General features: G+C 33.5%; 11 protein-coding genes and 2 long non-coding RNA genes across 15 annotated transcripts; 2 read left to right on the top strand and 11 right to left on the bottom strand.

Moving 5' to 3' along the window:
* Window positions 1–1,120: 1,120 nt before the first annotated feature.
* On the bottom strand, window positions 1,121–12,875 carry LOC106716111 (protein lifeguard 1-like). 3 transcript variants are annotated; one of them, XM_045680150.1, is made up of 10 exons: window positions 12,743–12,875; window positions 12,180–12,198; window positions 12,009–12,051; window positions 5,140–5,327; window positions 4,306–4,410; window positions 4,109–4,215; window positions 3,511–3,670; window positions 2,296–2,425; window positions 1,633–1,871; window positions 1,121–1,259 (listed from the first exon to the last, which is right to left on the bottom strand). In XM_045680150.1, exons 3-9 carry the CDS (start codon window positions 12,037–12,039, stop codon window positions 1,639–1,641), a joined length of 954 nt encoding a protein of 317 aa, XP_045536106.1. In that variant the 5' UTR covers window positions 12,040–12,051; window positions 12,180–12,198; window positions 12,743–12,875; the 3' UTR covers window positions 1,121–1,259; window positions 1,633–1,638. The 3 variants fall into 3 exon arrangements, with proteins under 3 accessions (XP_045536106.1, XP_045536108.1, XP_045536107.1); XM_045680152.1 differs by lacking the exon at window positions 12,009–12,051 and having other exon boundaries at window positions 12,103–12,198; XM_045680151.1 differs by lacking the exons at window positions 12,009–12,051; window positions 12,180–12,198; window positions 12,743–12,875 and adding an exon at window positions 6,071–6,173.
* Window positions 12,876–13,242: 367 nt separating this feature from the next.
* On the top strand, window positions 13,243–13,964 carry LOC106716106 (39S ribosomal protein L52, mitochondrial). Its single transcript, XM_014509543.2, has 3 exons — window positions 13,243–13,305; window positions 13,404–13,552; window positions 13,743–13,964. The coding sequence occupies exons 1-3, from the start codon at window positions 13,257–13,259 to the stop codon at window positions 13,926–13,928; spliced, it is 384 nt and encodes a 127-aa protein (XP_014365029.2). The 5' UTR covers window positions 13,243–13,256; the 3' UTR covers window positions 13,929–13,964.
* Window positions 13,965–56,098: 42,134 nt separating this feature from the next.
* LOC106710431 (GTP-binding protein REM 1) lies at window positions 56,099–84,988 on the bottom strand. Its single transcript, XM_014502484.2, has 5 exons — window positions 84,541–84,988; window positions 58,514–58,729; window positions 57,649–57,734; window positions 57,177–57,366; window positions 56,099–56,751 (listed from the first exon to the last, which is right to left on the bottom strand). The coding sequence occupies exons 1-5, from the start codon at window positions 84,974–84,976 to the stop codon at window positions 56,474–56,476; spliced, it is 1,206 nt and encodes a 401-aa protein (XP_014357970.2). The 5' UTR covers window positions 84,977–84,988; the 3' UTR covers window positions 56,099–56,473.
* Window positions 84,989–89,218: 4,230 nt separating this feature from the next.
* Window positions 89,219–92,900, bottom strand: LOC106710432 (beta-1,3-glucan-binding protein). The gene is made up of 11 exons (XM_045680359.1): window positions 92,738–92,900; window positions 91,983–92,228; window positions 91,643–91,671; window positions 91,390–91,599; window positions 91,161–91,312; window positions 90,861–91,018; window positions 90,447–90,571; window positions 90,147–90,270; window positions 89,873–90,018; window positions 89,529–89,759; window positions 89,219–89,393 (listed from the first exon to the last, which is right to left on the bottom strand). The coding sequence occupies exons 1-10, from the start codon at window positions 92,859–92,861 to the stop codon at window positions 89,559–89,561; spliced, it is 1,515 nt and encodes a 504-aa protein (XP_045536315.1). The 5' UTR covers window positions 92,862–92,900; the 3' UTR covers window positions 89,219–89,393; window positions 89,529–89,558.
* A 1,421-nt stretch (window positions 92,901–94,321) lies between these two features.
* Window positions 94,322–97,729, bottom strand: LOC106710449 (beta-1,3-glucan-binding protein). Its single transcript, XM_014502506.2, has 9 exons — window positions 97,487–97,729; window positions 96,624–96,851; window positions 96,178–96,350; window positions 95,776–95,927; window positions 95,528–95,685; window positions 95,178–95,302; window positions 94,955–95,078; window positions 94,705–94,850; window positions 94,322–94,569 (listed from the first exon to the last, which is right to left on the bottom strand). Exons 1-9 carry the CDS (start codon window positions 97,626–97,628, stop codon window positions 94,369–94,371), a joined length of 1,449 nt encoding a protein of 482 aa, XP_014357992.2. The 5' UTR covers window positions 97,629–97,729; the 3' UTR covers window positions 94,322–94,368.
* Window positions 97,730–100,243: 2,514 nt separating this feature from the next.
* LOC106710450 (beta-1,3-glucan-binding protein-like) lies at window positions 100,244–105,433 on the bottom strand. Its single transcript, XM_045680261.1, has 10 exons — window positions 105,246–105,433; window positions 104,120–104,344; window positions 103,658–103,926; window positions 103,107–103,240; window positions 102,717–102,883; window positions 102,038–102,182; window positions 101,656–101,735; window positions 100,875–101,014; window positions 100,465–100,654; window positions 100,244–100,301 (listed from the first exon to the last, which is right to left on the bottom strand). The coding sequence occupies exons 1-9, from the start codon at window positions 105,364–105,366 to the stop codon at window positions 100,466–100,468; spliced, it is 1,470 nt and encodes a 489-aa protein (XP_045536217.1). The 5' UTR covers window positions 105,367–105,433; the 3' UTR covers window positions 100,244–100,301; window position 100,465.
* Window positions 105,434–107,117: 1,684 nt separating this feature from the next.
* Window positions 107,118–110,932, bottom strand: LOC106710433 (beta-1,3-glucan-binding protein-like). The gene is made up of 8 exons (XM_045680358.1): window positions 110,881–110,932; window positions 110,647–110,831; window positions 110,331–110,458; window positions 109,849–110,012; window positions 109,453–109,597; window positions 108,437–108,516; window positions 107,859–108,001; window positions 107,118–107,395 (listed from the first exon to the last, which is right to left on the bottom strand). The coding sequence occupies exons 1-8, from the start codon at window positions 110,930–110,932 to the stop codon at window positions 107,210–107,212; spliced, it is 1,083 nt and encodes a 360-aa protein (XP_045536314.1). The 3' UTR covers window positions 107,118–107,209.
* A 1,038-nt stretch (window positions 110,933–111,970) lies between these two features.
* On the bottom strand, window positions 111,971–126,362 carry LOC106710451 (beta-1,3-glucan-binding protein-like). Its single transcript, XM_045680260.1, has 8 exons — window positions 126,189–126,362; window positions 119,326–119,550; window positions 118,186–118,433; window positions 116,391–116,524; window positions 113,781–113,947; window positions 113,186–113,410; window positions 112,575–112,717; window positions 111,971–112,199 (listed from the first exon to the last, which is right to left on the bottom strand). Exons 1-8 carry the CDS (start codon window positions 126,343–126,345, stop codon window positions 112,008–112,010), a joined length of 1,491 nt encoding a protein of 496 aa, XP_045536216.1. The 5' UTR covers window positions 126,346–126,362; the 3' UTR covers window positions 111,971–112,007.
* LOC123721462 lies at window positions 120,419–125,306 on the top strand. Its single transcript, XM_045680262.1, has 2 exons — window positions 120,419–121,657; window positions 124,728–125,306. Exons 1-2 carry the CDS (start codon window positions 120,578–120,580, stop codon window positions 124,764–124,766), a joined length of 1,119 nt encoding a protein of 372 aa, XP_045536218.1. The 5' UTR covers window positions 120,419–120,577; the 3' UTR covers window positions 124,767–125,306.
* Window positions 122,535–122,961, bottom strand: LOC123721463. The gene is made up of 3 exons (XR_006756244.1): window positions 122,883–122,961; window positions 122,748–122,810; window positions 122,535–122,615 (listed from the first exon to the last, which is right to left on the bottom strand). It is a non-coding gene; the product is annotated as an uncharacterized LOC123721463 (long non-coding RNA).
* On the bottom strand, window positions 123,032–124,552 carry LOC123721464. The gene is made up of 3 exons (XR_006756246.1): window positions 124,474–124,552; window positions 124,327–124,346; window positions 123,032–123,103 (listed from the first exon to the last, which is right to left on the bottom strand). It is a non-coding gene; the product is annotated as an uncharacterized LOC123721464 (long non-coding RNA).
* Window positions 126,363–126,967: 605 nt separating the features above from the next.
* LOC106710441 lies at window positions 126,968–134,978 on the bottom strand. Its single transcript, XM_045680357.1, has 17 exons — window positions 134,798–134,978; window positions 133,485–133,709; window positions 133,107–133,375; window positions 132,861–132,994; window positions 132,588–132,754; window positions 132,063–132,287; window positions 131,677–131,819; window positions 131,233–131,411; window positions 131,188–131,191; window positions 130,486–130,660; window positions 129,364–129,591; window positions 128,919–129,163; window positions 128,638–128,771; window positions 128,296–128,462; window positions 127,992–128,216; window positions 127,537–127,679; window positions 126,968–127,203 (listed from the first exon to the last, which is right to left on the bottom strand). The coding sequence occupies exons 1-17, from the start codon at window positions 134,931–134,933 to the stop codon at window positions 127,021–127,023; spliced, it is 2,982 nt and encodes a 993-aa protein (XP_045536313.1). The 5' UTR covers window positions 134,934–134,978; the 3' UTR covers window positions 126,968–127,020.
* Window positions 134,979–135,987: 1,009 nt separating this feature from the next.
* On the bottom strand, window positions 135,988–139,395 carry LOC106710443 (beta-1,3-glucan-binding protein). Its single transcript, XM_014502498.2, has 8 exons — window positions 139,228–139,395; window positions 138,395–138,616; window positions 137,944–138,233; window positions 137,701–137,831; window positions 137,383–137,549; window positions 136,765–136,989; window positions 136,372–136,514; window positions 135,988–136,210 (listed from the first exon to the last, which is right to left on the bottom strand). The coding sequence occupies exons 1-8, from the start codon at window positions 139,361–139,363 to the stop codon at window positions 136,028–136,030; spliced, it is 1,497 nt and encodes a 498-aa protein (XP_014357984.2). The 5' UTR covers window positions 139,364–139,395; the 3' UTR covers window positions 135,988–136,027.
* Between the last annotated feature and the right edge of the window lie 4,784 nt (window positions 139,396–144,179).

Genomic DNA, 144,179 nt, shown 5'->3' with positions numbered 1-144,179 from the left:
CGGTTGTTACAACTATCGGTTTTTACGACTCAATATGAGTAGTCCTTTCGATGTCGTTATAACAGATTTTGACTGTATATAAATACAATAGTTGACACTAAATCAGTGTTTCCTAAAGTGGGCGATAACGCCCTGTTGGGGGGGTTGGAAACCTAAGAGGGGGCGATAAGGGGCCCAAAAAATGGGGGAGCATTGAAATTAAAGTAATGAAATTGTGGTTTTTAAGTTTTAGGGCTGAATAAAAATTAGGGGGCTCTGAAATATAATTGATAAAAAGGGGGCGGTGAAAGAAATAAGTTTGACAATACTCTAAATATTACATAAGACTTAAATATAATTTAAAGTGTTACGTTTAACAAACAATACAAATCATTGTGGTAAGCACTGGGAGCATTATTTATTAATAATTTACATATAGTTTATATATATAAGACCTAAGACATAATATATAGCTAGAATTTTACTAAAGGCAAAAGCAAAGTAAATAATCTATATCTGTTTATATAAATTGAGGTCATGAGACAAAGTGGCCTAACTATGATTTTTTAAATATTGATTTTAATTAATAAACTTACTTTAAATGGTCACAATGGTCAAAATGACCATATGTCATTTTCATCAATACTAATTTGATAAAGCTTCTCTAAACGGTCAAAGTAATAATGGTCAAAGTGACCATTTTTATTTTTTTAATACTGATTTTAATTGATAAACCTGCTCTTAATGATCAAAGTGGCCTAAAATTTAGTTCAACTTTTTTTTGTTATAAAATTATTATGTTAGCCAATCAGAAATTTAAACTTTGTTAGCATTTAACTATTGATTAAGTAATTAGACCACTCTGGGTGTCATGGCCTCTTTATATGTAAATAAAATAGAGATTTAATTATGAAAATATATATACGTAATTTATGTAAATATGGATAAATATAGTTAAGATGTATTTATTGTCGTGTATTTATAGTGAATTTAATATTAAATATGTAAAATAGTTTTTTTTAAAGATTTTTATTTAATTTTTTAAGTAGTTTTTTTTAATGACTAGTGAATGTCATATTAAATATATTATTATTAATTAATTAATTAATTATTATTAATATATATATGTTAAAAATGCTCTCAGTATATATTTAACACAAAATACTGCAAATGTACGACCACAATGATATTAGAAGTGGAGTAAAGAAATTAAAAAAAAAAAACTAAAGCTTAGCTACTCTTTGACAGTCTGCGTGTTGACTCCTTTGGTAGCTGTTCGTCTGGAAAAAATGAAAAAAAAAAATTATAATTAGTAAATAGTCATTTTTCATATTTCACGTTAAAGCTTTTTAACTAAGAATCATCATTATTTCACTATTTTGCAATAATTATTTTTGAAAAAAAAAATGTGCAAATCTTGTTTTTTTTTTTTATGGAAAAAAAATCGATATTTTTAAACTACTTTGAAAGACCAACATCACTTAAGGACATATTAATTTGAAAAGCAGTAATTAAATTTTTTATACAAAAATTAAAATTTATAAAAACAAAAAACATTTTTGAAAAAATTACACCAACGTCATACTTATATTAAAAAATAAATAATTTTTTTAACAAAAATAATGAAAAAACAATAGCAAAAGAGGAACATACCTAAATTTAATCCCGACTGGCTCCAATAATAGTCAATATGTATACAAATATATTGATAACATCGAGATAAAGATTGAGAGCAGCGAAGACGTACTCCTCGGGGGAGATGCTGTACTTGTGAGTGCCACCCATCATCAGCTGAGTGTCATACACCAAGTAGACGGAGAACAGCAGAGCTCCCAGAGACGCATACACCAAAGTGACTATACGATTGCCCGGCAGGAACATTGCTATCAGACCTAAAACATTAATAAATTCAAATTCAATTAAATCAAACACTTTTTTTATGTTAATAATAATTTTCATACTAGTTGTTACCCCTGACTTCGTTCTTATGAAATAAAAAAAATATTAGAATTTTTTTTTAGTTCAGTTTCGAAGCCTATTTAGCCTTTTCTCCCACTGAGGAGCTTGAAGTCTACCCTAAGTTAGGAGTGACTAGGTCATAGTCAACACTGGCCCAATGCGGGTTGAATTCACACATATTGAATTTCTTCTCAGATATGTGCAGCATCACCATGTTTTTCTTCACCGTAAGAACATCAGATAAATGTACATATGTAAATCGAAAAACACATTGGTACATATCGGGATTCAAACCCAGGACCTGCAGATTACAAGTTAAGTACTTAACCCCTTAACCACCAACGCTCTAAAACTTACCGAACAAGAGTAGTACAACAGTAGCACAGAGGAGGATACCCCCCATTGCTGTGAAGTCATACTTTGTCTGCATCGCGAACAATGTCAGCGTCAGACAGATAGCAGCTGTGATACCTACAGCCATCATCACCTGAACACCAAATAACACCATTGTACTTTTTATGTTAAGATGACAAACAAACGGTCATCAGAATTTGACGAAATAGTGAAACGTCCGCTACACATAAACAGGGTCGGATTTAGTATTTCAGGCGCCCTAAGAAAGATTTTTATGGCGCCCTTTTTTTGGTATTAGGTGACTGAGGTTTTCCAAAGATAAAGTATTAGGGGGCACAACAGGCGCCTATTTATATCCTACTCGGGCGCCCTTCACGCTCGGCGCCCAGGGCTATCGCCCTTTATGCTCGGCGCCCAGGGCTGTCGTCCTTTATTCCTGGTGCCCAGGGCTGTCGCCCTTTATGCTCGGCGCCCAGGGCTGTCTCCCTTTATGCTCGGCGCCCAGGGCTGTCTCCCTTTATGCTCGGCGCCCAGGGCTGTCTCCCTTTATGCTCGGCGCCCAGGGCTGTCGTCCTTTATTCCTGGTGCCCAGGGCTGTCGCCCTATATGCTCGGCGCCCAGGGCTGTCGTCCTTTATTCCTGGTGCCCAGGGCTGTCGCCCTATATGCTCGGCGCCCAGGGCTGTCGTCCTTTATTCCTGGTGCCCAGGGCTGTCGCCCTATATGCTCGGCGCCCAGGGCTGTCTCCCTTTATGCTCGGCGCCCAGGGCTGTCTCCCTTTATGCTCGGCGCCCAGGGCTGTCACCCTCTATGCCCGGCGCCCATGGCGGTCTCCCCACCTCGCCCTACTCTAACGCAACTACTGCTCATAGACATCCACAATTGCAGATGTCTTACTTAACTTTAATTGACGGACTGAAAGAGATTTTTCCCTTCCTATGCATTCCTTTATCAGATACAATTCAGAATTCAGCGTAATCACCTTTATAAATAGACTGACTATAAAACGTTATATTTTGTGCGTATTTTATTTCCGCCATTTTAGGCGCTGATGGTAGTTTGTAACGATAATATGGATTCAAACTAATAATATAGAATTTAGTCAGTTAACATCAAAAGGAAAAATTAAATCGGAACGAAAAAGAGATTTGAGGCCATTAGACTTTCTAAATGAAGGGTATTAATAAAACTTATAGCTATAAATAAGTATGAAAGTTACCGCTGTGCCATCGTACATGCTGCTGGTGACACCGAGGAGGAAGCTCTCAGCGACAGTGAAGATGCCGAGGAAGATGAAGTTCATGGGCGCCTGTCGCCGCACGTTGCCGCAACAAGACATCACTATCAGACAGATGAACACTGTCGCGAAAGCTATCCAGCTATAAACAACATCAAGAATACAGTCACTCGCTGAAATTCATTATTTGATATAACAATTTATATATTTACTTGCTGTTACCCGCGACTTCGTTCGCACGGAATTTTCAAAAAAGTAGCCTATATGTTCCTTCAGACTATGTTCTACATCTGTGCCAAATTTCATCAAGATCCATTGAACCCTTCAAGATATACCTTCAAAAAAACATCCATCCATCCAAACATCCGCATTTATAATATTAGTAAAATGTGAATGTTTGGATGAATGGTTGGATGTTGGCTTGAAGGTATCTCTTGAAGGGCTGAACATATCTTGATGTAAGAACATAGTCTGAAAGAACACATAGGCTACTTATTAAGTTTTTTTAATACCGCGTGGACATAATCGCCGGTAATAGCTAGTTTATAATATTAGTAGGATTAGTGTGTGAATAACTTACAACATGAAGGTGTTTCTCTGGACCCACATCTGCGTTGGCTTGTGATACACAAAGAGCGTGATGAAGCCCAGCGTCACCAGCAGCTGGCACATCAGGATTGAATACACCTGGAAGTACAAACAAAAACTTTGCATAATTTAGAAGTCAGCTAATTAAAAGCAATAATTTACCACCTTCTATAAAAAAATCCCTTTTACCTTCCGTATGAAAGCCTTGCGTATGCTCTGCTCATTGAAATCGAAGCCTTTGACGTCGCCATCCTCACCCAAGCTGCCCTGACCCGGCCCCGGATATCCGGCCGGCTGGAAACATAAACAGTTTCTTATATCCCGTTCAAATCATCATCTTCACCACCAACTTGCCACCGACTTGTTTCTTTGTGTCAGCACAGTACATACTACGCCTCCATAGATCTTTATCAGCTGTCATATCTGAATTCCCTCTTACGCATATCCTCTTTCACACAATACATTTCTTGTTCCATATAAAAATTTCACCATAAGCATTATAAATCAACTTTACAAAATAACAGAAAAATATAAATTGCCACAATATACGGGAAAATAAAGTTACATTTGTTACTAAAACGTAGATTAAATACCACAAAGAACCTTTCAAACATAACACTTTCACTGAACTTCTAAACATTCAGCGATGCAGTAATTTCATTAAAAAAAAACTAACAACATAATAAATCTTTCAAATTAAACGTAAATTGTTCATGACCAAAACAAAAATCAAAGCTCTATAGATTTGTAAAAGCCAAATTGTCAAGGAACGTAATAATTACAACATTACCTAAAAAAAACAGTGATTTCAAACCCAACTAATAATTTTCACTTGCGCATTCTGTAGACTAGTGATTCACAAACTTATTTATTTATCGTTAACCCTTTCAAAATGTTATGAAATTTGGTGAACTATCCAAACTCAACTTTATATCCTTCAATTGTGTCGCCTAACCTTGTCTCCCAGAGGACTTGGACACTGGAAGCCACTGCTCTAGACCTAGAAGTCAGAGATATACTAACCTCACCAAATCCGGCACCTCCATATCCAGGTTGGAAACCGGGCTGCGCCGGATAGCCGGTTTGAGGTGGATACCCACCCGGTGGGTAGCCACCTGGTGGGGGGTAGCCTCCTTGTGGGTAGCCACCTGGTGGGGGGTAGCCTCCTTGCGGATATCCTCCCTGGGGATAACCCCCTTGCGCTGATTGATCTGTAGATGAATATTAGTTTTATTCTAACACATTACTACAAATGGCTGTCAAAAAACATGCGATGTATCAAGGAGTTGTAAAATGTCGCCCAAATGGTTAACTTCACCTTGCATTATAATTTTATCCTTGAGTTTATTTCTATTTGAAGTTTTTTCAGCAACATTTTATAGCACCTAATACAAATCGGTACACAAAAGCTTAGGTGAGAAATAACAACGACGTAAATAGCTGTGCATTACGGATAATTGATACAATGCCTGGATTACATTATGCCAGTACAGCATCGCTGGAATATTATGCTCACTGGTACTAGTTAGTGTTTACATTATGCCAGTTGTATGCCATCACTACTGTCTTACTGTACTGGCATTATGTAAACCATGCTTCAGTTTTGAATTACACAGGATTAACGTAATTATTACGTGATACAAAATATCATACAGGTCTTAGTAACACTAAGTGAACGTAAATCTCTGAGAATGGGGTTTTGCCAATTATTGGAATTCCAAAGAAACATTACACAAAACAATAGAAACATTAAACATTAACAAAACAATAGCTGCTTCGAGTTTCTGTGTAATATGAAATGAAATATGTGGTATCAATACTTGATGTATAAAATATCAAATTGCAATAACAAGTACGTCTGTACAATATTTAGCCTCAATTCAATGTCAATTATAAAGATAAAGTAAAAATAAATAAAGGAATAATAAAAAAAGTGGCTACTAAATTTAAAAACCTTTGTTTTCTGCCATCCTTGGAATCAATACACTATTGCGTCTTTAGTCATTTAATAATAATAGTTACGATAAAAACACTGCTATTTTAAATTTCTCGTAACATTAAACACTTGGAGAAATTAAAAAGAAAGATATTAATTACCAAAACATTAAAAAACACTGGCCAGTAATATAAGAATTAAAAATGGCGTATAGAAAGTTTTAAAACCGGGGAGTCCTTTAAATGCGTCAGACAGGAATACAACGAAATATATCTTGGCTTTGTATAGTCCATAGATAAAATACTAATATATGGTATAGTCTGTGGAGATGAAAAGAAAGACGCAACTGATCTGCGCATGGCATTTCAGTCCTTTCAACAAGGACAGTAAAGTCGATATTAGCCTACGCACTATGAGTCACAGTTTCACACATGCGCAATGTTTTCAAAACAACAGTGCAATATTGACACGGCTAATAAAAAAATCAGCTTTATTCCTATTACCGTAAGGATAAAAGTTAGATGAAAGATACATGATAATTATGTTATTCAAGGTTTTAAACGTGTGAAAAATAATCATGTTTGGATCTGCCATTTAATATTAATAATACCTTTTTCACAATGTTTTCCTCTATAAGTGCGTAAGTACATATAGAGAAGTAGATTTAATTATTGCCTTACTTTGTGTTGAATGCATCGTATATATAATTTACTGAGATACGTTAAAAAAGTTCATTAAAATTGCCTGAAGTCAAGTGCAACCCAATCCAATAATAGATGTGAAATCGATAAAGTATTGTGACGCCACGCCCTCGTAATAGGGCTGTCAAATTTTAATAAACATATAAGAATACTGGCCACAAAAAATACGACCACCTAGAAGAAAAAAAAACTTGTTTCACACCCACTTTGACCCAAAGACAAATCTATGCCCAAATATGTTCATACAAAAAGACTTCAAGTCGAATTCAAAGAGTTTCAACCCTAGCAGGTTATATGAAAAGGACATTAGCTATATTCGAAAGCCAAGGTCACCTTCGATCGTTAAAACATCAATTACAAAATGACTTGTTTTTTAAAGTTAAGCTTTGTTTACTTAGCATATGAAAATTATTTAATATACGATTGACCTTGGTAATATTAAATTATCATTTTTTTGTCGTGTTTTAACTACCATACTTTTACAACATAAAATAGAAATTGTCATTTTAACAAATGGAAATAAGAATTTTAATAACAGACATTCATAATTAAAGATCGATATTCAAAATTAGTAACATCGAATACTTAAAAAAGTCGCTTTTAAATGCGGAAATCATTCATATAAAAAATATAAGAAAAAAAAAAATAGATATAATCTATCCTTCTGAGGTTTCTCATTCCAATCCGCTTAAGAATCCACAAAAATGTTATCAACACAGCTTTAAAACGAGTTTGATTATTCATTTGATAAATTACTGGCCAGTAGTTAATTACCATAAACGAATTCTTAAAATAAAACAGGTTTTTTTTATATAAATAAGAAAAAATTAAAACACGTTATTATTTAATTAAAAAAAAAAAACATTTTATTCTACTTGACAAGAAACCAACTGTTTTAGTGCAGGTATTTCAGTTGTGAGTATTAACAGATGGCGGTAAATTGGATAAAAGACGCAGTTACGTCACCTGATGAAAGTACGAGAAAAGATTCTTTTTTTATCATCTCTCTAGAAATACATTACGCAACTAATGTTGAAACGTTAAAACGTTTCATATTATATGACTCATATGTGACAGAAAGATTTGTAACTTGGCTATATTGACGGCCATTATCTAATATATAAAATTCTCGTGTCACAGTTTTCGTTCCCGTACTCCTCCGAAACGGCTTGTCTACTATAAGAGGGAAAAGATTTTCATTTATGTATGATTGGCAAACTCAAAATGTACTGAACCAATTTAAAAAATTATTTCATCATTATACAGTATGTTACATAATTGTCCTTTTAATGAATATATAAAAACCTTACTAATAATATAAATGCTAATGTTTAGATGTTTAGATGGATGTATGTTTAAGGTATTTTCGGAACGGCTCAACGTATCTTGATGAAATTTGGCATAGATGTAGAACATAGTCTGGAAGAATACATAGGCTACTAAGTTTTTTTTTTTATTAATTCGGCGTGGACAGACTCGCGGGCGACAGCTAGTAACTTACGTAAGTTTATTTAAGTTGGATAGTAAGAGACATATTTTCTATTAATATTGATTCAGAAAACTTGTCAGATATTCAAATGAGATTGAATTTACATATGAATATGTTATATTTAAGAATTCACGGAAAAAAGACTTGATTCTGAGATACGTAAAATTATTGATGTATAAACGCCTCTCACATATCAAAAACATCACTCCTAAGTTTTATTTGATATATAAAAATTAAACCATTAATTCAATTTTTTACCAAACCATTACACAAAGAATAAATTTATATTAACTACAAAAATATTAGATATACTAGCTGTCGCCCGCGACTCCGTCCGCGCGTAGTTGAAAAAAAAAGGAAAAATAGATGTTGGCCGATTCTCAGACCTACTGAATATGCTCACAAAATTTCATGAGAATCGGTCAAGCCGTTTCGGAGGAGTACGGGAACGAAAACTGTGACACGAGAATTTTATATATTAGACTTTAACCCCGCAATATGGACCGATGATCTGGTCAAGGTTCCGTCAAGGACCGATCATCGTAACAATCTTTGGGAGAGGCCTATGCCCAGCAGTGGGCGTTACGTGTCTGAGAAGAAGAAGAAGATAATATAAATGTATAGTTACTCATGCGTTGGAATATAACCACATGTCACAATGTATTTGTTATCATCCATATAAAGTTGTTTCGAGTTGATAGTAAATGTAATCAAATATATAAACAATTACATGTTATTTTATGCAGTTGTTTGTGTCATTGGTAAAAGCCCCGAGTTTAATTATAAACTATACCGTCATTTTTATAATCTCAACCTGACCTATTGGACATTAAAAGTAAACCGGGCAATGACTGTTATTGTAATAAAGTGAACATTACCAGCATACATTGTTTAACATTATATTAAAAAACTAGCTGTCGCTCGCGACTACGTCTGCGCGGCATTAAAACTTAAGTAGCCTATGTGTTCTTCCAGACTATGTTCTACATGTATCAAATTTCATCAAAATCCGTTCATACGTTCTAGAGATACCTTCAAACATCCATCCATCTAAACATTCGCATTTATATAATACTAGCTTTCACCCGCGACTCCGTCCGCGCGGAATAAGAAATAGAAAACGGGGTAAAAATTATCCTATGTCCGTTTCCTGGTTCTATGCGTCCCTTCTTCCGCCAAATCGGATGGGAAGGGAAAGACTCATCAGTTCAAACGTGGAATTGCTTCCACTTCACGTCTGTCTTCTGTGTGGTCGTAGTATTTCACCGTTTACACTCATGTATATAAGCACAGCATATACAAGAGTGACAATGGCATATGTGAGTCATTACTAGCATTAAGGTAATTTCTGTGTAGACTAACAAGATTATTTTTAATAATGTGTGGGCGTAGGTATTCCCACCCTTGACATTAAACTGTGTTACCATAAATTGTTAATTGAAATCCTTAAATTAAGTACAGCAAAATGTGGCAAAGAAAATTATTTTAATATTAAAAGTAACTCTACGTTTTATATTTTTCAGAAATTCATAGAAATGTTAACAGTTATGGCGAGGCAAATAAATATTTTATATCTAGAATATGTAATTTTATAAGTACTTCTGTATGTACCACGCTTTATATCTTTCTAGAAATTTATATCAGAGTAACTTGTTTATAGAAGGTAATCAATCAGAATGTATATGATGATAGGCAAATGTTTACATTGATAAAAAATGATAAAGAACCTAAAAGATATTGTCTCAGCTCCTTGAGAGCTGTACTTAGTGTTCTGTATCATACACTAAGAATGAGACTTCATTGAGAAACTAAAATAAAATTTAGTTTTTTTTAGGCCTAAATTTTAGTTTAGGCCAGCATCACTCAGTGTGCTTCATACAGCTTTGGGAGTCCGCAAAGACTTTCTGGGAGTCCACGAAAATAGTTACTGATAAAAGAAAAAGAAACACAGATAAATCGATGTTCGATTATTCAAGTACCTACAAAAATCTAATCTAAAATCTATGGTTCCGTCAAATACTCTTATTTTTATAGGGTTCTGTTGTCAAAAAAGTGTGAAAACCGGTGGTTTAGTCTGTAGTTATTCATTTTAAAAGGAATGTTAAAATCATTACTTTCCAAACAGTTGGACAAAGAAACTTTATCACTCTTATATTTTATAATCTATATATATAAAAGAAAGTCATGTTAGTTACACTATTTATAACTCAAAAATGGCTGAATCGATTTGACTGAAAATTGGTAGGCAGGTAGCTTAGAACCAGGAAACGGACATAGAATAATTTTTACCCCGTTTTCTATTTTTTATTCCGTGCGGACGGAGTCGCGGGTAAATGCTAGTTAGTAATATAACATACTTCCATGACTCAGTTTGTCTAAATCAGTGATGTATTTCCATTAATAAATTAATGTGAATCATATTTAACTATTAAGATAGTGGTAGATTACATTTATTATATACTAGCTTTTACCCGCGACTCCGTCCGCGCGGAATAAAAAAAATGCACACAAGATAAAAAAGTTCCTATGTCCGTCTCCTAGTTCTAAGCTACCTCCCCATCAATTTTCAGCTAAATCAGTTCAACCAATCTTGAGTTATAAATAGTGTAACTAACACGACGTGTTACGAATCTTACTATATGTAAGATTTATTATATATAAAATCTGTGCGAAGTTAAAAGAAGTTAATTAGTTGCCTATGTGTTCTTCCAGACTATGTTCTGCAGTTCTGGAGATACCTTCTAACATCTATCCATCTAAACTTTGGCATTTATAATTTTAATAAAATATAAGTAAGTCTAGTAATCTTCAATAGTAAGGTTAAAAGTATCATGATCATCAGCTCACTACATATCCTTGAAGGGGATTGATGCCTACACTATGTGAGATGTGACTAAGCTGTAGTCAACCACATTGCTCCAGTGCGGCTTAAAATATAACGGTTAATAATTTTAATTAATGAAATAATTATTACGACAGAAATATTACATAATACACTGTTCATAAGAAACGGGATTCTTACCACTATTAGGCTGAGATTGTGGTAAGAATACCGTTTCTTACTAACAGTATATTAGTAAAAATCATGAAAGTTTGAAGTTAAATATTAACAACTGTGTCAATAAACTGTCCCAGTAAGAGTGCATTACAGGATTATTTGATGGGCGCGTCGAAACTGTCTTATCAATATGTAAACTTTATCAGATGCTTGTGCTTGGTGTTGCAAGTCTAACTTTCCAATTGCAACACATAAAAAAGTATGTGGTAAATAATAAATGTACTACTAGTATGCTATATAGTTATTTTACTAAGCTTTGTGTCAACAGTTCATAAAATAAATCATATTGCATACCACTTTATTGTATGATAGTGACCTGCCAGTTAAGTTGGTAGCACTGTTTGTATTAAAAATACTTGAAATACATTGACATAGATAAAATAAAGAACAAAGCTGTAAATGTGAACATTAAAAATTGGATAGGTAAAGGGTTTCAAATGCAGTGACACTTTTAATAATACATATTGTAACCTTTAGTTTTGTCAAAGAAAATGTATGGAATAAAAATGTAGTTTAAGCTGCATAGATAAGAAACCACTATAAGCAAAACGGACAACTTCCTTAAGTGAGAAAGTCAGGTTAGAAAGAAATCTCTGAGTGAGACAGATATTGCAGTCTTTCAGATGTATTAATACAAGTGTGAGTGCAGTGGTGTTCCAGAGCAAATGTGACACAGTGACAACATATAGCAATAATTCAAAGTTAAACCTCCGGGGTACACTCCTGGATTCTGCCACATTGTCACCAAGTGCTGAAGAAGAAAAAATATATCCTTAGAAAGTATATTAAAATGTATACATACACATTGTGTTGTAGTTGGCTTGATCGGTACTATTTAACTTTTCGGAAGCCGTTTTGAACAAATCTGACTGCACTTACGGAGAGACCAAATTGAGATCTGTAAAAAGAAATGTAGGATTAAATACTTTGAAGACATCAATAAACTGTTTATTTAAAAGTAAACGACTAACCTAATCCTTACAATAACTTTGAGATAGAAAATATTTTCCTATAATAAGTATGGATCCAACACTTTCCCTTATTCATTGTAAAAGGGAAATCCCAAATGTGCAAACATGCAACAATGAGCAAGCAAGATTCGTCAATTGTAAGGGCATTACAATTATGTGTTCGAGACTTAATGATTTGATCAAATAAATAACCTTAATTTCCTTGTTTTGATCTATGATTTGCAAAAGTGATGTAATTTTTTTGTTTGCTAAACAATGAATAAGTAAAATCTATTTATATCCTGACAGGATATTTCTGACCAAAACTTATATTTAGAACGGGCAGATCTTTCTTAATCAGATTTTAAATTGAATTTGTGTAAGTTAAAGTCAGGGTCTAGAATGTACTAGATGGAAAATGTATGGCGCAACATTATGATCGATCCGTTCACAGAAATTGTTATATTAGGATAATTGTATTAAGTAGCTTACCTTCTCTGTGCACAGAATAAAAGTTTACTGCTTTGTACAAACAATTAAACCTTAAGTGTAGCCTCGATTGCACTGAAGTCACAAACAAATACAGTTTCTTTCAACTTTCGAGATGCACTTGCCACAAGCCCACTCACAAATAATTTTCTCAATGACAAGTTGTTAACCATAGACACGTAAATAGGAACGACATATATTTAGAGTATGTACCTTAAATTTTCAAAAATTACCTTCAAAAACCACTTTTCAATCAAATTAATTAGAAATTAATGATTACTACATTCACATAATTGGTTACGACGTACTAAACGAAGATGACTCAAAATATTCTAATTTTGTTCAACATAAATATGCACTGCAATCATAGACAATTTAAATTCTTTTAGTGTGCTCCTTATTTGCTCTTTGAAGTTACGGAAAAAAAAATAAAAACGTAACCTCTTTTAAAATATTTGGATAATAGTTTCCGAAATAAGATTTTTGAAATAAATGTACCACTATTAGTTTATTAAACATGTATCTAACAAATTTAATGACAAAAAACCTTTTTAGTATTTGCCAACGTAAGTTACATTTATTTGATTCAATACGAAAATTTCATCACTGATTCTTAAAATTATTAAAAGAAAATCTATTAAGTAGTAATAATTGAATTTTCCAGAGTCCTCCAGGGCTATTAGTTGTACACAGATATTAAATGTAAAGGAGTGGCGAGTTTCACGTGGACTGCCTGTCAATAAAAATGCTGAAGGCATTTTAACGGATGGTCCTGATTATACCTTTTTGGATGGAAGACCTACTCCTTTACTGGTAATTGTATTGAATCTCTTTTAGTATGACATTCCTAAGCTAGCTACTTCAATCTCTACTCTTTTGCTTTCTATGGCAAGTTTAAATTAATGTAATCAGTGGAATTGTACCTTTATGTATAAAATAATTAACACATTCAATGATTGAATGGCAGCTTATTAACTCAATCCTTTATTTTCCCTTTTTCCAGCACAAACAAAAGTTAAGAATGCTCAAGCAACGTGACTTTGCTTCTCGGATTGTGGAGTTGAGCTCAGAACTAGACTTTGCGAAGACAAGACACCAAAAAATGCTGGAAGCTAAAGAAGAAGAAAGGAATACAATCCTAAATAACAGATTAAAGCCAAAGGGAAAAGCTTTGTTAAATAAAAAATGAAAAACTAGTTTAAACAAGAAATTGATATAGTTATGTAATAGTTATTAAATATTTAATTATTTACCCAATGTGTTGTATGTATATAAAACTAGTAAAAGATAATCATCATAGAAAATAAAATGGGACATGAAAAAAAACCTTTCATTACACAATCAACAGTATAACAATATTTTAAGCTTTTGAATCTTACATTTTTAATTTGTTAATGTCCACAAAAACATTCTGCAAGTTGTTCCTTTTCATTACATACTTAAAAAGTATTGTATTATGCAAGTATTGTCATTTTACACAATCAACAAACATGTATAACAAGCTTTTAACCGCGACTCCGTCCGCGCGGAATAAAAAATAGAAAACGGGGTAAAAATTATCCTATGTCTGTTTCCTGGTTCTAAGCTACCTGCCCACCAATTTTCAATCAAATCGATTCAGCTGTTCTTGAGTTATAAATAGTGTAACTAACACGACTTTCATTTATATATATATATATAGATGTTACTTGTAAAGTAGTGTTAGTATCATGCTTGTTATCCAGTTTGAATTAACAGTAAGTTTAAACTTTGTTTCAAACTCGCCTGTGAATGAACGCTTGCAAATTGAATTCGGAACAAGTTTGTCGAGTCTAGATCAATTTCGATGTGCATAAGGTTCCGTATTTCAAAATTGAATTAATTTAAACTTTAACGGGTTTTTTTAATTGTTGATAATAGAGAAATTAAAAAAAAAAAAAAATAAGGAATTGTAAAAAATTGCAAATAGAAATAAGTTACTTTGTACCAAGTCTATGACACGGTAATAATAATACCGTGAGTGAGAGAGATACAGTTATACACAATTCCTGTGACGTGACAAAGACAGGGATAACTATCTTCCGTCCCTTTCTGCGTACCAGGGTTTGGCGTTTGTTTGGAACAAAGGTTGTCCCCTACAAACAACCTAGGTTGTCCCTAACAAAGTTTGACATTCGTGCTATTTTTCGAAAATTGTGAGTACTTAGTGGCTGTAATTGTGCAAAAATATTTTGATATTACAGTTTTAGTAAGGTAAAGTTTATAAAACATGGTATACTGCTGTATCGTCGGTTGTAAAAGCCGTAGTGAGCGAAAAGAGAAAAACATAACCTTTCACTCGTAAGTACTGAAACTACGCACTTATTCACATGTATTCATACAAAATAAGGAAGAAAATACAAACTAGTTGTTCTTTACAGTCTTTGTAATAACTAATATGTTAAAATACGGGTAAAATCAGCTAAAATAAAATAGTATTTTTCGAACATTATGCGCCCTAACGCAGATGTCATTTGTGTCAAATAATATACTGTAGATCTGGGAAACAAGCGGCCATATTAAACTTCTTTTCAAATTGGTTGGTTATTACCCGTAAAAATAATACCACCATCTTGTTGTAAAAATTACCCTGAATTTAGGGGAAATAAATTATAGTATGTATAATGTATATAAATGAAACAATTCACATTTTTTATACTATTTTCAACAGATTTCAAAAGGAGTTTTTAATTCTGGTATATGCTGTGTTTTTAAATATTTGATACATTCTTATCCCGTTGATTTTAAAGAGTATGCTTTTTAATTTGTCCCATGTAAATTTTGTTTCTTAGAAATTACAATCAAAATAGTTTAATATTAAGTAGTTTTACATGTAGTGTTCACTGTAATGATATACAGAGTAATTTAAAATTATATGACTATAATATTGCTATGTTTTTTGTAGCTTTTTATGAAGACTTAGGGCTTCGTGCATATCGAAGAAAAATAGGACATCGTTTGAATGCTCGTCTAATGGACCTAAGACTGAAGAGATGCCGCGCTTTGTTGAAGCAGTACGCGGGAAAAGAATATCGGAAAATTCTTTTTTGGAGTCACTCAAGACATCCTTGATTAAGGCAGCCGCCGATATTGACATGGACCTCGTTCGTGCTGTGATAGACGACTGGCCGAGCAGATTGAAGGCCTGTATTCAAAATCACGGATGTCATTTTGAGTAAACTTTAGTGTTATAAGAATCTATGTTTTGTTAAGTTCATTTTGGTATATAAATGGTCACATAATGAACAAACTTGTTTCAATTATTTTATATTAAACATGTAACAGAATTTATGACCTGACTAAGTATTACTAAAAAAATCTGTTTACGTAATCTTAGTCACATAAACAAAAATTACGCATTGTTTTTTATATTTATTACGTTTATTAATTACAATTTAATTGGGAATATATAAATTGGTCTATATTAAATTATATCGTAATTATTCATTTTCGGGACAAAACAAATAACTGGTAACCCCAATCCTTTTACTTATATATAGGTATAGTCTATAGTACTCTCTATCTGTCCCTTACGGGTGAACGCGCATGCCATATCTATATAATTCTTCATCTGAGCTTTGTACATTTTATTTCATTTTTTAATTTTGTTTTATCTGTATGGAAATAAAACCTCCGTGAAGTTGGCCCCCTCACTTTAATTTTTTTAACTTTTTTTTACGCAAATCGTTTGAGAATCGTTTGAGAGGGTTTGAGAGAAAAGAAATATCGTTTGAGAGTTCCTACTTTCTCCGTAAAAACAATTTCAAATTCTAGTGTGAAGTTGGCCCCCTCACTTTACTTTTTTTGATTTTTTTCAATGCGAATCGTTAGAGAGTCGTTTGAGAGACATAAAGAGAAAAGAAATATCGTTTGAGAGTTTTTACTTTTTCTGTAATAAATATTTTAATTCTGGGCATCGGAGGTTACAAATCGATTTTCCTTTTTTTCCGAATTAAATATGGCAATCATGCACTTGGACGTTTCAAATTTATTGTGTAGGTAGAGAATGGTAAGAGAGTGATTGAGAGAAAAGAGAAATCGTTTGAGAGTTAATACTTTTTTTGAAATAAATATTTCAATGTCGGAATCGAAAGTTACAAATCGATTTTTCTTTTATTACGAATTAAATATGGCAATCAAGCACTTGGACGTTTCAAATTTATTGTGTAGGTAGAGAATGCTTAGAGAGTGATTGAGAGAAAAGAGAAATCGTTTGAGAGTTAATTCTTTTCCTGAAATAAATATTTCAATTTCTGAATCGAAAGTAACAAATCGATTTTCCTTTTTTTCCGAAATAATTATGGCAATCATGCACTTGGACGTTTCAAATTTATTGAGTAGGTAGAGAATGGTAAGAGAGTGATTGAGAGAAAACAGAAATCGTTTGAGAGTTAATACTTTTCCTGAAATATATATTTCAATGTCGGAATCGAAAGTTACAAATCGATTTTCCTTTTATTTCGAATTAAATATGGCAATCATGCACTTGGACGTTTCAAATTTATTGTGTAGGTAGAAAATGGTAAGAGAGTGATTAAGAGAAAAGAGAAATCGTTTGAGAGTTAATACTTTTCCTGAAATAAATATTTCAATTTCTGAATCGAAAGTAACAAATCGATTTTCCTTTTTTCCGAATTAAATATGGCAATCATGCACTTAGACGATTTAAATTTATGGTGTAGACAGAGAATGGTAATAGAGTGATTGAGAGAAAACAGAAATCGTTTGAGAGTTAATACTTTTTTTGAAATAAATATTTCAATGTCGGAATCGAAAGTTACAAATCGATTTTCCTTTTATTACGAATTAAATATGGCAATCATGCACTTAGACGTTTCAAATTTTTTGTATAGGTAGAGAATGATTAAGCAGTGATTGAGAGAAAAGAGAAATCGTTTGAGAGTAGATACTTTTCCTGAAATAAATATTTCAATTTCGGAATCGTAAGTAACAAATCGATTTTCAAAAACTTACAAATCTCAAAAATTGAAATATTTATTTCAGAAAAAGTATTAACTCTCAAACGGTTTCTCTTTTCTCTCAATCACTGCCTAATCATTCTCTACCTATATAAAAAAAATGAAACGTCTAAGTGCATGATTGCCATAATTATTTCGGAAAAAAAGGAAAATCGATTAGTAACTTTCGATTCCGACATTGAAATATATATTTCAGAAAAAGTATTAACTCTCAAACGATTTATCTTTTCTCTCAATTACTCTCTATGCATTCTCTACCTACACAATAAATTTGAAACGTCTTAGTGCATGATTGCCATATTTAATTCGTAATAAAAGAAAAATCGATTTGTAACTTTCGATTCCGACATTGAAATATATATTTCAGAAAAAGTATTAACTCTCAAACGATTTCTCTTTTCTCCCAATCACTGCCTAATCATTCTCTACCTATATAAAAAAAAATGAAACGTCTAAGTGCATGATTGCCATAATTATTTCGGAAAAAAAGGAAAATCGATTGGTAACTTTCGATTCCGACATTGAAATATATATTTCAGAAAAAGTATTAACTCTCAAACGATTTATCTTTTCTCTCAATCACTCTCTAAGCATTCTCTACCTACACAATAAATTTGAAACGTCTTAGTGCATGATTGCCATATTTAATTCGTAATAAAAGGAAAATTGATTTGTAACTTTCGATTCCGACATTGAAATATTTATTTAAAAAAAAGTATTAACTCTCAAACGATTTCTCTTTTCTCTCAATCACTCTCTTACCATTCTCTACCTACACAATAAATTTGAAACGTCCAAGTGCATGATTGCCATAATTATTTCGGAAAAAAGGAAAATCGATTTGTTACTTTCGATTCCGACATTGAAATATATATTTTAGAAAAAGTTTTAACTCTCAAACGATTTCTCTTTTCTCTTCATCACTCTCTAATCATTCTCTACCTACACAATAAATTTGAAACGTCTAAGTGCATGATTGCCATAATTATTTCGGAAAAAAAGGAAAATCGATTAGTAACTTTCGACTCCGACATTGAAATATATTTTTCAAAAAAAGTATTAACTCTCAAACGATTTCTCTTTTCTCTTAATCACTCTCTTACCATTCTCTACCTACACAATAAATTTGAAACGTCCAAGTGCATGATTGCCATAATTATTTCGGAAAAAAGGAAAATCGATTTGTTACTTTCGATTCCGACATTGAAATATTTATTTCAAAAAAAGTATTAACTCTCAAACGATTTCTCTTTTCTCTCAATCACTCTCTTACCATTCTCTACCTACACAATAAATTTGAAACGTCCAAGTGCATGATTGCCATAATTATTTCGGAAAAAAGGAAAATCGATTTGTTACTTTCGATTCCGACATTGAAATATATATTTCAGAAAAAGTATTAACTCTCAAACGATTTCTCTTTTCTCTCAATTACTCTCTTACCATTCTCTACCTACACAATAAATTTGGAACGTCCAAGTGCATGATTGCCATATTTAATTCGGAAAAAAAGGAAAATCGATTTGTAACCTCCGATGCCCAGAATTAAAATATTTATTACAGAAAAAGTAAAAACTCTCAAACGATATTTCTTTTCTCTTAATGTCTCTCAAACGACTCTCTAACGATTCGCATTGAAAAAAATAAAAAAAAGTAAAGTGAGGGGGCCAACTTCACACTAGAATTTGAAATTGTTTTTACGGAGAAAGTAGGAACTCTCAAACGATATTTCTTTTCTCTCAAACCCTCTCAAACGATTCTCAAACGATTTGCGTAAAAAAAAGTTAAAAAAATTAAAGTGAGGGGGCCAACTTCACGGAGGTGGAAATAAATGGCAAATGGTTTTATTATTATAATAGAGAAATTGAAGTAATTGATAGCTTAATTTTCAACAAGTAATGTCTTCAATGTTAACTAGATGGCGTTGTTTTTTATTTTAACCAAAGAGATTGTGTCTCTTTTCAATTTAAGCAAAAAGAGGCAAACCGGCACGCAAGATATGATATTTTGCTGACAAAGCAGATGGCAGAACCATACTTACTAAGGTGAATTTTAGATGTGTAGGACTGAAATCCTCCCCTATCATTAAATTTCATGAAAAAATCATAAATTAGGTACCTGCAGGTAACATATCAAATAGAATTTATGAGAAATACAGAAGTATTTTGTCTCTATTTTAATTTTACATAATATTTTAGATATTGACAAAGTGTTTGAAGACTTGTCTTTACATAAAAATGTCTTGAAAATTTCTATATTGACCGACTGCTCTTTAATATTCCAGTCACGAATGTAGCGAACATTTGCTTGTTTGGGTTCGTTAAATAAGTTATCAGATATAGAATGTTCTTAATAATAAATTCTTTTTTTTAATACTAAATTGAATATAGCGGATTACAAATTGTTTAAATAAAAAATAACATTGGCTAAAAAACAAAATTACATTTTAAATTGTAATTTCTATAAATCTTTTAGTTTAGTTATTTTCAGCCAAAGGTTATTTTTATTAATGCTTATTTATGGAAATATATTCCATTCGATAACAAATACAATACAAGCTGAATATATTAAGTTGCAATACCTTTATCATTATCGTTAAAAAATAAATTTCCATCTTTACCCGGAAATTAATTGTAAAAGATAAATCGTATTGAATTTCATAAAACGGATATTGAATTGAGAAACGACGTCGAGATAAAAGAAAACGGTGAATGATAATGAGTTCAATTATAAAATTAATTTCTTTGCTTTGTATTCGTCTATAAAAAAATCCTCATAATTTATTATTCCTTTATTCCAAATAGTAAATTGTTTTTGGACAATACTTACCATAAATTGTAGAGAATATAGTACTGCGTAGAAGGCTGAAAAAACATCGATTATCATTACTCAGAAAAATTTTTTTTTTTATAGTTAGTTCTTCTCTAAATATACGTTTTATTTACATACATGCAATGCAAATAAAATATAAAGATTGTTAAGATGACCTAATAATTAAATTGAACAAATCATAGTACGAGTATGGGAGACGCTGAGTAACAAAGATTACGTACCTACAAGTGCCACAGAAAACTAACAAGAGCTTTGTAAGGATATATAAAAGCTTAAAGAAGTTTATAAATAATCGAATGATATAAAAGGCTACGTGAAGATTCATTTTCAAATATAAAATGTAACAATTTTTTTATTTCCTAACATTTACAAGAATATAACTTCAAATTATCTTTACGATAATGGAAAGTATAAAAACTGTTGAGTTATCCACAAAAATGTTCCTTAATACGTATGAAAAAGGTTTACTTTATAATATATTTCTTTAGATGTAAATTTTCATTTACATCAAAGCCTTCGCCAAGACAACATTTTCCAAGACATTTAGTTAAATTTATAGCATAATATAAAATCTTCAGAATAACAATAAATTTTTGAATGCTTTTTAACTGTTTTTAAGAACAGTTGTAATTTATAAAAATAAATAAATAGAAAACCCAAATTTTAATTTAGTGCACTAATTATAAAATTTTAAGAGACAATGAAAATTTTGTTGTAAAGTTGTTGAATCATTATTGCAATAAATAATGATAACGTTTAATGAGCGTGTTGTTTTATTTATAAAACTTTATTAAAGTTGTTGAATTTCATGGCCACACACAACGACCGTGTTTACGACAAGGGATAAGTGTGTACGTCCACTAACTATGTTGGTTAGATATATTTTTTCTAATAACCTCTAAGATTATGTTGCTAATGTTGTTTGGAGATTAATTTCCTTTTCATTAAAGAAAAACATTATACTTTAGTTACATGTAGTCAGATTACAATGTAAGAAGCGGGTATCCTTGATTTTGTCAACGCAGAAATTAAAAAAAAAGTAACTTATAATACGCCCGCGTGCATCAACTTTCCTGTCAAAGTCCTGTCAAAATCGGTCCAGCCATTCCGGAGATTGAAGCGGTCTTGTGTACATGCGAAAAGACTTTTTTTTTAGTTTTATTTTTTTATATTACATACAGATAATAACTTATTTATTTAATAATGTATTTATGTTGTTAATAAAAATAAAGTGTAACAAATATCTTATATTAACACTAATGTATGAACATTTTTTTCGGTTTGACTTATTTAGTTAATTAGGCGAGCCACCATATTGGCTTTATTGTCGGCGAAGAAAAGCAATTTAGGTTCTTTTATTACGGTATAAATCATTAAATGCGGAACATGCTCTAAGGTTAGCATTATTGGATGGTAAATAGTTTTTAGTATTACTTTTTCAGATAATAACTGAATGGCAAAGTATTCGTGCCATTCTATAAATATCTTAAATTCAATGAAATTTAGTAATAATGCTAGACGTACTAATATTATAAATGCGAATGTTTACATTGATGGATTGATGAAATTTGGCATAATGTAGAACATAGTCTGGAAGAACACATAGGTTACTTATTTTTTTTTTTAAAGCCTCGCGGACAGAGGGTAAAAGCTAGACTCTAAACATTCGTATATTCATGGAATACTTTGAAACAAGATTTATAAATTCTCTGTACATTTATTTTAATTAGACCCGTTGTTACGTTCTTATTGGTAAACAGAATATACGAAACGAATAACAAAGATAAAGCTAAAGCCATTGGACCTTTCTTTTGGGTCATTCAGGATTACATAGGATTACGTGAGTTGGAACTTGGAACTGGTGTAACTTTAGGAAGGACATTGTAGTATGACATTTGAAAAGCGGTAGCCAGAGGTACAAAAACGTCAGAATACATTTTATACGTGGCGTAGGATACTTAGGTTTGCTAGGTTTTTCAAAAAAAGAATTTTAATTTAGTTTTTTTTTGTACATTTATTTTAAAATTGAATTAATAATACTAATTCTCACTTTATTTTAGAATACTCAATAGATAAAACGATTACTAGACAAAAAATATTTTCGTCGCCTCTCGTAAAAATGTAAGAGGTCAAGATAATACAATTTCATAAGAAAGGGCCGAGGAAATCTTGCGGGCGTTACTCAGCACAAGTAAATTTAATAAAACCGCTTTTATTTAAGGTCAGCTGTGAAAATGAGGGTGGGTATCTGAAGGGTCACGGCTTCGATTTCCGGAAGGTTAGTAACGAAATATCATTTTCCGTTTAGGTGTTTCTTAACAAAGAAATTTTCATGAAAATCTTTTTTTTCCGATTATATCTAGCTTTTATTCATAACTAGCTTTTTCCCGCGACTCCGTCCGCGCAGAATAAAAAAAAAAAGAAAAGAAAACGGGGTAAAAATTATCCTATGTCCTATTCCTGGTTCTAAGCTACCTGCCCGCCAATTTTCAGTCAAATCGATTCAGCCGTTCTCGAGTTATAAATGGTGTAACTAACACAACTTTCTTTTATATATATAGAAGATAGATAAGATGATATGAACACGTGCTTATATGATTGTACTCTATTATTAATAAGGCAACGCAATGCTTTTTTTAGCTAACTAACTAAAATAAACAGATATTTTGGACATATCTTCATCAATTCCCCTTTTTACTCTCTTCAAAGACCTCAAAGATTGCTTATGTTTACTTTCAATCTGAATTAAAAATGATAGTCAAACGTAAAAAAAGTTATCGTCTGTTAAACGCTGGTTTAATATCAATTAAACAGCAAAAACTATTATTTTGAATGCTAAGTAACTCATCTGCGATTGCGGTTATCTACGGTCGCTTTGTTATGTCGTTGAAAAGCTTGTTCGTTTGCTTTAACCGTAAAGCGACATCTATTGGAAAACAAGAACTTATGTTATAGGAACCAAATTTAATTTTTAATCTTACTAATATTATAAATGCAAATGTTTGGATGGATGGATGTTTGTTTGAATGTATCTCCAGAACGACGATTAAAACATAGTCTGGAAGAACAAATAGGCTACTTATTAAGTTTTTTTTTTTATTCAGCGCCGACGGAGTCGCAGGCGACAGCTGGTCGTTAATAATCTTTTTGAAAATTGTCTAACATTAAGCACTCTAATTCATTAAACTTAAAACAGTTGTCTTCTACAAAATCGTCTAAGCCTAATAAATGTCGACAATTTAATCGACTTTAGACAATAACGTATGGTTACTAATTTGGTTAACTAATTAAGCTTTTGTGGAGATTTAAAGTTTACATTAATAATAGTTTTATAATGACCTAAATGGAAAATATTCGTACATATTGTATGTAAAAATGTTCGTTAAAATGTAAATAATTGTAATGATGTTGAATCAGGTGCCAGCTGAAAAACAGCGCAGGGGCAGTTCAGACCATCCCTGCTTCGCTGAGCTGGCTCCCTTTTGCCACACTATTGTACTAAGTTTGTGCCTTGTATGTGTTTTTTTGTATTTATATTCTTTGTGTGGCAATAAATGATTTTTTCCTTCTTTCTTATATATAAATTAAAAGGTAGTAAGGGAAGCACGGCCGAGGTGACATCAGTTGTTTTATATATCGGCGTGACCATCCCTAATAAATTATCTCATTGTTGAAATTAATTAAATAACTCTTGTAAATACGTTCTTACAATGGATTAATTGATTAAAACTTCATTTATTGTAATTCTTAGATTAATTTACAAATGATTACTAAATTCAAACAGTTTATTGTAAGTCTCATGAGGGTATAAATAAGAATGTTCCGGCGGCACAGAGCCAGTCTCAGTACAACCGCCGCAGTGTTCAGAGCTCTTCAAGGAGGCAAAAACTCTGCTGAGAAATATAAGGATATTAATCAAAGGCTGCGTTTCATTTAAGGATGAGTAATGCTAAAAATGATGTTAGTGGTGCTACCACCACTGACGTTGTGTGTTTTTCAAACACTTCGGGCGGTGCTCATCCGACATATAAATATAGTTTTGAACTTTAATTCAAGATTTATTACCATATTTATTCTAAATAGTCTAGTATTTTGTTTTTAATTTGAACTGTGTGGTTACAAAAAGTTGAATTCATCGCTGGTATGACTACAATTTTAGAAACATATTTCGGAGATTTCGTACAAAACACATAAATGTGGGAGAGTTATGCTTGAATAAATAGTATTATGAGAAGGGAAGAAAAGTATGTTTTCAAAGTCAGGATGTGAATAAATAAAGTCACTTTTGACCCCTGTCAAGTGGTTTTCCACACGGTTTCGTCGCCTTTTATAGAATATACAAAGAGACTAGTCTATTTTATCGTCATGAATGTTTCAAATTAATTATATTATATGTTATATTCTGATTACATTTGCTAGAAAGTAGTTTTTTTTTCATGTAAAATATTTTGTTTAATTAGTGATTGGCCATTGTGCGAAATTCAACTATAATTCATAATTGAAAATGTTTTATCTTTCTTTCACCACAAATCACCGCAATAACTGCGTCAAACGTTCATCCATTGCTGTAACTTTTTGCTTCACGTACTGTTATAGTTATAAATCATTAAAATAATTAAAATCATTAAAACAATTAAAATCATGATGCCATTTACGTTACAAGCAGTCACAATATAATGGGCATACATACAAAAACATTGAATCCTACTTGATGACGTGGGGGCTAGACCAAACTGTAGATAAATATCTCAATTAAGACCCATGTCAATATGACACCCTTAGAGTTATAGGGGCCTATGACCTTAACTATGAAAATTATACTCTTTTGAAACTTTATGAAATGTTTTCCGAAAGGTATATTTTTAGTAAGGTTTCTATACTGCTAAGGGTACAATATTGTTTTTATCTATAATAATTCGATAACAAAGTCATAACATGTTTAGATACAGGCTCGGGTTATTCCCAGACCAATCATACGAAAATATTGTAGTGTGTCGTACATCGGCTGCGATCTTAATTGAATTGTCCCTTGTCACGAACATGATCCTGTGTGTTGGGCCACGAAAAACGCTATCGTAAAAAATAATGTTCAACACGTTCAATGCGACTACGATTTTTAGGGGATCTCATAATAAATGTAGGAGATAATCTCAAACCTATTGTCCTCTCTTACATTATCTTTGAAAAAACAGAGACAGAATTTCAATACAAGTTTTAAAACAGTCAAAAGCTATCGTATGAAAGTTAAGCGATAAAAATATTTGACTGTTTTCAATGTATATTAAAATTATTAGGTATTAAGCCGATCCCATTACCATATAGGATAGGAGTTAAGCAGAGAGAGAGTGTGTGTGTGTGCGAGAGAGAGACAGTTACCTTCTTGTTTCCAGCTGAAATTACTTAAGAAGACAATTAACAAAATGATACAGTTGAGTGAACTCGAACACTTCAAAGGACATTCTTGATAGTATTAAGGAGAGCCTTTCTATTATTACTGAGCTATAAAAACAACAGCTTTCCTTCAATTAAAAATCTATTAATTTGATATAAATATTATGTTGTAGATTTTCGTAACATTATTAAAAAAACCGGCCAAGTGCGAGTCGCACTCGCGCACTGAGTGTTTCGTACAAATCTGTAGGTATCTGTAGTACATAAGTAAAATTTATGTTAAGTTGTATCTTTTGATTGCGTTAGCTTGATTTTTTACAGCTCCAAGGGACAGTAGACCTGATTATTTTATATGAATTCCACCTTAATACCTCGATGCGTTCCTGAGAAAAAGGGTCTTGACAGACAGGCGGGGGAACAAAGTGTATAAGGTTTTCGTAATTTTCATTTCGAGGTACGGAACCCTAAAAACACAATTCTTATATAATTATTATGTCTATGTATACCTAATCGAATATGTATTCGCGACAAAAAACTAATCTATCGATGATGGTATATGCCTTTTATTTATATTATGTACTAACGCTGCAAGGAATTTAAAAACCAACAATTTATTTAAAGTTCAAATTATTAAACATAATCTTTATGAAAAGGTGTTGATGAATATTGAACTTTATTAAATAGAAATAAAGTTTATTTTACACAGTTTGTACTACGGATGCAATCAAACGCCTTTTAAACACGTCGTTCCGAACACTATTCACGTAGACGTGATAATGATTATAAAGCAATTTCCTCTTAGCGTCATATAGTTCGGTACGGAACGAAGAGCGGCATATCGTTTGGGACGGAACGGAGAGCGTCATATTGTTTAGTACGGGAGGTGCTTCTAATAAAATGTCGAAGACGAAAGTCCTTTTTTCACATCCTTTGTTGACGATTTTCAATTTTGTAAATAGCTAGCAGTTGCCGGCGGCTTTGTCTGCATATAATCAAAGGAATCGATTAGTTAATACAGCCTATGCCACTCGGGTATAGTGTAGTTCTCAACAGTAAAAGGACGTTGCAAATCGGTTCAGTAATTACGAAGCATTTTCAATGCCAACGAATAAACAGTCAAATCTTTCCCCTATATAATATTAGTATAGACTAACTATTGCCCGCGACTTTGTCTGCATGGAATTTAAAAAAAAACAGCTAATCTATTTCTGTTCCAAATTCATCTAGATCCATTCAGACGTTCTAGTTACGTGGTGACAAATAGACGTCCATTCATAACTTTCTATATTGGTTCAAAGAGAAGTCCACCATGTGCTATTGAACAGTGAGCTTGTATATTACGCTACTCTAAGCATGAAAACCGATTGTTATTCGTGTAGAGTAGCGACAGCAAACGTAATATTCCACGTCTACATACGAAATATGAAAGACCAGCCAACTACATGAGTTACAATAAATTTGTATCCTTATGAGGGACTAGCTGTCACCCGCCATTTTAAAAAAAAAACATAATAATTAGCTTATGTGTTCTTCCAGACTATGTTCTACATCTATACCAAATTATATCAAGATCCATCCATCTAAACATTCGCATCTATCTATATCTATCTTATCTATATATATAAAAGAAAGTCGTGTTAGTTACACTATTTATAACACAAGATCGGTCCAACTGATTTAACTGAAAATTGATGGGGAGGTAGCTTAGAACTAGGAGACATAGGAACTTTTTTTTATCTTGTGTGTATTTTTTTATTCCGCGCGGACGGAGTGTCGGGTAAAAGCTAGTTTATAATAGTAGTAAGATATACTCGTAGTATTGAATAACACACTATTGTATGTTATTAATAAAATTATCTTCTAGTTTCAAAGATAAATTTTCACAAACAAGACAATTTGTTCGTACAAAGTTCGTTACAGTTCAGTTGTTTATATATTAGGTCCTTACATATGAAATTGGCGTTTTGTATGGGAGGAACAAAAAGTCGAATATTTTTTAATATAATATATTTAATTAATCAAAGTATGAACCATTATTTTCTATGCACTTTTGCCATCTCATAGGTAGTTCATTGATCCCTTTACTAAAAAAACCAGTCGGACGGGAATCAATAAAATCTTTGAAGGCGATTTGGACTGCCCCATCGGAGTTGAATTTTTTCCCTTGCAAGAAGTTATCCAAATTTCGAAAAAAATGGTAATCTGTTGGAGCAAGGTCCGAGGAGTACGGAGGATGTCTTAGACTTTCCAATTGAAGCTCTTCTAATTTAGTAGCCGTCTGTTGCGCAGTGTGTGGTCTAGCGTTGTCGTGAAGCAGCAGTGGCGTGGAGCGATTGACCAGCCTAGGTTGTTTAGCCGCTAGCTTTTCCATCATGGTTTGCAATTGCTGACAATAGACATCAGCCGTAATAGTCTGGCCAGATTTGAGAAAACTGTAATGAACAATACCGGCACTAATCCACCAAACGCTTACAAGTAACTTTTTTGGGGTTAATTTTCGCTTGGGGCAGGATTTGGCTGGCTGGCCAGGATCCAACCATTGCGCTGAGCGCTTCCGATTATCGTAAAGAACCCATTTTTCATCACAGGTAATGATTCGGTTTAAAATACCTTCATTATTGTGCCGGTTTAGTAATGTAACGCAACAGTCGACGCGCGTTTGCCGGTTTGCTTCAATCAATTTGTGAGGTACCCACCTTTCAAGCTTTTTAATCTTCCCAATTTGCTTCAAGTGAATTAAAACAGTTTTATCACTAACATCGCAGCCTGCAGCTAACTCGGACGTGGTTTGCGATGGATCCGCTTCCACAGTAGCCTTCAACTCTTCATTATCAACTTGAGTCTTAGGCCGTCCACGGGGCTTGTTCTGCAGATCGAAATTTCCAGAACGAAAACGTTGGAACCAAAAACGAACTGTGTTTTCTTTTGCAACACGACCGCCATACACATCATTCACCCTTCGAGTCGTTTCCGCAGCACTAGTGCCACGGCGGAACTCGTACTCGTAAATAATGCGATATTTTAAGTTTTCCATTTTGTAAAATGAGTGACGCAAACAGAAAAAAACAGAAGAAAAAAAACAAATGAATGACGGTCATCGAACCACAAATACTTGAGTCTATAGCTGTACAAATTTGAATTTGGAATTCCTTACCAAAGAGGAGAAATTCGTGATTAAAGTGGCCAGTACGAAAAACGCCAATTTCATATGTAAGGACCTAATATAAAAGTAATTCGTGTTAGTTACACTATTTATAACTCAAGATCGGTCAAACTGATTTAGCTGAAAATTGATGGGCAGGTAGCTTAGAACCAGGAAACGGACATAGGATAATTTTTACCCCGTTTTCTATTTTTTATTCCGCGCGGACGGAGTCGCGGGTAAAAGCTAGTTGTTTATATATCTTTGTAATGTTAGAATGAAGACGTTGACTTTGTTGTTTATTAATTGAGTTAGTCGAGCGTTCGGATGTTCCACAATAAGTTTTACTATTAACAACTGATGAACTTCTCGCTTCAATAAATAGAGTAATGAGAAAGTGTGTAATTCGATTGACCTTAAAAGCAAAACTTTCAATGACTTAACTGGTTAACATTTAAAATTCTATAGTGTAAAAACTTTTTTGCTCATTATCATCTGATATATCCACCATTTAAGGAAAAAACGTATCAATACCAACATAATATAGTTCGACAAGTATCTTGTGACAGTCGGAAAATATGTGAGCTAACAATGTCAACTTGACAGCATAATATTTTGACCAATGAGAGAGCTGCACTGTTTAATGTTGCCATTTTCATAATTTAGAAATTCCATAAAAAAATATCATGCACGTTATGACACACACATAAAGCTAATGTTAATTTGGAATAATTTAAATAGTAAGGAATTACTTTGAGAACTCAGGTGATAAGTCGCAAATCATATGGAATTTCATCAACATGAACAAATTTCGATAGATGTTAGGAAATTTTTTCTCACTGGTAACAATTGAAACTTGTAGGCCTGTGAATATAAATTGCCATAAGATTCTTGTGGGACTTTATATCTTCACGTTCATATCTAATTGAATTAATTAATTCTGTCTTTCTTTCTTAATTGTTTAAAAGCAATATTTGTTGATTGTTAAGAATGCTCAAAGTTTTAACTCAGTCTTAATTCCATTGAATAAAACTTCTTTAAATAAAACCACGTCTCTAATGCAACTTCTATAATGAGATCGTGTTTGTTATCTTTGGCAAACGTGTCTAGACGAAACTAACAGATAAAAGCTTTTATAGTGTACACTAAAATCTCCACAGATTTGCTTTGTTTAAATCACAGATAACAATGTTATTGTTATTGTCTAGCTTGTGTTTAGTTTATCCAGAACTTGTTGGAGTACCTTTAGGTACAGTCCGGCCTTTTCGCGGTATTCCACTTACAGAAAAATACAAAAATACTTAAAAATAATCAACTAGGTAGCAGTGAGTTGAGCAAACGGCGATATAATAGTAAAAAGTAATTAGTCGTGAACTGACCGACCTTTTTTCATACAGGCACGTTTAGAAACTGCGTCCTATTGGTTATCGTTTCCGTGTCGTATGTCGCCCCGCTACGTCCCGTCGTCTCAATGCTTATGAAACATTCAAACGACTGTTGGTCGTTTAAAGAATACCGTCAGTTTCCTTCATGGTACAGTCTTGAAAGAATCGGATTAGATGATGGTTATTGGTGCTATTTTATATTATATCCATCTTTAGCAGTCTTAACTTTTTCCGGTTACCGACATTCGAATACTTGGTTGTGAGTTTGAAATCCATGATATGACTACTGTGAACGAGATATTAGCTCAAGGGTAGAGCTTAGTTTTGATAATTAATACTAGTATTTTTGATATAAATAGTAGGCACAATGTTGGGAATTTTAATAAACAATTAAATTGTAATTCAAATTTTTGTGGTCGTATGTTAAATTCGATTTCACCACAGCTCGTTGCCGATATTGTCGATACAAATTGTCCAATTATCTCGCAATTCTGCGGTTCTTATGCTTTGCCTCTTTAGCGTGATTTGAATTTAGATTATGTACTAATACATATGTATATCAAAGACAAATAAAAAATACCAAAATAATAAAAGTAATATCAAATATCGTAGTGCAAGCTAATATATTCCTCAGTTTTTAGTTTAAATTTTCAAAATTTTAAGGGGGAAACATAAGGGATAGGCTAGCAATACAATCTATACTATCTTACTCATATTATAAATGCGAATGTTTGGATGGACGGATGGATGGATGTTTGTTTGAAGGTATCTCCGAAACGGCACAACGGATCTCGATGAAATTTCTCATAAATGTAGAGCATTGTCTGGAAGAACACATAAGCTACTAATAAAGTTTTTTTAATTACGCCCGGACGGAGTCGCAAGCGACTGCTAGTAATACTACAAAGAAGAAAGATTTTACTGTTTATTTGCATTGAATACTCTGATATCAATTAACTGATTTAAAAAATCTTACACTGTTGGGATACTACACTACACTATCATAGGCTAAATTTATTACTAGATTTTTTTTTTATCCGTGCAAACGAAGTTGCGGTCAACAGCTAGTTGGAACGAAATTCCTTATCGCGCGTTGTGAAAGGGGGCTAGACGGAAAAAATTCTTAAGAAAAGTTGTCACGTCACTTTTTGCTATAGTAAGTATGTTAACGACGAATGAGCGCTACTTCACCATGGCAACGACGTGACAATATATAACGAAAATTCATAGAAATAAAATGTACTTCTTGTGAAGACTTAAGTTTTTTATTCATAGAATAAACATTGGTTCCTTCACTAATTAATCCTCTCAAGTTTTTTTTTATAAATTTCATTCATTTCCAATAAGAATTAAATTCATATATCTATGTATAATAGTTTAGTAATAATGTTATATCCACATCAGTAATGTTTCCAAAGCTATATACGAACGTATTTGATATATGACTTGGGTTCGTGATACGATATTAATTTCCCGTAGTCTTGATTGCGGCGTAAACATAAATTGAATTAATTAACACAGATGTATATTGGAGTAGTAACCGCAATTTGAGGTTAGGAATAATGTCAATAGATTTTGTAACAACAATAGATTTATAACATAGATAAATAGATTTATAGACATCTAATCCCAAAAAACTTAGGAAAAAAAAGACCACTAGAGGCCTTTTGTTTGTGGTATATTTTTTCCATGCCAAATTTCATCGAGATTCGTTGAGCCGTTCTGGAGATTCCTTGTAACAATCCATCCATCTAAACATTCGCATTTATAACATTAGTAAGATAATTATAAAAATGTTTATTATGTCAAGTATTTATGTAACTTTATTTTTTTAACTAAATATATTTAAAAAGTAAAATGGCAAGGCAATAACGAAAAGTTTTCTAGAACCATATCGAGTTTGTCGCTGTCGGCTCAGCGGGGGAACAAAGTTGTTTAGAACATAGATTGAATTTATCATCAAGTATGTTTTATTAACATCTCCATTCAATTTGTTATCTTAAACTTTAAGAAACCTTGAAGTTCATGGCTTTTTATTAAATATTATAGGTCCATATTAATTCTGCTGATGATAAGATAGAACTAATCTGCAACAAATCTTAAATATAGAAAAATATCTTAATAAAGGTATTAATTATTGAATTTTGTACCGCACGTCTAGAATTATTTTGCACACTACATTTTAAAATAGACTTAAATATTAATGCATTAAGTTACATTTTAGGTTAGGTCATAAACTTGAAGCGGAAAATGCAAATTTCGGGTACAAGTTGTGACGTCACACTACGCTTTTAATAACAAGTGAGCAACACAAGATGCAAGTTGTGTAGGGAATTTGCAATTTGACAGTTTAATTTGGAGAACTGTGTTATTTTAATTAGTAATACAACTAGAGTAGTAAGAATTAAATTGGCTTCGTTTCTTTTTACATTTAATTTTATATGAATCTAATGTACCGTGTAATGTTAACGCCTCTCTTTACTTTTTCACTAGTTAGAGACGAATAAAGTTAATCGAAAATATATCATTTACATTAAAAAAAACAAGCTTGATGAAAATGAAACATTTAAAAAGTAAAGCATTCTTTATTTCTCATTCGCTTTTTAATATTTTATTAAACGTGTTAAAATATAATTAAAATTTAAGTTATTATAATTTCATTAACCATTAACCTCGATGAAATTAACCTTATCATTTCTAAATAAACACAAAAACTTAATTAAGATAATAAAATGTAATTTTATTTACTTAATAACCTAACATTATCGTTAACTAAAATACGATTTAATACTCGGCTTTAGAACATTTTGTGCACGTAAATACTTAAAACAGGACTCAATCCCTCTGCGATTGGGGCTTAACCAAAGTCCGTAGGTCAACGGATTTTCCCGCGCAATCCTCACACTCTCCGCCCACCCGCAAATGTTGACCGAACACTTTACGGTCAAGTTTCATGTTTATTGAGGTTAAATATATCAAACTATGTATACCAGAGAATCCTTAACTTATTTTCAACTTTTCTTTAAAAAAAATCTGATTTCAATGAACATTTAGGCTACTTACCAAGCTTTATTAATAACGCGGACGGAGTCGCGAACTGAAGCTAATAAAATAAGATTTTGAACGTCAAAGTTCTTAAAAGCACCATTTTCTTAAGTAAAACTTGTTATTAAATACAAAAAACATTAGATTAAACTGAGCCGTTTTATACAATTTCAGTACAAAGGTAAATCGGAACCCTTTACTGTTAAGTACTTAAGCCAATTTCGTAACATATCGTACCTTTTTAAGAATACTTCGGAAGGGTTTTTGTGGTTTGAGATCTCCTTTGATCGGATAAATTCTTTAAATCGTTTTATAATTTTGATACAACCTTTCAACTAAAGATCTTCGTTTTTTTTGCTTTCAAAAGACTCCATTGCTTGAATCGCTTTTTGAATTTAATAAAAAGGTTTACTACTCGTAGTCTATCTGTAATGGTGTTTTTTTTTATAACTCATGAACGGCTGAATCGATTTGACTGAAAATTGGTGGGCAGGTAGCTTAGAACCAGGAAACGGACATAGGATAATTTTTACCCCGTTTTTTTTTTTTTTTTCCCGCGCGAACGGAGTCGTGGGTAAAAGCTAGTCTTATATATATATTTTAAGAACAATGCCATTTAAAAAAAAATAACTTAGACGAAAAAAGGGTAAAAAATATCGACCAGTTCCATAACTTAAAATTACAATAAAAGGTTAAGTGTTTATAAAAATGAAGACCAATAACTTTTATGATCAAGTAAAAAATAAAAAGAATTTTGAAATAATGCCTGGTGATCGTAAAACATTTTGTGGACCGTCTCAAGGGTGTTAGTTTGGCTTCGACTAAATTTGTCTCTGTGGGATTCGAACACTACATCGCTTCAGATGAAGTAAGCTTGGTGAAATTGCGATTTAATATTATTTTCGTAAATGTACTATCCAGGAAACAAGTAAAGTTATTATAAGAAGAACAGAAAGTATTTAATTACGAGTATAAATTACTTAAAAAGACATTATAATTTGTAAAAGTTAATTAGCCTTAGAAAAAGCAATCAAACTTTTAATCAAATTGTTTGACGGTGTGTGGTTTTGTTCACGTTTTGATCTTTGACAAACAATTTGATGGCTTACCGGGCGTTTAAATCTATTTGTATATAAGATCATCATTTCAAATCACAGTATTATTTACAAACAAGCATTTCAGCAACATAAATAACGTTAAACAACGATTAACAAGAGATTAAACGTAATTTAAATTCATGCCAGGAAACGGTCATAAGACGCTTTAATATAAAACGATCAATCATTCTTACGACTACAGAGAAGGGCTTAATTTAGATGTTTACACAAGAGGGTACTTTAACAAGGGTCTAGTGTAGGTGACCGGTTTATACCGGTTAATGCCGGTTTGCACTGGAGTCTGCGTGACGTAGACGACGTGTGTGAGGACACATGTGGTGGATTAATGGTCTTTTACCTGCAGGCACACTAAGTAATTGAATGTTTTACTACTTTATAATGTTTATTCTAGACCACTCTGTAGTCTACTGTTGACATTTTTGTTCTAAATATAAAAGATAACATAGCAATATTTTTAAAGGAAAAGGGAGGTGTTGCCATATTTCGTACAATAAAGGGATTTTTTCTATTGTTTTTTTTTTCATATTCTTGTATTGACAAAGTTTAAAAATAAAAACGTAGCTTGAAATATACATGTGATGCTACTCCATCTTTTAGGTAGCATTCGTATTATTTATTATTAAAATCTAAACTATTAGACTATGTATATTCCAGCCAGATATTTTGCCTTTTATATGTTAATGAGTCTAGAACAATATGGGTCCAGAATTCCGAACGTGTCGGGCGTTGGGAATTTCTGACATTGAACTAATAAAACTTATTTTGCTTTCTGTCGAATTTATATAAGGAACGAAAAAGTTTGATTAATCACGATCTTTCAAAGGTATTTCCTTTCCTTTCCTTACCCTACTTTTTCTTTAGGATTATAAAGTTGAATAAAATGTTTTGTAAATGTTTACTAATATTGTTTCTTTTTTGCTTTTAACCGTGCGTTTACAGACCCTATCATGAGTACAGTCAGGGCCCTTCGCGGTGTCTCACTTACGGAGACAAACTACTTTTTTTTTTTTTTTTTTTTTTTTTTTTTTTTTAACGTCAGGAAATGCATTTACGCACCCCTACGCCGGGCTGTGCAATGGCGTAGGGAGTGTGGGACTCGCCGGCCGCAGAAGGCGACCGGAATACCCACTAAAACCTGACTGCCCTCCGACGCATTATGGCGGGGCCACGGGAACGCGTGAGCTTACTTCCGTGACCCCGCCTGCGTTGTCGCCCACGGGGGGGGGGCTACGGAGACAAACTACTGGAAAGAGTTTTCCTGCTTATGCCTCTTATATATTTATTTAAACTAACTATTCATTTGTTTTGAAGTTATCACAAGGCGTCGATATAATGGTAACAAACCAATTTTTCAATCAAATGCAAAAAAAAAATGATTTTTTTTTTATTATTATTTATATTTTAACATGTTTTAATATATGTAATAATAATATCCTGTTAAGAAAGGCTAACAACGTTTAGCTTACATTTATATCTGTGTAATTATATTTTTTTATCAAAAAAAAAAATTACAAGAAAATAATGGATAACCTTTTCCCCAAGCTAATATTACAAATGGCCAGTGTTCCGTATAGGAGCAAAAGGTTAAAAAAACTAGAAATAACTTCTTTTATTGTATTAAAATTGTCTCGTCGCTTACAGAGTTATTCACAATATGTATGCAATGAATATAGTTACGTGTTACGCGTCGACGTCAATGTCAAATCAATCGAATGATTGAGTTGGTTCGACATTTACATTGAATTAATTAGAACTTAGTAGGTAAAATAAGGCGCGAACAGCCAGTATTTTTGTATTTATATTTTTCGAATGTTTTTGTAGGTCGTCAGTAAACGGCAAATTAATATTCAGTCCACGTACATTGAGCAGTCATTTGTTTCGGTTCGTTAAATAAATTGGGAAGTTAAAGGATGTTCTAAGGGTGAAAATTGTTTTGTCTTGAATAAATGTACAAAATTATTTGTTACACTTTTCCTTACAAGTCTTTTTTAAGTTGATTAACTTTCACAAAATTATTTCTTCGAAGAAAATTGTACTAAATAATAACCTTGTTATATTGTTAAGCAATTAAAAGATTAATATGTCAAAAATTGTAGGGAAGTATTTCGTTACCTGACTAAATGCTTAAACTTCGAGTGTTTTAATATTCCCTTTGAAATGTTCGAGCTCACTTAACTTCCAAAAACTTTGTTAATTGATTGATACAAAGAGAAAAATTAAAAAGTTCAAAAGTTATTTACCCATAAAACTTAGAAAAAATAAGTACGTGGATATGACAAATATGAGTCCAATATAACTGTAATCCAACTGTATCTACTACTAAAATATCTTATGGAAAAAAATGAGACTTCCACATCTTTTGGTGATTGCTAGAATTTGCGTACTTGAATTTGTCTTTGACGAACAAAGATGGTTTCCATCTAATAGGACATATAATTAATATATTTTAAATCATTCAATTGGTGTAAATAATTTTATTAAAATCTTAACGTTGATGTATGTTGTGCTAGAATTTATTTAGAAACCAAGATCTTTATTAGATAAAATCTTAAAACCATCCAGTGCCAGTAGTCAAATGTTAAAATACGTTCGAATTTCAAATTCGAAAAGCACAATACTTGAGCTTAGTTAGAATGATTAAAAGAAATCATAGTAAATTTAAAATAATCTGATAATCTTACTAATATTATGCGAATGTTTGGATGGATGGATGTTTGTTTGAAGGTACCTTAAGAACGGCTGCATGGATCTCGGGAAAATTTGTCATACATGTAGAACACAGTCTGGAAGAACACATAGCCTACTTATTAAGTTTTTTTAAAATTACGCACTGACGGAGTCGCGGGTGATAGCTAGAATTTCATAAAAGAAACTTGTATTTGAGTATATGTATATGATTAATCTTTAATTATAAAATAAGACATTTTAATAATACAAACGCTTTCCATACTTTATGACGAGTTTGATCAAGTCTATTTGCTCTGTACTTTTCTTCTGATGTTGGTACTTTCCTATCTCACAGTAATCCTAGCTATAACCTACTTCGATTCAATTTCCTAGAGTACACAGATATTCCTGGACAAAATAAAAAGTCCAAAAAAATAAAGTTTCGATTTTACTTTTTAGTCGTTTTTTTTATTAATTCATTGTTTTTTGTTTTAATTAATTCTATCCTCATTTAAGTTACAATTTGAAATGATTATGTTCTAAAAGCGTTCTTTCTTTCATGAAAAAACAAAGATTAAATTATTAAAATTATTTTCTTTTTTACTTTTATGAATATTAATATTTTTAATATACCTTTTACCTCGTAAAAATGAATTGCGGGTAACATGTTAACAAAGAAAACCGTACGGTATAATTGAAAAAAGAAAAATGTAGGGAGATGAGAGAAAATGTTAACCTAAGTGACCGCGGGCAAAGAAATTTCTCTCGTTTGTTTGTTCTTTGAAAAATCTTTATTTTATAATACGAAACATTCACTTGTTTTAACCTGACTGAACTCTACTCTCGAATCTATGTTATCAATTACCGTGTTTAAAGTATACCGTTTTAGTTTATATTAATTATGAATTAAATTGAAACGTTTTGTTACTGGTTAGATATTAAAAAATAATTTAGATTTTCATGCAGTTAAAAACTTTCCTGTTAATTAAAACTCTCAGTCTGTTAGCGACATGTAACGTTACGGCTTAAAAAATATAAAAACAAAATTTACAGAGTTACACTGAGTCAGGTTTTCTGATGCGCGAATTTTTCATATAATTTTCCTGTTAAAATCCTGTTAGTAGTTCGTGTATGTAAGTTGGAATTTTAACTCTATTTATTTAACTCTCTCTACTAGATTTTATTTCATAAAAACTTAGCTCTCGCTACTGAAATAACGCAGTGATATGAGTAGATGTTTAAGTACATATTATCTATCTATATATATAAAAGAAAGTCGTGTTAGTTACACTATTTATAACTCAAGAACGGCTGAATCGATTTGACTGAAAATTGGTGGGCAGGTAGCTTAGAACCAGGAAACGGACATAGGATAATTTTTACCCCGATTTCTATTTTTTTATTCCGCGCGGACGGAGACGCGGGTAAAAGCTAGTTATTTTTAAATAAATTTTCCGAAAGATTTAAAACCTTTACTACTAGAAGCTACTTTTATTTCTGTAAACTAAGTAACATTATTTAAAAACATTAAAGTTTGTAAATATTTTGTTTAAGACATAATCTACAAAAGCCTGTAAACTTGTTTTCTGTGTTCAATAACTAAGATTCATCTATCGAAGTATATCATTATTTCAAATATATTACAGACTAATATTTGAACATTATTATATATTTACATATAGTATATAGTACTATATAAAATGTATGTATACTTCAGAACACAATGTTATACAGAAGCCAGTTGTAACATAATTAAGCGCCTTGGCTATATACAGAGCGTTAATTTAATATTGAAACAGGTTAAGTAAAACTCAACGAGGCGTGTATAACTGAATTAGAACCCTGGACGTCACTACGTCAATGTAATCATACTGTTTTTGTTGTATAATTTTTGGACAATTCTTTATTTAAATGGGATAATAAATTATGCTCACGTTTACAAATTTATTCAAATTTTACACCCAAAATTATTAAATTTTTATTTATTAATATTTGGTCTATCTATAGGTAAAACTATTATATAAAAATATCATACATTCAAAGCGAAAGTTCATAAACACATCACTTAAATATTATTTTCTTTATAATTCAAAGAAATATATAATAATAATAATAATAACCACTAAAAGCTTTCAGCTGAAATTCGATAATTCAGTCATCGTCAATACTATTTTACATAAGATTAATTAATTTGCAGTCCCCTCGCCCCTGCGGTAAAACCGATCCGGCAATATTATAGTCATTAAAACATTCGGTCTGATCACAGATCCCAACCCTTAACACAACCTCATTCATTTCAGAAACAGGTCGCGAGCTATACTTAATTATTACTAGTATTAGCATATTCATTACTAATAATAAATGTGATAAAATATGTAAACGGTTAAATTGTCATATTATTTTCTCATCTCCATTAAAAATAAACTATCAAAATGTTAAACAAAATTAAGTTAAAACGTTTACTTTGTGCGGCAGTATCTACGACGTATTCGTAGCATTCTCGTAGCTTAACGCTAATGTAGCACAGTGAACAGAATACGTAGCAGATTGCTACATCGTAGAGAATCGTAGCAAGTGATCTATTGAATTGCACAGTATATAAAACTAATATTTTTTATTTACGTTTAACTCTAAAATCGTAGCCTACTTGGTAATAGACTAAGCTACAATTTAAACGTTAGTAAAATACGGATAACAATGAAATTTCATATTTTGAAAACAAAAAAATGACTATCCTGCATTCTAATTTGAACAAGCTTTGTCTGACGTCATCGTCTAATTAAGTCCTGCTCCAACAAAAGAATATTGAGGACGTAGACGGCCATTACAATACGTAATTAGCAGTTTTATATACAGAGATGAAAGGAATTTGCCTACTTTGTCAAAGGGCTGCGCTGAAATTTATAATTATTAAGATTAAAACAATGGTGATTTTAAAATTAATATTGAATATTATATTTTATTTAACCCCTAACTTGGGGTAGGCTCCGAGCCCCTCGGTGGGGAAGTAAAGTGAGCTGATGATGACGATGATGATGATATTTTATTTAGAAAAAGAAGATTAAGTAACAGGTCCACAAAATTTAAGTAATAAAAAAGTGAAGTCAACTTAGAAAACAACGTAAATGGCTATGCAATTGTTTGAAATATTTATTTTCAATATGTCTTATTCATACAACATACTCTATTATATAAAATATAAATACTTAATAATATTTCACTCAACCAAACTCAATCTCATTCAAGCGTTCACTTTTTTTGCTTATTTAATTTTTTTAACAATAAACAAAAGTAATTTAACATATAAAAGTGAGATAAATTACGCATAATAGAGTCTGCTAAGCTTCATACGTTGTGGGAAATATAAATCAAGTTTGAAATTGATGTTGAAATCGCTTTAAAGAAAAAAAAAAGGTTCAACAAATCTGCATATAGATAGCTTTTTGAGTATGTTCGAATTTGATTTAGAATCAGTGATATGATGCATATTTTCTTCACTTAAAATTTATAACCAAGAGCCAGATTAATTGAATATTTTTGTCGTTTAAAGTAAGAAATTGTGAAATGTTTACACTTCTTTAAAAAAACTGGTATTACTGGTACTTAAATACTGGTTAATTTATTTAGTTAAATTGGGTCAAATTAAACCTAATCAAAGATCGGAATCGAAAAGCATAATATTGTTTAGAAGGTAATCAAATAAAATTTTTGTACACCTTTTCTAAAAAGTAATAAATTAATTTTCAGGTCGATAATTGATAAGGGTAAGAATCGCATAATCGTTAAGCAACTGAACCAATCTTCATCAGTAAACGACATCGTGACAAATACGTTACACATCACAACTGCACTGTTTGCTCTATCACGGCAATTTGGTTTGCAAACAGAACTTGAGTCGCGGCCTGAATTGACAGATCGATGACTGTTTTATGACTACACTAGCTGTTGTCCGCGACTCCGTCCATAAAAAACTTAGTAGCCTATATGTTCTTTCAGACTATGATAACATCTATGTTAAATTTCAGCAACATCCATCCACACATTCAAACATTCGCATTTATAATATTAGTAAGGTAAATGTTGTTATCATCTTTCGACTATTTTCAATTATTATTATTAATTGCCCAATTATCGAAATAAGAAAGTAACTACTTAAGTTTTACTTAACACATTATTTTTTGTGTGCTGAAAAATGACTTTAATATTTATTTTGAAGACGAAAAACTGGTTTTGTGTTACATGTGTAAATCTGGGTTAATTGAAATACTGAAAAGAGATTATGTTAAACCGAAAAGCAGCCTTTTTATATAACTTTGGTATGTAAACGTGTATAACTTTAGTAGTTTAAATTTCGTTGCGAAATAATGAAATTAATATGTATTCTGAATTAAAATTAAAAATACATATGTGCCCAAACAAAGCTGGACTTGAGTTCTAGTTAATAATGTTTTAACAAGCTTTTATAAACTTCGCTAATTAAAATCACGGTTAAACTCACGCGTAGTCCGGACTATGTACAGATTAAAGGTAATAATAAGTGTACTAAAATGTCTCACGAAATCTCTAATAAGTTAACCTTTATAAAGTTTGAAAGAAATTTAATCTCGTGTGTTGGCGACACTTAAAATTGCTTGAAATCTTACTAACATTATAATAGATAATATGGATAGTATGTATGTATGTATGTATGGATGGATGGATGGATGTTTATTGGAAGGTATATCCAGAACGGCTGCATATATCTCGCTGAAATTTAATAAAGATATAGAACATATTTTGGAAGAACATATAGGCTACTAATATTTTGATTAAAATCCCGAATGGGGTCGCAGGCGACAGCTAGTTAAAGCATAATTAACAAAATGGTTTTTTTAAATTTAAAATCACAATTCACCACATTTACATACATACATCCCGTACGTGTTGAGACAGTAAAATTCGTACAATTTCCTTAAAGAGAGGTTCAAAGTATTAACATATTATTAAAATAATTCCAGCTTTATACCAGTGATAGTACAGTATTCTTAAAAGATAAAAAAGGTAACATGGTCTACGGTATGTGGAGCGAGCCACTGAAACTGAAAAGGTAACGATAATGGAAGTTCTGTTAAGATAGGACCATCATGTAGTTTACGGGGCGGTTGTTTCGCCTTCATTTTATTGTTAGTACGTGATATTACCCTAGAAATACTCCGCTTTGCATAAAAATGTCTAAATATTACATTTAGTAGAGAACTTATTCTGTATGTCGTAATGTCTCGAATTTAATATTATTTTACGAATTTATCGACTTTGAAGATTAACTACGATTTAATTAACTTTAAATTGATATTTTTTTTAGTTCGGATATTTATATTAATTGTAAATTTTAGCCGTAAAATTTTACATTGTGTTGCAGGTTTAGCATTTAAACAAAATTTATTGTACTATTATTTTGTATACAACTCTAGCATCATTTTTACGAGAATCACGAATTGAAATATTCGGAGGTTGCAAAGAAATAAAATTCTATTGTTAATTATATATTTAGTTATACAATCTAATTAACAATAGTAAATGTGGACCGGAATGCTACTAAAGTCCATTTTGTTTATTCCAAATAATTTTTTCCAATTTTTTTAATTTGATTTTTACTTAGTAATTGTATAGCAATTTAAATTACGAGGTAAAAAAGCAACTCCTGGAATCAATTAAGACCATTTAATGGAGCAAATGGGAAGCTTGTAATTTGTTCGGATTATTCAAGTTCCATCAGCAAACGGAAAAGTTTTAACGTCGTTTCAACTCTTATAAATGCAATTAACAGCGTTCACTGCTGTTTAAACTTGTATACTTACAGAAATTATAATAACTGTATTTACTTACACATGTATGACGTATTTCACTTGCTTTTACTTTTATGTCGTAACTTTTCAACTTGAATTTTAAAACGAGTTCGAAAAACAAAATCGAATCAAGCTTGCTTGTAATCTTCTTCTAATATATAAAATTCTCGTGTCATAGTTTTCGTCACCGTACTCCTCCGAAACGGCTTGACCGATTCTCATGAAATTTTGTGAGCATATTCAGTAGGTCTGAGAATCGGCCAACATCTATTTTTCATTTTTTTTAACTGCGCGCGGACGGAGTCGCGGGCGACAGCTAGTTATTTATATTAATAAGTAAAGTATCTTAAAATGGTCATATTATGTCAAACAGTTTGTTTTATTATGTTACAAAAATAATTGAAAAAATTACACATACTTTTTTTTAAATTAAATCTTACTTCAGGTATGAAAATGCTTTATTTGTAGAAATGAAATCACAAATTCAAGTTAAAAGCTACATTTTATATTGTAATCAATCTTCCTGCAGCTTCGCTTACTGTTTTATCTTTTATGGGACATAAAATAAGTTGAGTTTGGTTCCGAAAGCGGTCATAGTTGTAAATAAGGTATTATTGACTCAGTAAAAGACAATACAGATTTCTATCAAGAATTACTTTTATCTTTTTAAGGGCGAATATTTTTTTTCAATTGTATCTTTAATTTATTTTATTGCACTTCTTTGGTATATTAAATGACTACAATCTTATAATAATTATAAATTGCGAATGTTTAAATGTATGGATGTTTGTTAGAAGGTATTTGCAGAACGGCTCAACGGATCTCGATGAAATTTGGCATAGATGTAGAACATTTTCGGAGTCGCGGGCGACAGCTAGTATGCAATAATCGAGAATTGATAATTATTATTAATGTGTTTTTCAATAGTATTTTATTTTAAATTAAATTATTTGTTTACGAAAATAATGTTTTATTATTTTGATTCAAGAAAGAGAAAATAGTAATATGATATTATTGTTCTTAGTATAAGTACTCAAGAAACTGTTTTAAATTAATTTATATGTACTCTGTATAAGTGGAAGATATGTTGGTATTTGTTGAATGTCTCATTCAACAGAGGGCTCTCTCGTAGCACGTGACGTAGAGCTATAATCGATTTTCCGGGAATTTGAATAGGTCATTGTTCCGTCTAGTGGCAAACGTTCTACTACCTGTCTGTCGACATTATTTCTACATACCTCTGACATATATTTACCTTTGCCTTTTTAAAGAAACGTATTTAGATTTTTTTTATTCTTTACTATATAGTTTAACAAATGCTCTATTTTGTGATTTATGTTAGAGCGATGGTGCAGTTGTATACCGTTTGACAGGACCGAACAAAAATCTATAAGTTCGATTTCCTATATCCTATAGCGATGTGTTGTTGATGTTAACATGTACATCCGATGTTTTTAAGGCGAAGGAAAACATCGTGTTGCCACCTGCATATATCTGAGAATAAATTCAAAGTTATGCATGAAGTCAACCCGCAATGGGCCAGCGAATATATGACCTGGTGAGTAGAGTTACCCTTAACTTAGGATAGGCTCCAAGCTTCTCAGTAGGGAATTATGTTAGCTGACGAAAATATTCTTTTGTTTATATAAACCATTACCGATATTAGAATTAAATTAGATTATTAGAATATAAAATCTTATGTTATTTTTTCATAACACGCATACACAAAGGCTCTGCGTGTTTAATGAAGTGTAAGTACTTGTAGCACTGAAGCCTTCATGTGATTGTATCAGCGCCGGAACAAAGGTGTCGCCTTTGTGTCGCCTCCACACTTCCTGTTTAGTCGCCTACTGTTTTACCTCTGATATTGTTTTAGAGTTTAGAATGTAATTAAAAATGTTGTCAAGTTTTATTTAACTTAACGTGAGGGTGACATTATAATGTAATTTTATTTTTAATTATTATTGAAGTTAACATTGAGGGATGCAAATAAAAAATAAATAATGCGAATCTCCTTTCTCTTTAGGATTGTATACGTTAACCAAGCCGCACTGATCCAGCGTGGTAGACTATGACCTAGCCATCCCTAAGTTAAAGTAGGCTCCAAGCCCCTTGGCGGAGACGTATGGGTTGTTGATGATATACCGTCTAATGCTTTTAACTCATACAGGAAATACAAAGTTCCAATACAGAATACAGAGAAAGGTGAATAACATTGCGGGTCAAAAAGTAATGTCTTTACTTAAGAGACCCTTAACACTTAGCTCTCAACGTCTAGACGACCGCATTTATTGGGCTATTACGAGTCAGTCGTGACCGTATTGCATTCACTGGTTGTTTTACGAGTAATATATTATTTTGCGAAATAAAATACCTGTTTTACGTGAAACAGGTTAACATTAAAAATAAATATATTGTAGATACAAAGTGTCAAACGAGAGATTGGCTGCACAATATCTCTAAAATAGTGATCATTGTCCACATATGCAGTAAGTTAGACCGATAAAGTTATCAGATCCGGTGGGCATAAGTTAAATATAACACCACACTAGAGCCACCCTGTCAATGTCAAATATTGGATGTTCGTTAGAAGGTATCTCCAGAACGGCCCATTGGATGTCGATGAAATTTGGTATGGATTTAGAATATAGTCTTTGAGAATACATAGGCTACTAATTATTTTATTTTTTAATTCCGTGCGGACGGAGTCGCAGGCGACAGGTAGTCAACGATAAATTTACTTGATAAGGTTTGAATGACTACATTTTATAGCGTTATTTGTGGCTGCTGATTCATAAAATTTATATTACACTTTACCATCTGTGTATTCAAAAATGAACTTTTATGTTGTAAAGTCCATTATGACGTATCTGTAAGGCCGATGCGATAAAAAATACCGTGACAAAAAATACTGTGTAGCTCTCGTGCTAAATTCACGAGGTATTGCTTAAGCAACTTTTAAGCGTCTTTACGTATGGAAATAAATCTTCCTACTTAAGCAATCTCAAACCAATTTCTATGTATGTAGTTATGATACATTTGATTTTGCTTGTTTATTTTTTTACGATTTAGAACGAGCTTAAGTTATTTCATTTTTCATAATATTTTAGGTGCTTTCAATAATAGTGATTCTAAACAAGTACATTAAGTTGTAACTATCATTACAACCTTAGATTGTACAGACGAAGCCTTTAATAACAGTGTTTGAGGAAGCAAAAGCAAAGCAATATTTCGCTGTAGTGTCGTGTGTTGTTTTAGTCAGTCTTTTGTTTGTCAACTTTTAATGTGTTGACGCCCAGTCGGCTAGTACAATAGTTTCAGATTAGTACGCCCTACTCAATTATAGTTCAGTATAGATCAGTCCTCAAAACCATGCTTAGGAAGCCCTATAAATATTCTACAGACAAACTGTACAAAGAGGCTGGTGTTCTTAGCGTAAGAAAGCTTTATGTTTTAAAAAACGCACTGTTAACGCACTGCATAATACCTGGTGACTACAAATATCTACGAGATACAAGGGTCTACAGAGTGAATATGCCAGTGGTGATAACTTCCTTCGCGCAACGCCACGGTCTCTTTGCCAAGGCATTTACATATAATACGAGTAGAGTTGCGATGCACTGTTAACATTAAAAACAAGAAAATCTACGAGGAAAAAAGTATCGTGTCAAACTGGCTTGCCTCGTTGTCCTACGGCGAACACGAGGATAATCTGGATTTTAATCGGCTAAACTAATAAATCTGAAAATAATCTGATAACTCATCTTAGTGTGAGGGTTATAGGAAATAGAAATTTTAGAAATAGGTAGACTTTGTTAATCTACATCGCCAAATCTAAACTGTACATTCCTTTTGTCAATAAATCTTTTCCTTTTTATTTCATTTCCAGTTTCTGTTGTCGGTACCGACTAGTTTCAGGCCGGTTGGTGTTCCTTTTTCAAAATACGATTACTCGCATAAGTTCGATTTGTTTGAAATAATGTATAACGAAATTTTAAATAAAGAATACTTTATCCGATAAAAACATCGTTTCAAAATCTGCAAGGAAATAAAACCGATAAACGATAACTTTCTTTTGGGAATATTTTCTTGTGTCAGATCAATCGTATTGGTAAAACGAATAAAATTTCAATAAGGAAAAGAAGATTAAAGGGGAGGTGTGTTTGATGCTTTCAAAAGACGTCGCGACGATTAAGGACGGAATATGTAAGTAATATTTTTTTTTACATCATTAAGGTTGTATTTGATGTGGTTTCTAAAAAAAAATTGTAAGTAATAGAGGGAACATGTTTTTGTTTGCTTTGAATAGGCTTCGAAAGTACTGAACCGTTTTGAAAATTTTTTGCACTGTTGGAAAGCCTCACTATCTCCGAGTTATGCAGGCTGTTTATTTTCTTATAAGAAAAGGGGAAAAACGAGCAGCAGAAACACCAAGATGTTAATAGCCCATGGACATCAGTAATACCAGAGGAAAAGCAGATGCGTTCCCGGCTTTTAATTTTTGTTAATTCCACGCGAACGAAATCGCGGGCAACTGCTAGTGTAACATAAAACAGTGCGTTATTCACAACTTCGTACGCGATGAACTGAAAAAAGTGACTTAGTACCCCTAGCGCTTTTTCACATTGTAATGCGTCTCTGTTCTAAATTTCATCCACTTTAATACAGAAATTTTGAAGCTACTTCGTATAAACAACTTTCATCCATACATTATAAGTGTCACATTTATATAATACTAGCGTTTACCCGCGACTCCGTCCGCGCGGAATAAAAAATAGAAAACAGGGTAAAACTTATCCTATGTCCGTTTCCTGGTTCTAAGCTACCTGCCCACCAATTTTCAGTCAAATCGATTCAGCCGTTCTTGAGTTATAAATGGTGTAACTAACACGACTTTCTTTTATATATATAGATATAGGTAAGATTAAGTTTACAATCTTTATCTTACGTAACAACCTAAATCTAACAATGATTTTTGTTTGAATAGAATGAGACATTATTAATTACTTAGCGTGGGTTTCTGAGACTAAAATCCGCGGTTAAAAAATACAGTTATCTCTGTTTTAGCCGACTTCAAAAAGAAGGAGGTTATCAATTCGACTGTTCTTTTTTTTTATGTGTGTTACCGCGAATCTCCGTCCCTGGTGGTTCGATTTTGATAAAAATTATTTTAATCGAAAGGAAGTGCTTGCAGGTGGGTCCCATTTTTTTGTTTTTTTTTTTAAATAACTAGAAGACTAGTAGATTTTGAATATAGCTTCAAAATTTGTTGCGAAAATTAGGGACATTTTTGCTTTCAGCGCTTACGTAGGCTAAACTATAAGACCTACCTCAAAATGATGTTTGGCGAATTGTAGCTCTTTAAATGTGCTAAATAAAAGTCCGCGATAGCATATATCTATCTTTTATAGTTTTCTCACAATAACCATTTTTTTCTTTACGAAACATTATGTCAAAGATAATGACAGGGATGACGATATGTTTTATATAGAGTTTGGTTTTAGAAACCAACGGTTAATATATAAATAGCAATGATGTATTAAATAAGTGTCAAATTATACTACAGATTCAAAATTTAATAGGGTTTTTAATCAATGGCGGAACTGCGGCCGCTGCGTTAATTAACTTCTTAAAAGGCTTTTAATGGTTCGCTATTCAGAGCTCGCGATAATAGCGGCAGCGGCTTAAAGCTCGCAAATTCATTGTTCATTATATTGTTGGAACTAAAATGAAAATCATAATTGTTAATTATAATATTGGCTTTAATCTAATTTTCTAAATCATTGGGATAAAGAAAATTTGTAATATAACTCACGCTGATAACTCAAGAGAGGGTAGATAGAGGTAGCGGATTCCTTAGTACGGTCCTGACACACTTCCCTCGCCTCTACCACATTGTTACATCAATGCATGTATGCTTGTTGGTTGCGGGTGCCTTTAATTCTTTCCTTAGTAATGGTACATTTGTGGAAAATTAGTGGTTTTCAATGACGTCATCAGGAAAGTCATCAAAATGTCTAATATAAATAATTCTAAATCCATGTTTTTACTTTATAATTTAATGTATTAAAGTGTATGTAAATTGTTGTATAGCGTGAGTGACAGAGGAAATACCGGGACACCTCGCTAATGCCGCGGCACTTTATTAAATATTTTCCCTCCTTGAATAAGTTTGTAGAATTTATTCTTTCAAATGAAAAATACGTTTACAGTAGTTTATGATGAATTAATTTTCGCTGGATCATCAAAAATAATTTAATGGAAAAATTCACTTATTGATTTAATTTTAATTTAAGCAATTCGCTAGTTTAGTTTTCTTATACTAAATCTACACTAAGCACCTCTCTCAGTAACCGTTTAATTATACCTAGTGTAGTAGGCAACCACTCAAACTCTATTAAATTAATTATGACAAAACTAGCTGTTGCCCGTGATTCCCACTGCGCTGAATTAAAAAAAAAAACGTAATAACTCCTATGTGTTCTTCCAGTCTATGATCTACATCTATGCCAAATTTCATCAAGATCCATTAAGTCATTCCGGTGATACCTTCAAACAAACATCCTTCCATCCATCTAAACATTCGCATTTATAATATTAGTAAGATGTCTGAATTTAGTGTTGTATGTATCTTCACCTGGGGGCGCTTCAATCTGCTTATTTATTACATAACTTTCTAATGTACGTAAAGAATCCCCACATTTTTAGGCAATAAAAAAATGTACCTACTCTAGCTTGTCTATATTTTCCTAACTATATTAAGAAATCCTACTAAACCTACATCATTGCTTGACTCACGTGTATTCGCCGTGTCCTATCACGTTTAACGTTTCAACATCTTTCTTTTAAACGCTTTAAATTGGGTGTCGTAATGTTCCGGAACTAGGTTATGTTCTTAACAAACTTTCAAATGTTCTAGTTTGATTCATTCTTATGTCTTCAAAAAATAATCTTTAAAAGTTTAATACTATTAAAAATATAATTTGTGTAATTTCTGCTTATACGAGAAACAACACTTTTTTATATCATAATGTGGTAAACGAGCAAATGGCCACCTGGATTCGCAACAATAGCGAGGCCCATAGAAATCCGCAAATTCAGATGCGTTGCCTACCTTTACTCAACGGAGAAGGGGACGCACAGAAAGAGAATATTTCTCCTTCCTATACGTCCTCTCTTCCGCCAAATCCATCCCCCTCCCACCCTTTCCTAAAATTAGGCCTCCGGTACCACACTCATCAGACGACACGCGGAATTGCTTCCATTTCACGCTTGTCTTCTGTGTGGTCGTGGTATTGAACCGGTCGACCGGCCAATTCGTGCACCCAACAAATACTGTTGTTGCGAGATCTACCACTTTAATTATAACTAGCTTTTACCCGCGACTCCGTCCGCGCGGAATAAAAAAAAATGCACACAAGATAAAAAAGTTCCTATGTCCGTCTCCTAGTTCTAAGCTACCTCCCCATCAATTTTCAGCTAAATCAGTTCGACCGATCTTGAGTTATAAATAGTGTAACTAACACGACTTTCTTTTATATATATTTGTATGCGTGAAATTGTTATTTCTTTTTATACTACCTAGATGAAAACTGTAAAATACTTTTAACTCTTCGTCTAGTAATCTAGAATCATAAAATACGTCAGTTTTAAATCAAGAATTTTTAAAGTTGTAGAACTTTATGACGTATAAAATATGACGTGTCATAAATGCACCAATGTTAAGTACCAATAATAATTTTATTCTCTGTAATAGACCAGTCGTGAACGTCTAGACGGTAAGTGCTGAATGCACTTTAAATGTACTTAATGTACTTAACGTGTCGTGTCGTAATTTTACTTCGCACTATCAAATTGAAAATCAATAATTTGTTCATTCTCGAGATATGGAAGACAAGAAATTGTTTAAAATATGATTATTAGCTAAGCAAGAAACCTCTTTAAGCGAGAATCAGTAACCAAATCCGACAGACCTCCATAAGCGAGAAGCTAGGGTTGGAAACAAACCTTTGTGAGCGAGCACTGTATTTTCACTTATCCAGGTTCGATTTATCTGTTTTACCGCTGTAATCTTAAAAAAAAATACTATTTTATATGCACAAAACTTTTTTTAATACGAAGAAAAATTACTAGACCAAGTTATAGATAAATTAAAATCACGCTATAACCATTAGGATCTCAGCAGAAAGAAAAAAAGAATAATGTGACAGGTAAAACAGCGAAGCGCTGCTAGTCAATATCTGAGACATCAAAAGGGCGTTGAATCGGTAACCACAACATACTACAAACATTGATGTACTCGTAACAGGAATGTGAAAACACGGAGCTCTAATCTAACCAGACACTGATAAAGTTGGACTCCGGAAAGTACCGTCAGAGTGGACACTTCTTACTCACGCAAAGGTCTATTTTGGATGGTAACTATAATGTCAAGACACGTGAGATTGATAAGAGTCGAGATTGATGTTTTTACTTATATGTAATACTTTGCAATATAAATAAAATAACGTATAGAAATTATCTTTTTTGTCTTCTTTACTTACTAAGTGTTTTAAACAGCAATTATACAAAGAAAACTACGGATTTTAATGTTATTTTTGGAACTCGGGATTTAACACGAGATCGACACATTCTTATCTGAAACCCACTGTACTTTTTTCACTTCATTAAATAGGTAGAGACAGATTTTGGTAAATGTAGAGATATAAAACATTTTCCATTAAACGGGTACCTTAACCCGCTTGATAGGTTGTTGATAAAATTTATCGTACACCCGGCCGTGTTACTGCGACCTGCGTTCATTCGATTACGAAGCCGCCGAGCTGCACTGGATATCAATTTTTGATTGATTGAAAACTCTATCTCTATCCATTTGACAAATAAACGAATTTATTTGTTTTAAATATTAAAGGAATTTACTAATATTGACGATAATAATTTTAAACTCTATAAATGGACAGGCTATAAAACGTGGTATTTTATGCCCATTTGATATAAGCTATCTCGGCGCTGACGGTCACGCTAAATGGCGGTGGTGAGGATTGGAACTATTTCTAGAAGTAGGATTTATATTTATATAGATACTTGCTGTCGCCCGCGACTCCGTCCGCGCGCAGGAAAAAAAACTTAATAGCGGTATGAATTTTTTCTCGCCTTTTAAACCTTCCCTAGACCTCCACGAACATTTCAAGACTAAGATAAGATAAATCCGTTCAGCCGTTCTCGAGTTTTAGTGAGACTGACGAACAGCAATAAATTTTTATATATATAGATAGATATAGATAGATAGATCACTTACATCAACAGTTGTGTTTAAGTCGGAACGAAGCAGAAGCTGTCATTTCCAAGCAAAGACTTATCCATTTATTGTTTTTATAGTTTTCTTGGTTGCTAATTATTATAACGTAGAATTGCTATCTTACTAATCCTTACTAACATTATAAATGGGAAAGTAACTCTGTCTGTCTGTCTCGCTTTCACGGCAAAACTACTGAACCGATTTAAATGGCATTTGGTACACAGATAGTCTAGACCCTGAGAAAGGACATAGGCTACTTTTAACGCGAAAAAATGCTACCCGAAGACAGTATTTCAAGCGGACGAAGTCGCGGGCACAGCTAGTATTATATATGCGAATGTTTATAAGGATGGATGGATGGATCTTTGTTTAAAGTTATCTCTGGAACGACTCAACGGATCTTGATGAAATTTGGCAAAGATGTAGAACATAGTCTGAAAGAACACATAGACTATTAAGTTTTTTTAATGCCGCGCGGACAGAGTCACGGGCGATAGCTAGTTTTCAATTCTATTCATTTAGGTATTTAAAATTAAAATAATTTTAGTCATTTACAATTATCAAATTTATTGTCAATCATTTTATTTACAATAAATAAATAAACATCGAGAATAACTACATATAGTGATAATATATTTGAATACGTAATACGGTTTTATGTTAAGAGCGAAAAGGTTACAATTTGTAAGCATATATAAAGCAAATTATTGCACTATTCATAGTCAACATTAGAAGTGGTAAAATGAAAAGAAAATATAAAAATACACAACAGTTAAAAATTGTTTTTAATTCTTAATTGTTATGTAAATTAACTATTTCAATTTAGAAATTCGTTCTTAATATATAAACCGTTTACATAAACTTCAAACGCCGACATATTGTATATATACGATTTACATATTTATGTATTGTAGATGTACATATATGCCGGATTTGAAAAAAAATCAAATATAATTTCAAGCTCTTTTACTTAAATTAAATAAAATATAATTTAACTAACAATTACATATTTAAATTAATACATTAAGAAAGACACAAGATTACATTATTCAAGATATGACTGAGTTTTCTATTAATATCAACTAATGTAATTTTATAAAATGACTAATCCTTTGTAATACTGGTTCATAATTTAAAAATACAGTATGTAGTCTTAAATTCTATGATATTCCTAAATATAATATAGTAAAAACTAAAAAAAAATGTTTCTATAATGTACCAGCAATAAGTAACTATAAATAAAATATAAAGTCCTGGATAGGCGAGAGTCTAAGGGACAATATTTCTCTCGCCTAAAGAGGTTGCTCTCTAACCAGACTTTCTCGCTTAAAGGTCGTTCTTCGGGATCTTGATGACTCTCGCTTATAGAAGTTTCTCAATAATCTAGGTTCCACCCTATTTTAAACCAAATTTGAACAAAAAGGAGGATTTTTTTGGTAAAAAAAATAATACTTTTTCAACTTCAATACCACCGAACTCTATTGCTCTAAAAAGGCCGTAGTTATTTGTGACTATATAGAATTACCTGACAATAACTTTAACTGGTGCTTTTGAGTTTGAACAAAGCTTTTCCAAATGACCTATTCAGCGGATTTTAGAGGTCAATGGGCACAATAGATCGTTTCCGTTGCTTTAAAATTGAAAAGTATTTTATGAAAATACAAATAAAAAAATGTGATGCTGTTTTTTATTTATACAATGAAGTCCTTCAGTAGCAAAAAAATATTCTCTTTAAAAAACATATTTGAAGTCAGTAGTCAATCAGATTACGGCAGAGATTTTTATGGATGTGTTAACATTAAATTGTAATCAAAAAGGTTACATTATTATATCTTAAAAAATTATTATTATCCAACGTTGAAATTATATATTTTAAAATCTAATAAATAACTAATAAAACATTTTAGATATATTTACATATATATCTAATTAAAAGGCACTAAGTTGAGTCGTACGAAAAGTTACAATTATTTTTGAAAAAAAAAAATTAAATATATTTTTCAATAATCATAACTTATTAGTAATTATTTGTTGAATATCATCAGATACTAGTTGTACCATGAGTTAATAACAAACAAAAAAAAACATGATGTATTTTTCATTCTATTAAAAAAAAAAACAGTGGAACAGTTAAACAGTTCGCAGTTAAAAAAAATCATGAATAAAAATTAAAATGGTAAACAAAGATTTAACACGTTAATCAAAATTTTACGTAAAAAAACTATCTTTAAAACTTAAGTCAAAATTCTGAAAAATATTAACAGTAATTCTAAAAAACGTAAATATAGCAACAGGAATAATACTAGCAATATTGATGTATTCAAATATATATTAAAGAAACTAGTAATAAATAAAATATATAAGGGGATATAAATAATTAAATATGTATTAATTATTACAATCATACTGTATAATAGAAATACTAAATATCACGTAATATTTATAGGTATGATATTATTACATTTTTCTAACATATCAAATCCTCATGTGCAATCGCATGTTATGTAAACATTTATGTACAATGAATAGCTTATAATTCAATTATACATTATATACTAAGCATAAATAAATTACAATATTACACAAATATACTGAACGTCAAAATTAAATAGTACAATTTTGAAGCATGGTTTTTATAATTTTTAACCGACTTGAAAAAAGAATGTTATCAATTGGTCTGTATTTTTTATGTGTGTTACGGCGTAACTCTACTCCTAGTGCTGAGATCTTGATTTTCTTTAATTGAAAAGTGTTTGTAGATCGGTCCCATTTTTTATGAACTTTTAATTTCATTCGAAGGTTATTAAATTTTGAGTCTAACTTCAAATGTTGTGCACAAGTTAAGGACTTATTTTGATTTCTTCGCTTCTACATAAAAAGCGTTATTGTATAAAAATAAGTTTCAAAGACAGCTGATAAAATATTTTGTAAAACATTAGGTTAGCGTAAACGTAAATGAAATTGTATTTTAAATGTATACTACTTAATTTTGACGTCGAGTGTATTTGGATATAATTATCATACAAATATTTATTATACGTAACTGCACTTATTTGATAAATTGTTATGTTATTAAAGGAGATTTTAATAATATAAAAATTCCAGCAAAGCAATTAACGGCTAAGGAAACATCTAATTTGTTTAAATTTTTAAATGGAAGGATTGTTATGGACCCTGGTAATACCCAAATATCAAAAACAATACTGATTTAAATAATTTAAGGCTTGTGTGATCAGGGACATTTATATTTTTATGTATATATGAGTTTATAATAAATACCACAGCTTTTTTTTTCAATTTAAAATACATAATGCATTTTTTTTTTCACAAGTTGAAACATGTTTTTTTTCTTTAAGGTTCAAGAAAAATTGTACAAGTCCATATTGTAAAATTGTTTCCTTTCTAATAAGTTAGTTAAGTTACATTTTGTATAATGTATATATTCTCACTTGATGATTGCAATATTTATTTTTACATTATAAATGGTCCAGTAAATATTTATAATTAATATTATACATTAAAATATTCTACAATATATTATAGAAAATATTTTAAACTAAATTAATATTGCTGATACGTCGTTTCGATATAATATTAATGAAATTATTATATACTTAAGTTCTATAGAATACGTATTTTAAATTCTTTCAAACTTGGCACTTAACCTAAGATTAAATACATAGATTGTATCTTTGGCGCTTTAGTACGTTAACAAGCGCCACAATTCGTCACATTAGTACGACTAAATGTTGTTTAAAATTCTGCGAAGAGAGCAATTGTAAAATATATAAACTTGATATGCCTTTGCTTTATATCGTCTCGCACACTCATAATTTTCAGCCGTGGAAACTTACACAATATGTTTAGTAGCGATGACTTCAATAGAGGCGCTCGTTGTACTTAACTCTAAGATCCAATTGGTCTAAAATCTAAATTTAAGACTCATACACAATATAAATAAGAAATCGGCCGCGTTCAATAAGTCACTGTTCAAGTTAAGTTCATTACACGAACACCGGCCCTTCACTCTCCACTCACAGGACGTGCAAGTTTTCACAATTCTTGAATTTAGCATCTTCCTTACCGAAGATCCAAGTTAGCATTTGTCTGGCTTTCATACTAGCTCTGACAACACCTCTCGATTTATACCAATGGGCTGGTGAAGATTCCCTTCCACCTTCAGCAGAATACTGCTGTTTCTTTAGCCTTATTTGGTTCAGAATTCCAACTAGTAATTCATCTACGTTGTGATTTATACCAACAGACACTTCTATGAACTTTGCTTTGTACGTACAAGCGAGACATTTTCCGTCTGAAATTAACAAAAATACATTTGAATACACTCTGTTTCTAAACAATTTTAATTAGCTGTTATTAAAACGCAGATGCTCTCTTTCAAAAGATTCCTTCATTAAGAAATATGCCCGTAATTCCAGAGAAACCGCTAACAAGCTCGCCTGGGAAATCAATTTACTCCTTAAATAGGGGAAGAATGAGGGCAATAAATTCTGTCGCCAACAAACTTTTTTAATCTTTTCAACTCAAAGTCAGTTTGAAGGAGTGAATCAATATTGAGAAATTACAAGAAATGTTCTAATTTAATGCCGATTCGCTTAAAACAAATTCACGATATAAAATAAATATTAATAACATCAAATCCAGATTCACTAATATAAAGTTGAAAGTTAAAATCTCTATTTAAAGCTGTTAAAAGCTTTACTACTATTATTGGCTCACCTTGTGTGGAGACAGCTCTACTCCTGGCCAGGTCTATCTTGTTGGCGACAAGGAGTGCTGGTCTGGAGCGCAGCATGTCACAGTCCAACATTCTCGCAAGCTCCTGCTCCGCCTTCTGGAAGGACGCCTTGTCTACCACAGAGTATATCACCACGAACGCGTCAGGTGGCTCGAGACGATCTATTTCTTCCTGTGAAAGTGTAATGTCATTTTTAGTTGTTCTGTTTTTAATTTAGTATTATACATTATCTTGATAATCTATTCTAGAGCCTCCCACGTGAGAGGAATAAGGCTAGAGAGATGATGACGATATCTTTGCCAAGTGCTCAAAGCTGATATTTGAGTTGTACAAAAGCAATTTCAATATTACTAGAGTAATTAATAATGCTACTTATTTTTGTTCTTGAATAGTTTTGAATATTTATTGGTTGCAAGCGATTTTCGTCTCTAATCTATTACTCATTAAGTTTACCTTTGCACTAGTACAATTAACGAAGTATAATTCTGATTCTTCACCATTTAGTAGAATAGACACCTTTTGCTCCGAACTGTCGACATCTGAAAAGAAACAACTCCAATTACTTAAACGAGCATTCTGTAATATTATAAAAAAAATACCAAATGACTAGCTGTTCCTGAGTTCTCTTACTACCTTTACTATTTTACTTTTGCAATTTGATTCTTAGTATAGTTGTCGTTCGTATGTTCGTTTTTATTACGTTGTCGAGCTGAGTTTGTAGAAAATAAAGTAGAAAATTTTCCGTTAAATTGTCTCGACCAACTCATGCTAGCGAAATAAAAGCTTCTAAGAACAAAGGAAAAATATACAACACAGACAATTGTGTTTACTTGGTTGCGATTTTCACTTGTTTTAACAGTCTCTTACGTCACTTATCGAAAAAAGACAATTGTTAAAGTAAACAGAATTGAAGGGAGAAATTTTTTACTCTACTGACAGTAGGGTAATGTTTCGTAAGTTTTTAAATGTCCAATTTTTAGAAGTTCTATTGTGAAATATGAGAAAAGGGTAGATTTTAATATGGGGGATACGTCGGAAGGCAGTTAGTAAATCTTTGTGCAATAAGAAACAGATTGGTGAACATAATAATTGAAGTTCATAAATCTAGTTAAACATTCGCGAATATATCTGATGATATCGGCATCAATTTCTTAAGGTTTTAGATTCTAAATTAGAGCAAAAGTGATATAATTATTTAGCTAGAATAAATGAAAGCAAGTAGGACCTATTGGATTACGTGAAAGGAGCATGGTTAAGGAGTGCTGATGAATGAGGGGTGTTAATCTAAACTGATGATGAAATTACACAAGATACTAACCTCTTTGTCTATCGTAAGCGTTTATACATTCGCTGGTTTGGAACTGACTGATAAGGGCAGTCTTGCCGACGCCCGGTGCGCCAACCATGGCCACGCGGTGACAAGCGACAGGTTTGCGTTCCTGGGGCTCCGGGGTGGCTTGTGCTGGGGATGCGGGCGCTAGGCTGCCCGAGCGGGAGCGGCGGCGACGGAACGAGTCACCTCTGTTCACTATACCTACAAGAGAAACAACGTTATTAAGTAACATGCCTATTTTCACGTGACTGGTCGCGTGACTATGGCCGTAAAGTCCTGGCTGCACTAATGAAAAAAGGACACGCGACTCCACGAAAGGAAAACAGGGAAAGGTATTTAAATAAGCATAAAAGTTATTTGTTTTATCTAAGGTTAATTAAATCTATAAACATATCACGAATTTTGAATGTTGAAATAACCGGTTTTGGATTTTCAAATAAAAATTGCTTCTTTATGCAAGCAAGTTCCGATAAACATTTATTTTCAAACTGGTGCAATTTCTTTGGAAACTTTTAAAAGGGGCTCAGGTGTTCTGTGTTAAATTGGAGCATCTCTGAGCTTCAGTAGTCTCAAACTGTTAAAATAAAACCCATTAAAGGACGTCCTTTTCTGACGATGAAAATTTGAGTACTTTAATAATTTTGAAACATTTATCGACAACATTTTAATGATATTTATCCAATATAAATAAAACAAAGAATATTAAATTATTCTTAATTCTTTATTTTAACATTTCTTAATGTTTATGACGTCTTAATAATAGAAGTACGAAGTTTTCAATTTTAATCTTATCATTATTATGTAATTATTCAAGTAAAGATAATTTCAGGTCAATATAATTTCTAATTACCATATAACAGATGGCATAAGAAATACTTCATCTAAAATCATATTAATTTAAAAATGTGTTAGTCGTTCGCGTAAGCAATTAGAAATGACGCTCAGGCCCCGGTCCGTCGTGTGATGTCGGATTTATAGCTGTTAGTACCAATCGGTCAGATGACGTCAATGCGTTGTAAGAGGAAGGGTAAAAGCGACCTGCTTACGTTACCGAAACTACAACAAATACTGTTCGAAATTCAAATTATATATGTATTCTAACAACTTAACATCGGAATTTGAGAGATAAGTTGAAATAATAATCTTTGATTTAAACTTCAAAATTAGGTCCTGTCCTGTCCTTTCGTTCGTTAATTCCTTTTTACTTCGAGTCTAATAAAAGGTAACCAAGATATTTTGAAACTTAATATGTGTGTTGTTTTACCCAAATAAATATAGGAAGTACTTTGCGGTGGCTGGGCCAACTGTAAGTTGGTTACGAATTTAGCCGAGGGAACGTAAACAGTAAGGGCCGGCTAAAACAAGCCGCGGTTGTTGCAGTAAACATCCGATTGACGTCAGAGCATCAAGTGCAGCAAAATGGAGTAATGAACGAAAGTGACTTATGAATCATACCAATTGTACAATTGTTACATATCGTAGCCAAGCGACATCGAGACGTGATTTAATGCTGAACTATCTCAGCATCGGCATATTTTCGAGACTCGTATATTCGTTGATGAAATATCCGTCCAAAAATAGAATAGAATAAACGTTTATTGCCACACAAAAGAAACTTATGAACTAAAATTAAAACAAAAAGATTAAAAACGTGGCAAAAGGTAGCCAGCTCAGCTGATACAGGGACGACATCGGCCCTACCTGAGCTGATTTTCAACAGGCCCCATTGCTCTCACACCATTTGCACTTAGGTGGTAGGGTAACTAAACTTAATAACAAAAAAAAAAACGAGAATTATAGTACAATTTTTGAAATTTTAAACAGTGTATGTACAAAGTTAATAACAAATATATTTCATCTCTGTCAATCTGTACAAAAGAATAAAGATGGCAGTGTGTTTTTATAAATAATTGATAGTGGCGGAGGAGGGAACGCATAGGAAGGGTAAACATCCTCATTCAAGGTAGGCATTTGAAGATATAAATGCTGATGTCTATGACCAGCGCTCGTTTCTTTATTTTGACGAATTTAGCTGGCCATTTTTGCCATCTTATGTTATGAAAGAATAACGTTTCAAATTCTAAATGGTCATATATCATATGACTTACCTGACATAGCGATCAATGTCGTTGTTCAGCTGTCAGTTGGACAATATCTCAAGCTAACATTTTGATACGTTTGTTACAACAGTAGAAACCCTCACTTAGGAAAACATTACAAAGCATTTATAATATTTTCTTTAACTGTAATATTATGGAAAATTTGCACAACTCCACATCCGTTTACGTCGCTTCTTACAAAGTGTGCGTTTTTGCAACAAATGAAATAGAAAACTTTATTTCCTGTTCAACCGGATAATGGAAACGTCATTGTAATATGTTTGTTATAACATTTATAATAGAAATAAAATATGTATTTACAACATTTTCCATTTGTTTAAGCTTTGTAGATGAGCAGTGGAGGTGTGATGAAATAATATGTCATCTAAGTAAAGACTAGTATTTATATTTGTAATTTTCCACCGATGAAATACCTGTAAAAACATATTTTATTTGTTTTGAAAATATAAACATAATATATTATATTAATGTTTTTGGTATACGATATGTGTTTTGAAAAATCGAGATACTAAAACATTATAAAAAAAAATTCAATAATAAACTCTCTTGTCCATCTAAGGCCCTTCGTTTTTTTTTTTTTTTATATAAGAGAAAGGGGCAAACGGGCAGCGGGAACACCTTTCGTACGCAAAGATATCTAAATTTTCTAAAACCGACGATTTTTTTTTAATCGATTTACATAATACTATAATATAGAGGTTCATATGCAGTTACGACTCGCCGACATTGTGTTCTTTAGCAAACCAGTCGCTCGCAACCTATTTGTCATAATCGTAGTGAGAAAAATCGCTGCGATTTTTAAGAATCCGGTATTTTAACGTTGTGTGTACAGAGCGCGCAACGAGATACTCGCGACGCATGGATACAATATTAGTTTCGAACAGTTTTTGAGTACAGCTTTATCATATTTACCTCTCCCTTAGTCTGTAGAGGACTCCCTTATTGACCACTAAATTACTAGTTTGGTAATGGACTATTTATATATTTTCAAGCCGGTGTGTTACCTTGATGTTTCAATTCCTATACTTGTATATATGATTGCTATCTTTGTTGTTTTTAGAGACTGAATGTGATGACAATATTATAATAATACTAGCTGTCGCCCGCGACTCCGTCCGCGCGCAGTTAAAAAATGGGGGGGGGGTTATGAAAAATAGATGTTGGCCGATTCTCAGACCTACTGAATATGCTCACAAAATTTCATGAGAATCAGTCAAGCCGTTTCGGAGGAGTACGGGAACGAAAACTGTGACACGAGAATTTTATATATAAGACAATTTTTACGATATTGGATAATCAAAGTATATAATATAATATGTTAATTATTGTAATGTAATACACATTATATAAATATAAAATTAAAAGGAGGTGTGATTTTGGCGTGTGATCAGTTTATCGCCGGTGTGCGTCAGGACGATAAAACAGCATCGCTTTCATGTCTGTGCTAAAACCATTTTATATTATCAACTGTGCGATCTGCGTAGAAAGTTGTGACGTATATTATGTAAAGATAAAGGTATATTAATTGAGATGGAAAAATACCACTTCTGAACTGTCGTTTAATTTAATTAACTTTACTTAACTCCTAACTACTCTAATATTGTTTAATGCCCATGTGTTGCCATCTAACGATGTTTCTTGTAGTCACTGAAGTCCTCGCGATACAGGTTGCACCTAGTGCGAGGATTCTGGATAATTCACTGTATTTATGGATGTCAATAAATTATTTTTAATTTTTCACTTTTCACAAAAACAAACTCTTAGTGTAACTCTCTCGTGCTAAGTGTAAAGTAGAGGATCCCTTAGAGGTGTGGCAGACGTTTAGTAGAGTATACTCAAATGTATTCGTATATATATACATATTAATAAAATTGGAATGTCTGTATGAAATGTCGATTTTTTTTTATTTCGTACACATGTATTTACACACACACAATGAGCGTGTTAAATTAACAAACAAGTCAGTCGCGTATATGCTGTTCTAGGCAGTAATCTTTGTTCAAAATTTCATCCAGGTCTGTTTAGTCTGGTTTTGTGTGGTTACAAACTCCATCCATTAATCCATACAAACTTTCGCATTTACTATACGAATTAAGATAATACTAGAAAAATTCATCACATTTTTAACAGCCTGAATAGTTACGAACTATTTTTACATATGACTTGTGTTATCTAATATATAAAATTCTCGTGTCACAGTTTTCGTTCCCGTACTCCTCCGAAACGTCTTGACCGATTCTCATGAAATTTTGTGAGCATATTCAGTAGGTCTGAGAATCGGCTAACATCTATTTTTCATACCCCCCCCCATTTTTTAACTGCGCGCGGACGGAGTCGCGGGCGACAGCTAGTATATATTTTACAAAGAGAAGGATATTTTAATGTTTTTTTACATGTATTTCAATGTTTTACATTTGAAATAACATCTCGGTGTTGTATATTTACGTGATATACTTGTTTTATTAGTCATTCAATATAACGACTGTCTTGATATCCAATAAGCAAACGCCCCGCCAAGTGAAATGGAAAATGAACGCCGGGCACATGTGAGTTCCCATACTCGGCTCGGATGATTCCCTTTGTACTATGTCTACATTACTTCCGATATATAGTCTATATCCTTGTGTAAATACTAAATGCATATAGCAGGCTTTGTTTATAGCAACGAGTAAGTGACTATGTAATTTCGCTAAAATAGTGAACTGGTTACAGTACGTTTCAATTTATACCTATATATGTACTACTTACCTTTAATAGATTTTAGATAAGTGAACGTACTTAAATAGGATGTCAAAATTTAATCTATTCATATACTAGCTTTTACCCGCGACTCCGTCCGCGCGGAATAAAAAATAGAAAACGGGGTAAAAATTATCCTATGTCCGATTCCTGGTTCTAAGCTACCTGCCCACCAATTTTCAGTCAAATCGATTCAGCCGTTCTTGAGTTATAAATAGTGTAACTAACACGACTTTCTTTTATATATATAGATATACAATTGGGGTGTCTATATGTAGGTAATATTACAAAAAATATATATTTCATACTAATAGCGAAAAACCAATTTTTTTATATTGAAAAAGTTAGCGCTTGAACACGATCCCACCACAATGAGGTCTAAAGATGGTACGCGCTAGCTTTGTAGATGCCTATTCAAATTTAAAAAAAATCAAAAATTATTTTTAAAATGTTTGTCTGTTTGTCCGTAAGTCTACGTTTGTTCCGGGTAATCTCAGGAACGGCTTGACCGATTTTGACGGGACTTTAACGGGAAGGTAGCTGATGTACGCGGGCATGTTATAGGCTTTTTGTTAAGTCTGTGCTGATGAAGTCGTGGGCGATCGCTAGTTCTAAAATAAAATGGAAAATAATATCTCGGTAAAAGAGTAATTGTAGTGACCTGAATATGTTTGAACAAATCGTTCCATTCAAAAATGGAACGAAAATTTAATAAATGCAATTAGTGTTCGAACAACTCGATAGTTTCAGAACTGTATTAATTATCATAAATCAAATACCTAAAGAAAACTTATACAGATGTTTGAAAAGTTTTATGTTTACAATTCAACGAGTATTTTCGTTGTGGTAACATCAAAATTCTTTTTATTTTTATTATGGTTTCATTATATATAACTCTTTTATATTTTAAACATACCCTTTGAAACGGAAATGGAAATTTCTAATAAATTTCATTGTTTATTAACATCGTGAACGGAATATATTAAAATGAATGTAACAATTTTAACATATTGTATTTCAAATTGTTACAAAGTTTATTTCGGAATCAACGATTTGCAAGTTTAAATAACGTTGAACAACTATCAAGATTATTTGGTCGTTTTAGAGTAGGTAGACATAGAAAGCTCTTTCTGACAATTTTTTGTTGTGTAGTGAATAACATAATGACAGTTGATTTCCACGGCCGTTTCACTTGTATTACTTGAAAAAAACTAAAGTAACAATATTATTTTTGAACGGGTGTACCAACAGTCGGAAGCAATGGTTGTTTTCGAGTAACTGAAGTAACTTGTACAGTTGAAAAAAAATAACTAAAGCTAGTAGACATGAAAGAAAGACACGTAATAATAATTAAAATAGAAATGTAATTATCGAAGACATTGTTAATGATTAGTTAATTCTTAGAAAGCAAGAAAGAGTTAGTACTGGCGTGTAGCCAAGTACATACGTAGTATAGTACTATCCAATCTTTATAAAGGCTCACAATATCCCACGATACGCGTTCCACAATACAAAATTAAGTATCGAAGTGACGGGGGAATTGAGGATGGGGCATCTACGAGCGCTTGCCTACCACTAGGCCCACCACCTAGCTACGCAAACATGCTCGTGGTTAACCACAAGCCTCTATAAAGTTTGAATCGTATAATGCTATTGTTTACTCAAACTAACCGTAGTTAAATCGTTGGTTCCGTGGAAAGTCGTTATAAAAGCCTAGAAGACATGTGGCGAAGGCGTGAAAGCGCACGAAACCGCCCGTTGGTTTCAAGGAGGCGATTAAACGAAAGCGTTAGGAAAATAACTGAGTTTATACTAATAGTAATGATTTTTTTTACGATTGCATATAAATCATTACGCGTTACTACGGACTGTTATTTTGAACATGAGGATAATGGTTTACGTATGAATGGATACTATTAATTTTTTAGCTTAAACGTCGTGGAAAATTTTGAAGAGTAATTATTTGGCATTGTACTCCGCAGTGCAAGTGTACATAAAGTTGATACTGGCCAGTTATTAAAACCATTAAATAATCACCATTTTAAAAAAAAAAAGAATTTATTTAGTAATTACATGATAGAATATACATGGGTTTAATTTAAATATAATACATAAAAACTAAAATATGTCATTAAAAGGTGTCCCTTTAGGCAAGGTTCCGAAGATACTGGCAGCGTTCCCCCTTTGAATGGCTAGACTAATTCTTTGTCTGAGGTGCCAGCTCTTCGGTCTCCTGTGATGCGACTAACCTTTTTGCTGTTTCCTTAAAAAGCCTTCTAGCGCTAGGAAAAAAGTATAACCAACATCGTTCGCTATATAGTTGTTGTGAACTATTTGAAATATATATAAAACATCGGAATTTAATTATATTGTACTTTAAACGAATTGATGTATGGATTAGTTCTCTAACCAAAGTTACTAATATAAAATAGTATAAATCAAAGCGATATTGATTTTATTCTAATCGTCTAAATGGAAGCACTTACAAACACTAACATTAGTTAGCGGTGGCCTTGCCAAAAAATTTTATAGTTTGGCAGCGACCCGTTTAACTCTAGTAATCACAAGGCACAAGATTAAAGCTAGAGTAATTTAATTATTTTTCTTAATCTAATTGTAATTTAATTCTATTTTTATTTTAAATCAGTTAAATATTAATTGAATGGAATATGAAATATGAAGCTGATATTATTTCATTAAGCAAGTATTATAAAAAAAAAACCATGCATATAAATTAGTCGCGTTCCACAATCTATGCCTTTATGTATAAAACTGTAGATTATGCTCTTACCTTTTCAACCAAAAGTTACAACGAATAAGTAAAATCGAAAAACATTTTTTATCGCTAATTGCCCTGATTAAATCATGTGATGAAAAGAATATAACCTCATCCAAATCGTACGAATGAATAAACCAAACATCATAAGTTACTGAAATCTAAAAAAAAGCATTTATAAACAAAAGTTCAAAAGAAACCTACTAATTAAGACAACTCAACGCCTGCTTTTTGTCTGAAGAAACGTGAAATTGGCATAAGTTTACAATAGATATAGGATTTGCACCTCTGTGTATTATAGACGATGAGATTTATCTGTTTACACGATATCTTAATGGCCGTTGGTGAAGAGATATGTATCGTTTGGTAGTGATTTAATGCAGTTGCGATCCGCCTCTAACTTGGACCACAGACTAGACGCACATGTGGCGCTAGTGTGCCTAAGGGAGTAGCTATTTTCTATTATTTAGAAATGCTCATATAATAAAGACTACGCTATTCTACTAATTACATTTTAAAAATGGATTTCAAGTACATTTTATCGTAAAAATACTTCAACCGTTTTATATCGTCACTGTAGGAATTTTTAACCAATCTGGTTATTAAAATATTTAATCATATTTATGGTGAAAAAACATACAAACATGTTAACGTCCATAATACCAATCAGCGGCATGACAGAATTTAAGCACGTGTTTATTCGTTAAACAGTGCTTAACTATATTTTTTGGGGTTATATAGTAAATGTTTAAATTGTATACATCTATACCTTTAATTGTGGATATGAAAACAATTAAATAAATCTCTATTTATATTATAAAAGTTACAGTAACTGTCGGTTAGAGTAACAATAGAGACGCGTCAATTTCTGTGGCATCCATTGTCCGCCCGTCCATTGTGAAGACGGTCCCATCCGGAGATAAAATCCCCACGTCTTCTATTTACCAGTAAAACCTTTTCTATACTGTATTCTTAAGAAAATTCTTCATTAAATATACTAATACTAAAGTTATTAGGTGATATTTATTTACTTTTGTTTACTAAAGAGTTGATTGTTTTTCATTTATATTGGTCCAACCATTGTGCAGTTTTCAAACATCCATCCAAGCTTTTACAATGATCTAACTTCCTTGTGTTCTTTTATTAACATTTCCTATCTTTTTCTAAAAAGTTTTCCACAAGATAAACTCCTAAATGAGTAAATCTCTAAATACTTTAAGCTCTAATCCAAGCGGTCCCACTAAAACCATCAAGCATTTAATGTGTTTGGACAAGTTTAATGTCCTAACGCCATTAACTTTTTATGTCACAGTTTTTCACGTAGTTTAGGGTGACCATAAATTTAGTTTAAAATATGCTGTCGAAATGTGTACGATCATAAAACTGCATACATACATACTTATAATTGAAATCTTAACATGTTGGTATATCTAAAAGGAACACAAAGGAGTGAAAAGGGACAAAAGTACTAAGAAGTCCTCAATTGATTTACTGGCAAATGGCAAGAGTATATCAAATATTATGTACTTTCAATTATAGTGTCGGCTTTACGAATTATGCGAACCGAGTTATCACTTGTTTCGTATTTCGCTTCTCTTACACAGTACACCTTCAATAGCACGATCGATTCATTTAACGCGCGTTAAAAATCGTTCGTATAGAACAAATGTATATGTTCATACGACAGCATACTTTTTTTGTGACGTTGTGTTGCATTTTGAGCGCCGAATCAACGGAACAAGGAAATTTAAGCGTTCGTCGCTCGAAAGTCGACAAAGGCACGTTTTAATGCGACGTTAAAAAAACGGCAGTGCGAATGAGAGCTTAGTTACACGTGAGGACAGTTAGTATTTGTTTTTTTTTTATTAATTTGTAGTAGGAGTACAAATGAATCGACAGCCATAATGGCTACTCGTGTCCGAAGTATCTATAGTTAGAAGGCAAAACGTTTCAGTAATAGGGTCAGGTATTACGTCGGCCGCCGCGTGTGCGTCCGTCTATTTTGGTACCAGTTCGCGTGGCGTTCGGCTATTTTCGGAAAATTTCGGAATCGTTCGTCGGTTTTAAAATTGAAAATCTTATTGCCTTTGATGTGGTAGAAATGTATAGCGTTACTATAACTCGTAACAATTGCATAGACAAAGGGAAAAATTACTAATTTTAAACTTCTAGGCCACTACTGAAGCAACGCAATTCTCACTTACTATGTCAGAAATTGTTAAGTATGAAAATAACTGAACGTTAGGGAATCGACTCGTCAGCTAGCGTAGAGCTTTCACTTTATATATATTATTACTTATAGAGTAATAAATTTTTATCATTAAATCTACTCTACGTATTTGAGTATCTTTGGGTACTTTTAAATTTATTTCAATTTTAGTTGGACTCCCGAAATAACGTTAAACGTTTCCATAGCAACAGATTTAAAACTGTGCCATACAAGTTCAGCGAAGTGTAAACCGCCTCTATATAACATTTCACACTCTGTTTCCCGCGGGAACAAACTGTGCTGCGGTGCAGATATGAAACATCCACGAATATTTGTGGAGACATATTGAACACGTAGTTAATTGTTTGTTAGAGCTGAGCATCTTATGAAGATATTCCTAAATAAATTTGCAACTTTGAAGTCATTAATATCTTGAATTCAGCAAAAATCAAAGCAGTTCATACCTCAATGATTTTTGATTAGAAATATGTAGAATTATATCGTAAAATAAAGTATTTCCTAACATAAAATTCAAAATAAAATAACTTACGTGATTTAAATTAAATAAGAACGGCTTAACTCACGTATGATCGTTCGATGACGGTCGGGGGTCCATCTTCATGGGGTTTATTTTGATAACTAGTTCTGGTGAACCCCCGATGGATCCGAAACTAGACGGTGTCGTCACCGGATTAAAGCTTTTTTTTTTTAATAACAGAATAAACAATAATGTATTGCGCTTATATAAATGTAAGTTGGTGGTTTCTCTGTTCACTATTTCTCGCTACCACTCTCTAGGTAAGTAAAATCGTAAATCACTTGCACATGGTCGTGTTATAAGTTGAATCTAATATATAAAATTCTCGTGTCACAGTTATCGTTCCCGTACTCCTCCGAAACGGCTTGACCGATTCTCATGAAATTTTGTGAGCATATTCAGTAGGTCTGAGAATCGGACAACATCTATTTTTCATATTTTTTAACTGCGCGCGGACGGAGTCGCGGGCGACAGCTAGTGTAATATAAATATTATGTTGAACATAAAAATCTGAAGAATCAGCGTTATCGATACGAAGATTTGACACGCTTCTACAACAGACAATTAGATAAAGACGTCGTAAATGTCAAACTTCTCAGACTTAGAACAATGGTATTTTATTACAAAGGTACGAATATACAAGCATTTTATTAGACGTATTTAGAAAATGGACTCACCGGTTACTTGATTAGTGCGAAAACGTGACCCGAATTTTCTTGTGAAACATTTTTTGTCTTTCAATTGTTTTCATCAGATGTGTTAATGTTGCAGTTTGAATGAAAATTGAAGTATTATAACTTTCTATATTTAATCTTTTATGTTTACATTAACGAATACTAGCAACCTTATATCTTCCTTTGTCTATATCTATCTATCTATATATATATATATATATATATATATATATATATATATATATATATACATATATAAAATAAAGTCGTGTTAGTTACACTATAATTCAAGATAGGTCGAACTGATTTAGCTGAAAATTGATGAGCTTAGAACTAGGAGATGGACATAGGAACTTTTTTATCTTGTGTGCATTTCTTTTTATTCCGAGCGAACGGAGTCGCGGTTAAAAGCCAGTTGATATTAAAAAAGAGAAAAGATTTTATCGTTTATTTGTATTTGGCTCCGTAACTACTGAACTTATTTGAAAGATTCACTGTTGGGAAGGGGACAGTGCACCTGGTGATATAACATTTAGCTGATTATTTTTTATTCCGCGCAGACGAAGTCACGGCCAACTGCTAGAACCAACTGCTAGTTCAGTATAAGACATCGACCATTAAATATACAGCTTTATAATGGTACAGAATTTCCAAAATACATTCAATGGTATTTGACTTTATCTTTTACATTTTATTTTATTAGTAGAGATTAATATATGTAACGTTCATGTTTGTAATAGGTGTTAAAATTCATGCATTCATTACGCGCTGCTAAGAGCGTGTCTATGAAATTATATTAGTAACAGTTATGCAACATCAATATCGTTCACGGCTCATTAAAATGAAATTATTTAACATCGCTTCTCACAACTTTGCTTCGATGGATGCGTAAAATCAGAGTGGTAGACGTCAGTAATAACAACATATGTTACAAGAATTGGTCGGATCGCCCGGTGAAATACCATGACCACACAGAAGATAAGCGTGAAGTGGAGGTAATTCCGCGTTTCTTAAGTGTGCGTGCTGTTCAAATTTTAGTCCACTTTCCCTAGAAAGAAAGAAATGGTTGGGAAGGGGGACTTTACAGAGGAGGACGAATATAAAGTGGAAATGTTTTTGTGCGTACCCGGATCCTGTTATGATGTTCTGATGTTTCTTTAACACGTTCACTGCGGATCAGGCCTATATCGACCTGCCGCGGAATTTCAGCTGGTGCGGACGAAGAAAACTATGTCCTTCTCACTGGTGCGGAACGATTATCTCATAAAAAATCACGGCAGGCCTTTATCGGCCTACCACGCACTGACGGTGAAAAATATCAACTCGGTGCGGCAGGGGTCTATCGCGGCCCGCCGTCCCAACAGGCGGTTGGCGACCCGATACCGCACGGAGCGCCCCGCTTCGCTAGTTAGTGTTGAGCCATCTCACTGAACTGTACGTCGCGTTTTTTCTTTTCGTAAAATTAACGACGCACGATGGCAGGAAACAAAAGAAAAATACAAATTTTTTAAAATAAACTAATTCGCGAGGCAGATAAAAGTGATAGTGACAGCAGTGAGGAAATATTTTCCTTCAAGAAAAAAAATAGATATGTATTTTCCTTCAAGAAAAAAATAGATATTTTCCTTCAAGAAAAAAAAAATAGGATGTGCACACAAAATCTTTGTGCGAAATGTTTTAAAGACAAGCATAAATAAATAATTAAATAAACTATTTCTCATTTCTTTTCTACAATTCTATTTTATTTTCGATATCTCCTTATTTTTGTCTTTCCATCACTACTAAAAATACTTTCTAGTGCGGTGCTGGTCGATATCGACCCGCCACTTTCCCTGGTTCAATTCTCTTTTCCTGTTTGGCAGATCCCGGGGCGAATCAACTCTAAAGAAGGTGGGTTCAAGGTTTTTCTAACAGTCCAAAAAGTACACACCTATATTATGTTTTCGCAAAGTTATAGCGATTTAATCTAACCTTATGCTGGTGGGTCGAGAAAGGCCTGCCACGCACTGGCGGAAAAATCATTGGGGGCACACTTTGGCCCGCCGCCGCACCAGACGAAGGTTTAAGATTTTACTTGCCGCAGCTAAGGTGTTAAATCTCCAAAACAGCTCAATGAATATCGATAAAATTTTGTATAGATGTAGAGTATATACGGAAGAAGACAAAGGATACTAGTTTTTTTTTTAGTCCGCGGGGATGTCTCAGAAGACTTCTAGTGTAGATATACTACAATCTGCCTACCTCTTTGTGTGACAAACGTGAGTGTTTATCATAAAATGAAGGCTGTATCTGAATATAACAATAGTGTTTTACGAACGGAATATTCCTCTGAGATTCCTTTGTACGCAAGCAATCTGGATTCTATCTCCGGTGACGTTTCCGATGAAGTTTTTAATCTATGCGTAATATTGTCACAAAAGCGACTAACAACAAAGTTATACTATAACTTCTATATATTTTTTTTAGTTATAGGAATAGATAATTATTTCATGAATTATTTGCATTAGTTCAAAATTCTTGGAAGCATTTTATTATAATTAAGTAAGAATTCACGATGACTTGTTGATAGAATTTTCAGAGGAGGTTAGGGAAGGTTGGTGGCCTAAAAATTAAATAAAACTCTTTAGTATCCAATGAAATGACTGTATGACGTCATTGACGTCGGAGCTACTCTAACATAAAATCAAGTTGAAATATTAAACTTAATAATAAAGCTCGTTGCTCCGTAAAATTAAAAAGGTCTTACCATAGCTGACATTTAAGTCTGCGCTCGGAAGGCGCGGTAAGCCTGCCCTATCAATAATGGTTCAATGGCGCAAATTACACAAGCATCAGACGACGATAAAGTAAACCTTATTGAATACAACGAGAATTGCTTTCAACAACTAAGCTGATTTGTAAATTGTAGGAACAAATTAAACTTTATATTTAGTGTTGCTCGTAAGATAAAATGATTAAGGCTGGAGTGACGTTTGAAGTGACAGAAGTTATGTCAACCTGGATGAAAAAATGGTACCCTGAAACCACAGGCGTGGGATAAATATATAAGAAATAATTATTACGAATGGTAACATATAGTAAATGTCTAAACATAAAATCAAGTTCTTTATTCCTATCCCTCTTCACTAACAGAACTGATTAGTTAAAACTAAAGGCATTACTAAGCACGAAGTTTGACGTTATTCCGCCAAACTATTCACACAGACTCAGTACACGGTTGCGAAGCGACATATGATTTTCGAATTAGCTTGACTTTAGTAGTTCAATGTATTATGTGCGTAATAATTAAAGGATATTTTAATTACATTCCGAGCGTTCTATTCAAAGACTTGCTTTCTAATCACTGTTTCAACACATTCATCGTTTATCTCATGTCTAACAGTATCCAATATATCAGAACCTTCTCGCTGGATAATTAATTGCCCGACGTTGCGGTTGGACGTTGAGCAATTACGTTTAATTAAATTTGACTTCAGTTGACTTAATTAGAACGATTCGATTGGAAGTTTGTAAGGTTCGATTTGAAAGCAATTTGTACATTTTGGAATTATGTATCAATCTATCAATTAAGAAATGAAAATGTGTTTGTATTTATAGTTTTGTCTATTTGTTCCAGTGATTTTAGTTTTAATTATTATTTTTTTTTCGTTGGAATGATAATTTAAAATTCAACTTTTTTTTTATAAGAGTAGGCAAACGAGTGTCAGGAACATCGACGTCAGATTACAGGTCAGTATAGATATCCACAACACTAAAGGAAATGCCTTGCTGATCTTTGAAAAAGAAAGAACAAAGTTAACTCTGACGACGTTAACGTTAACGTTATAGTTATAGAAAATGTAACTATCGGTTTCCATTGTTAAAACACCGTACAAAGTTATAATGTTATCTGAATTTTCAAAGAGACAAACAGTAAACCTTTCCTTTATAAAATGTTGCACCCTTACGACGAAGGCCTGACAGACGTCCAAGCGTTTATCATACGACTGTCACGCTTAAGTGAAGATAAAACGACAATGTTATCAATTCAATGCTAAGGCTACACATTTTACTCCATGGAATCGCCGAAGCGACGTAAGACCTCGGCGGCTTCTCAATCCGGTAATAATTACGAAGTAAAAGCCCTAGTCAAGGCTCCTGAGGGAGCCCTTGAGCCTAGTTTCTCTTAAGCGAGGTTTAGACTAAGCGCCATTTGCCCCCAGCCACTTCAAGTCCGGCTGAAGCTGAAGCTCTTCAAGCTGAAGCTGTAAATGCCTCTTCGAGGCAAACAGTGACTACTGAGTCACAAAAAAACTACACATGTTACTTACCGTAACATAAATGAACATAACATAATTTCGTTATGTTGGTGAACACAATATTATGTTATGTCCGTTGGCGCTTTAGCATGTCTTTTTTTCATAAAGTAGACAGGTCATGAACGGTCATTTTTAGCCGACTTCCAAAAGAAGGAGGTTATTAATTCGAATGTATTTTTATGTGTATTACCGTGAAGCTTCGCCCCTGGTGCTTCAATTTAGATTTAAAAAAAATTAATCGAAAGGTAGTACTTGTAGATGGGTCCCATTTTTTTTAAATAACTAGAAGACTAGTATATTTCGAGTTTTAACATATGTTACTAATAGACAAAGCCTATATGAAACCACAGATACTAAATTAAATTATGTAGTAACTAAAATAAAATTAAATTTTCAAAATTCAATGCAATGTTGAAAAATAAAAGTATTTAAAGCAGCTTTTAAAGTTATACGCTTGTACGAAACCAATAAAACTTGTTTGCAACCGACATTTTAATTGACGTAAAACGTCATCAATTTATCCGTAGATCGATCCACGTCAACTTTATAACCGCTCTAGACATTTATACACCATTGATTTAACGTTTTAAATTGTGTATTTTTATCATTAATTATATTGAAAATGTGGAGATTTTACGAATGAATTACTAAGAAATTCTTCTTAAATTTAGATCTTCAAAATTAATTAAATAATCAAAAATCAAAACAAATAATAATATTATTAATCTTTTGCTTGGCTCTGAACCCTTTAAGCACACTGCTAAAGAGTTCAGAGCTAGGTTACCGTCTACGTAGAGGGGCGAGATCATATCACACCTTTTGTACATGGATGACCTCAAGTTGTACGCATCGAAGAAGTCTGACTTAATGACTTTGCTTAAAATTACCGACGATTTTAGCAGAGCCATTGGTATGACGTTTGGAGTGGACAAATGTGCGGTCATAAATGTACAAAAGGGGAAGGTTGTAGCTTCTGAGAATCTACAGCTTACTCAGGATGTGTCTCTCGTTTCCCTCTCGGAGAATGAAAGCTACAAATATCTCGGTATGTCGGAAGCATTAGGTATTAATGACAAAGGTATGAAACAACTGGTGAAAGAACGGTTCTTTTGCCGCCTGAAAAAAGTTCTAAAAAGTCTTTTATCGGGTGGGAACAAGTGCCGTGCTTTTAACAGCTGGGTCATGCCAGTCTTAGCCTACTCTTTTGGCATACTGAGATGGTCGCAGACAGAACTGGATGCCTTGGATAGAAAAGTTCGTCGATTGCTTACAGCATACCGGATGCATCATCCACGTTCGTCTGTAATGAGGTTATACATCCCGCGGAAACATGGGGGTCGTGGCTATTTAAATGCCAAGACCCTGCATAACCGCGAGGTGCACAATCTTAGGGAATATTTCCTTAAGGTGAACGTGGGAATGTATCAAGATGTTGTAGCAATGGACAAAGGAGTCACGCCGCTTTCCTTGGCTACCACGAATTGGCGAAGGTTACCGGTACTAAGTGTCTCGGACCGCATTAGTGTATGGAAGAGCAAGGAGTTACACGGTAGGTTCCATCGCGCCTTAACAGGGCCTGATGTGGACCAATTATCCTCTGTGGCTTGGCTGCGCTTCAGCAACCTCTTTGGGGAAACTGAAGGTTTTGTCTTTGCAATCATGGACGAAGTCATCGTAACGAACAACTACCGAAAACATATTCTAAAGGATGGTACGATTGACATTTGTCGGGCATGTCGTCGTCCCGGTGAGTCTATTAGACATATCGTTTCCGGTTGTTCTCGACTTGCGGACGGTGCATACTTGCATAGACACAACCAAGTGGCCAAGATTATCCATCAGCAACTTGCCCTTAAATATGCTCTTGTGGATACTGAGGTACCTTATTACCAATACCAACCTTCACCTGTTCTGGAAAATAGCTATATCACGCTCTACTGGGATCGATCTATTATTACAGATAGGACTATTACTGCCAATAGACCCGATATAGTAATAATAGACCGGTCTGAGGGTTGTGTAATGTTAGTCGATGTCACTATTCCACATGACGAGAATCTCGTGAAAGCTGAAAAAGAAAAATTACTGAAATACTTAGACTTGGCTCACGAGATTACCGCCATGTGGCGTATGAAATCGACTACCATTATTCCGATAGTCGTATCGGTGAATGGACTGATAGCGAAGAGCTTCGACCAACATCTTAAGAAGCTCTCGCTAAACAGTTGGATTAAGGGCCTGATACAAAAGGCAGTTATTTTAGAAACCGCGCGCATAGTTAGGAGGTTCCTGTCTCTGTAGCCCTCACCACTGGTTGTTTGAGTAATGGGATTCCGCAGCCGGTGGTATACTATTTTTTATATAATATATTTTGTTAATTTTTTTTTTTATAAAATGTATTATATAAATAATAAGAGAATAAATGAATAATAAAATAACATTATTAATCTTAACTTTATCATTGAGTTTTATCTAAGAAAATGTCTCAAATATGTAATACTAGCTTTTTTCGCAGACAACATCTGCGCGGAATCAAAAAGAAAAATTAGTAAATAGCCTGTGAGTTCTTCCGGACTATGTTCTACATCTCTCCCGAATTTTATCTATATCCATTGTACCGTTTTCTACATCTATCTATCTATATATATAAAAGAAAGTCGTGTTAGTTACACCATTTATAACTCAAGAACGGCTGAATCGATTTGACTGAAAATTGGTGGGCAGATAGCTTAGAACCAGGAAACGGACATAGGATAATTTTTACCCCGTTTCCTATTTTTTATTCCGCGCGGACAGAGTGGGGGGTAAAAGCTAGTACGTCATAAAAAACATCCAACAATCCATACAAATTTCCGCATTTATAATATTAGTAAGATGACAGGAAGTAAATTAATTCTTTGCCAATCATTTCCCAGCAATCATTCATGAATTGATACGTTTGCCAAAATCTTTTTGCCAACCTGACTTATTGCGAATTCATATGTTGTGACGAAGTTTTTCAAAGTAGTACGAGTGACGATTAAAGAAGTCAATTTCTCAACTCAAAATGTTATTATATTTTGTCCAATTGACAATATTAGCTTAAAAGAAGTTTAAATTATACAATCATTATATTTAGATATTACAAAGGATACATTAATCTTAATAATATTATAAAAAATCGCATTTTTTATCTCCAGAACAAATTTTAAAATAAATTTGAACATTCAAACTATATTGTAATAAGTAAAACTTAAATAATTACTTTCTTATTTCGACAATTGAGCAATTAATCTATATATATAAAAGAAAGTCGTATTAGTTACACTATTTATAACTCAAGATCGGTCGAACTGATTTAGCTGAAAATTGATGGGGAGGTAGCTTAAGAACTAGGAGACGGACATAGGAACTTTTTTTATCTTGTGTGCATTTTTTTTATTCCTCGCGGACGGAGTCGCGGGTAAAAGCTAGTAAATAATAATTAAATAAAAAAAACAGTTGAATGATGGTAACAACATTTATCTTACTAATGCTATAAATGCGAATGTTTAGATGGATGGATGTTTGTTTGAAGGTATCTCCGGAACGGCACAACTTGATGATACACATATGTACAATAGAAAATAGTCTTGAAGAACACATTGGCTACTTTTTACGTTTTTTTTTAATTCCGCGCGGACGGAGTCGCGGGCGAAAGCTAATATGTTGCTTCTATTATTATTCTTTACTGTTGCCCACTGTTCACCGGTGGACCTAAATCATATACAAAATAATTTGTTTCCTTTTGCCTCATAGCTATAGCATATAGCAACTTTTTAACAGATTATAAATATTTTGTTTGTAAACGTGTTCATGGTAGAGTGAAAATAATGTCAAAATATATTTAATTAAGTTATGTTTGTTAGTGAAATACAGGTATCGTTTGCTATAAATAAACATTCGTATTTAGTTGTAACGCCTCCCTGCATGTCCAACAGTATTTGTAATTTGGCGGTGTCCCAAGCGCACGCATATTGATATCACGTCATTTTATAAATCATGCATCACTATATTATCAACATCAACAGAAGTAGAATTTGGAATGTATAATGAAAAGTGTTCTTTTTTAATATATCAGTAAGTTATATCATAAGCCTCGGTGGCTAAGGGGTTAAGCACTTGACTTGCAATCTGCACGTCCTGGGTTCGAATCCCGCTATGTACCAATGTGTTTTTCGATTTTCTATTTACATATGTACATTTATCCGACGTTCTTGAGGTAAAGGACAATATCGTGATGCTGCACATATCTGAGAAGAAATTCAATGATATGTGTGAAGTCAACCACATGATTGACTATGGCCTAGTCACCCCTAATTTAGGGTAGGCTCCTCACCCCTCGGTGAAATCGGCAAGATTCCAAAATTTACACCGCCTATACTTTACTGTGTACGAAGGGCTTTAGATTTTCGAACATATCTTAAATAACTAATATATTTATAACTTTAGTATAATTTTATATATATTTACGTTATAAATTGATAAATAACAGAAAAGTTATAAATACTTTTTGTGTAGTAAATAAAGAAGTATGTCGGATACAATATATCCAGGTCAAGAAACATGTCCGAATAGTTTTATTAAGCTTTATTCCGCATCGCAGCTTCGAAGTGGATTAGCCGTTTCTCGGGTTTAGATAACTTTACTTTCACAATGTCTGTTTTTACGTTATTTTAATATAGACTAACATTTCTTTGTTTTAGATATATGTCTTAAAATTTAAACAAATTAAGTCAATGTTCGTCGGTGTTTGGGCGTCGGTGGCTCAGGGGTTAAGCACTTGACTTGCAATCTGCAGGTCCTGGGTTCGAATCCCGCCATGTACTATTATGTATTTCGATTTTCGATTTACATATGTACATTTATACGATGTTTTTACGGTGAAGGAAAACATAGTGATGCTGCACACATCTGAGAAGAAATTCACAAGATATGTGTGAAGTCAACCACATGATTAACTATGGCCTAGTCACCCCTAACTTGGGGTAGGCTCCGAGCCCCTCGGTGGGGACGTATAGTGAGCTGATGATGAAGTCAATGTCAAAGTTGGTTTTATTTTTTATATCTGTTTTAAAAGATAATGAGTGAAAATTCAATATGTTGTTTTATGGTATTTCTTCAATGGAAACCGATGTTTATTTTAATTGTAAAATATTTTAAATACTGCGGAATATAAATTCAGTACTTTATATTTTATTTTGTTAATTTTATAAGTCATGCAAAGCTTTGAATAGGTAAATAATACATTATACAATTTTACGAGGCGAGCTTTGCTTTATAAAGTTGTTAATGGTTGCAAATCATACGATAATGGCTGACCGACGATCGCTTTTTGTTTAAATAAAGTTTTTTTTACATTTAAATAAAATAAATAAATATGTTTTAACAACATCCAAAAATCTGTACTCTAACGAAGTTAATAATCATCCTTTCCTAAAATCTGTTTTTCTAGTTTTCAATTCCAGCACATGTATTCCAAATCCTGTTCCGTGGCCTCCATTCTAAGGATAATAAGTAATATAAATTAACAACATTTTTATTTAGTAAAAATATAAACTAAATAAAGTAGAGTGGAAACATTAAAAATCGACCAGTATTGTTTTCAATAAAGATAAAATTTATTTCATAAACTAAGCTGTAAATATACAATTAGTGCCGAGCCACTCACCTTGTCCAGGGATTTCATTTAGAAATCCCCTCACGGATTCTAGGTTTACATAAATTGTCCCCATGGAACTAAATTATTTGTTATATGTACGATGAATATATAAAATTTCGTACTGTCCATATGAAACATATATAAGAAGTATATAGTACTAGCTTTTACCCGCGACTCCGTCCGCGCGGAACAAAAAAATAGAAAACGGGGTAAAAATTATCCTATGTCCGTTTCCTGGTTTTAAGCTACCTGCCCACCAATTTTCAGTCAAATCGATTCAGCCGTTTTTTAGTTATAAATAGTGTAACTAACACGACTTTCTTTTATATATTACTAGCTTTTACCCGCGACTCCGTCCGCGCGGAATAAAAAAAAAAGAAAACGGGGTAAAAATTATCCTATGTCCGTTTCCTGGTTCTAAGCTACCTGCCCACCAATTTTCAGTCAAATCGATTCAGCCGTTCTTGAGTTATAAATAGTGTAACTAACACGACTTTCTTTTATATATATAGATATAGATTTTTCCTGATATAAAATGAAATTGCTATGAGGATTTCCATAAATGAGGTGGTTCTCCATTCGTCTCTTTTTTTTCAAATTAAGATAATTGAATTGTTTGTATCTTGTAATTTCCCCAAATTTCATTTACTATGTTCGTATATGGTGCAAATGAATTGATTTAATTTACCTCATAGGGTTTCTGCTTGAAGGCCGGGAGCTTTCTCATTTATTTATGTTTGCAGACTTAACAAACGGTCTATTCGAATATAGGATAAAACAGTTCTTATTACAATAGTCATCATCATTAGCACATTATACGTCCCCCCTGAGGGGTCTACCCTAAGTTAGGGGTGACTAGGCCATAGTCAACCTCGCTGGCCTAGTGCGGGTTGGTTGACTTCACATACATTTTAGATTTTCTTCTCAGCTAACATATGTGCAGGTTGCATCACGATGTGAATCGAAAATCGAAAAACTCATTGTTACGTGTCGGGATCCAGGACCTGTAGATTACAAGTCAAGTACTTAATCCCTGAGTAGTAGTAGTAATAAATAAATAGGTTAGATATGAGATTGAGATGTGACTGTGTTTCTACCGAAACATCCGTATAGAAGAAATTGCTATTTAAATGGTTTGAAAGAAGAGGGTAGGGAAGTAGGGAAGGGGTTCTAGAACATAAAATAATTGCTTCTTTCTAACATTAAAAAAATTTATTTTTATTCGTTAAAAAGTCCATGTTATTTATATTTGTGTAAATATTTTAATTATTTAAACAAATTAAGTACATCCTTTAAACATGAATGTTAACAAGTCAGTCTTTGTGCGAACTCAAGAAGGTTCACTTAATGCTTACGAAACTGAGCTCCAACATAGTTGAAACTTGCAAAGCTTCACTTGAGCTTTGCTACGAAAAGCTCACTCTGTATTCAAAGCGTTACTTTAAGAACCATATTTGAGTAAATATGAATAAATTATATAAGTTAATACTAGTGAAAAAACCTTTTAATAAAGTATTTAATACATTCAATCCTGCTACAATTTAATCCTAAACTTGCCAGGTGTACTGAACTGTCATTTTTAACTGATATTTAATTTTTTTTTTTCAAAATTAATAAATTATTGTATTCGTTTAACTTCCAATTAAGAATATGTTTTAATAAAAACTCATATTAATGCATAGTGACCCGTCATATTACGATATATCAGAAAATAATAACAAGGGTTGAAACAGGGTTGAGGTTGAAAGGTTCTATTTGTTCGGCCTTAGCTGTCAGTGTTATATCCTTACAGCTTGCAAACAAATGACTATAACATACAAAAAAAAATACGTGAAAGAAATTATATTTTTATCGTCAAAGTTTAATTATTAATTTTATTCGTTAGATTAAAGCCCGTTACACACTTTCAGTTTTAATTGTACAATTCGTCAGTTAAACGTGAAGGTGTGTAGCGGCCTTAATATTATGCGCAACGTATGAAATTGGAAATCAGGTCTTATTACAAAATTAACTTTTTGAAACTTTTCCTGCTATCTGCGAATGTTGTAAATTACTCTAACTGTCAACGCTGCACTTTGATATCACGGACGAATAAATCAAATGATTTTTACAAATTTAATTTACTGGATTTAACTGATTTATCCAATTCCATTTAATAAAATTGTCAAAATCTTCAATAGAACGTTAGTCAAATTTAAATAATTTTTTTTACTCGATTAAGAGGAGGGTTATGTTTTCAAGTATATCGTTAGGTATCTATTATTGCACAGTTTGGGCTAAACAGCTATATTATATTATGTAGAGTGTGAATGACTATTTTTTTTAAATATTGAGACATTTTCGGTTTTTCTATTATTTTTATAACAGAACCTTCTATTGTATTAAACATATCCATTCAAATGTAATAATTGTAACGAAAACATGTTTCATTTTTCCCTCAACCATTTGAAGTAAAAGGCACTCTTATTAAATTTTTCCTCACCTCATTTGCCAAACATCTTTTTATCATTTCGCAACACATCTTTCACGAAAATACATTTTAATATTAAAACATTTTCTTCAAATGTATTCGTACGCCTCTTAGATTATAAACCATTTGTATTATGTCTCGTCGAGCGTCAGGGGAATTAATAAAATGTTATTTAAAATCACATGTGTTACCGAACGATTGTGAACTTTGACAATATGTAATTAGACTAGAATTGTTACAAGGCAAATTGTGATCTATACAATAATACAATGAATTTAGAATTTTATGAATTATTTCAAATATAGCGAAACAATTTCTTAGATAAATATTTAATTAGTATCTTTTTATATACTCTTATTAGGTGTAGCCCGCGACTTCGTTTGCGGGGAGTTAAAAAAATCTTAACGGTATGAAAAATAGATAGTAGCCGATTCTAAGACCTACTGAATATGTATATAAAATTACATATAAATCGGTCAAGCCGTTTAGGAGAAGTATGGTTACAAACATTGTGCCGCGAGAATTTTATATGTAAGATTTAATCTTAACGTAAACTTTACCGTGATAATGCAAATGTGCTAGGATCATTGGGCCTAGCACGAATATTTGTTTCAGACGCCTTCGTATCGTCATCGTCTCAAAATGCTACGCGTCCTTTCCTCCGTCGATTAAAGATAGGCAACGCATCTGCAATTGCGGATATCCATGGGCAGCGGTCGCTTCCCTATATTGATGAAAACCACCAAAAAGACTAGCCCTTAGAAAATAAATAGTTAATTTTCTATTAAATTTAGCAGAGGAGGCGGCAACAAGCATCAAGGAGTATCTTTCGATGTGCTGAAGAAATTAATTATGACGTAATGGTAAATTACTAAGACGAGTATTCTGTCTAGATATATTCTAGTTTCCTAGAAAATAATAAAAACTATTGTACCTTCATAGAACTAAATAGCATAATCTTTTACAGTAGGTTTTAACAATTTATCAAGTAAAAAATTTATAATCCCAGTTTTCTATTTAATTATTTTTTTATAAGAGAAGGGAGCACACGAGCGGCGCGAACACCGAAGTGATCATCGACGCCCATGGACATCCGCAACACGAGAAGAATTGCAGATGCGTTGCCGGCCTTTAAGAAAGATATATGCTCGCTTCTTGAAGGACCCTAAGTCGTACTGGTTTGGAAATACCGCCGAGGACAGACCATTCCACAACGCGGCCGTGCGCGGCAAAAAATTTCGCGAAAACCGCACTGTTGTGAAATGCCAGCCATCCAGATGGTACGGATGGTACCTGGCGGTCTGTCGAGTCGTCTTATTGTCTTCCATATTTATAACTAAACTTTAGTAAAGAGAAAACATTTGAATTTCTGTATGTTTTTACGATCGATTAAAAAAATCTTTTATAATTGCTTCGTTATACATAATTTATATCGACTATATTTAGTATTGTTATGCAATTTTTGGATAAATGAATTTCCACCCGAACGAAGTCGGGCCTATCGCTTGTATTTTTATATTTATCAATGATAACACACATACAGAATATAAATTTAACTAAGGTGTAATGTTGAATTTGTAATTAATAAATAAATATTATTCCAAAGGTTGGTAATCTCTGATATTTTAATTATGGGACAAATAAATTTTCAACACGGAAAATTTTATTAAAGTGTATTTTACACCCATTAAGATTTGGACTTTGGAAGTTTGTTTATTAATCTAACTTTAATATTAATTTGGAAGGCAAATCTGAAACTTCAGTATTTGGATTAATAAAATCTTCTAAGGTAATATTGAAAAAAATATTACGCTAAAGTTGTATGTTCTCTACTTAAACCTTGTGTGTGGGGAACTTGATTGACATTTATAGTTTTCACGTATTGTAAACTTTAATTTTAAAGTTGATGCAAGCAATTTTGGTAACGATTTTGGCATACACATTCGAAGACCGAAATCCATAAAAAATTATTTCGTTCTTGTAATTAATGGATCTTTTGTAGAGTCGGAAAAACAATCAGAAGGAAAATGTATACGAGTAGAACATCAATAGGACTCTGATTGCAAAATCTTTGAATTGTCTATCGAATCGGCTGCAAATCATTTATGCCAGGATGAAAAAGGTGAATTGTATAATTTTATTTAAAACCTCAAAATATCTGGCAGATTTTATGATGTTTATAGTTTCACCGTCGGCCAGATTTATTTTTACCTCAAAAGTAAACGCGAAAGCTTGTATCGGCTCTGATTTATGTCGCCCTCGTAAACGAAACACTCGTGCATGATTCACGACAACACAGATCGTGAACGTTCGTACTGTACACATTGTGTAGTATGTAGCATACACTCGGCCCGGCCGCGGCGCCCCGCGACCCATCTCAAGGGAAAACACTCCGCCGCAGACCGCCCCGGATAATTGCCAAAATTTTCTTCGCGTATTAAAAAAGGTGATCATGTCACGTGTTTAAAATTAAACGTTACGGAGGTGAATGAACGTCGTAGCACTGACCTCCTTTCTGCGTAGTGTTGAACGTGCGGAGCCGGTACGAATCCTCGTCGGGCTCGTCTTCGGGCGGGTGCGCGGCGCGCGGCACGTCCAGGAAAGCGTTGGAGCGGCGCGGCTGGGCGTGCGCGGCGTGCTGGGATGACGGAGGGCGGCGGCGTGCGGACGCTTGACGGCGCACCTGCGGCGGGGTTTCAGCGTCCGCCAGCCGCGGTTCGGAGCTGTAGCGCGAGCGGGTCTCACGGTCCAGCTGCTGCTGCTGCTGTTGCTGGCGGCGGTGGCGCACGCTGCGTCCGCCGGTGATGCGCGCCGACTGTGAGCGCGCGGCCGGCCTGCGCCGCGGCGCGGGCGTCGTCTCCATCGGCGCGGCCAGCGCTTCCATGCTCGCGGAAGCGGGCGCGCATATCGATTGAGAGCGCTTCGTGCGTCCGTCCGTGGCCATGGTCGCGACGATACTGAACGCTTCAGTTTTCAGGCGCGCCCCGCCTCTCCCCGGTCGTGCCCCGCCGGCGCCCCTGGGCTTACTTGTTGCATCGGCTTTGCGCGATCGTAGTAGTTTTTAATGCGACTAATTCGTGTGAGAGCTTTGTCAAAGCTTTGCTCTGCATGGATAATAACCGACGGGATTTAAAGGTAATAATAGTCTGTGACTGTGAATGCTCTCCGGCCAGCTTTTAGCGTATAATATCACTACGTTTGAGCAATGCTGTTTATTTTTAGCAAAGTTTTCAACTTAAACAAAGTCAAGTCGATCGTAGCAGTATAATTTGTCACTTGTCACTTCAATTGACAAAAGGAATCCTAGAGATACGGAAAATTATTTTTCAAATGACTTCAAAAAAATAGTTATTCATAAAATCGTGAAAAGATTTTTCTAATAGTAGAGACAAGAATACATAATTCTAAGAAGAAAGCAAAGCCATAAAGTAATAAATAATTAAACTTTTAATTTAAAACAAACAAGTAAAGATTATGTAGAGATTTATGAAGTCGGTTAACTCGTATTTCTCGGGATTCAAATTTCACGGACCGACTTAAACTTTACTTGGAAAGCTAACATTTGAGAGAATTAGTTAAGTCGAGGGAAAGCTCTGCGTTGTATCGCTGAAGCCATACAAACAATCATTATAACTTTAACAACGAATAAATATGATAATTTTATACATTATCATATAAAAAGACAAACACAATATATTAAAAACTAGCTTTTACCCGCGACTCCGTCCGCGCGGAATAAAAAAAATGCACACAAGATAAAAAAGTTCCTATGTCCGTCACCTAGTTCTAAGCTACCTCCCCATCAATTTTCAGCCAAATCAGTTCGACCGATCTTGAGTTATAAATAGTGTAACTAACACGATTTTCTTTTATATATATAAACTAGCTTTTACCCGCGACTCCGTCCGCGCGGAATAAAAAAAAAATAGAAAACGGGGTAAAAATTATCCTATGTCCTATTCCTGGTTCTAAGCTACCTGCACACCAATTTTCAGTCAAATCGATTCAGCCGTTCTTGAGTTATAAATGGTGTAACTAACACAACTTTCTTTTATATATATAGATATAGATATAGATTTCCAGTATTTTTGACATATTTTTTAAAGTCTTAAAACAATTTAAACAGTAAACAAATTTAAATTAAATAAACCGAAATATTGTTGCTGTTGAATTGTTGAAAAAAATGTACTAATATGTCGAAAGCGTGAATAGAGTAATGTATTTTAACTTGAAATATATTTTTTTAGTGACTATATCTTTGAAAAAAACCTTGCCACATTTATTTTCATCTAATCGTGTTCGTAAATCAGAATTTTCTTGGCACAAAGTGTGAAAAATGTATAAATCAGTTCTCAATATAATTACATGAAACGGAAGTAACCTTTCATCTTATTTATAATTTTCACATGAAAGTGTGTTATATGTTTGTCATCGAACTATGTTTATATGTCTCTTACAGACATTCAAACTATATCAATAGATTGGACATTACAAAACAAACCGTCTTTTTCTTCTTCATTACTGAAGGTAGTGCTCATCTTGAAGTGCCTTCACTGATGTGTCGACGAGTTGCTTCCACACCGCTCTGTCCGCGGCTTGTCTCATGGTGGTCGGAATGTTGAGCTCCAATATTGTCTGGACTTGGTCAGAACACAGGATAGGCGATCATCCCCTTGCTCTTTTACCCTCGACTTTCCCTACCACAACCAGTTAACAAACAAACCGTAAGTACTCTCAAAAAGATATAGTCCCACAAGGATCTTATATCAGTTTATTGACATTAACACGCCCTACTTTTATTTTAATTTATTAAGACATTGGATATCGGTGTCCTTTAGCCTAACACGGCTTACAGGTTTTGAGAGTTACCAGCGAGCAAAAATTTCCTAACTTCTTCTGAAAGTCGTCCATGTTTCTGTTATGTATGCGCAAGCACCATGCCTGAAATGGAACGCACGGCTGCGCCCGACCTATACGTAACTGTTATGTAAATAAAGTAGTCTGCACTAAGCAAGCGTTGTTTCCGTTACTCCCCGTACTTATCAGTTTCAATTTCAAGCAAATTAACCTACGTGTCACAATGTGCATGATAATTTTATGGAATTTCGAAATTACGAAAATGGCAACATTAAACCGTGCAGCTCCCTCATTGGTCAAAATATGCTGTCAAGATGATATTGTTAGTTCACATATTGTTCGACTGCCATTGCCTTGTGGGACTATACCGGTACAGTTTCGTATCCGTCTTATTGACATATGTCGTCGTACTCTCCGCTCTTTAACTTGTATTGCATTTGTAGCTTTTGGTAAGATTTTTATTTGACTACTAGGTATTTTTAAACCGAGATAACACATATATAGAACACTATTGCTATCCTTGTTTTTCCGAGGAAAGCGAAAGGGATAGGCAATAATGTAATACAGCTGATAGGACACAGATGATCAACGAGGTTGTTGACCTAAATCAAATACCTAGTGTATGGTGCCGAAGGTCTAATTTTAATCCTCTTTCCCTTTCTACCCTTTTCTAGTGAAGAAAGGATAGAAAAGGGATGGAGATTTGACAGAGGAGGTAACGCGTAGGAAAGGGATTAATCTCTTCCTGTGCGTACCCTCCTCCATCGATAAAAGGTAGGCAATGCATTTGCAAATGTAGATGTCTACATTCGACAAATTCAGGTGGGCGCTTGTTCGTTGTCCACTTTTAATTAAAAATAAAATAAATTGTGTGATTGTTTAAACTTTCGCGAGACATAATAAGAAATTAATTAAGAACGGCTTAACTCACGTGTGAGCGTCCGGTGACGACACCGACTAGTTTCGGACCCGACAGGGGTCCATATTCAGGGCGAATGATTACGTGATTTAAGCCCTTCTTAATTATATTGTGTGATTATTTTAACCCCCCTTTTTCCGATGAATCAGATCGAAAGGTGTAAGTTTTTGTTTTCACATTTCTACAAAATAAACGATCAAAACGTTTTTAAATTGATTCGAAAATCAATAGCGTTACAAGTATAGGTACTATTACAGAGGCTATTGTGTATTTTGTGATAAAATAAAGATAAATTACTCGGGAAATTATCGAAATGTATTATTAATGTCGTATAAACAAGCCGAGGCGGTCGGCGCGGAGTCGTGTAAACAAATTTAAAAATTATGCGTTCGCCGACGGCCGGGAATAGAAAACTCAAACCGAATATTTTCCAATGGCCTTCGTCTCGTATCCAGATGAATTGAATCGTTATCACACTGTTTGCCTTAATAGAAACACATGATAGTCAAGATTCCTACAACACGGTGAGACTGTCTAGCAGTTACAGGTAAGACTAGATATGAATAAGACAGATGGTTCGCATTTTCTAGTCTAATTATATAATAGAATGTCTTAGTGCACTTTTTAATTTTCCTAATATTACAAAAGGACAAATTACACAATCTTACGGTGACGTTTCACTTTTTAAATTACAGTCGCCACATTTATTGTAAACGATTTGCATGTTTTAAAGTAAATTATTATAATTAAATTTATCGCTTAATGTTGGTATGGCGTGGTTGAAAGCAATCCTTGATATCAAATGAAATAATAGAGCGAATAAATCAAAGTAACTTGTAATATCGCCTGTATATTGGGAGATGTATGGGAATACATAGATTGTATTGACCTCTGTATGATTCTGTCAACACACAACAGATATTTCCCTCTTGTATAAGTCGTGTTCAAAAATTGACTGGAATTGATGAATTTTTGATATTCACTTAATTGCACACTTCTATTGCACTAACAATCCAATTATAACAATCATTTTATTATTTCACATTATGAATTTGTTTTTATTTGATATATCTAAAATAATTGCCAAAAAATAAGTAAATATAAAAACGTATAAAGAGTCTTGGTTCGATTATTTTCGGCCAATCAACACAAGTCGGGTAAAAATCAATATTCATTTATTTTTGTTTATTTCTTTATTTAATTTTTATGTGGAATAATATTAAAAAATAAGCGAACACTTTCGATTGAAACCTAAATATCAAGTTTATTTTAGATTCAATATACGCAAGAGTTATAAACGTCAGAAGCGATAAAGTGCCGCGTGACGTCATTCATGACGTAGTCTTATTTTATATAAATATTCAATATTGAGCAAAAAATTATCACAAAAATAACTTACAAGAACGTGCGTCTTTTACTCGACTGATAGAAGGGTAAATATTTAATTATTTTGTAAGGGTCTAATGCCTGGTTTACATCTTGTCAGTGCATTAGGAAAGTAGCGCTTAAACTCAGCTCTAGCATACAACTGACCTAATGTGATGAGAAGACAACGACTGGTCTGACAAGACTGCAATTACAGAAATATTTTTTTTATATAAGAGAAGGGGGCAAACGAGCGGCGCGAACACCAAAGTGATCATCGACGCCCATGGACATCCGCAACACTAAGAGAATTGCAGATGCGTTGCCGGCCTTTGAGAAAGATATTATTATTATTATTTATAAAACTATATTGTCATTTGTTTTATTATAAAGCAGTTACTTTGACGTAATCCACTTGTAGAGCAGGATGACGCCACGTCGGTTGCCAGGTGGGCAAGTCCCTCCAGAAGTTGTAACTAGCTTTCCTGTTCCTATTCTTCCAGGGCTTCGAGTATCCGTCCCCTGTGATGACGTCATCTTTGAACTCTGTTATCCCTCCAACGGCCACGCCCAGCGTTAATTGGAACTACAAAGTTATCACTTATTTTTTTAACTTTTTTTCATATAAAGAATTCTAAATCCAATAAGCGCTAGACTTATTTGTTAAAGTAGTATTTAGAAAGTGACAATAGTACTTACATGGTCATCAAAAGGTGCCATCTTAGTGCCCTGAGAGAGGTATATCCGCGGGATGTCACAGAAACGGTTGAAGCGGCCCCTCAGCCCGCTCTCTGTCGGTTCCACGCGCAGCCACTCTTCACCGTCCACTTTAAAGCTTAGCAAGTCTGAAAGTACTTTTTTATATATTAACTGCCGAAATTAAATTTACTCCTTCACATCTATCAGAAATAAAGAGTATTAATATTTTTCGATCGCCCCTTAGGATTGATACAAAACTGCAAATTTATGTTACCTGGTGTCCACCGCATTTCATATACGTGGAAGGCGTCCCCCCATTGTGATCCATTGTACAACTCCTTACGACCCATCAGAACATCACGACATGCCGAGTTCATTATTGGACCTCCGTATAGAACCTAGAATAGATTAGAACATCAACATTTTATATCTGTTAAATATTTCATCTTAGAAATAAGAAGCCAGATTAGAAGTTTTTCTGTTCGGCGAAAAATGTAGACGCTAAAGAAGAAAAATATCTTTCGTGGACTCGCAACACACCAATTGCTCAGTTTTATTAATGTTCAAAATTAACCTTATTTCCAAGTTCATTTGGTCCGTCAAAGAGCTCGCGGTTGCCGAGTGCTGATGCTATTTTTATTATTCCAGATGCGTAGTTAGGGGTACCATACTTTTTTAGTAAGGGCTCAAGTAAAATTTCTGAAAATACAATAAGTGTAGAATAATAAAATAAACATCTATTTCCTAAAATGAACTTATTGTCAGATGTGACGGTGGCATTTAACGGCACACTAACTGTGGCAATAGAAACTGCATCAATAGTTACTTTGACAAAAGCTGTTGAAGCAACAGATGCAAATGCGATTGTGGCATTATAAGTGGCAATACTGAAGCAAGAGTGATTTCTTTTTTAACTCCAATACGCCGTCACATCCACATTTCTAAATAAAAAGGAAACTATGGGCTAAGGGAAGTAAAATAAAATAACCTGGGTAAAGCCAGTCTCCCTGCGGCAGTTTCGCTCTGATTTCAACAACGCCGTACGTGAACGCAAAGGTCTTGCTTGTGATTCGGCCACTTACCACCGGCGGCAGAATACTAGCACCCATCGCTGTCGCACTGCACGACTCTGCTGTTCTCGTGCACCTCTCAGCAATAAAGATTTAGTTGACACAATTTGTTATTCCTCTGCGTGCCAAGCAATGAAGAGTATGCAAGCAGTTGTACATAGTAATATAATATAAGTACAAACGGCAACACATTATAAAATTTATTAATATTTAAATACCCGTTAAAAAGATTGAGTGATCCAGTGCACAAGGTATCATTACTGAAGTTATCTAGTTCGTGCTGAAGTTTCGGCTCAATCCGCAAATATCCCTCCGTCGCCATCACTGTCCGCGCATTTGGCGGTCTTTGATATGACACGAAAGTGTATTCCTGGAAAAATTAATCAATTATTAAATCATCAAATCAAATAAGAATCTTGGTTGCAGCATAAACTACATGTAACTAACAGGTTCACTTGGTATGTATTGTTCGATCTGCCACAAGTCATCGTTCAGACTGTTGAAGTGGTCCTCGAATATTATCCGGTCAGCGCACGCGGTGCCGACACGCAGTCGTGTGATAGTGGGCAGACATTCCCACGTATCGTCCTGTAATACCTTAGCTGAAGTACCAAAACAAAAATAATGCGTCAATTGAGAACAACAAATCTTGTCGTACTATTTTTGTGTAAAAGGGTAACCAAAATCAAGGATTTCGAACCACCTTGGTAGCACGGGAGAGGTTGTTGGCTGCCAAGGAGGTTGTACTAGCCGGTAACACGACGCCATTCGAAATAATAGTTAAATAGTAAAAACAATATGAAATATCCAGACGGAGTTATACACTAACTTTTTAATGACAAACTAATAATTAAGTAAAATTCAATATGTTAGCTTTTTGCTCTTTGTTTATTTTCTGTTCCTCAGTTTTGACAAGAGTTTCTTAACCTTTGGTTGATTAAGTGACATCAAGTACGAAAAAAACAGATATTTGAGAATAAATACTATTTATATTCGAATAGATTCGATTAGGAAAATCTTAAATTCCACAGTTAACTTACCTTCTATAGTATGATTGATGTTCAATTTCATGTGCATTTTATATTTATTATAATGCTGGTGCAGACTGTGAAAATCGTAGTTGATGACGTCACCGAAATTCAACTTTAAGCAAGGATCTATATAAACCCATCTACCATTAGTTGGTGTTGTTACATTGGCATTAATTTCGCCGTCATCAGTAGTACTGTTCGCTCTTTTTATTTTGGCTTTGAATTTGAAGTTTATTAACGTAGAATCATCTAAAACTAAAGAATGAAGATGTTTTTATAGTGTCTGGGTGCTTCATTTCTCTTTTATGGTAACGGTGGGTTTTGATGTCGGGTGTCGAATTCTGTATTAGTAAAGGCAATGTGAGAATAGTTATTTCTTATGAAGGTACAGATTAATTTAAGTAATTTTGCACATAAGAGGTTATAAAAATTAATAATTAGAGAATAACTACTATTGATAATATATGTAGAGATAACTGGGTCATACAGTTTTAAGTTTTTTTTTTTTATAAAAATGAACTCTAGAGTGTGATAACGCTGATTTTTTTTTAACATCTTTAAAATATATTGGTATATAATACAAGATAAGCCACAGCTCAGAACTTTTTAAATGCGCTCAATAATTTCATTTACTTTTAGAGAAGCAAAGAAAATACAAGGAATAAGCTTTGCTTTTACAATTAAAGAAATTGGCATTTCTTTTTAATGCTGAAGCGGCATTTACTCCTTACATGTACAATTTTGATGATGATGATGAAACTAACCTTCTACTAAAAGACGTAAACCCTTTGGATAAAAGGCTTCGATGGTCAGTCTTGTTGGTGAACTTTGAATTAGTGAGACAAATATTAGCACTAGAACTAAACGTGTTAGTGCTGAGATAGCCATTGTAATACTGCTTCTGTCACAATTGTGATGGCCATATTTATTGTGATAAAATTGTACGAGTGACGTGTGAGGCACCTTCTGAAGAATGAACTCGAACAAATGAATCTGTGAATCGAATCCTATTGGGGACATTTCAGTGGATAATGCAATCAATTTCTTTTAAGAGGAGTGCATGAAAAATGCACCTTTCAAATTTTGAGTACTTAGTAACCATTTTGTTTCTTAATTGAGAACAATAGTACATGATAGTCTTTTTTTTTCAATTTTGAATTACAATGGTATATCGTTACCGTCTTTATCATTATCATCTTACGACGGCTTATTTGATAAGTGATTTTAAAAACTTTATAAAACCTTTTTTCTGGTAAATGGCATTAACACTGGCAGGCACAATATTCCAAATTAAGACTGTCATGTCAAGAAACATGTAAATTGTTTAAAAAATATATTTATTTTACTTTTTAAAACGACTTATTAAACAGTCCTCTTATGTCACCTACTGGACATAAGCCTTCTCCAATGCCTTCCACAGCATGAGGCCCTTCGCGCATCTCATGTAGCAACTTCCTGACATTATTATAGTTGTGAACAGTATTTACAGCTATATTATTTTCCCGCCTATCGCTTTCTTATTCATATGTTTTACTTTAAATAATAATGGGTTTTCACCAACAACTTGTAAGTACAAAAGCTGATAACCTCAAAGTTATTTTAATACTATGTGACGTTGAATCGGGAATTTCTACAAGGATTTTCTGTTTAATTAAGAAAATTTATGATAATTTTTTATTATTTTTTTTCATACTTTACATACTCAACGTAACATTGGTTGACTGGAGACATACAGCAATTGTCTTTTTTTATATCAAACGGTGGCAAACGAGCAAACGGTCACCAGGATTCGCCGAAATAGTGAGGCGACGTTGCCCATAGACATCCGCAAATGTAGATGCGTTGCCTTTGATCAACGGTGAAGAAGACGCACAGAAAGAGGATATGTCCCCTACCTTTGCGTCCCCTCTTTCACCAAATCCAATTCCCCTTCCCATCCTTTCCTAGTAAGAAAAGGGCGTGAAGGGGAAGAGGACTAAAATTAGGCCTTTGGCACCACACTGATTAGACGAAACGCGGAATTGCTTCCACTTCACGTCAGTCTTCTGTTTGGTCGTGGTATTTCACCGGGCGAGCCGGTCAATTCATACAACAGATGTTGTTGTTGCTGGCATCTACCATTGTCTTTGCAGTGTCATCGTGTGTAACTTCGTTTCATTTAATTCTGTGAAAATTTCATGCTAAAATTATTTAATAGAATAAAAAAAACTGTCGTTATATGTGAATATGTATCGGAGGTAGTGATAAGTAAACTATTAAATAAAGTCAGACTGTATCTAGAAGTGGTGGTTTCATTACGTGTTCTTACGTCAACGGGTTAAAATTTAAAATAATTTCATTTCTATTTATTTTATTTAAATTAGTTTATTACTAATATTGTGCCTATTTTGTTTTATTATAAAGCTATGACTTTGACATAATCCACTTGTAGAGCAGGCTGACTCCATGTCGGTTTCCAGGCGGGCAAGTCTCTCCAGAAGTTATAGCTAGCTTTTCTGTTCCTGTTGTTCCAGGGTTTCGGGTGTCCGTCGCCAGTAATGACGTCATCTTTGAACTCCGTGATCCCTCCAGCGGCCACCCCCAGCGTTAATTGAAACTGGAAGTCAATCAACAAAGTAAAGATAATTGTTTTTACATTTTCTATTCTTCCATCAGATACAAACAATCAACATCCAGCAAGCGCTAGACTTATTGGTTAGAGTGATATTTATTAAGTATTAATATTATTTACATGGTCATCAAAAGGCGCCATCTTAGTTCCAAAAGAGAGGAATGTGCGCGGAATGTCACAGAAACGATTGAAGCGGCCTTTAAGACCGCTCGCCGTCGGCTCCACACGCAGCCACTCTTCACCGTCCACACTGAAGATCATATGATCTGAAAGATATGATTAGGTATTCTAGTATAACTTTGAAAAATATTTAGAGGTAGAAAGGTAGGTGGTCTCCTAGTTATATTAAATTAACAAAAAGGAACAGTACCTGGTGTCCACTGTACTGAGTAAACATGAAATTGGTCCCCCCACTGAGGTCCATTGAACAGCTCCTTTCGGCCTGTTAGAACTTCTCTACACGCTAAGTTCATTATTGGACCTCCATACAGAATCTGGATCATTAAAATCAAATTATTCAACATTTATAAAAAAAAACTGTAACACGGATACAATATTTTTGCATTTTGACATTTTCACTCTTCAAAACTCACCTTATTTCCATATTCATCGGGACCAAGCCTGAGATCTCGGTTACCGAGTGCTCCTGCGATTTTTATTACGCCTGATGCGAATTTGGGGGTGCCGTACTTTTTAAGCAAAGACTCTAGTAGAATTTCTGAAAAAAAAAATTAAGAACTACCAATAAAATGCAACAAAAACCATTGGAAATATGATAGTTGTAGCAACAGCTCTAGGGAAAATCTGCCAAGCAAAAGTAACTGAAACTCCATTTTATGTTTCCTCCCAGTAATATGTAAATTTAAACCATATTTTTGTATCAAGCAAACAACTGGCAAAATATAAGTACTGAACCTTTTCAAGAGAACAATAAAATAATAACCTGGATAAAGCCAATCTCCCTGTGGTAGTTTCGCTCTGACTTCAACAATGCCGTACGTGAATGCAAAGGATTTGCTCGTAAGTCGACCGCTCACCACCGGCGGCAGTATACTAGCGCCCATCGCGGTCGCACCGCACGATTCTGCTGTCCTCGTGCACCTACCACGAACAAAAATAATTTTTTATACTTTTAGAATTTTGGATTCTGACGTTGTTGACGACGTACTAGCTTTATAATATACTAAATACCCGCTGAAGAGGTTGAGTGATCCAGTGTATAAGGATTCTTCACTGAAGCCATCTTGTTCCTGCTGCAGCTTCGGCTCAATGCGTAAATATCCGTTATCTATGGTCACTGTCTCCGCATTTGGTGGTCGTTGATACGATACAAACGGGTATTCCTAAAAAAAAAAAATGTACGCCTACCGTTAATAAATCGCAATCACAATGACATTCGCTAAACAGTTTTAATGTTATAGATTTGTCACCATTAATCAAATGCAAAATACATTACTTTTGTTTAAAAATAATCGTATCCAAGACAATTTGTTTCGTAAAAATATTTCGGACAAACTCCAAAAATTATTATAGCTGCTGAAATAATGGTAAAATGTTTCCAATTTAGAAAGGAACGTCAGTTAACACACTAACAGGCTGATCTGGTATGTATTGCTCGATCTGCCACAAGTCCTCGCGCAGGCTGTTGAAGTTGTCCTCGAATATTGTCTGGCCAGAGCACGCGGTGCCGACGCGTAGTCTTGTCACAGTTGGCCGACATTCCGTTGGTCTTGTCGTACTTGGTTGATTGTCCGGACTTACTAATTCTGCAAAACAATACTATATCTAAGATCATGTATGAAACAGTAGCATAGTTTTCGAAGATGTTCTGACATACTGAACAGAGGTACTTGCAAAGATTTTGTTTATTTCTGGTAACGAGTAATAGACTTATGCAAAGATGAGAATTATTGCTGTACGGATTTCCTAACAAAGATTTTTAGGCTTTCATGGAAGTTTAAATTCAACTCCCATAGTTGTATGGTTTCATTCAGAAATTAATTATAGAGATAAATAAAAATAAATATTATAGAACATACCTGTTACAGTAAACCTAATTTTATCCTTAACGTATCCTGCCCGATCGTAAACAACGAATACATAATAATTGATAACGTCGCCAACTTTAAGTTCTAAATGAGGATCTTCGTAAATCCACATGCCGTTCTTCGGTGCAGTAATTTCAGCAGAAATTTCACCAACATCGTTCTGACTTATCGGTTTGTTTATTTTTCCGTTGAAAGCAAATAAACTTAATTTTGAATTATCTGAAAGTGTAAGAATGTAATGATAATTAAAAAAAACTTTATTATTTAATACATTATGGAATACGTTACGACTTTTTAGGATTTAATTTTAAGGAATTATGGCGACGAAAGGTTGATAGAATATCCTGCATGGTTTAATGTAAATGTCCCATTAAAATGTAATGTATTGAGGTCAGAACCAAAAGAAGGGGCCAACTGTTTACCAATAAGCTAGCTACTCTTTGACTTAGCTACTACTAGTTTCTCTCATTGAAGTAGAAATATCAAGTGAAGCCAAACTTTGAGAACAATTAATTTGAAAAAAATCAGGGGACTCTATAAACATAAATTTTAGCGTTGGATAAAGAAAAAAAATATGTTTATAGATTTTTTTTATATGCATTTTGTACTTAGTTAACATAACAGTCTTTGTAACTAATGTCGATTCAATTGTACTTTCTAAATGAGTAGTAGAGCCTTTCCAAAATGCTCAGTTGCTAAATAATTCTAAATTAAAAAAATCATGCAAATATTAAAAAAAATCTTTTGATAATTATTATAGGATAGATGACGGATAGTTGACAGTATGTAGTTGTAGTAGTAGTTGATAGTATGACTTTTTTTTATAAAATTAATAAGTAATAAGAAAAAAATACCTGGAATAAAGATCCGTATTCCTTTTGGGCTTAATGCTTGTATGGTGACATCGGGAATTTTGTATTCATTTTGCGAATTGACAATTTGTGATATAAATAATAAAACAATAAAGGAGCAACGTCCTGTAGCTGCGACGGCCATTTTGCAACTGCTTACGTCTCATTTGTGATGGTACCGGCTTTGTGATGAAACTTGTATAACTTGACTGACGCAAACTCATCACTGGCGTTTTTTGGGGCTGAAACTATCTTTCGGCAAAATCACCACTTAACATTAGACAGGATCGTGGTCAATCGCTGGTTATTCTTTATGATTTTTTTTTTTGTATAAATGGAAAATATCTGATGTCTCAGTAGTATCAAGGCATGACCAAACCATCCATGTCTCGAAATCGTGACTAAAACTTGAATAAAACTTTAGTGAGATATTAATCATATTTTAGAGGCCTGGGGTTTTTTTTTTGTTATCTATGATTTCTATTTTTATATATCTATTTTTTTGTTATCTTATTAATGTTTAAATAAAGAATCGACTAGTGAAAAAATAAAGTCTTGTCACAATATTTTTATATTACATATTTAAAATGAGAATAATATCAGGATAAGTGCAGTGATTGACCTGTCGCGTTATACCACAACAAAAGCTGATAACCTCAGACTTAGTATTGCTATTCACGATGCGGTATCGGGGATTTCTTTTTCTTTGACTTCTCTGATATAGTATAACATCATAACCGATTAATTTATAATGATTTATTTTTATGAAGAACTAGCTGTTGCCCGCGACTCTGTCCGCGCGGCATTAAAAAAGCAGACTATGTGTTCTTCCAGACTATGTTCGACATCTGTGCCAAATTTCATCAAGATCCTTTGAGCTGTTCCAAAGATACCTTCATACCAACATCCATACATCCATCTATCCATCCATCTTTCCATCCAAACATTCGCATTTATAATATTAGTATGATTTAATAATATCGACGCTGTAACCCCGAAAGTATGAACTTTACAGGAGAGCCAAAAAATCATAACTCGTGAGCTGATACGCCTACAAGCATGCGGTATTTAGCAATGTTGTGTAGTTTGTGCTAACCTATAATAAAATCATTATCGTTTGATAATGGTTGAAATTATTAACGTGTGAAAAACATATTCGCGATTTCAAGGGTTACAGCGTTTTTCCAGCGTCGATATTTCTAACGTGGATAGATAGACTTTTGGCGCCAATTCATTCGTATCTTGTCTTTGTTTATCGTACCTAGAAAATATTGTCGTAGTTTCAAGTTCAATATATTTAGAATCCTTGGCCTAAGAAAAACAACAAAAGCCAACTAGAAATAAACTTACAATTTCAAAGAATGTGGTTATTTCCCTGTGTAAAGGTGATTAAATCGTAAAAACATCTTACCTCAAACAACCTTACAACGAGTTCCCACCACAGAAACACGCGTACGATGTTTTATATCGGACATAGGCATGGTTAAAATGCAATACAAGAATAAAAAACTTAACCTATATACGTCTCGTGTTAATTTATTCTTTACTATATAAAAGAAAAAAAACATATTTATCATTATCTTCTAAAAGTTATCATTGGGTAATTCCAAACGCGAGTAACTTAACGTGTGATTTAACTCAAAAATTATACATACTTTTAACATGTAAGGGTAGTCATTGGCTCCTTTAATACAGGGTAACCTAGTACAGGAGCCAAGGTTATAATGAAACAGATTTGTCAAATGTACAATAAAGATTTATTATTATTCCACATATTTATTTATTGTCTAATTGTATATATTTTTCTTAATATAAACTAAAACAATATTTAAAAAAAAAAATCTAGATACGTCGGCAGCGGAGCCTTGGGCCCAAGTTACCGGCGTTTAGGCCTCCAGAGATAGAAACCTCCTCACAATACGTGCCGTGCTCAGAAGTACCGCCTTCTGTGCCTGGCTTCACCCACTTACCGAGCGAGAGCCTCTCTAGGTGGTGATTCGCAATTAATCCGTTCACGGATAGCACTATCGGTACGATAATTGTTGACGCCATATATTATTATTATTACATGTGTTACAAGTTTGGCATTTTAGGCTGCAGGATATTAGAATGAACAGCCACTGAAATTACTCCTTTAGTGACCATTATTACTCTCGATATCATATGATAAATTTACAACAAAGTTTTGCTAAGTAGAAATATAAGATTATGTGTGTGTATTAATAATGTTATAAATAATACCTACTCCAGTAAATAAATGTTTACATAACCATCGATTAATCTTACTTTTGACCTTTTGACAGCGGCTTCTATCTCCACAGTATGTGAATATAACTATATTTAATTTTATATGATCACTTACGACTACGTGTTCATATGGGGAGTGTACTAGAAATTAATTACATCAACTGATTAATGTTTACAGCGCATTTGGACTAATCAAGTCTATTTTAAAGTTATTGTATTGGTCAAAGATTTATTTCTCTGATTATTATTTACTTATGACGTTTATTTTTTATCTACTTTAAATTGCCAAGCTTGGAAATCCCAAAGGTATCAAATAGTTTGTGAGGTTTTAGGTTGGCATTATTCTATTGGCTGATGATAATCTTTGTCTTAGTATTTTGAAATTATGTTGTTGTAAAAATAAGCTTTTTAAAAATGTAAAACTGTATATATTCAAATAAATGAACGTGGGCCAGAAATAAAACAAACGCACTTTTATTAATAAACATTTAATTGATTTTTCTTTGACTTATTTATCTTGCAATTTATTTAGTAGTGACTCGAAAATTTTCTCAGATCTCTTTTATAAATCTAGAATGAAAACAATATTAATTATAAATGTTAGATTCGTAGAGTAGGCCATATCAATGAAAAAAAATCGAACCTAGTAGTAGGAAAGGGTTATAGTTTTCGAAACTCAACGACTGGAACAATCTCAGAAAGATAAAGGATACATAAATATAATAACTGTACCTTTTAAAGAGCAAACACTCTAACGTAGTCTACTCTAAGAGTATTGAAGTCAGAGTTCCACGTGTGCAGCCATTGGTCGCGGCAGTTCCAAAACTTTAGCATAGCTTTTGGAGATCCGTTGGCCCAAGGTTTGTTAGGAGCGTCTGGGAACTCATGGATACCTCCCACGCTAAGACCCAGCGAGACGTAGAACTAAAAAAAAACACAGACCTGAGTCTTTTAAATGATATCTAGATTGGAAATGTTTTTGAGAAATATTTGGGCTTTAAAAACCTTTAGTACGTGAGTTAACAAAAAATGTAGGTTTACCACCAACTCTATATTAACATTAACCTTACAAAGTCTTTTTTTTTCCACCTAAAGGTGATGTGATCATATTTAAATCTCAGCTAATGTCATTTCCCTTCCTTACCAGTTCATCAAATGGAGCCATGACAGTACCCTTTCTCCACTGCGGCGCCGCAGTCACGTCGTTATTTCCCTCAGCAAAAAATCCCTCCCCTGGTGTCACTTCTCCGTATAGTTCTCCATCCACAAGAAGAGAAATTCCATCTAAAGATAAAACATAATTAAACTTTGACCATTAATCAAACAACTTATCAGAAATATATTTTATATATATCCACGTAGAGTACATGTATACACATATTTTACATTTGGTAACAGTAGAAAATTTCAATACATTAGTAATAAAAACGTAAAAACAATGTCTTTTTTAGCTTTTAAATTAAATATTTAGTTAAAAAAGAATTAATAAAAAACGCTTTCTAAGCAACGCCTCTGATTTTATACTCTTCAACTTTTACTTTTCATTAAATCAGTTTATTTAAATATAAGTATGTACATATTATATAATACTAGCTTTTACCCGCGACTCCGTCCGCGCGGAATAAAAAGTGGAAAACGGGGTAAAAATGATCCTATGTCCGTTTCCTGGTTCTAAGCTACCTGCCCACCAATTTTCAGTCAAATCGATTCAGCCGTTCTTGAGTTATGAATAGTGTAACTAACACGACTTTCTTTTATATATATAGATTTGACTGATAGATTTGTGTTTAGTGAAACTATATGATTGTGTATTATTGCGTAGTGCTCAACAATAGCTAATTGAATGTATAGCTCATTTAGGTCTTAAATATTTAACCGTAAGAGCTTTAAAATTTAAGAATGTTTAAAAATATTTAAACACATACCTGGTCGCCATATCATAGTGTAATTATGGAAGTCCCTAGCCCAGTAGTCATTATTTATCTTCTGTTTAAGATATGCAGACCTAAAATATAATAGTTTAATAGCAACAGACAACCCTTTCCATCCATTCAGCCTCGTTACGCCCATTGCTGGGCATATTCCTCCCCCAAAGATCGCCACGATGATCGGTCCTGTGCAACCCGCATCCAGAATACTCCCGCAACCTTGACCAGATCATCGGTCCAACAGACAACCCTTTACTTTTCACTAACTTGCCCTATGCTTTTTAATTCGCTTTAAAAAATACAATAAAGTAAACGAAGTAATTTCAATTGATTAATTACGAAACAACATGTAATTAAAAAATGTTCATTATAAATATACCTGTATGGATCCGATTCACACATTATAGGCCCACCGTACAATACCTTGGAGGATTCAAGATTGCCTTTAACTGTGGCAATTCGTAACAAGCCAGACGCGTAATTAGTAACTCCATAGACTTTGTCACGTGGTTCCAATTGTATCTCTGGAAAATATTAAAGAAAAGACAAACATATTAGCACCAAACATAGAACCAAGAACCGATTAATTAGGATTTTATAAGTATAATAGAAGTATTTTCCTCGAATGATCTGGATAGAATGGAAAGGAAAATTCGACGTCTGAATTATTCAAAAATCTTAATCGCTTATTCTAAATAATGGTTATAAATTCAAAATTCTAAATGATGTCAATCTAAGCATGAAATATTAACAAATATTAACCTATAAATCATCGTCATCAACCTGCCCTTATCCCTATGGAGGGTCGGCACAGTATGTACTACTCCTCCATACATCTCTATCAGCGGTTATATCTGAATTTACCTCCTTCTTACGCATATCCTCTTTCACACAATCCATCGTTTTTTTTTTGGTCTTTCTCTACCTTTATAGCCATCCACATCCAATCTCATTCTTTTTTTGTGTGTTGTGTTTGTTTTTGGTTATAAACCTATAAATAATATGCCTATAATTTAGCGAAATATATCTATTTTAAGGTTTATATATGTTTTACTTACCTGGTATCAACCAATGTCCGAAAGGCATTCTTGCGCGTACTTCAATTTTGCCGTATTTGAAATTAAATCTACCCTTAGTCGTTACTTTTGCTGTGATGACAGGTGGTAAGATGTGAGGACCAGACGCTGTACGTTGACAATCATTTGACCCTAAAACTCCTGTGCACCTGTTAACAAACAATAGGATAGGTAAAAGCGTCTCTACACTTACAAGTAAACAGGATAGAAATCCATCTTATGCCGTACAATATTGTTAGAATGAAGTATTCATGAAGTAACCAACTTTAAAAGTTAAAAGTTAGTGAAAATGCTATGAAAGATATATTTCTTATCGGTTTATATTAAATCAGGTATCGAATATAGAGTTATCGGTTTTAAAACATTGACTACCTGGCTGTAAGATCCAGTGTTTGCCTAACAAAATCTTCTCCGTATTTAGATTCCAATGTGACCGGTGATATTAAAAGTTGACCATCTTTCACGCGAACATTATCTTCTGCCATGTAAACGTTGAAGGGATAGTCCTAAAATAAAAATAAATAGTCAAAGACCAAAAAAAAAATGATAAAAACCAGTAATCAAAACCATTGATGATATTTTACATCTTTTCTCTTTTTTTATTCATACAAAAAATCTTTAGTCGCCGTGGCCGATATCGGCCGGGATTACATCATCATCATCATCAATCTGACAAAACTTTGTAATGACTGGTTGATATTTAACATCAGGTGACACTAATTCGTTATCGTCTTCTCCAACTAGAAAAGCAAAACTTATCTTTCATCAGTTAATTACTAACTTACCGTGGGTTTCTGAGACCAAAACCCTAGTTACGTTTAAATTATATTGTTATCTCTGTTTTGTCAAAGATGACAGGCTTGTCGATATTTTTTATATAGAGATTTTGTTTTCAGAACCCACTGTTAATTGTTAATACTTACAGGTTCTCCTGGAAATCTAATTTCATGTTTCCATACTTGTCCTGTTTCAATTTTGGCGTTAAAGTTGTCTTCGAAAAGTAACTGTCCTTGACAAACGTACCCTGGCATTGACACCTTTGTTGGAGATAATTCGCAAGTTGGCATTGTCGGTGAAGTTGGACGGATAGTTGGTATTGTGTCGCTAGAGTCAGTGGGTATAGGACTTGACGTTGTCATATCCATTGGGGTACCATTATCATTTACAGGAATACCTTCTTCATCCACGAAACCTGCAGATGGTGGTTTTATATACATTAGAATGTTCCATCAGTCAGTTCTTTTAATTGAATATTTATTCCAAATTTATTAAAAACCTTTATTCATTTCTAAGTAACTGTGAATTACAACTGCCTAAAGACCTATCTAAGAATTTGTTTTTGTGCAAGTGCTTCGGCATTCGAAACTCACGAGTAGTTTAATTACCTGTGACAGTCCATTCACCATTATCTTGTCTGTATCCCAGACCATTCTTGATAACATATGTCCAGAAGTATACTTTATCGCCAATTTTCAGCGCTGTATCTCGGTCTCTGAACGTCCACCTTCCGTTCTTCGCTTTCGTTATATCACGAGACCATTGCCCCGCTTCCAGACCTTCCATCTCCTCGTTGAGTTTTCCATGGAAAGCGAAAAGACTGAAACCATCATCTATAAAATTGTGGAACGTCAGAATTTAATTCTCTAACAATCATCTAATATCCTTATGCCTAAAACCTAACACAAGTCATTATATTTTTAATGAAATTCATGTCGTAAATGACCTTTAAAATCTTATATATAAAATTCTCGTGTCACGGGGTTCGAACTTGAACTCCTCCGAAACGGCTTTACCGATTCTCATGAAATTTTGTGAGAATATTCAGTAGGTCTGAGAATCGGCCAACATCTATTTTTCATGCCCTCCCATTTAGGTTTTTTTTTTTTTAACTGCGCGCGGACGGAGTCGCGGGCGACAGCTAGTTATTTTATATTATTCTCAAAATAACTATTTAATTTTAAAGGACTTCTTTAAATTTTCATAAGCTATCCCTGTACCTTTTGTCATCTAAACGAGTCGCTTCCTTTCTCCTAAAAAGATAATGTCAATATTGAATTGTCTCGTTTCCAGACAATGTAAATGCTTGCTAAAATCTCTTGGCATTCCATCAAAATGAATAACGGAACGAATATCTCAGAATATTTAAGGGAAATATTATTTTCACTCTGAGTATTCGTTGTTTTGTTTGAGAATTAATTAAGGGCATTACGTTTTGATTCTTTATTAATTATGAATTCTGTTATTATTACTAAAATACAAATTTTTAGGCTTTATTTGACGTAATGGATTTTGCATTTGTTCAACAAAATAACTCATCGAGTTTTGATATGTTGCTCTGTGAATCATGACCTTTAAATCTTGATAACCCGGAAAAATATATTTCCTATAGCAATGTAAAATACTGTGACGGATTGACATACGTATTGTCTATTATTAATAATTATTAACCTTGACCTTGTCAAGTTTAACCTTTTAAAATTTCCCACGTCTAAAAATGAAAGATGTACAAACCTGGAATAGAAACACGTAATCCCTTTGGATAAATCGCTTCTAATTTAGCAGGTGGCACTTCATAACAATTAATGGCAACAAATAAACACACGAAAAGATTTAAATTGAATAAATAAGCCATTTTTATACTGTCCACATCACTGATATCAGAAAAAATTGTATATATTTGATTTTTAATTCAATCAAGAGTCGCACGTATTTACTGAATACAGGTTAGGAAGCGACTAAAACAAGTTATGCCACAGACGAGATATTATGTGTAGGAAACGATGAAAAAAACACTGGTACAATAAATAATATGCTAGTCGTTAACACAGTATGTTAAGATAATTGTTTCTTGATCGTGAATGACGAATATAAAATCATGCAGGAAAACAGAAATTTGTAAAACTTAAGTATATCTTGTTAAACATTGTACGACGACGTACGAGTACCAAGATCATTGTAAAACAATTGTACGAATAGATTACGTCATCAACCACATATTCGCGATTATAATCTGAAAGGGTAAGCAGAGATTACGGATTTTCATTTTTTTAGCGATACACTCTGTCGTTTGCATCTCGTCATTCTGGATTTGCAAAGGTTTTTTTTTGGCAAAACTTTTTTTCAGTGACTGCGCAAAAAAAAAAAACATTTTTTATGTAGCTGGCTGAATCTGGCTTGTATAGTAATTCTTATGTCAAAAAAATGTCGCAAAAATACCAAAAAGGATGAAACGTATTTAATAACTTTGATATTTATTTATATTAAAAAAATATTCGCAACTTAAGTTGAATCCAATTATATAGAACCTAATTACACTTGATTAAAAACAGCAAATTACATAATTTAAATTTAAATTAAAGAATTTTTCGTATATCGTAAGTTGTAATTTGTAATTTTTATAACATCTTGATAGCCTTGAATCCGGTTCTCCGGAAAAACCAACATAGGCTTCAATACGCTTGATTACGTTCATTCTAATCGTTAACCATTAGACTTTACTGTTATTTTTATACTTAGGTTTTTGGCCACGACCCCGGCAATTGTTAGTGTTGAAGTTGATATTATGAGGTACTTATTATAGATGCGGATTCATTACAAAGAAATATATACCTATACATTACTGGCGGTCGCCAGCGACTTTGTTAGCGCGGAATTAAAAAAAAAACCTATGATATATTCGCATGCATCAGCTACCTTACCACCGAAATCCCGTTTAAATCGGGACATTAGTTTCGAGGATTATTCGGAGGAAATGCGGATTTCTTGAAACATGCAGACAGACAGATAGAGAGACTGACAAAATGTTTAAATTTATTTTATTATAAGTAACGCAAATACATCACGTTCGAGAATTTTTTTTTCGATATAGCATAGTTTAATTTTGTACATTGTAAAGATTTAATACAATAAATACACTATGTTCATTATACATTAGAACTTCCTTGGTCTTTTATGATACAACCTTGTGTGTCAATTTTAGTGAAATATAAATAACCAATAGAGATATATTAACTACTAAATTAATAGCGAAATCAAAATAAACAATGAATACTCCTCCGGTTAAAAATTATGTAACCAAAATTAAGCCATGTTTTTTTACACATAACCTTAAAAGTAAAAATTCCACGTGGTTTTGGTAGAGCTTTTAAATAAATACCGATTATTCCTAAAACAGTAGACTAAAGCAAGACTTGTTCATTCAAGATATCATCGAACTTCTTTAAATTCATAGCGCATCTACAGCTTCTCTAATCTTGCGTTTGTTTAAGGACGTCGGTGATCAATTGCACTAAATGACTGACTGCTCGTTTACCATCTTATAACTTATTGGTGAATTCAAATCCGGGGAAGAAATCAAAAGTTTATTTATCGTCATTTATCAAAGCTTTATTAGTTACAGCAGCTTATTGGAGATAGAAGTGAGGGTTCACACCAGCACATTCCGAGGATCCCTATGACTGGACTAAATATTTATGTTATAAGGCGTAAATTCGTATATACTCCACACTTAGTACACTTTCAGAAGTCCATGTGGGATACCACATGTCACGGGCGTTCCAAAACTCAAGCATCGCTTTGTTTGAAGAGTTCTTCCACGGCTTAGTAGACGAGTCCTGAAATTCATGGACTCCGCCAACATCCAGACCTATTGATATATAGAACTGAAAGAGACAAAAACAAATTTTATAGTTCAGTTAAGGAATATAAAGATCTAGATTAGTAAAATATAGCGTCAAAGCCTTCGAAAACCGCTGGCTCATTGAGCTAGATGCCAGACGCGACGAGCTGAAAGCCCCATCACCTGCTATCAGCTATAATTACGCGAACGGTGTGCTCTCATGTCCGCAATGTACGAGAATTTTTACAAACAAAATTGGCTACATAAGCCACATGCGAGCACATCAACGTCAAAACCGGAGTTAAAGACAGTCGCCGTGGCCGATATCGGCCGGGATTACATCATCATAAAGATCTAGACAGGTTACTAATTACTAGTTTCTAACTAATAGATATTTTTAGTACTAGATTCTACATCAATTACTGCCAGGGATATTATGGTTTGTAAGATGCGCGAATTAGAAATATGCATTATTGGTCTTTTCTATCATAAAAATGTTAATTTACCATTTCATCTAGCGGAGCCATATTACTTCCTTTAACCCAATTTGCAGATGCAGTGTTATTAAATTTTTTAACATCTTCATAAAATCCATTCGCAGGTTTTACTCTCCCATAATTTTCTCCATCAACATACAAAATTATCTCATCTGCAAACAAATTTTGTAATAAATTTTGTACTGCGCAAAACGGATACAAATTTGATACTTTGTGAGGAAGTTGGTATATATTAAATTACTAGCTTTTACCCGCGACTCCGTCCGCGCGGAATAAAAAAAAATAGAAAACGGGGTAAAAATTATCCTATGTCCGTTTCCTGTTCTAAGCTACCTGCCCACCAATTTTCAGTCAAATCGATTCAGCCGTTCTTGAGTTATAAATAGTGCAACTAACACGACTTTCTTTTATATATATAGATTTGTACACATTGAACATTGTCATCGTGTTAGCAAATGTTGCACCAACTTCACTAACGAGCAAACTACAGTTAACTTTGTTAACTATGAAACTGTTTACAGTTTTGTGTTTAAGTTTTGTGGTAAAGACATTATATATTTTTTATGAAAAAGCTTTTCTTAACCAACCTGGACTCCATATCAATGTGAAATTATGAAAATTCTTGCTCCATTGTTGTTTATTTTGTTTTTCTCGTAAATATCTACTCCTGAAAACAAAACCCTTTCAGTTTCTTCCTTAATAGATGTAAAGATTAATCAGCTCACTATACGTCCCCACGGAGGGACTCGGAGCCTACTAAATTAGTGGTGGCTAGGCTATAAGTCAACCACGCTGGCCCAGTGCAGGTTGGTTGACTTCACACATTTCTTGGAATTTCTTCTCAGATATGTGCAGGTTGCATCACGATTTTGACGACAATGAATTCAGATTTAGTTTTATTTTATATTATAATTGATATTTAAAACCTTGATATTAGATTTTAATCACAATGTATATTTGTAGAACAATTTATAATAAGCTGCCAGACTCCATAAAAAATGTATCTGAAAATAAGTTCAGCGCCACCCTGAGAACTTGGCTAATGGAAAATTTATTTTATTCAATTGACGAATTCTTAAATACAAATACTAGCAATGTCTAATACAGTCCTTGACTAAATTTTATGCATTTCTCTGATCATTTTTGGAAATTGTTTTCATATGGAATTTATATCTGTGTTTTCTTTTTTGTTTCTATATATTTGACTAGTAAACAATTTTATTCAATAAATAAATTTTGACCTTTACTAATAATAAATTAAGCGACATTGATTACTTTAAATGATTATGAAATCCTATAATTATGTATTCACTATTTTTTCTGTACCTAATATTACTATAAATTTTTGCATGTTAATATTATATTAACAAATAGGCCGCACTTAAAGATTCTGTAACACCTTAATAACTGTACCCTATTTATGGCAAATAAATGAATTATAAATTATTATTATTATGAATTATGAATATAGTACATATAGTTAGTATTAGTACATTTGAGGTCGCAGTATGTGCAATTTATTGGATAGAGATTTTTACTAATGAAACATTCCTACAATAACACAGTGATTCCCTCTGAAAATAATATTTCTAAACAATTTTACCTCAATGGCTCGGATTCAGCGACGATGGCACCTCCGTATAATTTTTTAGATAACTCCATGTTGCCCTTAACACAAGCGATACGGATCAAACCTGACGCGTAGTTCAATGATCCGTAGATGTTGTCACGTGGCTCCAGTTGTATCACTAGACAAATATTCAGTTACTTTAATTAACTTTAGATATCGTATTTTTACAAATTCAACGTTCTGTTTTAAGGGTGCGGCAATCTCTAATAGAATAAGGACAGGAAGGTGATGATGTGTATAATAGATAATTTAAAGGCAGAATTATATCGGCCAAGCCGTTTAGATTATCAGGTCATAATTGAAATATCCCTTTGCCTGCATTACTAGTTAGAACTACGATCTTTTAGAATTAGTCGGAATGATACTGACGAGGAATCAGCCAATCTCCTATTGGCATTTTAGCTCCAACTTCTATTCTCCCGTATTTGAAATTAAAAGTCTTTCTTGTTGTTATCTTAGCGGTGATAGCTGGAGGTAGAATTTGTGGGCCAAATGCTTCCATATTACATTCTTCATATGTCGTTCCTGTGCAACTGTGGAAATAAGCACAAATAGATTTATGTTGAAAACAATAAAGAATAAAAAGTAAAATGGGGGGACATCTGACACGATGATTTTATAACCATAATAATAGAAGAAAACATAGAAGATAAGAAGAAGAGGGGCAGACCAATAATAACATAGAACGAGTAAATAATAAAGTAGATGTTGTTTCGTATCGAGAAAACAAGAGAATGGCACAGGAGAAGCATTGTTTAAAAGAGGAGATCGTCCTCAAGTTACAATGATGACTTACATATATTCCAGGATTTTAATGAATAGTGTCGAAAATGATTCGTAATTATTCTTACCTATGACGTAAAGATAAAGATCGTCTTAGAAAATCACTTCCGTACTTCGAAGCCAGGGTAATAGGACTAATCAAAAGTTTCCCATCTTTAACTTCAGCCCTATCTTCGTATAAATTGAAAGGATAATCCTGAAATTAGTATGTAGTTAAGAAGAGAAACGCATATAATAATTCTTAGAAATTATTTGACTATGTGAAAGATGATATACATAAGAAGCGACTGGAAGAATAGTGCTGTGTCAACCCTCCGTAGGAAAAAAAGCAGGAACGTTATGAAAAAAGTTAAATCGATAATATGTTTGTAAACTTTAACTAACCGGTTGAATTGGCATCTTCACTTCAGAAGTCCATATCTTTCCGTCGTTGAGGTCATTCTTAAAATTATCTTCAAATAACAGCTGACCTTCGCAAACGAATCCAGGTGCAGATGTTTTCGACTTAGATAGCTTACATGAACCATAATCGAAGCTATTTGCCGCCGTAGTGCGTTCTGTTTGCGGATCTTAGTTTAAAAAATAATAATAAAATTAATTATTAACGGCTTAACTCACGTATGATTGTTCGATGACGGCAACGACTAGTTTCGGACCCGTCGGGGTCCATCCTCAGGGCGAGTGTTTATTTTGAGGACATCGCGCGACGCGACGCGATCACACGTGAGTCACCACGTCACCGAATGATCACACCGTAATTTAAATTAAATTAAAAATAAATTGTAAATGAAAAAAGTATAATAATTAATATTGAAAACCTATAAAACTGATTGACTTTAAAAACATCTATTGCTTGTTTTACAAAAACATATCTGTTGCTCGGCTTTTGTTTCACGTTTTTATTGGGTTTTGTATATTTTGCATATTGTTTCATATCATACCATTAGGATGACGGGTTGTAATTTTATTTATTATTCTCCCGAGAAATGTTGGCGAATCACTATCTGTAAATAAATAAATAAATAATGTTTATTCACTCTAAAATCACTTTGCGTTCATAAAATTTACAATATTTTTTATTTATATTGATGAAAAATATAACTTACCTTTTATTTGTCGTTTAAATCTTTGCACTGACATGGAATTTCCGTTTACATAAATAAATGTAAAAGTTAAATATAAAGTGGTCATTATTTTATGAGTACAAATCATTCTTGTCATTTCACGTAGTCACTTCTTACTCTCAATGATAATATTATTCAAATAATTTGAAAAAGTTTTATCATAATACTGTTAATATGAAAAATATTTAATATACTATTAAGGTTCTATTTTGAAGACAGGTTAAAAGATATTTGACAAGTCATTATATATTTAATGTGACGTAATAATTACATAATCGATTAGTCGACAAACTTTTATTTATACGGGGATTCCAAATATTGGGGGAATTCCAAGAATTTCCACTAAGCAACAAGCCGCACGCGGCTATTGTGAACTGAAATTGTGCTACTGTGAAATTCCACTGCTGCGACACTTGTATTATTACATGTCTATGTTTTTTTCCAATAAAATAAGAGAGATTACTCTATTAATACAATCCATTGCTCTGGAAGACAGCAACATCTTAGTGAAAATGGCTTCTTACAACCTTAAGCCTTATTAACTGAAGGAATACGGGTAAATTAAACGTTTAAATGATTTATAAATTATATTAGACCTATATTTAAATGTTATTTATTTTGTTACAAGGCATAAACCCTGACGTAATCAATTTTCATATCAGCGTTGTACCAAGTAGGAAACCAGGCGTCTTTCGATGTCCAGAAATCGTACATTGCCTTCCTACCACCATTCTTCCAGGGCTTAATCTCTGCATCTTTGGTATCATCGAAGTCATTAATGCCACCAACACGTAGGCCAAGGGATACGTAGAACTATAACAGTACAGATAAACTTATTCAACAAGAACAAAAATGTGGAAAAAAATATGCCAGGACCAAAACCAACCTAAACTGTGCTCGTTTTGCTAACTCCTCTCTTGAGTCATTGCACATTAATGGTAGGATGTAATTAACAATCAAGTCTATGTAATTAGACTACTGTACAATGCATCCGAATATTCTGTAGTCGAAGATAGCTAATTGCTGAAACTATCGCCTCAACATCCTTCCAAAAAGATGCCGTGGAACTGGACCAGCAATGTCTCCAAGAAGTCAACTGACAGGTGACACTGTTGATCTCTTGTGTCGGAGGCCAAGACCCATTTTGGGTCGCGGCACCAGCGTATTAAGTATAATAATTATTATTACCATTTGATCCAACGGTGCCAAAACTGTCCCTTGTACCCAATGCCAGGCTTGTGTAACACCATTCTGATTTGCGCTGTTGTAAAACCCTTCACCGGGGTCAACTGTCCCATACATATCTCCATCGACGTAAAACTCCAAACGATCTGGAATGTTATTAAGTATTTTTGAATCTGTATGCGCGGCAATGTACCTGCCATAGCAAGCCCTTAAGCTAACCCTATGTTACTCCCCTCAAAATAGCTTTTGTATAAGCTACTTTTCAGTATATCGTTAAAATCGATCCTAGCCGTTTAAGAATGAACGCGACGACCAGCGGACAAACAGACGGACAGACAAAAATTGTTAAAATTTTTTTTCTTAATATAACATATGCACGAAATATGATTTTACTTTTCTACTAGCTGTCGCCCGCGACTCCAAACGCGGAATCAAAAAAAAACTTAATTAATAGCCTATATATTCTTCCAGGCTACATCTTTGTCAAATTTCATCAAGATCCGTTAAGCCGTTCCGGATATATCTTCTAACAAACATCCATCTCAACTTTCACAATAATAATATTTATAAAATAACATAGAGACGGCTTTTTATTATTTGTATAGAACCCTTACCTGGTTTCCACACTAAGCTGTAATTGTGGAAATCTTTGTTCCAGTTGGTTATTCCGATTTTACTCTTCATATTAAAAGATCTGTAAGGTTCCAAGTCGGATAAAATCGGTCCACCGTTCAACTTTTTAGCGTAAACAGCATTTCCTTTTGCAAACGCTATTCTTATTAGACCAGATACGTAGTTTGTTTTACCGTAAGTATTATCACGTGGTTCCAAGTTTATTTCTGAAAAATAATGTTACAATTTATTTTGCATTCAAATTTTTAAATTGTTTAAACTTTCGTGAGACATCATAATTAATTAATTAAGAAACGGCTTAACTCACGTTTGATCGTCCGGTGACGGCACCGACTAGTTTCGGACCCATCGGGGGTCCATCTTCAGGGCGAGTGTTTAATCCGAAGACTTCGCGGTCGCGTCGCGTCTCGCACCAGTGCGAGTCTACTAGTCGAAACTAGTCGGTGCCGTCACCGGACGATCAAACGTGAGTTAAGCCGTTTCTTAATTAATTAATTCAATTTTTTTTTTATAATTTGTATAATTTCTTAACTTCACAAATTTTATTGACATTACAAGAACCATGGTTATTTTTACCTGGTAATAACCAACTTCCAGCCGGTAGTTTTGCGCGAATTTCAACTCTTCCATATTTAAAATTAAACTTATTTTTGCTTGTTATTTTTCCAGTTGCAACTGGAGGCAAGATCTGTGCTCCAGACGCTGTTCGAGAACATTCCCAGGTGCCGATCATGCCGGTGCAACTGAAATTGAAATTAAAAAAAAATAAAAGAGCCGTAAAAACATCCTTATAAGCGTTTCTCTTCGATTAACTTTGACGAGGTAGCTTCATATCCTGCCTTGAATCGTACAAGTCTTTTAGATCTGAGATTATGTCAAGAATTTTGATGAAGAAACTAAGTCACATGAACATTTATAAATGAAACTTCCAGTTTCCTTTTTTCGTCCTGCTAATAATATAAATGCTAATGTTTAGATGGATGTATATCTCCAGAACGGCTCAGCGGATCTAGATGAAATTTGGCATATAGTCTGTAAGGACACATAGGCTAATAACTAGTGATGCAACGGAAGTGTCTTAGCGGAACCAGAAACGGAAACAGATGTCAAAAATAAATTTTAGCAGAAACGGAAACGGAAACGGATGCGGAAACAGAAGTGTAAATAATATGAAAAAAAAACATGTTTACATTTTTTTTTTTGGTAAAAACAGTTTGTATTTGTTTTTAATTTATTAAGGCATTGGATATCGGTGTCCTTCAATGTATGTATTTTTACTGTGCTGCAATAAGTTAAAATACGTGTTAACAAACGGAGGCTTTTAAATATTAAAACCATTTTACAAATATGTTTCTTTATTAATACATTCACTGGTGACCACTCGGATCCGAGTGGGCAGAGCTATTAGTAGCAGCGCCTCCCCCTCGGATCCGAGCGAGGGGCCCGTTCACTTTGTAGTAGCCAGTAAGCCGCCGGCGTTTGAAGCGAGTCCATGTTGCTTTGTGTGGCCACTCTGGCAATATAGTCAACTAACGAAAATGAGTATTAGTTTCATTCTTACAGTGTTATAGTGATTAGTACCATGTTCGTACGGAGGCAAACATACAAACATCTTGTATCACATGAAGCTAAGTCTGAACTTTATGTTCTGTATGTATATTTTTTAAATATATGTATGTCCTGTATGTGTGTGTATGTGTATGTGTATACGCGTGTGAATGTGTGGGTGTGTATGAAATGTTAGAAGATCTTGAACCAAGAAGATAAAAGCTTGTTTTGATCAGTATCCTTACATGTTTTACTCAATATTTTGGAATTTGATGAAAAACTTGACTTTGTCAAAATCTTGTAACATATTAGTACACAGAAATGCGATCGTGGAACAAATATCTACATATTAGTGAACTAACCCATTGCCATCCCTAGCGCTCAAATGCAAAAAATGTGTTTTTTTATTGAAATAATTATATGTTCAAACATTCCCAGATACTAAATAAAAATTCACCATAAAAAGTTTTGGCTCCCAGCTGTTACCTTTTTTTATTTTGTAAACAGTGAATGTGTTAAGTATCAAATACACCTAATCTAGATTAGAAAAAGATATAATTATTAGGCGTCGGTGGCTCGTGGCACTTGACTTGCAATCTGCAGGGCCTGGGTTCGAATCCCGCCATGTACCAATGTGTTTTTCGATTTACGTATGTACATTTATCCGAAGTTCTTACGGTGAAGGAAAACATAGTGATTCTGCCTGCACATATCTGAGAAAAATCCAATGATATGTGTGAAGTCAACCCGCTCTGGGCCAGTGTGGTTGACTATGGCCTAGTCACCCCTAATCTGGGGTAGGCTCCGAGCGCCTCAGTGGGGATGTATAGTGACCTGATGATAATAATGATGATGATATATTACATGGTTATCACTTATTCAAAAGTACATTTAATAACTCGTAAGTATGAAATAGTCACATTTTGCCAGTTGTCAAATTTTATATGGACAACAACTAGACAGTTTACTCCAGCAAGAGAAACTGATTGTTTCAAACAGCAGCAGAAAATATTACGTACGATTAAAAAGTACGTAAACAAACAAATGCGACAAGTGCCGAAAGCCCGCGCACGGACTGCGCGTCTCGCGCCGCGCATTTGGATCTCTCAGCCGTCGTAAAGTTCCGTTTTATCTCCGTTATAAAAGTTGCGGAAACAGAAGCAGAAACGGATGTTGAAAAGCGTGCGGAACTTCCGCACTTGCGGAAACGGAAACAGACATCCGTTGCATCACTACTAATAACTATTATTTTTTTAAATGCCGAGCGGACGGAGTTGCGGGCGACAATTAGTTTTTACATAAAATGAAAACCATAAAAAGTATTTTAATTTATGTTACCGTTTAATTTTTTTTTAAAATTAAACTAGCTTTTTCCCGCGACTCCGTCCGCGCGGAATAAAAAATAGAAAACGGGGTAAAAATGATCCTATGTCCGTTTCCTGGTTCTAAGCTACCTGCCCGTAAAATTGGTGGGCAGGTAGCCCACCAATTTTCAGTCAAATAGATTCAGCCGTTCCTGAGTTATAAATGGTGTAACTAACACGACTTTCTTTTATATATATAGATATTAGTTACGAATAAAACCTCCTTGCTATAAACTGTCAGGCTGGTTACTTTCAATGGCCAAAGAATACTTACGTATTAGTCAGATCTAGGGTACCACTTAAAATTCCCGCGTGATATTTCGTCTCTAAAAGTACTGGAGAAATGATTAGCATTCCATTTTCGAGTCTCAGTGTCCCATCAGCTAGATACACGTTGAAAGGATAATCCTGAAAATGTACATAAATAATGCATTTATAAATATGCAATGTTAAAAGACTAGCTGTCGACCGCACCTCCGTCCGTGCGAAATTAAAAAAATCTTTAGCCTATGTGTTCTTCCAGACTATGGTTCTACATCTATACCAAACATCTAGATCTATGCAGCCGTTCTGAAGATACCTTGTAACAAACATCTATCCATCCATCTAAACATTCGAATTTATAATATTAGTAAAAGGTTATGTTTCAAATTATTATATGCACGAACACGTTTTACGTGACAGTGAGTGAGTGTTTTGTTGTAAGCATTTAACTATATTTATGTGAAAGATATTTCTTTGGTCGTTTGCTCCGGATGAAGTCAATTTTTTTTCATCTATGAAAAAATCATAGGCGATTATAGTTAGTTACATTTTTTGTCTATAAAAGCGGTTTCCTAGCTTATCTTACTAATAATACAAGTGCAAATGTGTAATTGGATGGATGTTTGTTTGAAGGTATCTCCGGAACTACAAAACGGATCTTGATGAAATTTGGCATAGATGTAGAACATAGTCTGGAAGAACACTTAGGTTATTTATTATGTTTTTAATGCCGCACGGACGGAAACGTGGGCGACAGCTAGTATATACATATATATAAAGATTTATCAGCAAATTTATTAACGACAATTGCTATTGAACTCAATCGTTCATTGGCATTTAAAATGCACAGAAGAAATTCTGATTCATATTCATATTAACCTAAGAAACATATTAATGAATGTTATCACATTCTTAATGAGCAGTATGAGTAAATGAACATTAAATCAAGTAATTAAACTACATTTTATGAGCAATATTATATTCCGTTATATTCTTCTGGTTTTACCAGTTGCAATAGTAAACAAAGATTAAAAGAACGGTAATAACCAGACTAAATTCATTGATTTTAGAATATTTATGATTGTAGAAATCAAAAGAGGTCACATATTAACAATGTCTTGCCAGATTTTGTTATCAAATTTGAAAATAAGTAAAGCGACCAGTGGGCCTAGCACGATTATTTGTGAAAATTGCCATCGTATCGTAATTGATAAAATTTGTGCAGCGCCCTGTCGGGCGTAAAGTATACCAGTGTTTACGTTGATGATTTCTTCGATAGCAAAATGGAAAAAACTATTTTTGCTGATGAGAAAACTCACAATGAATTTTTTTTAATAGAAGACATGAATAATGACAAGAGTAAAAAAAAGAAATATGTATGTACAAAGAAGATTGCGCGATGCGCACTGGCCACTCAATACCGGGGCCGGTGCTGCCACAATAACCAGAAATCTTATTCTTTTGACATTATTGACGACGATGATACGATGGCGATTACACAATTATTCGTGGCCCACAGTAAGCAGGGAGAAGACAAAAATGATGTAAAATGATGAAAATTTTTCATAATTTAAATGTTTGTTTCTGTTTAACTCAAATATTATTATATTATAAAGGTTATTTAAACTGTCTTGGGACAATACTAATAAAAACATATACTCAATCAATAGCAATTTTTTTTAATTTGTTTTATCAATAAAAAAACTTGGACGTCGTGTTCATAGTAAAATGAGGTCAAAATTCATGTCTATGTTCGGGAAAAACAATATATCAGATATGACATTTGCAAAAAAAACTGTACTGACAGGTTCCTGCGGAAACATAACTTCTGGCATCCAATTTGATAAATCTTTGATATTGTTCTTATCAAATTCCTCATTGAACAGAAGATCTCCACGACAGACGCGGCCACGACCTAGCACCGCGGTTAGAGACTGGTGACAACTAGTAGGAGGAACTGTTACTGATGATGGTATGAAATGAACTGTTGTACTGCTTGTAGATGCTGGTAAGTTATTCGGGTCCACAGGAGTACCATCTTCGTTGACAAACTCTAGAAAAAAAGTCAGGTAAGCTTGACTACGATCCTACTTTAGGTTAAGTGATGTCGAAAGAAGCTAGTTTAGTAAGTACCTATCCACTTTATTCTTCAGTGTTTCTGTTTTTAATTATAAACAGGAACTTTTACGTTTATAATTTTCAAGATGTCTTTATTCTTGTAAAATATTTATTACAAACTAGCTTTTACCCGCGACTCCGTCCGCGCGGAATAAAAAAAAAAAAAAAAAAACGGGGTAAAAATTATCCTATGTCCTATTCCTGGTTCTAAGCTACCTGCCCACCAATTTTCAGTCAAATCGATTCAGCCGTTCTTGAGTTATAAATGGTGTAACTAACACAACTTTCTTTTATATATATAGATATAGATAGTATGTATTGCTACAACAACAGATTAAGTTCACTAGTCATTTTTAATTGTTAAGTAGACTAGTGAATCATTGAAATAAGAAACAGTTTAATATAAAAACAACGATAAGGATGCAAATATGTTTCTGTTATCTGTGTTCTAGGAAAATTATGCATTGTTTGTTCAATTTGTTAGTGATTCGCGAGATGTGTAACTATGTAACTATAAGTTTTACAGCGTTCAATTTGGAGGTATGAATCTTTTATGTACACAGTCTTTCCTAGAACATTAACAAAAGACGGGGGAAAATCTATAAGTCGTTAATATTTTTAAATCAAAGAATTACATTACAGTATTCAATTCCGATCATCGTATTAGGGATCTAGCATTTCAATATGTTTGAATTACAATTATTGGGCTCTTGTAACGTAACGTTGAAATGACTAGTTCAAACATTCAACGTAATTTTATTCACAGAATCCAACTATCTGATCATCCTCTTATCTAACCTTATAAAGATTATTATTTGATCACTTACCAGTTACAGTCCATTCTCCATTATCTTGTCTATAACCTAGACCGTTTTTTATAACGTACGTCCAGAAGTAGATTTTATCTCCGAGTTTCAGTTCAGCATTCCTATCTCTAAATGTCCATCTTCCATTTTTAACCTTCGTTATATCTCTCGCCCACTGTCCAGCCTCTAGACCTTCCATTTCCACGTTCAGATTGCCATGAAAGGCAAACAGTGTGAAACCATCATCTGGAATATTAATTACAGCATTATCAAAATGTGTACCTTTATACGTAAGTTGGAGGGCGGGAGATGATGATCAGCTTTACTTTACGTTTTAGATTAAAAAACAAATGCGTTCCACTTTCGTAGCGGTACATACTTATAAGTTATTGAGTGCAGAATTAAACGTTCTGCCAAAGAGGTGGCATTGACCACCAAGACCTTTGCCTTTTTACTGAAGTCAAAAAAAAAAAAGGAGAATCGCGCTTGAAGTGTTAACAACGACATGTAGTAGATATTAAAATTTGATTGAAATGTTTAAGTAAATATGTATATTTTAGTATAAGTATTTAAAAACGAAATAATGAGCATTTTAGCTAACGTGCTGGTGTTTTCAACTTATACATAAGTCTTGGATTAAAGTAAAAAGTAAGCAAGATATGGTCAAACAGTAATAATGCTTAGAAGATTATTTTATTCAAAGTATCTGTGTTAAAAAATTATTTGGTGTTACTGAAGATATTAAACAAGTGAAATCACCTAATGAATTATAAAACCTGTTCACTTGAGTATTGGCAAAATGAGGGATACAAATGTAGATGAAATCGTAGGGGTCAACTTTACATTTTTCTTTTTCCTTATGTGACATTTTTTTAAAATCTTATGTATAAATTATTGGATTATTATTTATATATCAATTATTATTATTACACTTTAGTACCTAAACGTTTCTCATAATGTTATTTTGTTTTAAAATATCAGGCAGCTTGTTAAATATTTAGGTTGAGTCAGGAAGTTATCTATTTTTTTTATGACCACACATTGTATTATGTTTTTGATATCTGTTAACACTTTTTATATTTTTGATATCTGTAAACACTTTTTTTTATCTGTCACTCTTGGGAAAACAGAAATAAAGAAAAGGCGAATTGTTGGAAATAATAATGGTGTTTTAATTAATAAAATCATCCAAACAAGAAAAGAGAAAGTCCTAGATAAACTCAGTTTTTTTACACGTGGCGACCCTGCTTAAAAAACCAGAAAAAAGGCTGAGATGGCGGAGGAAAAAGGAGATATCCCAGATCTAAAAGCCAAGGTGAGGACAGTCTCGAGACGCCATTTTTCTAAATCTGCAAATGTGTTAGAGTCTTTAATAAATGCTTGTCGCATGGACGTCAGCAAACAAGAAGAGATGCAAGCATGTCATAGAGTTGTGAAAGATAACTACATTCAACTCACGAATTACGACACCGAAATTCAGCATGCAATCATTTCATCGGAGCCTTTCGATGAGGTTCGGTTAGAAAATGAAATATCTGACGCTGGAAAATACCGTGCAAGGTGGAGCTTACTTGACACCAAGTACAGCAATTTATTAAAAACATTCACGAAATCGAACCACGAGGCAAATGAAAATAGACGCTTCAAACTACCAACGTTAGATGTCAAAAAATTCGACGGCCACATAAAGAATTGGTTACCATTCTGGGGTCAATTTAAGAAAATCGATGCTGATGATTCCATTGACGAATGTGACAAACTGCAATATCTGTGCCAGAGCATGGAACCCGGCACAGGTGTAAGGAAGTTTGTCGAAAATTTTCCCATTCAACAAAAAAGCTACATAAGTTGCTTGGAGGAACTAAAATCGAGGTATGCCAGAGAGGACTTACTTATACAGCTGTATGTTAGAGAGTTGTTAACACTGGTTTTGAAGAAGGAGAACAATTTAACCTATTTGTATGACAACATCTGCAGCCATCTTAGGTCCCTTGAAGTTCTAAATGTTACCAGCGACAAATATTCACCTTTCCTGCTGCCAATTGTGGAGTCAGCTCTACCCTCTGATATTTTAAGAGTTTGGGAGAGACAGAAGCCTGACAAGGTAGGTGATGAACTCAGCAGTCTGTTGGAATTTATTAAAAAGGAAGTAGAGACCAGCCAACGCATTACACTGGCTAATGATTTTGATGTAACTTCCACTAAAGCTGAACCAACAGCAGCATGCTTGACAGTTAATAATCAACCTATGGCCAAGAAGCAGGTTGAATCAAAATGTATTTTCTGTGATCGAGGACATCCAAGCACTGAATGTTTTAAAGTAGCAAATATGTCTGTGGAAGAACGGAGAGAATTATTAAGAAAGAAAAAAGCATGTGCATTGTGTTTAAAAATGGGACACCATGCGAAACAGTGCAGAAGCTTTGTAAAATGCTTCATTTGCAAGCAAAGACATTCAGCTTTACTGTGTACCGGCAGACAGAAACCTAATGAAGAGAAAGTTCCAGAGCCTGCAACTACAGTTCAGAATTACTCAGCTAACACTACTTCAGTGACTACACTTCTTCAGACAGTTGCTGTGAATATCTGCCAAGGAGAAGAGTCAGTGACTGTCAGAGCATTATTCGACAGCGGTTCACAACGGTCATACATCAAGGAGGAAGTGATGAAGAAGCTTGGAGTGCAACCAGTGGGAACTGAAGGACTGACACACTCTTTGTTTGGTGGTAATAGTATGTCATTTAAGAATTATAATAATTATGGTATAACAGTACAAAGCATTGATAAAACTTTTAATGTAAATTTAACGGCCTTAGGCCAAGAAACAATTTGTAAAAATGTACCTAAAGTCAATATGAATAATAAAACGTTATGTGAATTGTTGAAAAGAAACCAAATCATATTGACAGACATAAATGAGAGTTCAGACATAGGTCTTCTGATAGGTGCTGATTATTCAGGCTTGTTACTCACTAACAATTTTATACAGCTGGGGTCTGGTCTGACTGCAATTAAAACAAACCTTGGATGGACATTACAGGGTAAGATTCAGGATGCAATAATAAACACGAATATGGTTTCTTCTTTATTATGTTTGCAGAGTGTACCAGATTTTTGGAATCTTGAGATTTTAGGCATTCAAGACCCGGTACACATACAATCCAAGCAGAAAAAGGAAGAAGAGGTCCTGAAGAGTTTCGAAGACAGTGTCCGAAGAAATGAGGAGAACAGGTATGAGGTGCAGCTTCCATGGAAAGATGGACATGATTCTCTACTGGACAATCGTGAGATAGCCTTTCGACGTTTGGAATCTGCAACAAATAAATTAAAAACATGTGGTAAGTTCCAAGATTATAACGATATTTTACAGGAATGGGAACGTACTGCCATTATTGAACCTGTACCTCCTACAAGCAATAAGAAGAGTAATGTACACTACTTACCTCACAGAGCTGTATCAAAGGAGTCAAGTCTCACCACTAAGTTGAGACCAGTATATGATGCATCTGCAAAAGATAAAAATGGTAAGTCATTAAATGCTTGTTTAGAAAAAGGTATGAATTTTATTGATAAAATACCTGATTTGTTAATTGGATTCCGCAAGGGTTTGATAGGTGTTTCTGCTGACATAGCAAAGGCCTTTCTACAAATTTCAATAAACCCAGATGATAGAGACAACCTTAGATTCCTATGGTGGAAAGACTTCGAGAGACGTGAGATTATAGAGTACAGACATTGTAGAGTAGTTTTTGGTCTGACTTCGAGCCCATTCTTACTGTCAGCAACAATTCAACACCACCTGGAACAGATAAGAGGTAAGTATAAAGAGACAGCGGATATATTAGCTAGCTCCTTCTATGTTGATAATTTAGTAATAAGCCAAGACACAGAAGAAGCAACATTAAACTTCATTAATGAGGCAAAAGAGATAATGCAAGAAGCGAAGTTCGATTTGAGACAGTGGGTTACTTCTCCCCTGAAAATTAATGAAACTGAAAAAAGGGTAATTTCAGTTTTAGGTATAATGTGGGATACTGTCACTGATGAACTTTTATGCAACCTTCAAACATTACCCCATCCATCACAGATAGGTAAATTAACTAAACGAAGTATCCTATCATTAACACAAAGAATTTTCGACCCTATAGGAATTCTATGCCCTATAACACTAGTTCCACGATTAATATTGCAGGAGATATGGAACAAAAAATTAGCATGGGATGATGAGCTGCCCTCCAATATTGAAACTCAATTTCACGAATGGTATGATAATATGTATTTACTGGAAAATTGCAGAATACCAAGAAGTCTGTCAACCGAACCGCTACAGGAATGCAGTGATGTGAGTCTCCATTTGTTCGTTGATGCAAGCAAAGATGGATATGCTGCTTGTGTTTTCTTGAGAACTGTGGATAGCAAAGGTAATGTGACCATCCGTTTAGTATCTGCAAAGTCAAGGATATCAACACCAGAGAAAATTACTATACCACGTTTAGAGTTGCTTGCGGCTCTTATCGGCTCACGATTAATAAAAGGAGTGAGAGAAAAGTTAAAATTGAATAATAATTATAAAGAATATTGTTGGAGTGATAGTGGAGTAGCACTATGTTGGATAAAGAGACAATTACTGTGGAACAACTATGTAGGAAACCGGGTCAAAGAAATCCGTCAAAATACTGAGATTGATAATTGGCATCACATTCCAGGCCAAGCTAACTGGGCAGATCTGCCATCCAGAGGTTGCAACAGTCGCCAACTGCTCGAGAGCAGATGGTGGGAAGGCCCCCCATGGCTACGACAACAGGCCGAGCTATGGCCGCATTCTGCGCTGGTGGTGGACGAGAAGGAAGCCTGCAAAGAACTCAGGAAAACTGTACATGTTAATACATGTTGTAACGAGGGTATGACACAGGACTTATCATATTTTTCCAAATATTCAAAGATTGTCAGAGTGACAGCATGGATGTTACGATTTATTTACAATACTCACAACAAGAAAGATAAGAAAAAAGGAGAACTCACCTTTGACGAATATGAAGCTGCTGAAAAGAAATTATTACAGATTATACAAGCAGAAAGCAAAGATGATATACAAAAGCATATCAAGAAACTGACTACATTCAATGACAATGATAACATACTCAGGATAAAAACAAAATTGATACTTACAGATTTTCCAGAGGAGGTGAAAACTCCAGCTGTTCTACCAGCAGAAAATGTTATCACGCGAAGATTAGTTGAGCAGAGACATTTACAACTGCTACATGCTGGCACCAATATTATGATAACAGATCTGAGGAAACGATTTTGGATCGTAGGTATAAGGAGATTAGTAAAATCGGTCATAGACAAATGTGTGATATGCAGAAGACATAGAGCAAAAGCTACTCAAGTATCCACGGCACCATTACCTATTGAGAGAAGTGCGGCGGTATAAAGGTTGGAGATGTAGTTTTGGTTGAGTCGGAAGAGAGGAGGGTAAAATGGCCACTTGGTTTAGTTGTCCAGGTTTACACAGGTAAGGATGGAGTGGACAGGACTGCTAAGGTTAAAACAATGGCTGGGTTTAAAGTACGCCCTTTCCAAAGGTTGTACCAATTGGAACTTTCTTCTTCTGAGGTGGAAGAGAGACAAGAAGTCGCAGACGGACACAACTCATTAGGTAAGCAATATTATATTGTTTTAAACCCTAGCAGCACAGTTAGCAACAAGAGAGCTGCGGTTGCAGAGCTGGATGACGGGCCGACCATCAGACAGAAGGCAGTCACGGCAACCAGACTTGGCCGAATTATTAAATTGCCAAGCAAGTATAGTATTTAATTTTTCCTTTACATATTTTACTGTCCATATTGTAATCTGTTGTGAAACAAATTTTGCTGTCTGTCAATATGATTTGGTTATATTTTAATACAATAAGGTTGTAACATGGTTAAGTAATTTGTCAGGTGACAAAGTTTGAATGAGGACTTGTTTTAAGTGTATAAGAATTCAGAGGCTGACTACAAAAAAAAAAAAATTGTAGACTTGTGTTTTTTTCGCTGTAAGATTCTGGATGTTTGGATTTGTTATAGAACTATTAATATGATTACATTAATGCGACATGATTTAGTGTAAGTTATGCACAATGTTTGTTTCGATTGATATTGTACTTGATTATTAGTTTGAGTGATTTTGTAGATTGTTTAAGTTAAATTGTACTTAAGAAAAAGTTATTTTCTGATGTTTAAAAAAAAAAAAAATAGTTGTAACCTTTTGACAGTTTTCATTTTCTTGGTGTGGAGAATGTTAAATATTTAGGTTGAGTCAGGAAGTTATCTATTTTTTTTATGACCACACATTGTATTATGTTTTTGATATCTGTTAACACTTTTTATATTTTTGATATCTGTAAACACTTTTTTTTATCTGTCACTCTTGGGAAAACAGAAATAAAGAAAAGGCGAATTGTTGGAAATAATAATGGTGTTTTAATTAATAAAATCATCCAAACAAGAAAAGAGAAAGTCCTAGATAAACTCAGTTTTTTTACACAGCTTTTGTTGTTCTTAACAACTCAACGAATTTAAAAATTCTTGAAGTTTTATCTCCTTTTATAAAGGATTATATTCAGTCAAATAAGTTTTTAAATCTGTGTTTATATCATAATACTCCTCAATACTACTTGAAAGAAGAGTCTAAAATATCTAGACTTTTTCATCCTACAGTTGTTGACTACTCACTAAACTTATAGTAAATCGAAGAAATGTCTTCTCGTAATAGTAACTTTGTCCATATTTTTCCAGTGTTTAAATCTATTTTTACAACATAAATAGGTGTAAAACAGTTAACGCGTACGCATCGTATTGTATTTACAACAAGTTAATCAAATAAAAAACGAAAATTACCTGGAATTGAAACTCTCAGCCCTCGAGGATATATCGCTTCGAGTTTTGCAGGTGGTACTGTATATGCTTCGACTAAACCAGAACTATAGATAAACAATGCTAACATTAAATGAATTATATATGTCCCCGACATGACGTCTGCACTTGACCACGACATACCACCGACTGAGTACGTTCAAATTGCATTAAGATGTTTGTCACAACGAGGAAAGTGTCTCAGTATGTTATCTAGTTTAATTTATTTACATGAATAGTTCTTCAAGTAATGCAATTTTGAAAGAGATGTTCTCGTGTAATATATCATAGCAATATAGAAGACATCACGATTCATAATTACGCCTCACTTTTTCCATCTCAACTATTCAGTCATCTATATAATAATAAAAAATAAAAAAATAAAACTTCTTTATTGTCATCATAAGGAATACAATATTCCAGGTATTAATAAAAAATGACAACAATGGGCTGCAGGCTCAGCGTGTAGAAGGTATAGTCTTGTGGAGCTGGTTTTCAGCCTGTCCCGGTGAGCCGTGTTGCGCCCGTTCAGAGGTGTCCATCTGCTGGTTTACAGCATTGAGAATTTAACAAAAGAGAAAAAAAACAAACAAATATTTTTAGGTAAACAAAACAAGAAAAGTTAAGACTGCAATAAGCTGCAGGCATTGGAACCTAATTGGAAAGTTAAGGCGCCGCAGAAAGAAAACAACCAGTACTTGAAAACTTTTATTGTTATAAGCATATTAGAAACTAGTTTATCTTACATAATAATTTTAATTTCCTATTTTTTTGGTTTATATAACACTTTAAATCAGGCCCAATTATGTTATTATTATCAGAGTGCGTATACTCGAACGTAATCGATCTTCATGTCGGCGTCAGACCATGTCTCCAACCAATAATCCTTTGCCGACCAGAAATTTAATACGGCTTTGCGAGCCCTGTTTTTCCACGGCTTGAAGTATACATCGTCGAAGTCATTGATTCCACCAACTCGAATACCAAGGCTTACGTAAAACTGTAAAATTATATTAAAGCTAATTATTTACTCATACAAATATGAGTCTGGAATTATACAAGAATTATTATTTTTGTACCTTAATTTATCAATTCAATTTTGTCATCTTTTATTTTCAATTTAACTAAATTTTTTTTAGACGTAAGTACTTCATATCTTTATAAAAGCTGAAAAAAACTTGTCTTATAACTTAACAAGTCGCTCTTTCACATCACCAGCGTTTCAAGTATACACCCATACATTTACTCTTACTTCTTGCTCCCCTAATTTATTCATTTCATTTACCTTATCTTAGACAGTGATGTTTTTAATAAAATAAATATCATTAACTACCATTGTATCTAGAGGCGCCATGACCGTTCCCTGAGTCCAGTGTCCAGCGTGCGCTACCCCATTCTGAGTTGCACTGGCATGAAACCCTTGTCCGGGATCAATAGTTCCATATAAGTCACCATCCACGTAAAGCTCCATACCATCTGAAACAGAAATACTAACTTTATTCGATTCTAAAAATGTTTAAATATTACCATTGATATTAAGTATCCCTTTTTTACTTCTCAGATATTTTATTGTAACTTACGTTCTTACCATCTTTGCTATTAATGTTATTTATTTTACTATTTGTTTTCACCGAGATCTACCCAAAGTAGGACCAACCCAAGATAGATATATACAAGATAGATAGATAGATCTACCCAATGTGATAGTTAATCGCTCTTATAACTATTTTACATAAAAAGTTGAATACATATTAACCTTTTCTTTGTGAATTTTATATGCATTATTACCTGGCTTCCATACTAGACTATAATTATGAAAATCGTTGCTCCAATTATTTTTTCCATTTTTCTTCTTCAGATGGAACGATCTGTAAGGCTCCAAATTATACATAATCGGTCCACCGTACAATTTCTTGGCATAAACTGAGTTCCCCTTGGCGAAGGCTATTCTAATGAGTCCGGAGCCGTAGTTGGTGTTACCATAGACATAATCTCGAGGTTCAAGGTTAATTTCTGAAAACAAACTTATTTTATTATAATTAAATACAATTTTTACTCGGTTGTACCACATAAGATGCAGCAATTTATTTACCCGGCATCAGCCAGTCCCCTCCAGGAAGTTTAGCTCGAATTTCAACTCTACCGAATTTGAAATTAAATGAATTTTTGCTAGTTATTTTTCCAGTTGCTACTGGTGGTAAGATCTGCGCTCCAGAAGCTGTTCTAGAACATTCCCAGGTACCGACCATGCCTGTGCAACTCGAATAACAAAATGAAAAAAAAAATTATATACATTAAAAAATTGTCTTATGCTCTTTGGGCTACTAAACGGCTAGATCGATTTTCATGAATTGTTTTGCATAAAAATTACACGAAAGCGGATCAGGTCGTTTGTAAAAAGAAATGATCCTTATTACAATTTAAATAAACTTACCTGTTACTTAGATCCAAAGCCTCATTCAGGATACCTTCGTGGTACTTTGACTCGAGCAGCACCGGAGATATTATCAATAAGCCATTTTCAAGACGCAGGGGTCCATCTTCTAAATATACGTTGAAAGGATAATCCTGAAAAATCCACAAAGTGTTAATTTGTCTGTTGATTTTTCTTGGTTTCAATGGGTTCGTAATAATATCTCAGGTATTTTAAAGCATAACGGAAGTTTTACTTTTAAAATAAGCCTCGTAATCAAATGTGAAACAAAAAATAATTACCGGTCCTTGGGGAAACATGACTTCAGGCATCCAATTAGATAACTTCTTTACATCGGTATCACCAAATTCTTCGCTGAACAGTAGATCGCCTTTACAGATACGAGTGCGTCCTAACACAGTCGTCTGCGACTGGAGGCATGTTGTAGATGGCGCTGTTATCACTGACGATGGCACAACAAGTTCCGTTGTCGCAGAAGGCGTTGTAAACTTACGCGAATCCACGCTGAGCTGATCTCTTACAAACTCTTTAAACAAAAAAAAATAGATTTTTTTGGATATTGGAAAGATTTGGTTTAGAGTCACTAGATGTACTAATGAACCTAAATGTATAATTTGCAAAATTGTATTGTTACCTTATTACTATATTTTTTTTATTCTATTCTGATTAAGCAATTCAAGTATTTTTAAGTTAGATAATGTTTTGATTATGTTGAACATTTTTTACCGGTAACAGTCCATTCTCTATTGCCTTGTACATATCGGATATTGTCTTTTTTAACAAAAGCCCAGTAGTAGATTTTGTCACCCAGTTTCAATACTGTATTCAAATCACTAAACGTCCAACTGCCATTTTTAAAATCGGTGTATTCTCTTTCCCAATGCCTTCCCACATCGATACCTCTCATCTTCACATTCAGGTTACCATGGAAAGAGAACTGTGTGTAGCCGTCGTCTAAAAATAATATAACTTAAGTAAGTATTTTAGTAGTCACCCCTAATTTGGGTAGATCTGGGGTCTATCCAAACTGGTGAAGGAAAACATCGTGATGCAATATGGCCTAGTCACCCCTAACTTAGGGTAGGCTCCGAGCCCTATGGTGGGGACGTATAATGAACTGATAATGATGGAGCCTACCCATATAATACGAAGTATATAAAATATCCCAAATTGTGTAACAGGCTAAAAATGTTTCAATAATTTTTATCTCTTTAAGAAAAGTAAGTACTTTATTTACTTAAAAATAAACTTAAGTAAATACTTTTCATAAGGAGATAGCGCCTAGGTAAATTACAAACATGCGGCATTCATTGAAACTTTGGAAAACTTCAGCCAAAAGAAACCCAATGAAGCATTTCTTGCCAAACAGAGTAGTTGCGGCATGGAACAAACTCCCAGACAATGTAGTAATAGCTCCATCAATATTCTCTTTCAAAACCAGACTTGATAAACAAGACATCTCCAAACTATTCGACACACGCATCAGCTAGTTAGCTGCCACTGTGTAGTGTATACAAATAATAATAATAATAATAATTCATTTTCGGATAATTATCAACTATAAGGAAAACGGTGATAACCCAAAGGTCAGACTATTAAAACACTGATTGACTATTTGACACTTGAACAAAACTATGGGATTTCCGACATTGTGACTTCTAATCATTCATTCCTTTATTCATAATCTTACTAATATTATGAATGTGTATGTTTAGATGGATGTTTGTTTGAAGGTATCTCCAAAACAGCTTAAGGGAGCTCGATGAAATTTGACACAGATGTAGAGCATTCTTTTAATTCCGCGTGGACTGAGTCGCAGGCGACAGCTAGTTATTACATAATTGTTACCTGGAATAGAGACCCTCAATCCTTTTGGATATAATGCTTCCAGCTTTATTTCTGGAACTACATAATCTCTCAAATAAAACCCGGTATCACAATAAAAAAGTGAGACTAGCGCTAAGAGAACATAAGTAACCGCCATCACGTCTAACCTGAAGCCCGGTGATTGATACACTAAGTGCTATCTACAAACTAATAATATTACAAATTCACATTACGTAGATTGTCTTAATTTTATCATATCATATTCCGACACTTTTATTAATATCAAAGTGATGTAGATGTGGAATTAAATTTTTAATGGTTTTTCAAAATAATGATAATGACAAAAAATCTTTTTGTAATTTCCTTTGTGTTGTTAACGCTTAACCTAAAAGTTAATTTGAAATGTATCAAGGTCACTACTACTTAGGGATGAAAAAAAAACTATTTGAAATATTATACAACTCTATTATTCCAACTAATACATTATATATATACACTAATGAGTATTTATTTTGTATATTCCATAGAAATTTCATACATCATCTTTTTTAATATAAATTTCATGCAATAATACTTTTATCGTCCGAACACAATCCAACTTTCGTCATAAATCATTTCATTTGAACTAATCTAGATATCTCATCGTAAATTCCAAAAAAAGCAACAAAAAAAACAAATTTGTCCACTTTAGAAATTTCACATTCGAAAGGGAAAAAAGAGTACATAACTAGAAATACATATAAAAGCAAGTACTACTTGCTTCATTACAAAGCATAAACCTTAACATAGTCTATTTTCAGGTTGGCATCGTACCAAGTCGGGAACCAATTGTCTTGAGCATTATAGAAGTTGACAGTTGCCTTGTTGTTCTTATTCTTCCAAGGCTTGTCTGGACCGTCAGTGAAGTCGTGAATACCACCCACTCGGAGTCCGAGAGCGACGTAAAACTGAAAAAAGAAGGCTCACTGTGGGTTTCTGAGACTAAATTACCCGTTTAAAACATTTTATTATCTGTTTTGTCAAACGTATGACGATATGTTTTATTGCAGAGATTTTGGTCTTAGAAACCAACGGTAAGTAACTTTTATAGTTTTAAAAGAAAGCATTTAGATTATAAAACATTGGTTCTCATAGATTCCAAACCCAGATATGAATATGGGACGAAATAAAAATGCCTAATAACTCTTCTAATATTAAAGAAGTTTTTGTTACCATTTCGTCTAGTGGGGCCATAACTGAACCTTTAACCCAATGCATGGCGTGAGGCACCGCGTTTTGTCTCGCCGTATTGAAGAAGCCTTCGCCAGGGTCGACGGTACCATATTGTTCTCCATCAACAAACAGCTGCATGCCATCTGTTGGAATAAATAATTTTATCTACAACTTTTATGAAAGAAGCGGAAGACCATCATCAATATTTAACATTAGACAAATCAAAAGACTTTTTGGTGTTATCCTCAAAAGAAAAGGACAGCAATCATTTCACTTTTCCTTTAATACTTCAATAGAAAAATAACTGGAAAGTTGGGATCTAAGCAAAATCCTATTAGGTGTGCTCTTGTAGTTTTGTTGTCAGTAATTTATGAGTTTTATCTAACCCGGTTTCCACACAATGCTGTAGTTGTGGAAGTCCTTGTACCAACTATCAATTCCTATCTTCTCCTTCATGAGGAAGGAGCGGTACGGCTCAGAGTCGGACAGCACCGGCCCGCCGTATAACTTCTTCGCGAAGACTGCGTTCCCTTTGGTGAAGGCGACTCTGATCAGACCGGATTCGTACCGTTTATCGCCATAGACTTTGTCACGGGGTTCTAATGTTATCTCTGAAATTTGATTTAATTAACATGAGGATATTAGAATCTTTGATGCTAAAAAGGTAGATTACAGTAGTTAGTTAGGTTAAATATAACGATAGACGTTACCATAATTGGCAACGTCTAACGTCTGACAATTTGAACCAGAAAGATTGAAAAAAATGTATTTTTGGACAAAAATAATTTCTATCGACAAATTATATTCCTTTTGTAATTATCAGTACAAGTTACTGTAAAAGGAGATTACTCTTTATTAGTATTTTATATTTCATCTTGGCTAGTGTTCAAAAACTTAGTAACAATCTAGACCTGGTGTCAACCAGTTTCCACTGGGTAGTTTTGCACGAATCTCCACTCTGCCGAACTTAAAGTTGAACTTGTTCTTCGTGGTGATTTTCCCTGTGATCACTGGTGGCAAGATCTGTGCTCCTGAGGCGACTTGTTTACACTCCCTCGTGCCAATCTGACCAGTGCATCTAATAAATAAAAACAATTTAATTGTTAAAACACCTGACCTTTGACAAAGAGCAAATCTAGTTATCAATATCTTGTTACAGCTATTATGGCTTATCTAAGACTTACGTGTTAGATAGATCCAGGTGTTCATTAACAAAGCCCTCGTGGTATTTTGATTCAAGAAGTACTGGAGTAACAGACAAAATTCCGTTTTCTACGCTAAGAGTACCATCTACCATGTACAAGTTGAATGGATAGTCCTGGAAAGAAAATTATAATGAGTAAAAGCTACTCTAAGCTCCTTGATCTAGAGTAACCTGGTCTATTGGTTAAATTGGAAGACGGTTTTTCTTAAACTAGGAGATAACTCACCGGCTCTTGAGGAAATTTAATTTCCGGATCCCAATTAACCAAATCTTTGATATTATTCTTTTCAAATTCTTCATTGAATAGTAATGCACCTTTACAAATATTAGTGCGACCAAGCACGGCGGTTGGAGAACCTTGGCAGGGCGGTGCGGCTGTTGTCACTCTCGTTGGGACGGTTGGAGCGGTTGTGCCAGCTGTTGATACCATTGGTGAGAAGTTTGGTGATAAAGTCGCTTGTCCATCAACTGGGGTTCCATCTTCATTCACAAACTCTGAAATTTGGTAAATGGTCAATCAATGATATTAAATATGGTCTACACTTTGAATTCTTTTGCCTGAAACTACCAACATCTAGGAATTAGTAAATTATAAATTCCTTACCAGTGACGGTCCATTCTCCATTATCTTGCCTATAACCTAATCCATCTTTGATGACATACGTCCAAAAATAAATTGTGTCTCCAAGCTTCAATTTAGCATTCCTATCTCTAAACGTCCACCTATTATTCTTTGCTTTGGTGATGTCTCTTGACCATTGTCCAGCCTCCAAGCCTTCCATTTCTTGATTTAGATTGCCGTGGAAAGCAAAGAGAGAGAAACCATCGTCTGAAATTTTATTAATTCCTTCTGTAGTACAAAATTATAAATCTAAAAAAAATGTTAAATATTACATAGAATCTTAGCCTTCGATATGTTGTCTATTTGAAGGCGTGCAATGAACAGGTTACTTAATTTTTTATTATTTAAAACTAGTTCTTATTTTTATTAAACTGGACGGATCGCCGCCGGTGTAATAACTAGCGTGAAATTCGGACGGTCTCAAGTTCATTGCCTGCGTGCATTTCACGTAATCAATCTCAGTGTTGTAAAAACACTTTAGTGTCATTGACATTGTGGAAGGCTATATAAGAGTAAGGAATTATTTGGTAGTAATATAAAACCTTTGTGAACATTATAATGAATGAATGAATTCTTTGAAACATGAAATGTTCACACGAATAATTGTATCTAATGTTTTGAATCAATGGAAAGAAATAGGTTAACATTTAAATTTCCAGTTCTTAAATACTTTGGAAATCTGTTTTGCTGTATCAAAGACTTAGTCAATCTAAATTACTTTACTTAAATAAAATAAATTGCGTAAATTTTTTGCTAACTTTTAGCACTACAGATCTTTTTAAAACAAGTTTTAATTAATTTCCATATAGAAGCGACAGTGGGGTCATTTTCCTTCACCGGGCAATTGGTACCGTAATAACAACAAAAAAAAAAGCAATCAAAAACCACAATATAACCTGCCTTACTTGTTTCATATAGTTGTGTAGCCTTGTGCGAGACAGTCGTGTGATACAAGGATTTATATTTAAAAATATAATTATTGATGAATATATATAGAATTTGAATGAAATACCTACATATGTACTGGACAGAGTTCTTTTCAAATTTCAATTGTACATTAAATTAAAAATACCCAAGTCACATTATAACGTACTTCAACTAGTTATTAAGATAAATTAACGAACGAAACAAAAAAACCTTTTAATATATCCATCATAAATAGTCAAATGTTTCCTGCCAGTATTATAAATTAAAAATATTTTGATTACACACAAAGCAATCAAAACACAAGGAAAACTTTTATTAAAAGTAATAAAAGAATTAAATACAGACACAAATGAATATAAAAAAATTACCTGGTATTGAAACTCTGAGACCTTGCGGATAGATTGCTTCTAATTTGGCAGGAGGAACTGTATATTTCTGCGCTCTGGCCTGAGCATCACACAACAAAACCCATGCTAGAAGACTCACTATAGCTTTACACGCCATGACGTCCGACTTTGACGACGGCCGACGGCGTAATGATTTTAAAAACACCTGCATCTCTATGTAACAAAAACTCAAGAACTAGTGATGTAACTAATTTACCTGATTATTATATAGTACTGGCCTTTTCCTGCGATTTTGTCCGCGCGGAATAAAAAAAAATACCGGTTAAGTAGCCTATTTGTTCTTCCAGACCGTGTCGGGATCAGCAGTTCTGACGATACCTTGTAACAAACATCCATCCATCTTAACTTTCGCATTTATAATATTAATAAGGAGCAAGATAATAATAAGAAAGCAATATGTAGTGCGCTGTGCGGAGCAGATTTTAGATGAGGTTGAAACATCGTACATATGATTATGCTTTTTCAGTTTTAAAGTTTACCTTTCCTGAAAACCTTTTGTAAAGATATTCTAAAACGGAAGGATATTTATTAAGGATCTGCCAGTTTTACAACATACAAATAATATGCAACCAGACCGACTAGATATCGTCCATTAATTACACGAGGCTTGAAAGGGGACAGAAGATCACGAAACATCGCGAGGAGATGGGCTAAAATAATGCGTTTATTGTTTTCTTAATTATGACGTAGTTTTAATGAACAAATTAAAACTACTTAGTAAATTTCAGTATCACTACTAATAACACACGTGATTTTGGGTAAAGGTGGGGGAGGGGTAGTCCAATCCTCAGAACATATCACCAGAGGGGTAAAAAAATTGCTATAAAACATCACATGATTAATGGACGACCACTGACGAAAAATAGGCTTTTTTAATTTCATGGCGTTAAAAGAATAGATAAAATTCTGATGTCCTGACGAGTTGTAAACAGGGCCGGCGTTAGACTAGGACGCGGTTGGGCGATAGCCCAGGTCGCTGGTAGAAAGGGGCACCACTGGTCGGCGAATTACACACTCGCATTAACTGTTAACCCGGGGGGTTAACTCTCACAGACATGGTAAAAAAGAGAGGCGCTAAAAGAGCTACAACCGTTACTGGTTGTAAAATGATCATAATTTTAGAGGTGATGAAATAGAAAACGAATATTATATTAACGTAACAAACTTTTATTTCTATAACGTACAACATAATTACAAAGCGTAAACTCTAACGTAGTCGACTTTGACCGCAGCATCTGACCAGGTCGGGTACCAGCTGTTTTTGGCGTTCCAGAAGTTTAACATCGCTTTACTGTTCCTGTTCTTCCAGGGCTTGATGGAATCATCAGCGAAGTCATTGACGCCGCCAACACGAAGACCAAGCGCCACGTAAAACTGTGACATAATTTTTTTTAAAGACAGAAAAAGTCTAGTAAAGTGTTCTCTTTTTGAAGGGAAGAAAAGCAAAGAAAAACATTAATTTTACTCTTTGCCCTTTTTAAAATATTCTCTACAATATCGGCGTCTTTAGATATTAATTCACTTATATAGCATACCATCTCATCAAGAGGTGCCATGGCAGTGCCGCGGGCCCATTGCGTTGCGTGCTTCACCGAGTGCTTCATACCAGACGAGAAGAATCCCTCGCCAGGATCTACAGTACCGTACAATTCGCCGTCGACAAAAAACTCCAGGCCATCTGCAAATGTCCAAAACAAAAAAGCATAACAACAGAGTGTTACCATCGAAATGCGTTTAGGCTCAGTGACGTATACCATTATTTGCTTGGACCAGTCTACTGTTGCGTTCTGTTTAGGACAAATTATTTTTCTATGTACCTTACGATTACGAACTCTTGAAACATAACACCTAATAACACTGTAATCTACTCCTGTTATTGGTGTCTATGTTCCTGCCACTTAAACACCATCTACCGATGCTTTACTGACCTGGTTTCCATACCATGCTGTAATTATGGAAGTCCTGGTACCAGTTGTAGATTCCTGTCTTCTCCTTCATGAGGAAGGAGCGATACGGCTCAGAGTCGGACAGCACCGGCCCACCATATAACTTCTTCGCAAAGACCGCGTTCCCTTTGGTGAAGGCGACTCTGATCAGACCGGACTCGTAGTGTTGGTTGCCGTACACGCTGTCACGTGGCTCCAACGTTATCTCTGCAATAACGATTAAGTCTACAATTAATGGATAGTTCAAAACAGAATGGATTAACAAATATTGTATTTACGTTTTTAAAAGTGAGTGTGAGTTACATTCTGATGTCATGTATGTTAAACGGTTTGACAGATATTAATATTCGATTCCCTTTATTCTAAAAAATGTCATAAAAGTTTTACCATATAATGTAGCTTTAACATTTTATAGTTTGTTCTAAAGCAGAAGGCAAATATTATACTTCAGATTTAGATATCTTGGTGGCTCTTAGCTTTACTCGAATCGCTACGTAGGCTACAAATTTAGGTTTATAGGGGCGTAGCGGTATGCGATGGAGGGCACTGCGCAGCGCGCCGACGACCTTGAGCTGCTAAGAGATATGAAAAGAACAAAACCTGGTATCAGCCAGTTTCCTTCTGTTAGTTTGGCTCTGATTTCAACTCTGCCGAATTTGAAGTTGAACTTATTCCTTGTTGTCAGTTTGCCTGTGATGGCAGGGGGCAGGATTAGGAAGCCAGACGCAACCTGAGCGCACTCCCTCGTTCCCATGCGACCAGTACACCTGTAATGTTAGTAAATACTTCTTTAGTGATGGTTATACAAGTTTTTGGTGTACTAAAACGTGAACTTTGAAAAGTGAGCAAACGAATCAAAAGTTAAAAAAAAACTATGCAATAAGTAGAATTCACATAAAACAAATTAAAAATACTTACGAATTGGCCAAATCTAAGCGTTCATTGATTATATCTTCGTTATATTTGGACTGTAAGAGCAACGGAGATATAGATAGGATTCCGTCTTCAAGTCCCAAAGAATCCGTCATATACACGTTGAATGGATAGTCCTGGAAACGTAATTATTTTATACTCATTATGAATAAGCTCGAAGATTGTTCTTTGTATCACAACATTAGTCGAATGTCGGCTATTGGCCTTTCCTGGGCATTTTTATCTTACCGGCTCCTGTGGGAACTTGACCTCTGGATCCCATTGAATTAACTCCTTGATATTTCTCTTATCAAATTCCTCGGCAAAAAGAAGATCGCCTTTACAAATCTTCGTCCGGCCGAAAACTGCGGTTTGTGATTCTTGACACGACGATACGGTGGTGCCAGTCACATCTGGTTTTCGTGAAGTAGCCTCACCGAACTTAGAATCAACGCCATTAGGTGGCGGTGTGGTGATGACTCTTGTCATGGTTGGCTTGCCGTTTTCATCAACAGGCATACCAGCATTATTAACAAACTCTGAAAAGGTTAAAAGCTTATCAAATACCAATTATTGTCTGGGACTTTCCTCGTTTAATGTTGATTTAAATATAGGTATATTCTCCGGATAAGGAGGCGGTCAGATATTTAGCCACATGTCTCTCACAGATCCTTTTCTAAGACTTGGAAGATATTCTCACCTGTGACAGTCCATGATCCTTGCTGTATATTTCTGACTCCATTTTTTAATACAAAAGTCCAATAATTAATTGTATCACCGAGCATTAGTTTGGCTTTGTTTTCTTTAAATGTCCATTGGCCGTTGGTTGGAACGGGTACATCTTTCGTATACTGACCTAATTCTAAACCATTCAATTCTTCGTTCAGATTACCACGAAAGCCAAAGAAAGAGTATCCGTCATCTAAACACAATAAAAAAAAAATTATTTACTGTAATGTAAAAAAAAAATTACCTACAATATTTGTAATACGAACGCATTGGATTTATTTTTAAGACCGTTATGATATTGATTGGCTGTAACGAATCTTATTAATATCATAAATGCGAATGTTTGGATGGGTGGATTTTTATTATAAGATGCCTCCAGAACGACTGCATTTCAATGAAATTTGGTACAATAGACAACTTACAAAGCTTTTTTTTAAATTCACGTAAACGGAGTCACGGGCAAAAGCTAGTAGGTAATATATTAAAGTATGTTTAAAATGGAACACAAATTTATCCTTAAAAGGTGGAAAGTGCAAAAAATTCTAAAACGGAGGTGGAATCTGTGACTTTTCTAAAGCTTTTTTTTTTTTTCAAAGATAATAAAACTGGTGTTCATTTATTTTTGTACAAATGTTAAAAATGAAAAGCTAAATAGACATTCATCTCTATTATTCTGTTTAAAAACTAAAGACAACAACAGGTTTCTACACAAGCTTTTCAGCAATAGAAACGTACGATAAGTTATTAATAATCCGAGAACACCCAACTTATCTATTATATTTAAAATCTTAAAACAGATTTTACCTGGTAGAGATACTCTGAATCCTTTTGGATAGATTGCTTCGATTTTCGGATAAGGCACTGTAAATCCTAAGACAGTTGATAATACACAAGCACTAAAAAATAATTTTATAACTAACATTGTAGACGTCCGGCTCATACGACAGATAAATGCAGAATGAGAAACTTGTTTTAATGTGAAATTTAAATTAATATTATAGCGTTTTTTATTAAAGAACTAGTCCGAAATGAAGAATCGACAAACCATCCACCTTAAGTGTCTTTTTCTTTATTTTATTTTTTTTAATTTCCTTTAAAGACTGACAATTCTTACATGAGAGCTGATAGATGTTCTTGGATTAATATTTATGTAACAGTTATTTTTTTATTACAAATATATTAAAAGATGGCAAACAAGCAAGCGGACATCTGGATTCGTCGAAATAGCAAAGCGATCACTACACATAGACATCTGCAATTCCAGATGCGTTTCTTCTTCCTATGAGTCTCCGTCCAAAATCCACTTCCCCTTCCCACTGTCTTTATTAGAATAGGATGGAAAGAGGAAGAATGACTAAAACTAGGCATGTAGATGGGTTTTACCTCAATTATCTTAAAACTCGTCATAATGTTTATGTCTTGTGTTACGGTACTAAATTTAATCATGTTTGGGGTCAAACATTTGTACGTCAGATCGCCAATTGTGATAACTTTTTTTTCAAACATCCAGTTTATTATACTATAATTATTGAAAGTAAAAAATAATTACCTAATAATAATTGAAGATGTAACATTTGTTTCGGGAGTAGAAATCCACAGTTAAACAGAACAAGATTGTATGAGGATATAATATGTCGCGATTCTTTAATAAATTTAACCTTAATATACTTTACTTGCCAGGGGCAATGTTTCATACTATGACAATTGAATCGTTTATATTTTCTTATCTGTAAAAAAATGGATAAAACAATCTTTAATTACTGGCTCGAATCTCCGAATGGTATTTTACTTTTAAAGTAATTAATTATCTGTTAACTTCAAAACTCCTGTGGGCCTAGCACGAATAATTGTGACAATCATCGTATCGTCATCTATAAAATGTATATAAAATTTATGCAACATCCCTATCGTGCGTAAAGTATTAGTAGTAAACAAATTATACTAATTTTACATAATTGACAATGAAAACACGAAAGCAATTGTCACAAATATTGGTGCTAGGCTCATTGAACGGATGTAGATATTTGGAATATAAACTAAGTCGCTTGTATCTTTTTTATTTTGTATTATTTTCTAAGTTGGTAGGTAAACAGAGGAAAATAAAACACAAAATAATTTTACAATCCATTTTTAATTGCGCCACAAATTGCACTGACTTTTACCATCATCGAAGAGTGTCTAAAACAGTTTTTTTTAACTTAGAGTTGACGATATGTTTGATGCTTGCCGACCAGCTTAATGCTCTGTTTACATTATTCCAGTCCAACGACAAAATCCAGTGCTGGATACAGGAGAATGAGATGCACTGTGTGGGTCCCAATGTAGAATTTAAACTTTCGTGTTCCTGCGCTCGATTCTATCACTGGACTGGAATAAAGTAACCGTGCTTTTTGTAAATGAAAAAGCTTAATTCGCTTATTTGATCTTAAATCGTCATTTACTAGTACTCTCACTTTCTTTTATACTTAAGCAGTCCTTAGGTTTTTCATCAAGTCCACACTAAGGAGCGCCCTTAGTATTTATTAACCTGTGCCCTCTCCGATGACAATAATTCAAAAATCTTATCCAGTAATCTAAATCCAACAATGTGTAATATACAGAGATGAAGAAAGATTGTAGAATACAAAAGGATGACTGAAATGAAATCACTTTGGACGTAGTTTTATAAATGTAGCTTACAGTCCTTTTAAAAGGATCATCCTATTGAAACTAACCCGCACTAATCGTGGTTGACTAATCGTTGGTTTCTAAGACCAAAATCACTGTATAGAACTTATTGTTATCTCTGTCAAAGATAATGATAAGGATGACGATATGTTTTGTACAGGGATGTTGTTCTTAGAAACCAACGATAAATACTTGTTCATATTTAACTTGACAGCGAGCTCCACCGCTAGTTAGATTAACACTCATACAACGTTATATATTTAAAATACCACGAATACACCTAATTTAAGGTGATGGTGATGATGATGGTGATGATAACGCTATTGGAATAGTCTATCCGTAGATATCGACATTCTCAAGGTCAATTTTATAAATTGTGAGTAACAATTTCTTAGTATTAAATTATTCAAACTTTCGTGAGACATTATCATTAACTTATATAGAAACGGCTAAAACACTGACGCCGGCGGCCCCCGCACCCCCCACCCCCTCAAGACGCGCCCTAAGAGCGCAGGCGCGCAGTGAGCGACAGTCCCACTAACCCTGATGAAGGGCCCGCGAAGGGCTCGAAACTAGTCGGTGACGACACCGGATATATATACGTGAGTGTTTTAGTCGTTTCTATGTAAGTTAATTTCTTAGTAGTTTTTATTTTCACATTACATTTGATTCTAGTTTTGTAAAGTACAAAATGATTTCATTCAGTCAATTTATAAAACACTACAAATACATTGATCTAATTATTATTGATAGTATTTTGTATAGTTTTTTTTTAAAGATATTCTTATATAAATTCTACGTTTTTAAACGAAATACATTAAATCCTACAAAATCGATGTCTACAATTTAAAACATCGATATTTAAAAACTAGATACCGGCAATATTTCTGTCAATTTTGCCAAACATATATATGTAAATTTCTTTTATAAATATGGCTAAAAAATTAACAAATTTTGATTCTTAATAATTTTGACATCAAAATCTCAGGTTAAAACTGTATCTCTGTTTTTTTTTTTTTTCAAATATAATGATAGGGATGACGATATGTTTTATATAGAGACTAGCTGTCGCCCGCGACTCCGTCCGTGCGCAGTTAAAAAAAAAACTTAATAGTGGTATGAAAAATAGTTAGTAGCCGATTCTCACACCTACTGAATATGAATATAAAATTTCATAACAATCGGTCAAGTCGTTTCGGAGGAGTATTGTAACTAACATTGTGAGATGGAAATTTTTTATATAAGATTTATAAATAAATCAATTACAACGACATTAACATAATATAAATATTGAAAAGCATATTTATGTCGCAACTTTTCTTTAATTCACAAACAACATAACAGGAAAAATAATTTATTATTAACTAGCTTTTATCCGCGACTCCGTCCGCGCGGAATAAAAAATAGAAAACGGGAGAAAAATTATCCTATGTCCGTTTCCTGGTTCTAAGCTATCTGCCACCAATTTTCAGTCAAATCAATTCAGCCGTTCTTGAGTTATAAATAGTGTAACTAACAAGACTCTTTTATATATATATAGATAAATATTTTTGTCATGTTGGTAATGAGACAGAAATATTACCGTAAGTCTAATAATACTAAGTACGTTCTAAAAAAAAGAATCAGCTAATAGAAGTGCGTGGGAGACAGATGATCAAACACAGTGCTTTTTTTTATATTTGAAATACGTTTACATATTTGACACAAAACCAAGGATAATTCCTATTAAAGTATTCGAGGAAAAATTAAAAATAACCTCAAAAGTTCTGTAACCTTTCTATGATGTAGCTTTTATACCTTTACTCAATATGTAAATAATATTAAGTATTAAATAATTATACTATTAAATGCCAAATAAGTCAATAATGTTATTAAATCGATTAAATATTTAAATATAATATATAGTTATACAATAGTAATAAATAATTAAAATTATATAGAAGCCTTTCATTCGTCTGTCAAGCACCATTATTATGAAGTATACTTCGTAAAACATGCATGATAAACTAAATTGAACCTTATGCTCTTAGCATTACAGTTCATTCTACTTCACCACTTGTATTGTGATTCGAATTACGATAGCGAGAGCAGGCGTTCGAAATTTAAACTGTGACGTGTAAGTTTAAGATTTTTTTATTTTTTAATGTCTCAGATACAAGGCTTTTGGCCAAAATTGATTTCAACTTACAACAACTTAGTTTGAAATAATGCATGATTTATTTTCATTGCTTATTTATTAATACCGATTAGAGAGCTAAATATATGGTGAAAAGGTTATAATTATAATAATAAAGATGAAACTAATATTATATTTAATAATCTTAGTACATTTATAAGATTTAAGTATTTACGGGGCCTAATTCTATTAATTACTTTTTACATATATTTAATCGTTTAAAGAAAAAAAAATTAAATTCAATACATAGTACATAGATAATATATTAAACATTAATACTGTTTTCTCAAACTAAAAGCTAAATAAAAGAAATTTTCGTATTAAATATACCATTTAATTTTTTTTCGTGACAACAATTTTATCTATTTAAATCTTTTAACTGTTCACAATTTAAATATCGAAAATCTTTTTTTTAAATGGTGTTGCTATTAAAAATTAAATTCGTTCATTAAATTATTAAGCCAATTATTTTTGATATATTATATATTTCAAGTAGTACTAGTTACATATTGTAACGTACAATATTTAAAAATTCTCAGTCGAATGGTATATCTTTTTATAATAAAATTGGTCAATTGATAGTGTTGCCACTATTAAAATTAAATTTCTATCAAGTATTACCAGTTCTATAATTGAAAATCATTAAAGATATGTTATTCAAAATTTTAGATAACTTGATGATCACTGGTATTATTTTTAATTATATGATAATGTGAAATAAAAGAAAACGATAAAATAATACTTAATTTTTTTTTCGATTTTTATTAGACTGGTATTAAATTTTTTGATATTAATTATTTACATTAATATCAAATATTTTTGACAATATTCTTTAAATTAAACAAATATTTAGGTTTATTAAATTTTTTAACCTGTACTACATGTGATACATAGATTAAAAATTATATATAAC

This window comes from Papilio machaon, chromosome 12, assembly GCF_912999745.1.
Source record: "Papilio machaon chromosome 12, ilPapMach1.1, whole genome shotgun sequence".
Classification (NCBI taxonomy): domain Eukaryota; kingdom Metazoa; phylum Arthropoda; class Insecta; order Lepidoptera; family Papilionidae; genus Papilio; species Papilio machaon.
This window is presented reverse-complemented; position numbering and strand designations above follow the sequence as displayed.

What these genes read in the sequence shown, in the direction of transcription:
- LOC106710431 (XM_014502484.2), bottom strand. Translation starts at nt 84,976, where the DNA reads ATGGCCACGGACGGACGCACGAAGCGCTCTCAATCGATATGCGCGCCC. An exon ending in CGCTTACGATAGACAAAGAG is followed by an intron (nt 57,735 to 58,513) that starts GTTAGTATCTTG and finishes GTTTCTTTTCAG; the next exon opens with ATGTCGACAGTTCGGAGCAA. An exon ending in TAGAGCTGTCTCCACACAAG is followed by an intron (nt 56,752 to 57,176) that starts GTGAGCCAATAA and finishes TGTTAATTTCAG; the next exon opens with ACGGAAAATGTCTCGCTTGT.
- LOC123721462 (XM_045680262.1), top strand. Translation starts at nt 120,578, where the DNA reads ATGGCGGAGGAAAAAGGAGATATCCCAGATCTAAAAGCCAAGGTGAGG. An exon ending in CTGTGGAAGAACGGAGAGAA is followed by an intron (nt 121,658 to 124,727) that starts TTATTAAGAAAG and finishes CTATTGAGAGAA; the next exon opens with GTGCGGCGGTATAAAGGTTG.
- LOC106710433 (XM_045680358.1), bottom strand. Translation starts at nt 110,932, where the DNA reads ATGGACCCCGACGGGTCCGAAACTAGTCGTTGCCGTCATCGAACAATC. An exon ending in TCTTTATCTTTACGTCATAG is followed by an intron (nt 110,013 to 110,330) that starts GTAAGAATAATT and finishes TTATTTCCACAG; the next exon opens with TTGCACAGGAACGACATATG. An exon ending in AGGAGATTGGCTGATTCCTC is followed by an intron (nt 109,598 to 109,848) that starts GTCAGTATCATT and finishes ATATTTGTCTAG; the next exon opens with TGATACAACTGGAGCCACGT.
- LOC106710451 (XM_045680260.1), bottom strand. Translation starts at nt 126,345, where the DNA reads ATGTCGTGGTCAAGTGCAGACGTCATGTCGGGGACATATATAATTCAT. An exon ending in TGGAAGTTGGTTATTACCAG is followed by an intron (nt 113,411 to 113,780) that starts GTAAAAATAACC and finishes ATTATTTTTCAG; the next exon opens with AAATAAACTTGGAACCACGT. An exon ending in TGGCACCGTTGGATCAAATG is followed by an intron (nt 112,200 to 112,574) that starts GTAATAATAATT and finishes GTACTGTTATAG; the next exon opens with TTCTACGTATCCCTTGGCCT.
- LOC106710449 (XM_014502506.2), bottom strand. Translation starts at nt 97,628, where the DNA reads ATGGCCGTCGCAGCTACAGGACGTTGCTCCTTTATTGTTTTATTATTT. An exon ending in AATTAGGTTTACTGTAACAG is followed by an intron (nt 96,351 to 96,623) that starts GTATGTTCTATA and finishes ATTGTTTTGCAG; the next exon opens with AATTAGTAAGTCCGGACAAT. An exon ending in AATACATACCAGATCAGCCT is followed by an intron (nt 95,928 to 96,177) that starts GTTAGTGTGTTA and finishes TTTTTTTTTTAG; the next exon opens with GAATACCCGTTTGTATCGTA.
- LOC106716106 (XM_014509543.2), top strand. Translation starts at nt 13,257, where the DNA reads ATGTATCTAACAAATTTAATGACAAAAAACCTTTTTAGTATTTGCCAA. An exon ending in CCTTTTTAGTATTTGCCAAC is followed by an intron (nt 13,306 to 13,403) that starts GTAAGTTACATT and finishes TGAATTTTCCAG; the next exon opens with AGTCCTCCAGGGCTATTAGT. An exon ending in GAAGACCTACTCCTTTACTG is followed by an intron (nt 13,553 to 13,742) that starts GTAATTGTATTG and finishes CCCTTTTTCCAG; the next exon opens with CACAAACAAAAGTTAAGAAT.
- LOC106710441 (XM_045680357.1), bottom strand. Translation starts at nt 134,933, where the DNA reads ATGGCGTGTAAAGCTATAGTGAGTCTTCTAGCATGGGTTTTGTTGTGT. An exon ending in TAGAGAATGGACTGTTACCG is followed by an intron (nt 129,164 to 129,363) that starts GTAAAAAATGTT and finishes TTTTGTTTAAAG; the next exon opens with AGTTTGTAAGAGATCAGCTC. An exon ending in TAGTCTAGTATGGAAGCCAG is followed by an intron (nt 127,680 to 127,991) that starts GTAATAATGCAT and finishes TTTCTGTTTCAG; the next exon opens with ATGGTATGGAGCTTTACGTG.
- LOC106710443 (XM_014502498.2), bottom strand. Translation starts at nt 139,363, where the DNA reads ATGAGCCGGACGTCTACAATGTTAGTTATAAAATTATTTTTTAGTGCT. An exon ending in TCAAGTTCCCACAGGAGCCG is followed by an intron (nt 137,832 to 137,943) that starts GTAAGATAAAAA and finishes TTACGTTTCCAG; the next exon opens with GACTATCCATTCAACGTGTA. An exon ending in AGGAAACTGGCTGATACCAG is followed by an intron (nt 136,990 to 137,382) that starts GTTTTGTTCTTT and finishes TCGTTATTGCAG; the next exon opens with AGATAACGTTGGAGCCACGT.
- LOC106710432 (XM_045680359.1), bottom strand. Translation starts at nt 92,861, where the DNA reads ATGGCTATCTCAGCACTAACACGTTTAGTTCTAGTGCTAATATTTGTC. An exon ending in TTTACGTCTTTTAGTAGAAG is followed by an intron (nt 92,229 to 92,737) that starts GTTAGTTTCATC and finishes TTCATTCTTTAG; the next exon opens with TTTTAGATGATTCTACGTTA. An exon ending in TCACTCAATCTTTTTAACGG is followed by an intron (nt 91,019 to 91,160) that starts GTATTTAAATAT and finishes TATTGCTGAGAG; the next exon opens with GTGCACGAGAACAGCAGAGT.
- LOC106710450 (XM_045680261.1), bottom strand. Translation starts at nt 105,366, where the DNA reads ATGGCTTATTTATTCAATTTAAATCTTTTCGTGTGTTTATTTGTTGCC. An exon ending in TTAGATTTCCAGGAGAACCT is followed by an intron (nt 103,241 to 103,657) that starts GTAAGTATTAAC and finishes TTTTTATTTTAG; the next exon opens with GACTATCCCTTCAACGTTTA. An exon ending in ACACTGGATCTTACAGCCAG is followed by an intron (nt 102,884 to 103,106) that starts GTAGTCAATGTT and finishes GTTTGTTAACAG; the next exon opens with GTGCACAGGAGTTTTAGGGT.
- LOC106716111 (XM_045680150.1), bottom strand. Translation starts at nt 12,039, where the DNA reads ATGTGGCAGAATCCAGGAGTGTACCCCGGAG. An exon ending in TCCAGGAGTGTACCCCGGAG is followed by an intron (nt 5,328 to 12,008) that starts GTTTAACTTTGA and finishes ATTCATCTACAG; the next exon opens with ATCAATCAGCGCAAGGGGGT. An exon ending in TGTTGTACTACTCTTGTTCG is followed by an intron (nt 1,872 to 2,295) that starts GTAAGTTTTAGA and finishes TTAATGTTTTAG; the next exon opens with GTCTGATAGCAATGTTCCTG.